The 119,546-nt window shown below is 42.3% G+C and overlaps 1 protein-coding gene and 1 long non-coding RNA gene across 2 annotated transcripts; one reads left to right on the top strand and one right to left on the bottom strand.

Annotated features, from left to right (window-relative positions):
* Positions 1–1,408: 1,408 nt before the first annotated feature.
* LOC117523633 (metal transporter CNNM4) lies at positions 1,409–85,584 on the top strand. The gene is made up of 10 exons (XM_034185208.1): positions 1,409–2,909; positions 43,960–44,103; positions 52,593–52,730; positions 55,112–55,281; positions 57,329–57,428; positions 58,888–59,036; positions 66,957–67,200; positions 74,359–74,463; positions 80,556–80,657; positions 85,146–85,584. The coding sequence occupies exons 1-10, from the start codon at positions 1,499–1,501 to the stop codon at positions 85,328–85,330; spliced, it is 2,748 nt and encodes a 915-aa protein (XP_034041099.1). The 5' UTR covers positions 1,409–1,498; the 3' UTR covers positions 85,331–85,584.
* Positions 85,585–104,071: 18,487 nt separating this feature from the next.
* Positions 104,072–109,259, bottom strand: LOC117523551. The gene is made up of 2 exons (XR_004564537.1): positions 109,208–109,259; positions 104,072–104,441 (listed from the first exon to the last, which is right to left on the bottom strand). It is a non-coding gene; the product is annotated as an uncharacterized LOC117523551 (long non-coding RNA).
* Positions 109,260–119,546: the final 10,287 nt, after the last annotated feature.

Genomic DNA, 119,546 nt, shown 5'->3' with positions numbered 1-119,546 from the left:
TGTGGTCTTCCTCTTTTGCTGAATTTATAAATCATCTTTTATTCTACATGGCATTTAAGACAAACGTCTCACTATGTCTGCAAAAAAAATAAATAAAATAAAATAAAAAATTAAAATAACAATAGAACAAAAAATTACATGCAAATAAATACATGCAAAAATAATGTTTTCGTTCATATACGCAAAAACCAAAATGTGAACTTTGCAAATGTTAAATAAAGGTATAATGACTTTTTAATTACAGTGTTTAATTAATATGTGCTATAACTGTGTTCTTGAATGTGCAATATTAAGTGTGCTTAATGGTGCCTGAAGCGTGGAATGCAACTTTAAAAAAAAAAAATTATTATTATTATTTTTGAGAACTTGCTGTTCTCACTTTTTATTCCGCTGTCCCTTTTGCTGCTGAAACAATACAAATTTATCCACTATTATTACTACTATCTTATCTTATTGCTTATATAAAAAAACGTTTTAAAGAAAATTTCATCACTTTAAAAAAATGAAGGAGATTGTCAGTTTTTAAAAATTATTTTTCTGTAGGTTTATAGCCCGATGTATGATTCCACAAAGACAGAAAACAGAGGACAGTAATCAATTCATAATGAGTTGATGATGCTCCTATTAAATAATGGGGCATTTCATCCAAAAGAATTCGGGATTAGTAACAAGATATTTATTTTGTAATTTAGTTTTTAACACTTGCCAGTGCTATTTTATTTAGCAACTTTTTAAACAATTACTGCAGCATCATTGGTTCTTTAAAAAGTTGCTATTATCATACCCATTATTTATTTATGTACAGCACTTGTAAAAATGTGGTCTAAAAGCCAGTTTAATAGGTAATTTGCTCATTTGTCTAAAATGTGTTGGGACTTTTATTTTGAAAACATTTTTTTAAATCTTGGCAAGGAAAATCTGAAAAGGCTGCATTGAAACGGGGCCTATACTGCCATCTAGTGGACACTTTAAAAACGCAAAAAAAAAAAAAAAAAAAAAAAAAAAAAAAAAGCAACGCGGTGGTGTCATGTTTTGCACACAAGCGCACTCAACACTGCACTGATGTTAACCCCTGAAGACTTACCTTAACCTTTAGCACTCACTTACCATAATTTATACTTAATCCTCACGCGGAGAAAACTCAAATCTTAAAAATGTCCCCACCACGTGATGAACAGATTTGGCTCCATAACACACTAAATCTCTTCACAAATGATCCAATGCACGACGCTTTTTTTTTTTTTTTTTTGATATTTCCATCTAATACGATCCATTCGTCTCCCATCGCATGAATTTTTCACGATCGGGCACTTCTGACTTCTATTTTTAGTAACTGGCAGAAAGCAAATAAGACAGGCCCACGTCACTGCGTGTCAAGTGTATTTAAGAGCGGCGGTTCCCCCTCCCCTCCTCGTGGATATGGCCACCCAGCTGCTGCTCCATCCATCCAACACCACGTGACCCGCATCTCCCGCGTCCGTGAGTCTCACTCGGCACCATGGCTGTGGATGCTGCGGATGCTCTCCGCTGCATCCTGCATCCTCGCCGCCTCCTTTTGCTCCTCCTGACCGCCGCGCTCCTCCTCGCTCCCCCCACTGCCGCGCTGCTCGGCGTCCGGCCGGAGGACACGCAAAGCGGGGAGCTGTCCGTGCACGGCGGGATGCTGAGGGCGACTGAGGGGACCCGGTTCCTGCTCAGGGTTTACTACTCCGCACCTCCCGCCGCAGAGCTGAACGTCAGCGGCGGCACCGACGCCGCTCCGTGGATCGCGTTCATCGAGGAGCCGGGAGGAGACGGCGGGCATGCGGAGAGGATGGGGGACAACCCGTGCGTGGAGGAGGACACCCGCAGCACTGACATAGAGCTGCTGGGGTCGTTCAGATCCCCCTCAAGCCACAACTCAGTTCTAGTCGAGTTGCTTGCCAAAGACCTGCGCAAAGGAGAGGCGGTCAAATACTACTCCATGTGCGCGTTCGATGGCGCGAAGTGGGAGCACTTCACCACCAGAGACTTCTGGTTGGCGGTGGTGGAGAGACCTCCACAGGGGGACGTTTGGCTCCAAGCGGGAGTCTCCGTGCTCCTGCTGGGGCTTTCTGCGCTCTGCAGCGGGCTGAACATCAGCATGCTCGCTCTGGACCCCATGGAGCTGCGCGTCCTGCAAAACAGCGGCACGGAGAAGGAGCAGAAATACGCACGGAAAATCGAGTCTGTGCGTAAACACGGAAACTACATCCTTTGCACCGTGGTGCTGGGCAACGTGCTCACCAACACGTGCTTTGTGGTGTGGATGTGCCAGATTTTGGGTATGACCCTTCTCTCCACCACCTCGTGCACGTTGGGGATTTTCTTTATCGGTGAGATCTTGCCTCACTCCGTGGCGTCCCGCCACAGCCTCGCCATCGCGTCCAAAACTCTGTGCGCCACCCGGCTGTTGATGCTGCTCTTCTTCCCCATCGCCTACCCGGTGTCCAAAATCCTGGACGTCATGTTGCACCAGGAGATCAGCAGCTTTTACACCAGGGAGAAGCTGGTGGCCATGCTGCGGATCACAGATCCGTATCACGGCCTGGTCAAAGAGGAACTCAACATCATCCAGGGCGCGCTGGAGCTGAGGACTAAGACCGTGGAGGACGTCCTGACCCCTCTGACGGACTGCTACATGCTCTCCTCGGACGCCACGCTGGACTTCTGCACCATGTCCGACGTGATGCAGAGCGGTTTCACGCGGATCCCGGTGTACGAGAACGACCGGTCCAACATTGTGGACATCCTGTTCGTTAAAGACTTGGCTTTCGTGGATCCCGACGATTGCACGCCGCTCAAGACCATCACGCAGTTTTACAAACACCCCATGCACTGTGTGTTCAACGACACCAAGCTGGATGTGATGCTGGAGGAGTTTAAGAGAGGTAAGATCACATCACCGGTCAGGTCTTAGAAGTTCTGCAGGAAAAGCCTCCTGCCACCTACAGGGGTTGGATGACCTTTTGAAGTCACGTGTGGTTAAAATCCAGGTTGTGAGGGGGGAAAGTTGATGCATATCCATCAGTACATTGGCTCCCAGTGAGCCTGTGAGTGAGCCCCTTTGATCCCAGAGCAGTGAGAGCCACATGTGAAATCTGATAGTGTCACACAGTGAGCGTGGGGCAATCACGGGTCAAAGGCTATGGGGATCAGAATGAGGTTACCTGAAGAATTTATTCATTAAAATACCTTTTTCCTCACATGAAAGTAAATGTGGAAGGAGTGGGGCCAAATCCAGTTTTAATGTCGCTCCAATTCACAAATATTTAAAGGGGTCATGTTTTACTAAGATATTTTCCTTAGAATAGGCTGAACATGGTATAACAATTTACAAAATAATGGTGCAGAAAAATTCATACATATTTTTGTGTGAGTATTTCAGACATATGTCATTTTCCACTGAGAGACAGTGAAGACATCACTGATACCAAGATCCAGCTGTCTAGCATGTAACAAAAAAAGGCAAATTGACTTTTCCTTATTATTATGGTCATTTTAACCCTAACCAACAGCCATACGCACATTTCCAGTATTTTAAAGTGAAACAGGCATGTGCACAGAAATTCATAGAAATATTTACAAAATGTAGATTGTACTTAAAAAAAAAAAACCCAACTCAAACACTGAGATGATACATGAAAGAAAAAAAAATTCACATCTAAAAAAAAAAAAAAAAAAAATAGACCTGTTTTTGCACCTGCAGCTCCACAGGCTGGTGCACATTCATTCCCCAGCCTGACTGTAGGCTTTAAATATGGAGCTCGTTATTTGATATGGATACATATTCCTGAACTGCCCAGCAGGTGCCAGTGTTCACCAGGTGGCAGAAGAGCGCGTGATGGGTTTGTTTTTATGCCAACTCTTGAATAATGTTCAAAAATAATGGTGTTTCAACGGATTTAAAATGAAATCTGAACATAGAGTGATGTGGAGGGAAACAACAGCAGCTGAGAATTTAGTATGGACTATATCCTTGGGGGAGTGAAGGGGACAAGGAATGGAAAAGAACAATATCATAGCATGCTTTTCTTCCTGAAAGAGAAACTTTGATATTTTTTTACTATTTTGAGGTGTTTATCTTTGCACAATTTTAATTGATGCACTGCTGATTTAGAATGGAAACATGATCACAGGAAACCCGGCTGAATAATGTAATTGTATAGGACAGGCTAAAAACACAATAAACCACTGTTTGTCACCACTGAACAGGTGAAAATATCTTTAGAAGTGTCTGGTTGCATGGAGAAGATTTCATCATGTTTACCTTACTTAATATAACAACACTTTTTTAAATGGCCGATTATACAGTTGCTTACTTGCTTACCTTAACCTCATGGTTATCCAGCAGAGTTGTTATCAACACAAACTAGCTGGGATGGACTAACTCATTCACTCAACACTTTTGCTGTCCAAGCTCGACACAGGTAAAAGGGGTCATATTTTCATGGTGTTTTATGTCAAACTTTCTCAAATTCCCCCAATGTTTATCCACCTGAGAGCTATTTTTACCACCTCCGCATTGTGCGCCTGGCATATGCAGGACAGGAAGTCAAGTGTGTTGGCTAGATTCTTCCTGAATGAGATTTTTTTGTGTCTTGTGTCATTTAGAAGCTATGTTTGTTTGCTGTTAAAAGTAAATTTTAGTTCTCCATGGTACAGAATGAATATCAGTGTTACAGAGAGTGGAATAGGGATCATTTGCATGGTTGCCCTCTCTGTTGCTAGGCAACACAAACATCCCTCATGAAGACCATACGTGTGAAAAGGATACAATCAAGAATTTTTTCCAATGACAAACCTTTTTTTAATTCTTATTATTTCTATTTTAAGCGTTAGTGCATGATGTTTTAACCAACACAAGTTTCACAGTTGGTCAGGCGTCTGCAGGGGCGTGCTGGGAACATTTTTCAGCCCGGGAGTTTCATATCCAACCGGCCCACAAACTGCCAGCGCACAGGGATAATAAGAGTTCTGCTGTGGCATTTAAATCCAGCATTTATGTGCTGACTGACTGTGAAAATTGGGTGGCTTATAATAGAAAGTAAAAGTTAGTTAGTTAAAACAAGAACGGTATTGTTAACTCACCAGTACACCACCTAAGGAGGGCTTACACTGCGATTTTTGGCCCTTTTTCAGACGATTTTTCACTCGTGCAAGAATTTTTTGGATCGCGCCGAGTTTCAGCTTAATCGTGCGTCCTGCATTGTTCAGACTACATGGAATAACAAGCTGCATTTAACGTCTCACGACCACCTCCCGATGGGGAATCATATGGTCGGATAAAAATCAAACCTGTTTGATATTTTGGTCGGCCGTCGTGACTCGTGAGGGTTCCGCGCTGTTGAAGCAGCGCTACAAGCATCTACGCGCTGATTACCTCGCGCACTGTGCGTGTACAAACACTGGAGAGAGCAAACAGTGATCTCATGTAAAGTCTTGTGTTTTTTTATTGCGTTCCCTCGCAATAACCTAATATCATATTAAAGTTCATGCCTATCAGCGCGCACAGTGAGTGGAATCAGGTGGGGGAGACTGAACATATATGCGCGCGCGCACACAGCAGACAACAACAGGATTTACGACAGATGAGCGCAGCTGTATGACTCCGTATTAAATATAGTTTATTTATACAACAGTGTAAGTAGCAACACCTGTTATGAATGTTTATGTTTTCTTTTTTTACCGTCCTCTCGTGAATCACGTTGCTGTCTGCTGTGTGTGCACGCGCGCATATGCACTCAGTCTCCACCCACCTGATTTCACTCACTGTGCGCGCTGATAGAGGCATGAAATAAATGTAAAAAAAAAAAAAAAAAAAAAAAAAAAGCTTCTGTTACGTTTTGCTTTTGGAAACACCAGCCCAACGTGTGGTTTTTGAAGGTACAATATGAGCAGTCAGATCACATCAGAGCATCGGGCCGTACAGAGTGAGACCATGAATCGTGCGCTCTGAACTTTTAAACCCAGCGGTTTTGTTGCACAGTTTGAGCTGGAGCCAAGTACAGCGATTGAAAATATCATGCAGTGTCTGCCCAGCTTAAGTCAGTGAAGTCTGTAAGTAGCTGGAAGAGGTGGTACTGTACTACAAATGTTGATACGGCTGACATCCTGGCATCAACAGGCACGTAGCCTGTTCTGCCCGGCCCTATTCACCATTTCCCTCTTCACTCTGGCTTCTTGAAAAAATATCTGTCAGCTTTGCACACTTGGCAGCATCTTCCTCTTTTTCTTAATCAAGCTTTTTCAGCTCCACCTGGCTTTTTTCTGTCCATCTTTTCACTTAGGGGTCACTCCTCCTATACTTGCTAGTAGCGCAAGTCCCATCTGAGCACACAGGGCTTGATTGGACTGAACTAACTGTAATGAATGCATAGGGGTGTTAAACGTGTAATGGTATGTCCCTGCCTTAGGCTTTGGAAAAGATAACAGTGTTGCAAAAGTAGCAGTCTTAAGTTATTTTCTTGTGAATTTTCGTGATTGTAAAACATTTATAACGCTTAATATCTTCTCTTTAAGATACAGCAGCCCAAGTGTCTTGCTGTGTAGCCTAAGAATTAGTGGTGGTCATATATGTATGCATATGAGGTCTGTGAGAAAAGTATCCGACCTTTTTATTTTATGCAAAAAATATATGGATTTGATTCATATGTTTTTACGTCAGCCAAGCTTGAACCTTCGTGCGCATGCGTGAGTTTTTTCACGCCTGTCGGTTGCGTCATTCGCCTGTGGGCAGGCTTTGATTGAGCACTCTCGTCGCTTTTTCATTGCGAGGAAATGGCGGAATGATTTGGGCTTTGTTCCATCAGAATTTTTTCAGAAACTGTTAGAGACAGGCAGCTGGAAACCATTCGGAAAATTCACATGGCTTTCAGTGAAAATTTTATGGGCTTCACAGAGATTAAGGAGTGTTACTACCGCTTTAAGGACAGCCCACAATGGCGCACGGTGCGCCGTGCTCTGAGCTGCGATCGACAGGCAGAAACCACCATTTCATTTCTAAATGGATGGCTGTGTCGATCCGGGACCATCGTGTGCAATTTCTCTGGTTATCACAAGAGCTGGACATCAGCCATTTTCCATCAGATTTCACTTTTAACAAGAGATTTTGTCACGACAGATTCGCTGATGGAGCGAGACAAAGAACACCTCCATTTTGGAGTGTCAGAGGACAAGTTGGGACATGCCTATCTCGGCTTTCAGTGGCTTACCAGTCGAGAGAGTATAAGAGAAATTGTGGAGAGCTGGGCATGTCCCAACTTGTCCTCTGACACTCCAAAACGGAGGTGTTCTTTGTCTTGCTCCATCAGCGAATCTGTCATGACGCGCGAAGCCTCTGCGCGGCTTTCCATGATAAAATCTCTTGTTAAAAGTGAAATCTGCCGGAAAATGGCTGATGTCCAGCTCTTGTGATAACCAGAGAAATTGCACACGACAGTCCCGGATCGACACAGCCATCCGTTTAGAAATGATCTGGTGGTTTCTGCCTTTCGATCGCGGCTCGGAGCACGGTGCGCCGTGCGCCATTGTGGACCGTCCTTAAAGCGGTAGTAACACTCCTTAATCTCTGTGAAGCCCATAAAATTTTCACCGAAAGCCATGTGAATTTTCCGAATGGTTTCCAGCTGCCTGTCTCTAACAGTTTCTGAAAAAATTCTGATGGAACAAAGTCCATATCATTCCACCATTTCCTCGCAATGAAAAAACGACGAGAGGGGTGGACCAGTGCTCACTCAAAGCCTGCCCACAGGTGAATGACGCAACCGACAGGCGTGAAAAAACTCACGCATGCGCACGAAGGTTCAAGCTTGGCTGATGTAAAAACATATGAATCAAATCCATATATTTTTTGCATAAAATAAAAAGGTCGGATACTTTTCTCACAGACCTCGTATATTAACACCCCCTCACAACGGCCCCAGGTTGGACCAGCCCACTGGGAAAACTCCCGACTCTCCCGATTACCCAGCACGCGGCAGGGCGTTTGTATCCTGTAGTTGTGAATTCCACTAATATCTTCAGGTGACAGAAAAACAGAATGGATTTGCCACTTTTGGGTTCAAAGGTTGTCAAACAAGTCATTTAGCTACACTGCACTTGACCAGATTGATTGACTTTTCACATTAGGATTGTTGACATAATAATGAGACCAGTGGTGGGCACAGTTCTGCTAAACTGCTAATTATCAAAGAAAATGTTTTCATTATCGGATTAGCTTTTCAGATAACTTTAAAAATCAGACCAAAACTTATCAGAAAATAATTGGTCAGATTATGGTTTTCAGTCGGCTAACATTTTTGCAAACGTAGCTTTTTGTAGTAGATGCGTAGTTCTATCCTCTACAAACAGAGAAGAGCTAGTTCTAGAACAAGCCGCTCTATCCTCTGCAGGAAAAGGAGAACTGGTCATAGAAAAGAAAAAACTAATTTCTTTTGACCCCATAGCGATACACTGGCAATATCACTTAAGTCATCCAGAGGCATACAGTTTTAACTTATGGCTAAAATTTTAACCAAACTAATTTCGGACAAGTTATTTAAATTAACGTCATGTCTGAAGTTTTATACAGTGAAAATATCAGATATATGTTTTAGTTTTAAAGTATTGGACTATTTTTAATGGTTTTAGGGTGGACATGGTGTGTGCACAGTGCATTCTGGGTAAAAGTTCATGATAGGAGAAATGCATTTGAGATGCTCTGATCAGACTCCACATGGACAACAGCATTAAACTCTTTCTATATTGTGCCTAAAGCTCTCGTGAATATATTCTCTGGGTTTATAGACGTTATTGTTTGTTTTATGTAAAAATGCCAGAAGAAGCCCAGGTTGCTTCTCCAAAAGCCGAAAAGTCTGTTAAATTGTGATTCAGGCCGTGTGATATAACTGGTGTCAAAATTCATAGAACACTTCCATCTACCAGTTATATCACAGTGTTGTTGACCTTCGTATCGCTCTACGAAGAGGTAAATTCTCAGCTGACTGTATTTTGGAATAACTGTTGCTTGTGTGACTTGAACAGCATTTACTCTGTTCCTTTTTTCGACGAGAGGTGGAGGTGATTTCCCACCATACGTGTTGCTGGGTGCACACGCACCCACTTCTAACTGTGTTTGCTCCTCGCCAGCAGTACCAGGTCCGACACGCGTAGGCAGTGGCCACCTGGGAGTTTGGGACTTGGCGGCTCCAGTATTCCCGGGATTCGGTGGCGGTGGAAATCGTGTGGTTCCGGTTTGACTTGGACTGACATCTCCTATCTTCGAGCCTGCCCACATAACACTGTGTATATTGGAGTTCATATTGTAATCTGTTGTTGTTGTTGTGCAATTTCACAACAGTAAAGTGTTGTATTTGGCTTTATCCTTTGTCCGTTCATTTGCGCCCCCTGTTGTGGGTCCGTGCTCTTACACTTTCACAACAGGATATCTCGGCCAGCGTCATGGATCCCGAGGGGCGTCAACCGGCTGTTGAACGGCCAATGGAAGAACAGGGCGCACAGGCGTCCGCAGGATGGGTGATCGGTGAGTTGCAGCGGATCCTCACCGCTTTCACGACTCGGTTGGATTTGATGACCGAGCAGAACGTCCTCCTGAACCGCAGGGTGGAGGCTCTTGCCGCGCAGGTGGAAGCGCACCCTCCGGGCGCCGCTGCGGCTCTCCCTCCCGTCGACCCTGTGCGTAACAGTGATGTTCCACTGGTCGTTCAACGACACCTCCCACCTTCCCCGGAAGCATACATAAGCCCCCCAGAGCCGTACGGAGGCTGTGTGGAGACGTGCGCGGATTTCCTTATGCAGTGTTCGCTCGTCTTCGCACAGCGTCCCGTCATGTACGCGACTGATGCTAGCAAAGTAGCTTATGTGATAAATCTGCTTCGTGGTGAGGCACGCACTTGGGCTACAGTGCTCTGGGAGCACAATTCACGGCTCCTTCAGACATATGATGGGTTTGTGAGGGAGTTCAGAACAGTGTTCGATCACCCAAATAGAGGAGAGACCGCTTCGGCCGTGCTACTGTCAATGAGACAGGGGCGCCGGAGCGCAGCTGCGTATGCAGTCGACTTCCGCATCGCGGCTGCGAGGTCAGGCTGGAATAGCACTGCCCTCCGCGCCGCCTTTGTAAACGGACTGTCATTGGTTCTAAAGGAGCACCTGGTGGCTAAGGATGAACCGCGGGATTTAGATGGGCTTATCGATCTCGTCATACGATTAGACAATCGGTTGGAAGAACGCCGTCGGGAACGAGACGAAGGGCGTGGCCGGGCACGCGCCGTCCCTCTCCCTTCCGGTTCCGATCGCGTTCCGCCCTCCCCACGCTCCACGGCCCCTGCACCTCGTGTGGTTACAGCTCCCCCTGCTGACGAAGCTATGGACACGAGCAGGGCCACATTTAGAGCACCAAGTAGACAGAGGAGGCTGGACCGCGGGGCGTGTTTTATTTGTGGCTCGATAGAGCATCAATTGAGAGACTGCCCCGAGCGGTTAAACACCAACGCCCGCCCCTAGAGACTGGGCTAGGGGTGGGCCGAGACATTCACGTGGGACACACCCACATTGCGACACGACTCCCAGTTACAATCCTGTATGAGGATTTAACCCTGAAGGCCCCAGCACTGGTGGACACGGGCTCTGAAGGGAATCTGTTAGACAGCAGATGGGCCAGGGAGATAGGGCTCCCTCTGGTGGCTCTTACCTCGCCTGTGCAGGTACGAGCACTAGATGGCTCCCTCCTCCCTCCAATCACACATAGGACACCACCTGTAACTCTGGTGGTGTCAGGAAATCACCGGGAGGAGATCGAGTTTTTTGTGACTCCAACTACCTCCCGTGTGATCTTGGGGTTCCCCTGGATGTTGAAACACAATCCCCGGATCGACTGGCCGTCCGGGGTAGTGGTTCAGTGGAGCGAGACCTGCCATCGGGTATGTTTAGGTTCCTCGGTACCTCCCGGTTCCCAGGCTAAGGAGGGGGTCAGAGTCCCACCCAATCTAGGGACGGTGCCGGTGGAGTACCACGACCTTGTGGATGTGTTCAGCAAGGATCTGGCGCTCACCCTTCCCCCCCACCATCCGTACGATTGTGCCATTGATTTGGTTCCAGGCGGTGAGTTCCCGTCCAGCAGGCTGTACAACCTCTCACGACCTGAGCGTGAATCAATGGAGACCTACATCCGGGACTCTTTAGCCGCCGGGTTGATCCGGAATTCCACCTCCCCGATGGGTGCAGGTTTCTTTTTTGTGGGTAAAAAAGATGGCGGACTTCGTCCATGCATTGATTACAGGGGACTGAACGAAATCACGGTTCGTAATTGATACCCGTTGCCCCTGTTGGATTCGGTGTTCACGCCCCTGCATGGAGCCCGAATATTCACCAAGCTAGATCTTAGAAATGCGTATCACCTGGTTCGGATCCGGAAGGGAGACGAGTGGAAGACGGCATTTAACACCCCTTTAGGCCACTTTGAGTACCTGGTCATGCCGTTCGGTCTTACAAACGCCCCTGCGACGTTCCAAGCCTTGGTTAATGATGTCTTGCGGGATTTCCTGCACCGATTCGTCTTTGTATATATAGACGATATACTCATCTTTTCTCGGGATCCTGAGACCCATGTCCGACATGTACGTCAGGTCCTGCAGCGGTTGTTGGAGAACCGGCTGTTTGTGAAGGGCGAGAAGTGTGAGTTCCACCGCACATCTTTGTCCTTCCTGGGGTTTATCATCTCCTCCAACTCCGTCGCTCCTGATCCGGCCAAGGTTGCGGCGGTGAGAGACTGGCCCCAACCCACAAGCCGTAGGAAGCTGCAACAGTTCCTCGGCTTTGCTAATTTTTACAGGAGGTTCATTAAGGGCTACAGTCAGGTAGTTAGCCCCCTGACAGCCCTGACCTCACCAAAAGTCCCCTTCACCTGGTCAGATCGTTGCGATGCTGCGTTCAAGGAGTTGAAACGGCGCTTCTCGTCTGCACCAGTTCTGGTGCAGCCCGATCCTAGCCGCCAGTTAGTGGTTGAAGTGGACGCCTCGGACTCAGGGATAGGAGCTGTGCTGTCCCAGAGCGGGAAGACCGATAAGGTCCTTCACCCGTGTGCCTATTTTTCCCGCAGGTTGACCCCGGCCGAACGGAACTATGACGTCGGCAATCGAGAACTCCTTGCGGTGAAAGAGGCTCTTGAAGAGTGGAGACATCTGTTGGAGGGAACGTCCGTGCCATTTACGGTTTTCACTGACCACCGGAACCTGGAGTATATCAGGACCGCCAAGCGGCTGAATCCCAGGCAAGCCCGCTGGTCACTGTTCTTCGGCCGTTTTGACTTCCGGATCACCTACCGTCCCGGGACCAAAAACCAGAGATCGGATGCTTTGTCCCGGGTACATAGTTACGGAGTTGTCGGATCCACCGGAACCCATCATCCCGGAGTCCACTATCGTGGCCACCCTCACCTGGGATGTAGAGAGAACCGTCCGGGAGGCCCTGGCACGAAGCCCGGACCCCGGAACTGGGCCGAAGAACAGACTCTACGTCCCACCAGAAGCTAGGGCTGCAGTCCTGGACTTCTGTCACGGCTCTAAGCTCTCCTGTCATCCAGGGGTGCGAAGAACCGTGGCAGTTGTCCGGCAGCGCTTCTGGTGGGCGTCCCTAGAGGCCGACGTCCGGGATTATATCCAGGCCTGTACCATCTGCGCCAGGGGCAAGGCCGACCATCGCAAGGCCTCGGGATTGCTACCGCCGCTGCCCGTGCCTCATCGCCCCTGGTCCCACATCGGCCTGGATTTTGTCACGGGCCTCCCGCCGTCCCAGGGCAACACCACCATTCTCACGATAGTGGACCGATTCTCCAAGGTGGCCCACTTCGTGGCCCTCCCGAAGCTCCTAACAGCCCAGGAGACAGCGGACCTCCTGGTCCACCACGTCGTCCGGCTGCATGGGATTCCAACAGACATTGTCTCCGATCGTGGTCCCCAGTTCTCCTCGCACGTCTGGAGGAGCTTCTGCCGGGAACTGGGGGCCACGGTCAGTCTCTCATCCGGGTATCATCCCCAAACCAACGGGCAAGCAGAACGGGCCAATCAAGAGATGGAGCAGACCCTGCGTTGCGTGACAGCCGCGCACCCAGCAGCCTGGAGTACCCATCTGGCCTGGATCGAGTATGCCCACAACAGCCAAGTGTCGTCCGCCACCGGCCTCTCCCCTTTTGAGGTGTGTCTGGGGTATCAGCCCCCGTTGTTCCCGGTGGTTGAGGGAGAGGTCAGTGTGCCCTCGGTCCAGGCCCACCTGCGGAAGTGCCGTCGGGTGTGGCGTGCCGCCCATTCTGCTTTGCTGAGGGCCCGGATGAGGACAAAGGCCCATGCAGACCGGCGGCGGACCCCGGCTCCTACGTATCGTCCTGGGCAGGAAGTGTGGTTGTCAACCAAGGACATTCCACTACAAGTGGCCTCCCCAAAATTACAGGAACGGTACATAGGTCCATTCAAGATCCTCAAGGTCATCAGTCCCGCCGCAGTGAGGCTTCAGCTTCCGGCCTCACTGCGGATCCATCCCGTGTTCCACGTGTCAAGGATTAAACTGCATCACACCTCACCCCTCTGCACTCCGGGTCCAACACCACCTCCTGCCCGGATCATCAATGGCGAGCCGGGTTGGACAGTGCGCCGGCTTTTGGATGTCCGACGGATGGGCCGGGGCTTCCAGTATTTGGTGGACTGGGAGGGGTACGGCCCCGAAGAACGCTCCTGGGTGAAGAAGAGCTTCATCCTGGACCCGGCCCTCCTGGCCGACTTCTACCGCCGCCACCCGGACAAGCCCGGTCGGGCGCCAGGAGGCGCCCGTTGAGGGGGGGGTCCTGTTGTGTGGGCCGCTGAAGAGGAGGTACTGCTGGCCCACCACCACCAGAGGGCGCCCTGCCTGGAGTGCGGGCTCAAGGCACCAGAGGGCGCTGCCGCCTCACAGGAGTAGCCGGGGTGACAGCTGTCACTTATCACCGACGACAGCTGTCATCAATCATCTGATCTTCAGTGGTATATCAGCAAGACGGCATCTCCACCTCATTGCCGAGATATCGCTCTATGAAGAGGTAAATTCTCAGCTGACTGTATTTTGGAATAACTGTTGCTTGTGTGACTTGAACAGCATTTACTCTGTTCCTTTTTTCGACGAGAGGTGGAGGTGATTTCCCACCATACGTGTTGCTGGGTGCACACGCACCCACTTCTAACTGTGTTTGCTCCTCGCCAGCAGTACCAGGTCCGACACGCGTAGGCAGTGGCCACCTGGGAGTTCGGGACTTGGCGGCTCCAGTATTCCCGGGGTTCGGTGGCAGTGGAAATTGTGTGGTTCCGGGTCGACTTGGACTGACGTCTCCTATCTTCGAGCCTGCCCACATAACACTGTGTATATTGGAGTTCATATTGTAATCTGTTGTTGTTGTTGTGCAATTTCACAACAGTAAAGTGTTGTATTTGGCTTTATCCATTGTCCGTTCATTTGTGCCCCCTGTTGTGGGTCCGTGCTCTTACACTTTCACAACATATACAAATGAAAAAAATTACATATTTTACAAAAGCACATTTATTTGTAAACACCAATACGTTACTTTTATTTATGTACTTGTGTTGGTTTTTACATAGAATGAATGAATCAACCAATCAGTATGAGTGGAGGGTTAGTTTACCCATAATCCCCTCTGGGCATCTGTGTGTTAATGTTCAAGTCTTCAGAATTAGTGCATTATTTTAAAATGAACAGATATGTGTTATATATCACTTTGTACAGTTTATATTAATGTAGTTATTCTTTAACTTATTTATTTGAACTTATTTATTTGGCATACAACTCATCAATAACAAAAACTGATAAACAAGACAATTCCACGGTGACATGTGTGACCAAAAAGGGGGTGAGCAGAAGCAAAGCTTATAAATGCCCACCCCATATATACATACATACATATATACACATTACCTACCCCCAGAGCAAGCACACAGGCAACAGTGGTAAGGAAAAACTCCCTCTGATGTATAGAGGAAGAAACCTCAAGCAGACCAGACTCTAAGGGGTGACCCTCTGCTTGGGGCATGATACAAACACATTTAACAACACAAACTCAAATCCCATTATCATAAACATATCAAGTGAACACTGTGTCTTCGTCTACATACATAGTTACATACATATAGAGTATACATGTATACACACACCAACATACACCTACACATACATACATAATTACACACACACACATACAATCAATCAATCAATTTTTTTATATAGCGCCAAATCACAACAAACAGTTGCCCCAAGGCGCTTTATATTGCAAGGCAAGGCCATACAATAATTATGTAAAACCCCAACGGTCAAAACGACCCCCTGTGAGCAAGCACTTGGCTACAGTGGGAAGGAAAAGCTCCCTTTTAACAGGAAGAAACCTCCAGCAGAACCAGGCTCAGGGAGGGGCAGTCTTCTGCTGGGACTGGTTGGGGCTGAGGGAGAGAACCAGGAAAAAGACATGCTGTGGAGGGGAGCAGAGATCGATCACTAATGATTAAATGCAGAGTGGTGCATACAGAGCAAAAAGAGAAACAGTGCATCATGGGAACCCCCCAGCAGTCTACGTCTATAGCAGCATAACTAAGGGATGGTTCAGGGTCACCTGATCCAGCCCTAACTATAAGCTTTAGCAAAAAGGAAAGTTTTAAGCCTAATCTTAAAAGTAGAGAGGGTGTCTGTCTCCCTGATCTGAATTGGGAGCTGGTTCCACAGGAGAGGCTCTGCCTCCCATTCTACTCTTACAAACCCTAGGAACTACAAGTAAGCCTGCAGTCTGAGAGCGAAGCGCTCTATTGGGGTGATATGGTACTACGAGGTCCCTAAGATAAGATGGGACCTGATTATTCAAAACCTTATAAGTAAGAAGAAGAATTTTAAATTCTATTCTAGAATTAACAGGAAGCCAATGAAGAGAGGCCAATATGGGTGAGATATGCTCTCTCCTTCTAGTCCCCGTCAGTACTCTAGCTGCAGCATTTTGAATTAACTGAAGGCTTTTTAGGGAACTTTTAGGACAACCTGATAATAATGAATTACAATAGTCCAGCCTAGAGGAAATAAATGCATGAATTAGTTTTTCAGCATCACTCTGAGACAAGACCTTTCTGATTTTAGAGATATTGCGTAAATGCAAAAAGCAGTCCTACATATTTGTTTAATATGCGCTTTGAATGACATATCCTGATCAAAAATGACTCCAAGATTTCTCACAGTATTACTAGAGGTCAGGGTAATGCCATCCAGAGTAAGGATCTGGTTAGACACCATGTTTCTAAGATTTGTGGGGCCAAGTACAATAACTTCAGTTTTATCTGAGTTTAAAAGCAGGAAATTAGAGGTCATCCATGTCTTTATGTCTGTAAGACAATCCTGCAGTTTAGCTAATTGGTGTGTGTCCTCTGGCTTCATGGATAGATAAAGCTGGGTATCATCTGCGTAACAATGAAAATTTAAGCAATACCATCACCATACCACCATAATTAACTTTAGTCTGTGAAGAAGATTCCCCATTTACATGAACAAACTGTAATCTATTAGACAAATATGATTCAAACCACCGCAGCGCAGTGCCTTTAATACCTATGGCATGCTGTAATCTCTGTAATAAAATTTTATGGTCAACTGTATCAAAAGCAGCACTGAGGTCTAACAGAACAAGCACAGAGATGAGTCCACTGTCCGAGGCCATAAGAAGATCATTTGTAACCTTCACTAATGCTGTTTCTGTACTATGATGAATTCTAAAACCTGACTGAAACTCTTCAAATAGACCATTCCTCTGCAGATGATCAGTTAGCTGTTTTACAACTACCCTTTCAAGAATTTTTGAGAGAAAAGGAAGGTTGGAGATTGGCCTATAATTAGCTAAGATAGCTGGGTCAAGTGATGGCTTTTTAAGTAATGGTTTAATTACTGCCACCTTAAAAGCCTGTGGTACATAGCCAACTAACAAAGATAGATTGATCATATTTAAGATCGAAGCATTAAATAATGGTAGGGCTTCCTTGAGCAGCCTGGTAGGAATGGGGTCTAATAAACATGTTGATGGTTTGGATGAAGTAACTAATGAAAATAACTCAGACAGAACAATCGGAGAGAAAGAGTCTAACCAAATACCGGCATCACTGAAAGCAGCCAAAGATAACGATACGTCTTTGGGATGGTTATGAGTAATTTTTTCTCTAATAGTTAAAATTTTGTTAGCAAAGAAAGTCATGAAGTCATTACTAGTTAAAGTTAATGGAATACTCAGCTCAATAGAGCTCTGACTCTTTGTCAGCCTGGCTACAGTGCTGAAAAGAAACCTGGGGTTGTTCTTATTTTCTTCAATTAGTGATGAGTAGAAAGATGTCCTAGCTTTATGGAGGGCTTTTTTATAGAGCAACAGACTCTTTTTCCAGGCTAAGTGAAGATCTTCTAAATTAGTGAGACGCCATTTCCTCTCCAACTTACGGGTTATCTGCTTTAAGCTACGAGTTTGTGAGTTATACCACGGAGTCAGGCACTTCTGATTTAAAGCTCTCTTTTTTAGAGGAGCTACAGCATCCAAAGTTGTCTTCAATGAGGATGTAAAACTATTGACGAGATACTCTATCTCACTTACAGAGTTTAGGTAGCTACTCTGCACTGTGTTGGTATATGGCATTAGAGAACATAAAGAAGGAATCATATCCTTAAACCTAGTTACAGCGCTTTCTGAAAGACTTCTAGTGTAATGAAACTTATTCCCCACTGCTGGGTAGTCCATCAGAGTAAATGTAAATGTTATTAAGAAATGATCAGACAGAAGGGAGTTTTCAGGGAATACTGTTAAGTCTTCTATTTCCATACCATAAGTCAGAACAAGATCTAAGATATGATTAAAGTGGTGGGTGGACTCATTTACTTTTTGAGCAAAGCCAATAGAGTCTAATAATAGATTAAATGCAGTGTTGAGGCTGTCATTCTCAGCATCTGTGTGGATGTTAAAATCGCCCACTATAATTATCTTATCTGAGCTAAGCACTAAGTCAGACAAAAGGTCTGAAAATTCACAGAGAAACTCACAGTAACGACCAGGTGGACGATAGATAATAACAAATAAAACTGGTTTTTGGGACTTCCAATTTGGATGGACAAGACTAAGACTCAAGCTTTCAAATGAATTAAAGCTCTGTCTGGGTTTTTGATTAATTAATAAGCTGGAATGGAAGATTGCTGCTAATCCTCCGCCCCAGCCCGTGCTACGAGCATTCTGACAGTTAGTGTGACTCGGGGGTGTTGACTCATTTAAACTAACATATTCATCCTGCTGTAACCAGGTTTCTGTAAGGCAGAATAAATCAATATGTTGATCAATTATTATATCATTTACAAACAGGGACTTAGAAGAGAGAGGCCTAATGTTTAATAGACCACATTTAACTGTTTTAGTCTGTGGTGCAGTTGAAGGTGCTATATTATTTTTTCTTTTTGAATTTTTATGCTTAAATTGATTTTTGCTGGTTATTGGTGGTCTGGGAGCAGGCACCGTCTCTACGGGGATGGGGTAATGAGGGGATGGCAGGGGGAGAGAAGCTGCAGAGAGGTGTGTAAGACTACAACTCTGCTTCCTGTTCCCAACCCTGGATAGTCACGGTTTGGAGGATTTAAGAAAATTGGCCAGATTTCTAGAAATGAGAGCTGCTCCATCCAAAGTGGGATGGATGCCGTCTCTCCTAACAAGACCAGGTTTTCCCCAGAAGCTTTGCCAATTATCTATGAAGCCCACCTCATTTTTTGGACACCACTCAGACAGCCAGCAATTCAAGGAGAACATGCGGCTAAACATGTCACTCCCGGTCTGATTGGGGAGGGGCCCAGAGAAAACTACAGAGTCCGACATTGTTTTTGCAAAGTTACACACCGATTTAATGTTAATTTTAGTGACCTCCGATTGGCGTAACCGGGTGTCATTACTGCCGACGTGAATTACAATCTTACCAAATTTACGCTTAGCCTTAGCCAGCAGTTTCAAATTTCCTTCAATGTCGCCTGCTCTGGCCCCCGGAAGACAATTGACTATGGTTGCTGGTGTCGCTAACTTCACATTTCGCAAAACAGAGTCGCCAATAACCAGAGTTTGATCCTCGGCAGGTGTGTCGTCGAGTGGGGAAAAACGGTTAGAGATGTGAACGGGTTGGCGGTGTACACGGGGCTTCTGTTTAGGACTACGCTTCCTCCTCACAGTCACCCAGTCAGCCTGCTTTCCCGGCTGCTCGGGATCTGCCAGGGGGTAACTAACGGCGGCTAAGCTACCTTGGTCCGCACCGACTACAGGGGCCTGGCTAGCTGTAGAATTTTCCACGGTGCGGTGCCGAGTCTCCAATTCGCCCAGCCTGGCCTCCAAAGCTACGAATAAGCTACACTTATTACAAGTACCATTACTGCTAAAGGAGGCCGAGGAATAACTAAACATTTCACACCCAGAGCAGAAAAGTGCGGGAGAGACAGGAGAAGCCGCCATGCTAAATCGGCTAAGAGCTAGTAGCTATGCTAAGCTAGCGGATTCCTAAAAACACGCAAAGTGAATAATGTGTAAATAATTTAGAGGTGATTCAGCAGAAGGAGTGCTTTAGTTAAGGCACGTAAAGATTACACTGGGAAACAAATCGTAATCTAGATAACTAGATCAATCTAACTGCGCAGATTAAACAGCTAACAGATACAGAAAAACACCGCTGTGCTCTGGAACAGGAAGTGATACAATACCGCAGTGAGAGCCAACCACCAGTAGAGGTCAATAGAAAGAAAGAAACATACACAAATGAATGTTACTGAACAAGTTCACAATTACAACTGACAACACAAAACTCATCGTACTTCATTAGATACATATCTTGAAAACATCATTTTTTTATATTGATTTTTAAACTGATTGATATTTGGAAATTGTTTGAGTTCATCCGTCAGGTTATTCCATAATCTAGGGCCACACATGGAGACACAGAAACCTTTCCTGGTTGTCCGAGCGCCAGCTATTTTAAAATGATACAAGCCCCGTAAATTTTATTTTCCCTCTCTCTCAGTAAAATATTCTTGAATTCTAAATGGCACTTGTTTATTTTTCTCTTTTTGCATTAATTGAACAGTCTTGAACGAAATCATATCATTAAGTTTTAATATTTGAGATTTAATGAACAATGGGTTGGTGTGGTCTCGATAACCTGCATCATGAATTGTCCTTAATGCTCTTTTTTGAAGAATGAATAATGGTTGCAATGTAGTTTTGTAATTGTTGCCCCAAACTTCAGCGCAATAAGTCAAATAGGGTGCAACCAAAGAACAATAGAGAGTATGTAGTGTTCTGCAATCAAGAACATGCTTTACTTTATTTAATACTGCAATACTTTTTGATACCTTCATTTGAATATGCTGAATATGAGCGTTCCAATTAATTCTTTCATCAATAATGACACCTAAAAACTTATTCTCTTTGACACGTTCTATGTTTACCCCATGTATATTTAACTGAATTTGTATATCTTTTTTATAATTTCCAAATAACATCAATTTAGTTTTAAACAAATTTAATGATAATTTGTTAATATCAAACCATGTCTTTAACTTTATCATTTCTGTTCCTAAATCAAATAATAATTGTTGCAGATTTTCCCCTGAGTAAAACAGGTTTGTGTCATCTGCAAAGAGCACAGTTTTAACCAGATCTGAGACTTTACATAAATCATTAATGTATAAAATAAATAATTTTGGGCCCAACACAGAACCCTGTGGTAGCCCACAAATGATGTCCAGATATGAAGAACAGTATTCCGAGTTTAACAAACTGCTTTCGGTTTTGTAAATAGCTTTTAATCCAACTCAGAGCAACTCCTCTGATCCCATACAGTTCCAACTTTTGAAATAATATATTGTGGTCAATTGTGTCAAAAGCCTTTCTTAATTCAATAAATAAACCTGTAAGTATTACCCTTTGGTCCACATGTTTATTGATCTCTTCTACGGAATCGAGCAATGCCAGTGTCGTGGACCTTTTTGCTCTAAAACCATATTGACTTTCATCACGCAAGTTGTGTTGATCTATAAATTTATCCAGTCTGCTGATGTAAAGTTTTTCCAGTATCTTTGAAAACTGTGACAGTAGAGACACAGGCCTGTAGTTAGTAAAAAGATGCTTGCTGCCAGATTTGAATAAAGGTATCACTTTTGCCACTTTCATACTGTTAGGAACAATCCCAGTTTGAAATGATTTGTTAAAAATATATGATAATGGTTTTGCGATTTCAGTAATTATTCGCTTTACTAAGGACATATGTATCTCATTATGATCCGTTGACTTTTTACTTTTACATGTACTAACTATGTTAATAATTTCCCTTTCATCTACTGGGCTGAGAAACATTGTGTGCGGATTTCTGGCGATTAATTGCTGATTTTCCCATGTACTGTGTGGGATTTCAGCTGCCAGATCTGGCCCAACATTAGCAAAAAATTTATTGAAACTATTCACTACTTGGCTCATGTTATATTCATCTTTGTTGTCATAAGTAAAGTATGTTGGATAGTTATTTGATTTGGGTTTATTTGCTATAATACTAGTCAATATTTTCCATGTTTCCTTTATATTGTTTTTATTATCATTTAGTATTTTTCTAAAGTATGATTTTTTTACAGTTCCGCATAATAGTTGTTAGTTTATTTTTATAGTCCTTGTATTTAACCTTTGCCTCTTTTGATTTACTTTTAATGAATTCTCTGTATAGCCTATTTTTCTTTTTACATGCCTTTTGAAAAAATTTTGTTATCTATGGGTTAGCTTTATAGTTATTTTTATTATACTGTATAATTGGACAATTTTTGTTATATATATTGAGAAATATGTTTTCAAATTCGGAATATGCTAAATTTGCATCTTGCCTATTGTAAATGGGAGTCCAGTCCTGTAAAAGTAAATCATTTTTTAAGGCAGTGATAGCTTCTTCAGATTGCAGGCGCTTGCAATATTGTTTTTTCTCAGTACATTTTTTATTAAACTTCAAATCAGTTACTATAAAAATTGGTAAATGGTCACTAATATCATTAATTAATAAGCCACTTAGTGTTTTGGTATCGATATCATTTATAAATATATTATCAATGAGAGTAGCTGACTGTGAAGTGATTCTTGAAGGCCCAGTAATTTTTGGATATAGATTTAGACTGTACATAGTGTTAATGAAACCCTCAGTTACTATATGCTGATGCGGGTTTAAGAGATCAATGCTTATATCTCCACAAATAAATATTCGCTTATTACCCATCTGTGAAAACAATTTCTTTGTCCATCCATCCATCCATCCATCCATCTATTTTCTTCTGCTTTATCCAGAGTCGGGTCGCGGGGGCAGCAGCTCAAGCAAAGTCGCCCAGACCTCCTGATCCACACACACCTCCCCCAGCTCCTCTGGGGGAACCCCAAGGCGTTCCCAAGCCAGCCGAGAAATGTAATCCCGCCAGCGTGTCCTGGGTCTTCCCCGGGGCCTCCTCCCAGTGGGACGTGCCCGGAACACCTCTCCAGCGAGGCGTCCAGGGGGCATCCGGAAAAGATGCCCGAGCCACCTCAACTGACTCCTTTTGACGTGGAGGAGCAGCGGCTCGACTCCGAGCTCCTCCTGAGTGACTGAGCTCCTCATCCTATCTCTAAGGGAGCGCCCAGCCACCCTGCGGAGGAAACTCATCTCGGCCGTACTCGCCTTCTCGTTCTTTCGGTCATGAGCCAAATCTCATGACCATAGGTGAGGATCGGAACATAGATCGATCGGTAAATCGAGAGCTTTGCCCCCCTACTCAGCTCTCTCTTCACCACGATGGTCCGATACAGTGACTGCATCACTGCAGACGCTGCACCGATCCGTCTATCGATCTCACGCTCCAAGACCCCAAGATACTTAAACTCCTCCACTTGAGGCAAGGACACTCCACCGACCTGAAGAGGGCAAAGCACCTTTTTCCGGTCGAGAACCATGGCCTAGGATTTGGAGGTGCTGATTTTCATCCCGGATGCTTCACACTCGGCTGCAAACCGCCCCAGTGCACGCTGAAGGTCCTGATTTGACGAAGCCAACAGAATCACATCATCCGCAAAAAGCAGAGACGAGATTCTGTGGTTCCCAAACCAGACCCCCTCTACACCCTGGCTGCGCCTAGAAATTCTGTCCATAAAAATAATGAACAGAACTGGTGACAAAGGGCAGCCCTGGCGGAGGCTAACATGGACTGGAAACAGGTTTGACTTACTACCGGCAATGCGAACCAAGCTCCTGCTGCGGTCGTACAGGGACCAGATAGCCCTTAGCAAAGGACCCCGGACCCCAGCACTCCCCACAGGGTACCCCGAGGGACATGGTCGAACGCCTTCTCCAGATTCACAAAACACATGTGGGCTGGTTGGGCAAACTCCCATGAACCCTCGAGCACCCGATGGAGCGTGTAGAGCTGGTCCAGTGTGCTGCAACCAGGATGAAAACCACACTGCTCCTCCTGAATCCAAGGTTCGACCATCGGTCGAATTCTCCTCTCCAGTACTCTGGAATAGACCTTACCGGGGAGGCTGAGGAGTGTGATCCCACTATAGTTGGAACACACCCTCCGGTCCCCCTTCTTAAACAGAGGGACCACCACCCCGGTCTGCCAATCCAGAGGCACTGTCCCCGATCGCCACGCGATGTTGCAGAGGGGTGTCAGCCGAGACAGCCCCACAACATCCAGAGACTTAAGGTACTCAGGACGGATTTCATCCACCCCAGGAGCCTTGCCACCGAGGAGCTTTCTAACCACCTCAGTGACTTCGGCCTGGGTAATGGATGAGTCCGCCTCCGAGTCCCCAGTCTCTGCTTCCTCTTCGGAAGACGTGACGATGGGATTGAGGAGATCCTCGAAGTACTCCTTCCAAGGAGGGAGGAAGAAGAAAGGAAGGAGAAGGAGAATTTCTCTGTCCAATTTTGAAATTCTTCCATTTTAGAGCCAGGAGCTCTATATATGCAGCTAATAATTATATTTTTGCCTTTTTCCATACCTATTTCAATTGTGATGGATTCCAAAAGATTTTCCACAGCCACAGTCATTTCATCTTTAATTTTGTAGTTAATCTTTTTGTCAACATACAAAGCCACTCCTCCTCCTCTATTTCATCTATTCAGATGATTAAATTCATAACCCTCCAGCTCATAGTTTGTGTCATCACCCTCTGTAAGCCATGTTTCCGTTATGGCAATTATACTGAATGGTTGACAAAATTGTTTTAAATAGTCTTTGATACTCCCATAATTTTTGTACAGACTCCTGCTATTAAAGTGGATTATTGACAATTTCCCATCACTTGAAATGCAGTTATTGTATTGGTCCTCTGTATAATACTGACAGTTACTATCTATGAAGGAATAGAAATGATTGTCTGGATCTATCTCATATTCCAGATCTTGTATATGATGCTTAGTATACTTAAAAGGTTGTAATTCGACATTCTCATAACCATGTATGATCTCAGTTATACTATTACTGTTCAGAAGCACCGATGAATGGTCTGTATGTTTGTCAGTCATTATGAAAGTTGGTTGCAACTTTCATAATGATTATTTTATCTGGAATAATTTTATTTATAAAGCAAACCATAATTCAAACCTGCTTTCCATTTCAAGACCTCTGCGTCATCGCTGGACCAATGTGTCCTGTCAAGATAAATGATGCTTTCCTACAGCAGGGGGCAGAGCGCACAGAGACAGAAGCGCTGGCTCATTGGTTGTTTGTGTTTGTGATCGCCATTGGTTTTATTAGAAGCTCTGGCAGTGTTTAAACTCAAAATCAGCTTCTTAGTAGCTGAGAGTGTATTTGAGGCAAAATTGGAAGTTATTGGTTATCTGTAGCTTCCGATAAGTTTTTAGGCAGTTTATTGGTTTAGCGTTAAACTTTTCAGTTAGCTGATTGCTAGTTATCGAAGCTAACTTTTTGGTTAGCTGTGCCCACCACTGAATGAGACACATTACATCATACTAACAAGTCCACATTCTGTGATTGTGCAGGTGGAAATTATTGTGCTGTACACAAAATAGTGCGATGTAATGACTGGAACTGAAAAAAAAACACCCAGTTCCAATTTGATTATTTCCATAATCCTCAATTTGAATTCATTTTGCTTTTGAATAGGGAACCATAGTCTTGATTGAGGGTGGGTGATAAAGGGTTATTTGAAAGAGCATATGACTTGATAATAAACGAATTGCACAACGCATCTGCGCATGCGTGGGTCAAACGAGGGCAAAAATTCCAACTACCACACTCACACTGCTCCCATTGAATTTCATATACAGTAGCATTAGCGGACTGTAAAATGTGAGGCTTACAGGGATTGTTTCAAAGGCTTTAAGCCTTAAGCGACGCATACAATAATGACAGGGGCGCATTGTGCTGTTTTCAAATGCTCGAACAGAATTTATAGGCGTGAAAGGTGGCTGAAAACACATGATTGCAAGGCTCCGCTGAGTCCACCCAAAGACGGAAAGAAGAAGAAATGTGGTTGCAAACCTCCGTTCATTCTACACAATTTCCCCACAGAAAAGAAATATGCAGACGGACGTAAAAGACGGACTAAAATTGTAAGTTTCTTGCACACATTTTTTTTTGTCAATATCCTGAAACTGTGCCAAATTATAATGTGGCTGATGATGCCGTTTTTGTGCATCGGCTTATGACTGTAATGTTGCGCCATGATGCACATATGCACATATCACTGTATGTCTGTCAACTTATCAAAACAAACAGGGCACCAAAGAGGTTATATGTGAGACCCACCTTCCTTGTAGTCATTACGAAGCCGGTGGAGTAGCCATTTCTTATCCCTGCTTAGCAAATATTCTGCAATATCCACAGTTTCAGACCCTGGACTTCTTCTAACCATCTGTCAGTTGCCTTCAAGGGGTCAGAAATTTGTTTGTCTCCAACTATCAACAAGGACTGGTAGTCATTTTTGACAGCAGCTCTCTCTTCCTCCTTTGTCAGCACCAACGGTAGTTTCTGTACCGATGCAGCACACGCAAAGGCAGCCAGCACTTCTTTCTGTTTCTGTCTACTGCCGTACGCAGTCCTGGTTGTAACAGGCAATCCGCGGAGCTTACAAAAACGCTTTAAATCGTCAACTTTCCAGAGGTTGAAATGATCGAAATCATAGCACTCCTCGCTGCTTTCCGCCGTCATTGCATGTGGGTTGGTAGCCGAAACATTTAGCCTACCCATAATGCACCATGCAGCCCGAGATGTGCACTTTGCTTTTTGTACTCATGGGGACAGCCCCATTATCATGATTCACATTGAATCTCACTAAAACTTACCGACACAACCTCTTCCGTTTGCCTCATCTTCCCGTCTACACTGGGAACCGGAAAGAAATTGCACTTTTTGCGACTGATTCGGTGATTGCAGATGAAAACAAAACAGCACACCATTTTTCAGTGAGAAGTGATGCTGTGTTTGTGCAGGCTGTCCGTTGAAGTGGTCAAATCCTGCGGTTCAAACGAGACTGTGGTGCCCAATGGCCTCCAACTCGTCCATGGATATGGAATTACAATCAGAGCAAATTTTTAATAGTGAGTTAAAATATGACCATGTTTAGCAGTTGTAGCGGCTCGTCCTCATACAGTATTTCTGTTGCGACTCCTCCTATTCAGGACACCGCCTCATGAGCTCCGACATGGGAGGCTGACACTCTGTCCAGTCGACTAAAACCCGGGCTCTGGCCCCAGTGGCCAGAGTATCCTTATATCTTTTGGCTGTCAGGGGGAGTGAGGCCCATTGACTACCACTGCACAGCGACTCAAGCTGGCCTTCAACACACTGTCATTGTAATTCTGTTACTAATTTCTCTGCTGTGACATTTCTTGTTCTACGACTCATACCTTCACAGGCGGTATGGTGGAACAGTGATTACAGCAAGAAGGTCCTGGGTTCAGTTCCAGTTCCTCCCTGTGTTCCTGCCACCACCTGTACTGGTTTCCTTCCATCATCTAAACATGCACACTAGATTCACGTTCCTTTCACTGCCCTTGACCAATGTGGTGCCTGCAGTCCTGGATTTTGGTGCTGGACTGTGGCTGCACCTCACCACCTAGTGGTTGGATTGTGTTTAACTATAATAAGGATGGGTTAAATATGGGGGTATGTGTGCACAGTGACTAATAAAGGCTCTTGTGTTTGCTGTCTGATAAAATCCGGTGTTTGAGCACTCTCTCAAGCATCTGTTCACTGCCTCACAAAAACTGTGTCAGTCCTCTCTGGGGAGCCCATTCATTCTCCTTGATAATGCTAAATCTCTTTCTGAATCAGCATGCTGGTGAGAATAGCTCGATCTGCTTCCCTGATGCAAAAACTGAGAACTACAGCAACAGCTATTATGCAAGGACTTTACTGGTTCATGGAGATTAAGATGGGAATCTGTGTCATTGACAAAGAGGAGTGCAGTAAGATGGTGAGCAGAGGCTTCACTTTGCTTGAATCAGGACAACATGGAAATACTGTGATTTTTTAAAAAGTCGGTTACAGGTCATTGTGATTTTAGCTCAAACAATCTGACCTTGTGTTTTGTACAAAAACATTTTTTCTTACAGTGCTTGATTAATTAGGTGGCAAACCTTTCAAGTAACTTGAGGTCTCTGAGTAAAGTAATGTAATACCAAAATCGGCTCTCTAGCCCCAGTGGTTGGTGTTACAAGGGGCCCTATCTTGACAGCCTATGGTGCACAGCCTACTGCATATTGGGCAAATCTATTTAGGGCATGTTCGATTCAGTCCAAGTACAAAGTTAGGTGCTGGGTGCAAAAGGGTTGGATTTATCCTCTTAATTAGTTATGGACATTTTTTGGGCATGATATGAAATAAACTAGTAAGAGCTTGCCAGGCATACAGGGCTGTGGCATGGGTAAAGCCGATTAAAGTGCAAGATTTTCTGTGGAGTTAACAGATCTGTGCCAACTGGTCAGAGCACACCAGCAGACAGAAGCCACCAAAACCCCCTGAGGTGAAACAGTGAAGCAGTAAGACAAAATTTTGCATTATTGCCAGGACTGTTGTTTACTTTAACTTCAGTTAATAATTGTTTTAAATTCAGTTTTATTACATGTGCAAGCAGGGTGTGCATACGTTGTGAACCTATGGGCACACAGATGAGCATGATCATACTTGTGATTTACAAGATGTGAGTGCTGGTCAGTAATTCCACAACTGGGTCAGATGGGAACCATATACAGACGTGACGGAGGCCAGCAGGAGTCGATGTTCAATAGTAGTCAATAGGCCTCACTCCCTCGATAGCTAAAGGATACTCTGACCACTCAGGCTAGAGTCTGGGTTTTTTGACGACTGGTCAGAGTGTCTGCCAGAGATTGCGCATTCACATCCTGAGAGGGATGAAGGGGAGGAGTCACAACAGAAACGCAACACAGACAAAAGAGAGTACAGCAGCTACACTGGTGCCCTGACCCGGATTGGAGTGAGGTTCAAGTGGGGGGTTAGTGTGATGGAGGCCAGCAGGTGTCATTGTGCAATATTATACAAATAATGAATGTTTATGAGTTCAATGGTAGGAATATTTCATGAGGTTAAAGCTGGAACATACCATTCAACTCTGTTTCACCTCGTTGAATGGTATGTTCCAGCTTTCACTGAATTAAATATTCGTACCATTGAAAGAGTGCAAAACATTATTTGTTTTATATAATGGCTAAAATAGATCCTTGTCATTTGATATTTTATTAATTTATAAACAACAGAAAAGGGACTTACATTTTGGTGTTCCACTGCTGCTAAAGTCCAACATGAACTTTAAATAGGAGTCCCAATTGTAAGTCCAGTGATGCTGTGCACTGCCTTCTTACTTACATAAAAAAAATACTTTGTGTAGTTCCTCAGGCCAGCCAAAAATCACATCAGCTTTTCATCTTAACAGCTCTTCATACATCCAGACGGCTTACAGCGGAGTGAATTTTTGTGTGTGTGTATGTTACAAGAACTAGCACCATCAGTTAGCTCCATCAAATTGTAGTCCCACTTGTGTCGTTGTCCCGCATGCGCGCGCTCACACAACCAGGACAGCGCTTGTAGACTGTACTTCCTCAGTGCAGCAAAAAAAAAAGAAAAAAAAAAAAAGTCAGAAATTAGTCCAACTTTTCATTCTAACGTCCTGCTAACAGCCTCCAGACGGCTTACAGTGCAGTGGATTTGTCTTGTGTGTGTGCTCATATGTAGGTGTGTGTGTGCAGAGTGCAATGGTACCAAATGTATGGAACCAAATTTGCACTCTAAATTGAACCAAATTGCACTATAAATGCAATGCAACACAGATGGAATGAATAATCCATGTCATGTGACATACAAAGCACCAATCATAGGACAAGGATCCACTCAGCCGTTATATAATAGTCAATAAGCCTCACTCCCACAAAAGCTAAAAGATACTTTGGCCTTCAGGCTAAAGCCTAGGGTTTTAGCCGACTCACTGTAAAAGAAGAATAGTTGAGAATACTTCAAATTTGCAGCCAACAGTCTGCACTAAGACTTTTATGTTGTGCAGATGATGAACTATAAAAAGTCTATATAAACTATTTAAAGTCTTAGTGCAGACTATTGCCTGCAAATTTGAAGTATTCTCAACTATTCTTTTTTACAGTGCTGGTCAGAGCGTCCGCCTCCCATGTCGGAGACTGCAAATTTGTGTCCTGAGGGTAGGACTCAGGCGTGCACATAACTGGTGCGCAGGTACCCGTGCATGCTAAAAAAAAAATAAATGATGCGCTTCCCTCCTTGTTTTCCGATGCACATCGATTGAAGCTTGCATTATGATGTGTGCTGCTTTGTGCCAGGTAGAAGATAGGAACAGAGCTGTTTTATCACAGTCAAACATCAAAACAGGCATTTCAGATCATTTTCACGGGGGAAAAAATTGCAAATGGAGCAAATAGAAACTTGATGTCTCTGAGTAATTTAAACCTATAATCTCTAGCTTCAGTGGTTCATGAGACAAGTATGGGTGATTACATCTGTGTCACAGATGTTTTCAGTTATTTTAAGAAAAAATATTTCAAGCAAATATAAAATTAAGGAACTAAATACAACCTCTTTGCACTCTGTTTTGTGATGAGATTACACACCATGTAAATAGCACAGTAGAGTTAGACATGCCTCAAATGTACTCAGATGCTGTAGCCCATCATGGTAGTACCCTGAGTAATTTGCACCTCCAACATAATCTACTCTTCAGTCTCAGTGCTTTCTGAAATACAACAAGGGGTGGCTTCATTGGGGTCAAAGGTCAGTAATGTGCAATTTTTTTTCTGGACAAACTTGGTTGAGATCTCTGAGTAATTTAATCTTTTCCATTTCACTTTTCTGAAGCAAAGTTTTTTACAACTCAGATCTCACTTTTGTTTTTGGCATCCGTAACACTGGAGTTTCTGATAAAGCTGATAAAAAATGTGTGTTTTGCAAATAAGCTGACACTAAAATTTGGACTGCACAACCAGCAGTTCCTGAGATTTGATATAATGAGATTATTATCTCATTATATCAAATCTCAGGAACTGCCTGTGGGTCTGAAGACACTAAGGACTACGGCAACCTGACATTTGAACACAGTGACCTTGACCTTCACCCAAATAATTGACCTCTGGCTCACTTTGACAAGACAGCTCTGGAATCTACCTAGGTGTGTCATGTTTGGGCCAAACTAGGTTGAAAATCAAATTCCTTGATTTCAAACTTTGCAGGATTCCATGATTGGCTGAATTTGGCAAAAGGACCTACGTGGCGTAGGCCAGCAAACAGACAGGAAGGCATGACCTTGTTCCCAGCGATTTGACTTTGCTGGACAATTCTGGAATTCACCTCCATATGTGTGCCAGATTGGGAGTGGAAAACCTAAACTTTAAACTTTGACCCCATTGACCTTGACACCATTGACTCACCTTTGTTCAATTTGATCTTACCTGGGTGTGCCACGTTTGGTGGACATCAGAGTGAAAAAAAATAAATAAAAATTTTGACCATTGACACCAATGCCATTTGTCTTTATGTAAAACAAACATTTGAAGGACAATTCATGGGTCAACCTTCATCCACATGCCAAGTTTGGTGTAAATCAGCCAAAGGATGTGAAGGGAGTAGAGGAACACACACACAAAATTTTCTCAAATTATTGTAAGATATTTTAATAGAGTGCAGTTTGCATAATTTTATTTTCAATCTTCAAAGTCGTCCCTCAGTCTCTGAATTAGATGGGAGGGCCGTGCAACAAAAAGTACCGCCGGGCTTTGCCTTTGAGTGCACCTATATTTGTCAGTCTGTGGCAGCTTTGAAGCTTCTTCCGCTCTGCAGGTCATCACCATCAAAACCTGCAGAGCTGCAATAAAAAATTAAACTTTAACCTTTTCTCTTTCCGTCTTACCTCCTTCCATCTTTGCTCTTAAAGCCTCCTGCTGATCAGGATGCTATAATGGGTGTCTCACTGAGAGGGGTGATGAGCAGGGTGAGGTGTGTGCATGCATATGACTGGAAATATCATTGAAGGCTGGACACAGTGCACACAGCAGCTGAGTAATGTCTGAGTAAACCTTGCATGGTCTTTATGCAAAATCTCACCATTAGATTTATAAGTTACAGATGTTACAGAAGAAATGAAAATTACTGCTGCATGCACATGCTGTTTTGCATATACATTATGCAAAATTCAAACAAATGATGCACAGTGTTGAATCCTAAATACTTCAGAGAGCTGGCAAGCATGGAGAACTGGCAGAGCAGAAACATTTGCAAAGGAGGCATGCACGCTGGACCCAGTTTTGCCTCAGGCATGTGTGCGTGGTCTTTCTGCAAAAGTATTATGTAACACACTGATGATGTAATGCACCACCCAGGCCCCACAGCAGCTGTGGGCAGACACACAAATAACTCACCTGAACCCTTCAGACAGGCTGCTGAGGGCAGTATCGCTGTCTCGGTAAAGCTCCGTCACATGTCATCGTTTGGTGACACCCACCTGTCAGTCAATCAGCTGTTTTGTTGTTTCTGCAGATTAAAGCTCTTCATCTGCTTTATCCCCCCAGCAGTGATCTCCCAAATCAGCCCGGCTCATACGAGCTGCTGGCTTTGGCAAAAAGTGAAGTTGGACATTGCTTGTGTCTGTGTTGCAGTGGCATCACAAATTTTGTTGCATAACTTATGGTGACGTTAGCAAGACCGGGGCAGCCATGGTTGGTTTTCACTCCACTGAAGAAGCAAAATAGGTTTTGCAAAAGTATCAAGTCAGCAATCTAAAAGTCGAGTTATTTGAGTACCAGTAGCCACAGAGATAAACAAATATTTCCAAATGTCCCGAGCCGATCCAAAATATCAATGTTGTCATTGTTCATTTGGCTGCTCCTGTTTTTTTTTTTTTTTTCGGGGTCGTCACAGCGGATACTGTTGTGAAAGTGTAGGTACACGGACCCACAACAGGGGGCGCAATGAACGGACAATGGAGAAAAGTAAAGAACAAGTTTTACTGTTGTGAAAAGAGCACAACTAATACAACAATTAATAATTTGGAGGTGTAAGCCGAAATCTGCTGGTGTCGTGTGGGCAGGCTCGAAGGTAGGAGACGTCCGTCCTAGTCGAACCGGAACCACCCAGATCTCCTCTGCCACCGAAACCCAGAAGTACTGGAACCGCCAAGTCCCGAATTCCCAGGTGGCCACTGCCTTCGCTCGTCGGATCCGGTACTGCTGGCGGGAAAGAGCACAAACACACAGGTAGGGATGCGACCGCACCCAGTAGATGGAGAGGGGTGAAGCCGCCTCCACCTCTTGTTACACAGAAGCAGGAAAGGTGAGTACTTATCCGAGCAAGTTGCTTTCTGTAATCAGCTGTCCTGAAAAGGTTTAGCAAGGTTTATCAGAATCTTTAGTATACGTTTGCGGAGAAGGATTACCTTAAACTCAAGGCGATATCTCGGCACTGAGGTGGAGACGCCGTCCTATTGATATACCTCCGTGCTGAGTGGAACAGCTGTGTCCAGTGATGGGTGACAGCTGTCACCCAGGCTGCTCCCATAAGGTGGCAGCGCCCTCTGGTGCCTGGAGCCCGCACTCCAGGCAGGGCGCCCTCTGGTGGTGGTGGGCCAGCAGTACCTCCTCTTCAGCGGCCCACACAACAGGACCCCCCCCTCAATGGGCGCATCCTGGCGCACGACCGGGCTTGTCCGGATGGCGACGATAGAAGTCGGCCAGGAGGGCCGGGTCCAGGATGAAGCCCTTCTTCACCCAGGAGCGCTCCTCGGGACCGTACCCCTCCCAGTCCACCAGATACTGAAAACCCCGGCCCATCCGACGGACGTCGAGGAGCCGGCGCACAGTCCAAGCCGGTTCCCCGTCGATGATCCGGGCAGGAGGTGGTGCCGGACCCGGGGTGCAGAGGGGTGAGGTGTGATGGGGTTTTATCCGGGAAACATGAAAAACTGGATGGATCCGCAGTGAGGCCGGAAGCTGGAGCCTCACTGTGGCGGGGTTGATGACCTTGAGGATCTTGAAAGGTCCGATGTACCGTTCCTGAAGTTTTGGAGAGTCCACCTGCAGAGGAATGTCCTTGGTGGACAACCAGACCTCCTGCCCAGGACGATACTTGGGGGCCGGGGCCCGCCGCCGGTCTGCATGTTTCTTCGCCCTCGTCTGGGCCTTCAACAAAGCAGAGCGGGCGGCACGCCACACCCGACGGCACTTCCGTAGGTGGGCCTGGACCGAGGGCACACCGACCTCTCCCTCAACCACCGGAAACAAGGGGGGCTGATACCCCAAGCACACCTCAAACGGGGAGAGGCCGGTGGCTGATGACACTTGACTGTTGTGGGCGTACTCGATCCAGGCCAGGTGGGTACTCCAGGCCGTCGGGTGCGCGGCTGTCACACAGCGAAGTGTCTGCTCCAGTTCCTGATTTGCCCGCTCTGCCTGCCCGTTGGTCTGGGGGTGGTACCCAGACGAGAGGCTGACCGTGGCCCCCAGCTCCCGGCAGAAGCTCCTCCAGACGTGCGAGGTGAACTGGGGACCGCGATCGGAGACGATGTCTGATGGTATCCCATGCAGACGGACGACATGGTGGACCAGGAGGTCCGCGGTCTCCTGGGCCGTTGGCAGCTTCGGGAGGGCCACGAAGTGGGCCGCCTTGGAGAAACGGTCCACTACCGGATCCGACGAGCGAGGCCTCTAGGGACGCCCACCAGAAGCGCTGCCGGACGACTGCCACGGTCCTTTGCACCCCAGGGTGACAGGAGAGCTTAGAACCGTGACAGAAGTCCAGTACTGCAGCCCTAGCTTCTGGTGGGACGTATAGTCTGTTCTTTGGTCCGATTCCGGGGTCCGGGTCACGGGTCAGGGCCTCCCGGACGGTCTTCTCCACGTCCCAGGTGAGGGCGGCCACGATAGCGGACTCCGGGATGATGGGATCCGGGGGATCCGATGGTTCCGTTTTGACTTCGTCTTCGTGTACCCGGGACAATGCATCCGATCTTTGATTCTTGGTCCCAGGACGGTAGGTAATCCGGAAGTCAAAACGGCCAAAGAACAGTGACCAGCGGGCTTGCCTGGGGTTCAGCCGCTTGGCGGTCCTGATGTACTCCAGGTTCCGATGGTCAGTGAAAACCGTGAATGGCACGGCTGTTCCCTCCAACAGATGTCTCCACTCTTCGAGGGCCTCTTTCACAGCAAGGAGTTCCCGATTGCCGACGTCATAGTTCCGTTCAGCGGGGGTCAACCTGCGGGAAAAATAGGCACACGGGTGAAGGACCTTATCGGTCTTCCCGCTCTGGGAGAGCACCGCTCCTATCCCCGAGTCCGAGGCATCCACTTCAACCACTAACTGGCGGCTAGGATCGGGCTGCACCAGAACTGGTGCAGACGAAAAGCGCCGTTTCAACTCCTTAAACGCGGCTTCGCACCGATCCGACCAGGTGAAGGGGATTTTTGGTGAGGTCAGGGCTGTCAGGGGGCTAACTACCTGACTGTAGCCCTTAATGAACCTCCTGTAGAAATTAGCAAAGCCGAGGAACTGTTGCAGCTTCCTACGGCTTGTGGGTTGGGGCCAATCTCTCACCGCCGCAACCTTGGCCGGATCAGGGGCGACGGAGTTAGAGGAGATGATAAACCCCAAGAAGGACAAAGAAGTGCGGTGGAACTCACACTTCTCGCCCTTCACAAACAGGCGGTTCTCCAACAACCGTTGTAGGACCTGACGGACATGCCGGACATGAGTCTCAAGATCCGGGGAAAAGATGAGTATATCGTCTAGATAAACGAAGACGAACCGGTGCAGGAAGTCCCGCAAGACATCGTTTACCAATGCTTGGAAAGTCGCGGGAGCATTAGTGAGACCGAACGGCATGACCAGGTACTCGAAATGACCTAACGGGGTGTTAAATGCCGTCTTCCATTCGTCTCCCTTCCGGATCCGAACCAAATGATACGCATTCCTAAGATCAAGTTTGGTGAAGATTTTGGCTCCATGCAAGGGGGTGAACACTGAATCCAACAAGGGCAATGGGTATCGGTTGCGAACCGTGATGTCGTTCAACCCCCTGTAATCAATGCATGGACGAAGCCCGCCATCTTTTTTACCCACAAAAAAGAAACCAGCACCCATCAGGGAGGTGGAATTCCGGATCAACCCGGCAGCTAATGAGTCCCGGATGTAGGTCTCCATTGATTCGCGTTCCGGCCGTGAGAGGTTGTACAGCCTACTGGACGGGAACTCGCTGCCTGGAACCAAATCAATGGCACAATCATACGGGCGGTGGGGAGGAAGCGTGAGAGCCAGATCCTTGCTGAACACGTCAGCGAGGTCATGGTACTCCGCCGGCACCGCCTTCAGATTGGGCGGGACTCGGACCTCCTCCTTAGCGTGGGAGCCGGAGGAACCGAGGAACCTAGACACTCCCGATGGCAGGTCTCGCTCCACTGTACCACTACCCCGGACAGCCAATCGATCCGGGGATTGTGCTTTAGCATCCAGGGAAAACCCAGAACCACACGGGAGGTGGCCTGAGTCACAAAGAACTCGATCACCTCCCGGTGGTTACCTGACACCACCAGAGTTACTGGAGGTGTCTTATGTGTGATCGGTGGGAGTAGGGAGCCATCTAGTGCCCGAACCTGTACAGGCGAGGTAAGAGCCACCAGAGGGAGCCCTATCTCCCTGGCCCATCTGCTGTCTAGCAGATTCCCTTCAGAGCCCGTGTCCACCAGTGCTGGGGCCTTCAGGGTTGAATCCTCATACAGGATCGTGACTGGGAGTCGTGTGGCAATGTGGGTGTGTCCCACGTGAATGTTTTGGCCCACCCCTGGCCCAGTCTCTAGGGGCGGGCGTTGGAGTTTAACCGCTCGGGGCAGTCGTTTGCAAGATGCTCACTCGAGCCGCAAACAAAACAAGCTCCATAGGCCCGCCTCCTTTGTGCTCCAGGTGCCCTAAATGTTGCCCTGCTCGTGTCCATAGCTTCGTCAGCAGGGGGAGCCGTAGGCGCACGGAGCGCAGGAACAGAGGAGCGTGGGGAGGGCGGAGCTCGGTCGGAACCGGAAGGGAGAGGGACGACACGTGCCTGGCCACGCCCTTCGCCTCGTTCCCGACGGCGTTCTTCTAGCCGGTTGTCGAGTCGTATGACCAGATCAATGAGCCCATCTAAGTCCCGCGGTTCGTCCTTCGCCACCAGGTGCTCTTTTAGGACCAGTGACAGTCCGTTTACAAAGGCGGCGCGGAGGGCAGTGCTATTCCAGCCGGATCTCGCCGCCGCGATGCGGAAGGCGACTGCATAGGCAGCTGCGCTCCGACGCCCCTGTCTCATTGACAGTAGCGCGGTTGAAGCGGTCTCTCCTCTGTTGGGATGGTCGAACACCGTTCTGAGCTCCCGTACAAACCCATCGTATGTATGAAGAAGCCGTGAGTTCTGCTCCCAGAGCGCTGTAGCCCAAGCGCGTGCCTCCCCGCGAAGCAGATTTATTACATAAGCTACTTTGCTAGCGTCAGTCGCGTACATCACGGGACGCTGTGCGAAGACGAGCGAACACTGCATCAGAAAATCCGCGCACGTCTCCACACAGCCTCCGTACGGTTCTGGAGGGCTTATGTATGCTTCTGGGGACGGAGGAAGGGACCGTTGAACGACCAGTGGAATGTCACTTTCACGCGCCCGGAGGGCGCGCCTCCACTTGTGCAGCGAGAGCCTCCACCCTGCGGTTTAGGAGTACGTGCTGCTCGGTCATTAAATCGATCCGAGAGGTGAAAGCGGTGAGGATCCGCTGCAACTCACCGATTACCCCTCCCGAAGCCGCCGACGCGCCTTGTTCTTCCATTGGCCGTTCAACAGCCGGTTGACGCCCCTCGGGGTCCATGACGCTGGCCGAGATATCCTGTTGTGAAAGTGTAGGTACACGGACCCACAACAGGGGGCGCAATGAACGGACAATGGAGAAAAGAACAAGCTTTACTGTTGTGAAAAGAGCACAACTAATACAACAATTAATAATTTGGAGGTGTAAGCCGAAATCTGCTGGTGTCGTGTGGGCAGGCTCGAAGGTAGGAGACGTCCGTCCTAGTCGAACCGGAACCACCCAGATCTCCTCTGCCACCGAAACCCAGAAGTACTGGAACCGCCAAGTCCCGAATTCCCAGGTGGCCACTGCCTTCGCTCGTCGGATCCGGTACTGCTGGCGGGAAAGAGCACAAACACACAGGTAGGGATGCGACCGCACCCAGTAGATGGAGAGGGGCGAAGCCGCCTCCACCTCTTGTTACACAGAAGCAGGAAAGGTGAGTACTTATCCGAGCAAGTTGCTTTCTGTAATCAGCTGTCCTGAAAAGGTTTAGCAAGGTTTATCAGAATCTTTAGTATACGTTTGCGGAGAAGGATTACCTTAAACTCAAGGTGATATCTCGGCACTGAGGTGGAGACGCCGTCCTACTGATATACCTCCGTGCTGAGTGGAACAGCTGTGTCCAGTGATGGGTGACAGCTGTCACCCAGGCTGCTCCCATAAGGTGGCAGCGCCCTCTGGTGCCTGGAACCCGCACTCCAGGCAGGGCGCCCTCTGGTGGTGGTGGGCCAGCAGTACCTCCTCTTCAGCGGCCCACACAACAGGATACAGCTAGATCCGCATTGGTAACTGGCACAAGTTTTACGCCACATGCCCTTCCTGACGCAACTCCAGTTTTACCCGGAGAAACACACACAGCGGCTCGTGTTCCAACGAGGTCTCCCATCCAAGTACTAACCAGATCCTGCTCTGCTTAGCTTCTGAGATCTGACAGGATCAGGCTTACACAGAGCAGACCGGCTGCCCGATCCAAAATATCAATATCAGGGGCAAATGCAATATGGGCAAATTAAACAAAATTATATATATATGTGTGTGTGTCTGAAGTTCAAATGTACAAACATCAAAGTCACAAACAAGCTCTTTACCACATGTTCTCGTTGCAATTATTCAACCTTCAATGATGTTTACCCGAGGCCAAAATATAGCCATTGGGTATTGCAAAGACTTTGCGTCCATTCGTCCGTCCGTCTGCACTCAGCACAAGTCCAATCCTATTACTGCCAGGGTCTTCAAATTCTTAAACTTTGGAAAAGTTCAAAGATGGATAACCTTGATCTATTCTAAGGAGTCAAAAGTTCACATTCGTTCTACACACGCTTTCACTGCATGCTCATAAGGCCGAGGGCATTTTAGCATTGCGTTATATTTAAAAGTTCTGTTGGAATTTTCTGAAATGCTTATGTCTGCAACATTTTTAAAAGGAAATAATTCATATATTATTTTAATATATAGTATTGTCAGGGGAGTGCTTAGTGGTTACTACTGTTGCCTCACAGCAAGAAGGTCATGGGATCGATTCCTACCTGAGGCTTTTCTGTTTAATCAGAAAAAAATGATCAGATTTCATTTGTTGGTGTGATAACTTTTTGGAGTTAAATGTGTCCAAAACTAAAGAAATGATCATTGACAGGGATGTGGCCAAGGAGTGTATTATACACAATGAAAAAGTGGAACTTGTCACATCATATAAGTATTTGGGGACTATTTTTGATGACAAGCTGAAATTTGATGTGAACACGGACACCATTATGAAGCGAGGACAGCAGAGACTTTATCTTCTCTGTAAACTGAATTTCTTTTTCGTCAGTCCTGCCGTCCTTTGTCGTTTTATCAGTCTTTTATTGAGAGTCTTATGTGTTTTTCATTTATCTGCTGGTTTCACAACCTCTCAGTGAAAGACAGAAACAACCTGAACAACATTGTTAAAATCTGTTCAAAGATTATCGGAGTGAAACAAAGAGACTTACACTCTTTTTGTAATCAACAGATCCTCCGGAAAGGCTGAAACCATCTTGTCCTTGTCAGGTCATGTTCTTTTAGGAGAGTTTTCTCTGCTTCCTTCAGGATGCTGTTATGCTTCCCCGGTGTGTAGAACCAATTGGTTTTTAAAGTCGTTTATTCCTTCGGTGATTAGACTTTTAAATGCTCCATAGGTCTGCCATGTTTTTATTTATTCATTTATTCTTGCTATTCATTTTAACTCAACTCTGTTTTTATTTGTTTTATTGTTGTTATATATTGTTATGTTATTGTGTTTTTTTTTAACGGACTGCTCAAATGAAATTGCCCCTTGTGGGATTAATAAAGTTGTTGATTGATTGATCTGTGTGTAGTTTGCATGTTCTCCCCATGTCTGTGTGGGTTCCCTCCAGGTACTCCAGTATAGATAAATTTGTCTCATTAATACCTGCAAATACACAGAGGGAGATCTACGCATAGTCCTTGATTTGCACACGTTTTGCAATCCACAAACACAAATTTCCAATTTGTAACTTGTATGTTGGTTGTTAAAAATAAATATGAATTTGTAAATATGTCATTTTTTCATTTGTAAAAAAAAGGCATTCACAAAACTGAAAATTTTGTTTGTGAAGTGTGATTCAGCATTTGTGGATCACTGATCACACACATTCATAGTTTTCCTCAGTTATGCATTCTGAGTGTAAAACTGCTCAGCGGGTCGGTATTCATGTGATGAGACGAGACTCAGAAAATATCACTTACCATAATGCCTTTTGGCGCATGTGCCTGTTAACACACAAATCTTCAGAATTAGCACCTTACTTTAAAACATATGTGCAATATTTTGACTTTGTTAAAATTCCAGAGTTGCCGTTAATGTCGATAAACTGTGCAAAATTAGTTTTGTTTGAGCCAATGAAGCCATGCATTTTTTTCTGGAGTTTCACTCATGGTTTAATTTATGCAAATCAAGGATGATTTGTAGATCACCCTCTTTAGGTATTAGTGAGACTTTTAACTCCACACTCCAGCTTCCTCCCACATCCAAAGACATGCAGGTTAGGTGGATTGGAAACTTTAATTTATCCATGTTGAGCGTGCGGGTGTGAATGTGTTTGTCTATATGTGGCCCTGCAACAGACTGGCATCTTGTCCAACGTGTACTCTGCCTCACACCCTGTGACTGCTAGTATAGGCTCCAGCCCCCATGACCATTAATTGGAATAAGTGGTTGAAGATGAGTGAGCGAGTATTGTCAGATCCTTAATATTAATGGACTTGCTGTAGCAGTGGGTGACTCTTAAAAATAATAAAAAAAAACATACTTCCCCATCCACAACCATTCACTCCTGAAAATATCTTTTGACATTAATGCTTTGATAAAGTGCAACAGTATGTGACAAGGAAAATGATGAATTACTACAATGTCTAAAATATGAGCTCACACATTTTGTAATTTTATGTAACACACCCAATGTTGACTGGTATTTAATGAGACATCAACATGGCATTCAGCAGTCCATAAACTATCATCTGGCCCTAGGGATGCCAGTTTGCCAAGCTTATTAAAAACATGCAGTTTGACAGATCATTATTGACTGAAAATAACTTATATATATTCCCATCCACAACTCTTGTTTGAAAATATGTAATTTTGCATCACCACAGGTTTGAAAATGTGCCTGAGGCTGTCTATGGCTGATCATAATGTGTTGCATACATATAAACTAACACCTTTTCTAGTTTTACTTGCCAAAGGAAAATTATTATGTGGGTGGTATTTAACTAAACATGACAGGGCATGCAACAAACATCTTAAAAATCAGTTTGACAATCAATTTATATGCATAGAAGGAGGAAGTGTTTGGGTGCTTAATTAATGATAAATGACAAAAGACAAATCTTTAGATTTTTTTAAATCACAAATTATAATATAGGTGTCAGTAGTGATTTAATATTAACATATACATACAAGAGCAATAAATAAATAATCAAAGAAAAGACAAATTAATGGATGATATTCTTGAAAATTACCATTACATTTGCCCGATTCACAACTGTTCTTTCTAAAATGTATCAAGATTTAAGTATAACGCAATGCTAAAATACCCTCAGCCGTATGAGCTTTGTGTTCTTCATAATTTGCAGGTGTTTAATTCATTATTAAGATCCTATTGTCTTACGTACAATTTGTACATGTTCAATAAAGACCCTCTATCAATTAATCAGTCAATAACAAACAGTATTTACATTTTAACAGCATCTACAGGAGGCCGTGCTTGTGCGCATGTATGAACTTTTGAGTAGAGCATTTAGCAAGTTTTGCAAATCAAGAAATATTTGAAGATCACCTTCTGTGCATTTGCAGGTATTAATGAGACAATTTAAACTTCATAGGTGGTTAGCGGAAGTTAGCGTGCATGGTAGTGTCTGCAACTTGTCATGTAAATCAGTTCAGAGGCGTTATTAGGTTCCAAAAACAGTATTTTCCATTTTATAAGTGTTTATTTCTCACTAGCTTTTACATAATATACGAGAAAGGTGTCATTTCCAGCCAGAAAGGAAGTGAAGTTAGCAGCTTGTGAAACCAGGAAGTGACGTCACCACGCTAATGTTTGCTAAATGTTTTGTAAATCCTTCCAGAGGTGTGATCAGGTTACAAAAACAGAGTTTTCAGTTTTAGAAGTGTTTACTTCTCGCTACCTTTTACATAATATATGAGAAAGGTGTTATTTTTAGCAAAAAACAAAGTGAAGTTAGCACCTAGCGACACCAGGAAGTAACGTCGGTGAGGTTATACCATAAAATTAGGTACAGAATGTGACTTTTTAAGCCATCTTTGAACTTGTCCAAAGTCTGTGTCCCAAGAATGTTCCCTATCAATTTGAAGACCCTAGCATGGAAATAGAGACGTGGAATGGACGTCATGTGACTAGCGGCGTGCCGCACAGCGGCCATTACTAAGGGTGGAGAGCGCGCCTTGAGCCAGTTAAGGCACCTGTTAAACAGAAGCGAAATGAGGGGAAAAAAGGCAGCCAGTGCTTCACCATCAACTGCACCAACTACAAAAATAAATTCTCGAATACTAAAATGAACTGTACAAGAGCCTGTCTATTTTAAAGTCATTATGTCGCAATTTAATATCGATATACTGAGACTATAACACAACGCCATAAGTTCTTTTCATTAAGCTGCGTTCACATGCATACAAATACGGAAACAAAAATGTTTAAAAAAAAATATATATATATATATATATATATATATATAGTATATACGAGGTCTGTCAATAAAGTATAGGTCCTTTTTATTTTTTTCAAAAACTATATGGATTTCACTCATATGTTTTTACGTCAGACATGCTTGAACCCTTGTGCGCATGCGTGAGTTTTTCCACGCCTGTCGGTGACGTCATTCGCCTGTGAGCACGTCTTGTGGGAGGTGTGGTCCAGCCCCCTTGTCGGAATTCCTTTGTCTGAGAAGTTGCTGAGAGACTGGCGCTTTGTTTGATCAAAATGTTTTCAAAACCTGTGAGGCACATCGAAGTGGACACGGTTCGAAAAATTCAGCTGGTTTTCGGTGAAAATTTTAATGGCTGATGAGAGATTTTGAGGTGATACTGTCGCTTTAAGGACTTCCCACGGAGCGGGACATCGCGCAGCACTCCCAGGCGCCGTCGTCAGCCTGTTTCAAGCTGAAAACCTCCACATTTCAAGCTCTATTGATCCAGGACGTCGTGAGAGAACAGAGAAGTTTCAGAAGAAGTCGGTTTCAGCATTTTATCCGGATATTCCACTGTTAAAGGAGATTTTTTTAATGAAAGACGTGCGGACGGATTGCAGCGTTGGCTCGCAGCCGCCGCGACAAGCCGCCACTGGAAAAACACCTCTGTTGGAAGCCTTAAGGACAAGTTGGAACATGCCCTGCTGTTAAACAATTTCTCAGATACTAACTCCACTGAAAGCCATCAAAAGCCGCCTGGATTTTACAAATGGTTATCAACACGGAGTTGATAACCATTTGGCCAATTCCTCAGTTTGGCCAATTCCTCTTAACATTTGAACAGTTTACGCATTCCTGAATTGCTACTGCTGGCAAGTTGAGTCATTGTATCTGGCAGCTTAATGATGCTCAGCCAAACGTTTACTGGGTTCAGGTTACTCATGGATGTGTAGCATGCGGATGTGTGTGTGTGCATGCACTTGAATTTGCACAGCAGTGGCAGCAGCATGGGCAGTTTTGTCAGCAGATGTAGTCTTTCCAAGACTGGTTGCATAATGTCTGCATTTACGTAATGGCCATTTCTTCCAAACTGTCACACTGTCTCCACATGGAGCCTCTTATTTTCTTCTTGTCTTCATATGCTATTAAAAATAAAATAAATATGAAATCACAGCCATAGTGACGTCTGTTATATTTATAGACTCTGTGAGAGTTTAATGCTCTTGAATGCACAGAGCGAGTCAGAGGCTGCCGACTTGTGTTTGGTCATTATAGTCCACTGCTTGCTATGAAGACAAATTAACCTCAATTTTTAACTTTTCTGCAGGAAAATCCCACCTGGCAGTTGTGCAGAGGGTCAACAGTGAGGGTGGTGGAGATCCATTCTATGAGGTGATGGGCATTGTCACCCTGGAGGATGTGATAGAAGAGATCATCAAGTCTGAAATAGTCGATGAGACCGACCTCTATAGTATGTATGATGCATAAACATCTATACCATGGATCACCAACTCTGCTGTCCTTCATATGTTTCACGCCTCCTGTTTAATCAGGTCTAATTGCAGTGTCCATACCACATGGCAGGCTCACTACATGAAATCCACAGTTCAACAGTGGTACAATAAAACTCCACTTAAGCTCAGGGTTAGAGTAAGTAGTCGAGTTGGGATGAAGGTTTAAAAAAGTTTTGATTTATTATCATATGCATTTAAAAGTACAGTTAGGATGAAATTTAGGCAGATAGGATTTGTGGTTAAGGTTAGGGTTTGGGTTAGAATTAGGGTCATGCTTTATGTTATCTATGATTTGGACTTGTACTGCTGTACGTCTGCTAACCATGCATTCTGTGCATGCCATATAACATCTTCTAACAAATCAAGGATGTCTGTGGAAAATTAGGTGATTGATGACATTGACAATGACAATGCTAAATATTACTTCTTCAACGTAGCTGTTTGGTATGTTTCCTATATATATATATATATATATATATATATATATATATTTTTTTTTTCTTCCTAACTGCTAAATGGTGAATATAGTGTAAAGTATAAGAATTTCATTGACGATCTGTCGATATTATAGTTTCTCGTGGCCTGTTGCTAGGCAACAACTCATTGTAATTTTAATATTTTAGAGAGAGAAAACTGCTCATCGTTGGGAATATTGTGTGAGATTTGTCGCAAGTTTGACATCGTATGCATCAAACAAATAAACAAAAGATAGAACAACTGGAGTTGTGTCATGAAGGGAAAAGGGTGTAGATCTTGTACCAAATATTAATTTGGCTCTCTACTAAGCTGAAAGCAAAATAAATAAATAACTGTATGAACAAAGGGGCAGCACATTGGCTTAATGGTTAGCACTGTAGCCTCACAGCAAGAAGGTCCCAGGTTCGAGCCCAACCTGGTCCTTGTGTGGACTGTGCATGTTTTTCTCATGTTTATGTGGGTTCCCTGTGGGTGCTCCAGTTGTTTTTTATTTATTTATTTATTTATTTTATTTAGTCAATATTTTACCAGGTAAGTCAATTGAGAACACTTTCTCATTTACAGTTGCCTCCCACTTCCGAAAGACATGTGGGTTAGGTGAAGTGGAAACTTTAAATTAACCATAGGTTTGAGTTTCTCTGTCCGTATATGTGATAGACTAGAGGCCTCACACCTTGACGATTTAGCCTGCGTATGCCGGCTGTATCAAAAACGCTGGTGCATGTTCGCGTACGTCGAATAAATTAATGCAGCTGTCACACCTTGATGATTACCCAGTGTATGCCGACAGCCTTGTTTCCACCCAGTGGTTTGGGTTGGTATTGCACTGTTGGTGCGGGTCAGAAACCGAGCAATTTAACATTATTTCAGTTTTTTTTTTCTTCATATTTTATCTTGGTGGACCATTTTCATTGTGTATAGAATGCTGATGAGTGGATTGGCTGTGGTAAACGCTGCCGTGAATGAATGGGGTGCTGTGATTCTTTAAACATTTAAAGCGCCACGCAGTTGCTTTCAGATCTGCTGATCAGGTCATCACAGACCTCAATAATGAAACGCTGTGATGATTTATGCTTTTAAAGCACCAGTCGACCGAGATCAGGTGTGATCAGACCTGAATGAAATGCTGTGTGATCTGTTGGTGTGGTGATCACCGACAGCGATGGTGCTTTAAATGTTTAAACAGCGCATTAATCAGGCGTGACCACACCTGATTGAGCAGGTCATCTGATGAACACACCGACAGCGACTCTGATCGATCGATCAGATTGTCTGATGATCACACCACAGCGACGGTGCTTTAAAAGTTTAAATCATCACAACAATTCTGTGTGATCAGTGCGCAACACCGGCATGAGAAACGCACCTGGAGCAGAAAAACCACAGAGGGACTTGCTTTAAAAAGCTGCATTTCGAGCCACGAATTAAAGTATTTTCAGATGTCATTTTCAAAAATCAGGAGCTTTATGTGGATTCATGTCCGTCTATGATGGTGAACTGGACTGAAGTGAACAGGTCAGATTTACTCCGTGTGTGAATGAACAGTCGATCTGCATGTGGACTGCAGTTTTCAGCCAATCAGTGGCCAGCATTAATGGATGTATATAGACTTATGAGTAAATTACAAAAAACGTGTGCCAACAATCACATAACTTATCTACAACTTATGTCCCGCATGTGTGGGACGTATGAGTCACACACTGGCATGCGTTGAAAAATTTCAGCATCCCCAAAATTTTTTGAGGATCTTAGCTTATTAGGACATGCATCAGCTAGCTAGCTTCAGCATGTTTCAGAGTACTCTTAACTTATTAAAAAACAAACAAACAAACAAACAAACAAAAAAACTTACCCTTAACTTAATGGACTTATGCCAGCGTTTTTAATATGAATGGCATACACTGGCTAAATCATCAAGGTGTGACAGGGCCTTTCAACTTCAATTTTACATCTTACCCAATATTACAAACTAAGGCCTTATCCACACAGAAATGAATACAATCTTTTTTTGTTGTTTTTGAAAAGTAAGTAAGTAAGTAAATTTCATTTATATATAAAAGTGTTCTGTGAACATGGCACTGTTTCAATAAATATCTGCGTAGACATGAATCCACTGAAAACAGTGTTGTATACAACCCCTGGCAAAAATTATGGAATCACCGGCCTCGGAGGATGTTCATTCAGTTGTTTAATTTTGTAGAAAAAAGCAGATCACAGACATGACACAAAACTAAAGTCATTTCAAATGACAACTTTCTGGCTTTAAGAAACACTATAAGAAATCAGGAAAAAAAAATTGTGGCAGTAAGTAACGGTTACTTTTTTAGACCAAGCAGAGGGGAAAAAAAAAAATATGGAATCACTCAATTCTGAGGAAAAAATTATGGAATCATGAAAAACAAAAGAACGCTCCAACACATCACTAGTATTTTGTTGCACCACCTCTGGCTTTTATAACAGCTTGCAGTCTCTGAGGCATGGACTTAATGAGTGACAAACAATACTCTTCATCAGTCTGGCTCCAACTTTCTCTGATTGCTGTTGCCAGATCAGCTTTGCAGGTTGGAGCCTTGTCATGGACCATTTTCTTCAACTTCCACCAAAGATTTTCAATTGGATTAAGATCCGGACTATTTGCAGGCCATGACATTGACCCTATGTGTCTTTTGCAAGGAATGTTTTCACAGTTTTTGCTCTATGGCAAGATGCATTATCATCTTGAAAAATGATTTCATCATCCCCAAACATCCTTTCAATTGATGGGATGAGAAAAGTGTCCAAAATATCAACGTAAACGTGTGCATTTATTGATGATGTAATGACAGCCATCTCCCCAGTGCCTTTACCTGACATGCAGCCCCATATCATCAATGACTGTGGAAATTTACATGTTCTCTTCAGGCAGTCATCTTTATAAATCTCATTGGAACGGCACAAACAAAAGTTCCAGCATCATCACCTTGCCCAATGCAGATTCGAGATTCATCACTGAATATGACTTTCATCGTCATCCACAGTCCACGATTGCTTTTCCTTAGCCCATTGTAACCTTGTTTTTTTCTGTTTAGGTGTTAATGATGGCTTTCGTTTAGCTTTTCTGTATGTAAATCCCATTTTCTTTAGGCGGTTTCTTACAGTTCGGTCACAGACGTTGACTCCAGTTTCCTCCCATTCGTTCCTCATTTGTTTTGTTGTGCATTTTCGATTTTTGAGACATATTGCTTTAAGTTTTCTCTCTTGACGCTTTGATGTCTTCCTTGGTCTACCAGTATGTTTGCCATTAACAACATTCCCATGTTGTGTGTATTTGGTCCAGAGTTTAGACACAGCTGACTGTGAACAACCAACATCTTTTGCAACATTGCGTGATGATTTACCCTTTTTTAAGAGTTTGATAATCCTCTCCTTTGTTTCAATTGACATCTCTCGTGTTGGAGCCATGATTCATGTCAGTCCACTTGGTGCAACAGCTCTCCAAGGTGTGATCACTCCTTTTTAGATGCAGACTAACAAGCAGATCTGATTTGATGCAGGTGCTAGTTTTGGGGATGAAAATTTACAGGGTGATTCCATAATTTATTCCTCAGAATTGAGTGATTCCATATTTTTTTCCTCTGCTTGGTCTAAAAAAGTAACCGTTACTGACTGCCACAATTTTTTTTCCCTAAATTCTTATAGTGTTTCTTAAAGCCAGAAAGTTGCCATTTGAAATGACTTTAGTTTTGTGTCATGTCTGTGATCTGCTTTTTTTCTACAAAATTAAACAACTGAATGAACATCCGCCGAGGCCGTTGATTCCATAATTATTGCCAGGGGTTGTATATGCCAGGCCTGTATGTGGGGCTGTAACACTCTCACAAAAGGTGGAGAAGATGTGGAGCATGTGCATAACTGGTGTATAGAGCTAATCAGTGTATCAGCAGAAGCGAGAAGTTCACAAAGCAGCACACAGAGTAAATATGAAGTCTTTTAAAATCTGAGCTGTTGCGTCCTTTCAGCCAGATTTATCATCGCAACTGGAAACTGTTATCCACATAAGACTTCTTTTTAGAAGAATAAACGCAGGGTGGAGGTGTTTTTAAAGAAGTCCCTCAGTGTTTGTCTACTCAGGTTGCACTTCTCAGCTTGAGCCGGAGGATGCTGCTGCTTCTCCAACAACAAGAAAAAAAAAAACATTTAAAAAGCTGAAAGTCTTTTTTGCAGTTTTTTATTATCGTCAAAATGGCCCTTTTATTCACGCCAGTGTTTTCCACAGCCATTCTTCATTTCTTCAGCATTCTGTTATCATCCATTATGAGGGGTAGACACTGATACACTCAGTGAAAAAAATCAAATTATTTAAAAAAAAAAAAAAAAATTCTTGTTGCTATATGATGTCTTGTGGCTGGGTCTGAGATTAATGAGATGGGCAGGAGATGGGTCTATGACACATTGAAACATCACGAGATGATGCGGCTTCATGAAATTTCACAGGAAAACAATGCTGCAGAGGAAAATTATGGTAAATTTAAGCAAAATTACCCAGGAAAACAGAGAGGGAACACTAAATTTGAAAACTGGCACGATGGTACTGACATCGTAGCATGATGAAGCAGTGTCTTTATTCCATTGCTTAGGGAGAGCCCAGAAGACCATTCAGTGATGTAGTGGGTACATGCTAAATATATAGTTCTAGTATGTTTACATTCGTGTTCATACTGACATCAACAACCAGTTTGTGGCAATTCTATAAAGAAATGCTATAAACATTTAGACTTCTGGTTTATGAGGCTAACACTGTAATGCATGTCATTTTGAAAGGTTTATAGGAGATGTCCAAAGCTGTACATGCAGAAAGTTGTGACAATGTATAACAAGAGTCATCAGGAGATGACATATCCCCTCGTGCCTCACAAATCCCTAATTGAGTGGTTTCGGGAGATCATTCAAGCACACCCTTAAGCTAAATATGAATTAAATTTGTCAACTGGTTCTTTAGATATCGCGCTAGCAAAGGTGGCAATGACAATATCTTGAATATTGCGTTGTGACCTTGAAATTGACCCTAAGGTCACCGTAATCGAGTGGTGTTAAGGGATCTCGTGCTAATAAGGGTAGCAATGACAACATCTTGAATATCTAACTGGGACCTTGACTTTGACCACAAGGTCACCGTAATAGACTGGTGTCAGGGATCACCCAAGTACACCCTAAATATGAATGAAATTGGTCAATTGGTGCTTGAGATATCCTACTACCAAGCAAAAACAGACAGACGGACGGACATGCTGATCGCAATATCCCCCTGTATTTCATACCGGGGAGATAAACAGTACAAATCCACTCTAAGAATTATACTCAAAGTGCAAAGTACCACAATTCTATTCAATTTACTTAATTTACACTGTGCCAAATAACAAGATAAGTCATCCAAAAGTCCTAGACATGAGTAAAGTTTAAATCTTAACCATAACCCTGAAAAGCACCTTGACAGTGGTAAGAAAAAAACTCCTTCAGGTGTTTTTGATTGTAGGAAGAAACTTGAAGCAGACCAAACTCAGTGGGGTGACCGTCAGCTTTGGCTATACTCATTCATCTTCAACTGCTTACTCCAATTAAAGGGTCACGGGTGAACAGGATGCTAGTCTGTCACACGGCCACGTATAGCCAGACAAACACATTCATGCCTGAACTCACACCTGCGCACAATTTAAAGTTTCCAATCCACCTAACCTGCATGTCTTTGTATGTGGGAGGAAGCCGGAGCACCTGGAGGGGATCCACGCAAACTCCACACACAAAGGTCACAGGTGGGAATCGATCCCATGACCTTCTTGCTGTGAGGCAACAGTGCTAACCACTAATTGGCTGTACAAACAAAACAAAAATAAATAAAGCAATAGTATTGTGTAACGGCCACAGTGTTTCTCAGTTTTCTGCAGCAGTTTTAGTTCTGTTCACTTTAACAGCATGGAAGCAGTAATTATTTTTGGTATATTCGCAGTAGACCTTTATGAATAGTACATTGCCGTATACTGTCTGTCTCCTTTGTTGTTGTCTCATTAAACTATTGATCCCGCCTTCTCTCCCAGAATGCCACATGTTGTTCCCACCTCTTGAATGATACATAATTAAATAATATGACCCAGTCTCACACATAATCACCATAATCCTCTTATCTGTAATTGTGTGGAAAGCCTCTTTGCAGACAGACAGTCTAAATCCAATCGCTGTCCTCGCACACACATTTGAAAGCCACCGTTGATTAAAAATAACTCGTACAAGTTCCTTTTTGCTTAATTGGTCCTGATCAAAGCAGACTGGAGCATCATTAAAATTTGAAGCTTGCAAAAAATTTAATTACGGATACCACATTCAGAGCTGTCTGTGTGTGTGTGTGTGTGTATGTATACAGCTGATCTCTGCAGACAACTGTCGGTGTTTGTATCATCAGCTTCTCCTGCTGGAGTTGTAATGTATTTAATACTCAGTTGCATCTGCAGCGGTCTTTTATCATTCAGTGTGCACGCAACACTGCACATTGAAAAATGATCAGAAATAGGTGCATTTTATTATCATGCAATATATTTAGGTTGAAACATATTTGCATAAGCACTTGGAATTTGTTGCTTTTAACTGGAGATCAAAGAGTTGCAAGTGACAGAGAAGCACGACATTAAGAGCTTGAAAGACAAGCCACATTTTATATATATAGACAAACTCTGTGACATCACCCATAGGTTTCCTGATGAGTGGTTTTGGAGCTTGTCCAAATGTCACTATCATGGAAGTGCGTGACACCACCAAACTCCCACACAACCTATAAATGAGTGTGGGCAAGAAAAGTGTGACAAGATGGATGAAGCCTGAGCATGCCCCCATACCACAGTTGTCAAAACCCAAAACAAGCAAAGCTCGACTGACAAGCTAACTTTGGTTCAAAGTTTGATTAATGCCCATTTTCACTGACCACATTCTACTGTCTACAGTTCCGCTAATTAGCGAAGCTAACTTTTTTATTAGTGGATTAGCTTTTCAGCTAACTTCAAAAACCATCAGAGGACTGATTAGCTTCCGCTAAATTTAGTTCTGCTAACTTTTTTTTTTTTTTGCTGGCATAGTTAGTAAAGCCGAATGGTCAAAAACATTTGGGACGTGGCTACCAGGCTGCTATGAAAAAAAGCAAATTACATTCAACATACAGTGTCCCAGACATGTGGCAGAAGTCATGAACAGCAAAAGCAGGTTTGCCTTATGGTAATGATTTCTAAACCAAATCAATCTGGTTAGTTTATCTACATTAATGTCAACTCCATCATTTTTAAGGATGGAACATTAAAACACACTGATGCCAAAAGGCATTATGGGAAAATGAGCCTCCGCTCATCACTGGTTGGTTGGTTTATTTATTTGTGAATGTCATTTTTTTTCATTTCAAAAAAAAAAAAAAAGCATTTGCAAAACTGAAAATTCTGTTTGTTGTGATTTTAGCACAACAAATAGTGGCCGTGTGATATTTGGGTGGGAAGCAGGCCAGAACAAGAACACTCCCCAGGAGTCTGTGTCAGCATCAAGAATAAATAATTGACTTCAGCCTGTTTTAAAGTCAACAATAAACCACAAGATTAAGAAGGATTTGGAGTCAAGTATTAAAAAAAAGAGAGAATTTAATGATCATGTTAATTTTATCATGCCACTTTTGGTGCCTTTAAAAAGGCGGACAATTGCTTTGGATGCAAAGACACTAAAACTCACAAACTGACAGTGTGGATTTGACATATTCATGATTTGGTTTTAGCTTCAATATGCTGCAGTAGAAATATTTATGCATCCAACTTTAAAAAGCTGCATCAAACAATGAAGACAGTGCTCATGGTGCATCTACTGAGACTAAGAGAAATTCAATAAAGACCAACAAATTCTCCATGTGCATCAAGTATGAGACATTATTTGCAACATGTGCTTCCTGTCTCTCTGTGCACGCTGCTAGCCGATAACCGCACTAAAAGACGAGTGTCCAACCAGGACAGGAAGCAGGATTTCTCCATCTTCAAATTGGCAGAAAATGAACTAAATGTGAAGATTTCCCCTCAGCTGCTGCTGGCAACACATCGCTTCTTAGCCACAGGTAGACTGTCTGTGTGTGTGTGCACATGTCCGCACTGTGTTACCTGTGAATTATACACTCAAAAAACTGATGCATTGGATATGCACAATTCAAATTATAAGCAGGATTTCCATCTAATAAATGTATGTAGCCCCAATTCAAATAAAGTGCATCCATGCAAGATAATTTAATTTAGTCGGGACTACATATATTTATTAGATGGAAATCCTGCACATAATTGAGTTCATCCAATGAGTCATTTGTTTGAGTGATACACTCAAAAAACTGACTCATTTGATTGGATTACACCTAATAAATATATGTAGTCCCTACTACATTATATTACATTGTCTTGCATAGATGTGTTTTATTTGAGTTGGAGCTACATATATTTATTAGATGGAAATCCTGCACATAATTGAGTTCATCCAATGAGTCATTTGTTTGAGTCATACACTCACAAAACTGACTCATTTGATTGGATTACACCTAATAAATATATGTAGTCCCAACTACATTATATTACATTGTCTTGCATAGATGTGTTTTGAGTTGGAGCTACATATATTTATTAGATGGAAATCCTGCACATAATTGAGTTCATCCAATGAGTCATTTGTTTGAGTCATACACTCAAAAAACTGACTCATTTGATTGGATTACACCTAATAAATATATGTAGTCCCATCTAAATTATATTACATCATCTTGCATAGATGTGTTTTATTTGAGTTGGAGCTACATATATTAGATGGAAATCCTGCACATAATTGAATTGAGTTCATCCAGTGAGCCATTTTTTGAGTGTATAATGAAGATGATTTTACTTTGTGTCTAAGTGAGGATGGAGTAGCCAGGAATTCATGCTTGGGTGGGTATCACAGTGCCCCCCCACCCCCTTCAAAAACTATGGGAGGGGGGGAAGACAAAAAATAATTGTTTCGTTTCATTTGTTGTTCTGAACATTTGGAAAGAATAAATTTTTTTCAGGTAATATTAAAAACAGTAAATCATTTTAAAGCTATTATTTTGAACATTTCAAGTGAATTATTGTTATTTCTCTCTTTCTTTTTTACACAATTGTTTTATTTGACTCAAAGTATACTCAACAAAAATATAAACGCAACACTTTTGGTTTTGCTCCCATTTTGTATGAGATGAACTCAAAGATCTAAAACTTTTCCACATACACAATATCACCATTTCCCTCAAATATTGTTCACAAACCAGTCTAAATCTATGATAGTGAGCACTTCTCCTTTGCTGAGATAATCCATCCCACCTCACAGGTGTGCCATATCAAGATGCTGATTAGACACCATGATTAGTGCACAGGTGTGCCTTAGACTGTCCACAATAAAAGGCCACTCTGAAAGGTGCAGTTTTGTTTTATTGGGGGGGATACCAGTCAGTATCTGGTGTGACCACCATTTGCCTCATGCAGTGCAACACATCTCCTTCGCATCATCCGTGAAGAGAACACCTCTCCAACGTTCCAAACACCAGCGAATGTGAGCATTTGCCCACTCAAGTCGGTTACAACAACGAACTGGACTCAGGTCGAGACCCCGATGAGGACGACGAGCATGCAGATGAGCTTCCCTGAGACAGTTTCTGACAGTTTGTGCAGAAATTCTTTGGTTATGCAAACAGATTGTTTCAGCAGCTGTCCGAGTGGCTGGTCTCAGACGATCTTGGAGGTGAACATGCTGGATGTGGAGGTCCTGGGCTGGTGTGGTTACACGTGGTCTGCGGTTGTGAGGCTGGTTGGATGTACTGCCAAATTCTCTGAAACGCCTTTGGAGACGGCTTATGGTAGAGAAATAAACATTCAATACACGAGCAACAGCTCTGGTTGACATTCCTGCTGTCAGCATGCCAACTGCACGCTCCCTCAAATCTTGCGACATCTGTGGCATTGTGCTGTGTGATAAAACTGCACCTTTCAGAGTGGCCTTTTATTGTGAGCAGTCTAAGGCACACCTGTGCACTAATCATGGTGTCTAATCAGCATCTTGGTATGGCACACCTGTGAGGTGGGATGGATTATCTCAGCAAAGGAGAAGTGCTCACTATCACAGATTTAGACTGGTTTGTGAACAATATTTGAGAGAAATGGTGATATTGTGTATGTGGAAAAAGTTTTAGATCTTTGAGTTCATCTCATACAAAATGTGAGCAAAACCAAAAGTGTTGCGTTTATATTTTTGTTGAGTATATGTTTGTCTAAAGTCTGCCATCACACTGTGAGGAATATTTCATAAGGGGTTTAATCCCAAAATCCACAGCATATAAAGTTAGACGAGGCTTTGGTAAAAGGATGGACTAAATGCTGAGGAAAATTGATGCATGTTAATTCCCCATGTAGTGACAATGCTGTTACCTGTGTTTTGATCTTGTAGAGGTTGAGCCATTCAGGTCATGCCACCTGTCAGAAAAAATCTTGCTGTGTCTCATCAAACATCCCAGTGTCGTGCAGGAACTCAAGTTCAACCCCCGCAACAAACACGCCGCTCATCACTATCTCTACCAGAGAAACAAACCTGTCGACTACTTTGTTCTCATCCTGCAGGTAAATTAGTCTGTGCTGAAACTTTACAATTAAAATGCAACCAGTTGGTTCCTGTGAAGTTTATTTTGCTTATAGCAGTTCCTGAGATTTGAAATAAGTAAGTAATAGTACCCATGGACATGTAGACATTAAGGGCTACGGCACTCTGACAGTTGACCTCAAGGATGATGATCTTCAGCCAAATGATTGATCTCCGGCTGACCTTGCCAGGGCAGTTCTGGAATCCATCTAAGTATTGCCACATTTGGTCAAAAATCAAATTCCTTGATCTTGACCTTTGCCAAATTTATAGGGGCAATTTCAAAATTAACCTTCACTGACATACTAAGTTTGGATGGAATCAGCAAAACAGCCAAATGAGGAGGCTGAAAAACACACAGGCAGACATGACTTTGGACCCAGTGATTGACCTTTGACAAATTTTGCCTTGGCTGGCAATTCTGGAACCTACCTCTGTATACATGCTAAGTACAAAGTGTAGTGGAAAAACCTGACCGTTGATCCAATTACCTAAACCCCAGTGACTGACCTTTGTCAAATTTGTCCTTACCGGGCAATTCCTAGTTCCAAAACCCACATTGAAATGTGTTCCATTTTTGTTGTAAATTGGAGTGGAAAAATTTGAATTTGAACCTTTTACCCCAATGGCCCTGACCCCACTGACTGACCTTTGATAACTTTGATCTTAGGCAAATCCAGACTCCACTTCCATATGGATGGGGAGGTTGTGAAAAACTTTTTTTTTTTTTACCATGTGCATCAGCAAAGCAGCAAAAGTGTAAAGTGTACATGTACCCTGGGTGTTACGTCAAATACAGCTGTATTTTCTAAACTGCAGCAGCTATAAATTTTCCAAGGTACACAATATGTTCAGAATGACCAACAAGTTTGGGAGAGTCATAGAAGAGTGTAAAATTTCTATTTTGATATTTTAAGAGAAAATGGCTAAAATAAGTGGGTGAGCTTATTACTGTACATCGAAAGAAAATGAACATTTGCCAAATATACACACACTCACTCATCTTCAACCGCTTTGTCCAGTTGAGGGTCACGGGGGGCTGGAGCCTATCCCAGCAGTCATAGAGCGTGAGGTGGGGTACACCCTGGACAGGATGCCAGTCTGTCATAGAGTCACATATAGACAAAAAAACACACCCACACGCACACCGACAAACAATTACGTTTCCAATCAACCTAACCTGCATGCCGTTGGATGTGGGAGGAAGCCGGAGCACCCACAGAGAACCCATGCAAACACAGGGAGAACACGCACACTCCACACAGAAAGGCCACAGGTGGGAATCGAACCCATGACCTTCTCTCTGTGAGGCAACAGTGCTAACCACTAAGCCACTGTGTGCTGCCCTTGCCAAATATAATGAAATTTTATTTTCAGTCACTGTTATCAATGGAGTATTGATTTAAACGTGAAAAATACAAAACAAAACTAGTTTCTTTAGGAGACAGCAGTATCTAGAGATCTTGAATGTTTTAAAAATTATCATGGAAATTTCCCAACATTTATGCACATAATTTCAGCCCAGAAAGTTTAACTTAACTAAATATGTGGGGTGATTCCGGACTCTATGTAGGTCATTTGACCTAATGTTTTCTAACAGTTTTCTCTTAACATAGCAGAATTAGAAATTTTACCCTCTTCTATGACCATTCTAAACATGTACTGGTCATTCTGAACATTTTGAATACCTTCAAAAATCTGTAGCTGCTGCAGTTCAGGTGTATTTGAAGTAACACTTGGGACAAAAAAGGCTGTGGTCATTTTGCGGGTTGTTCATGCTGGATAGAGATTTTGATGCATATCCCAAGTTGTTCATTGGGAACATATTAGTCTAGAACAGTTGAGTTATCCTCTCTTAAATGATGTACATACATGTCTAAGCCAGGTCATAGAGTAAGGGGCACAGACAATTACACAAACATTTTTCAAATTATAATATACATGGGCATATAAGGGCACCTGCACAGATTATCAAAAGAGTAATACTGTGCTCACACTATGTGCTTAAATGATGTGTTTTCACTGCAGGGACAGGTGGAGGTTGAGATTGGAAAAGAAGCTCTTCGTTTTGAAAATGGAGCATTTTCTCACTATGGGATGCTAGCACTCATCCCTCCGCTGCCTGTTGGCGAGTATACACACACACACACACACACAAAGTGGTGAGGATGAGGATGATGGGGAAGAGCTCAGCAGCCCTTAAAAAAGTGAAAAAAAAAAAAAACCCTGTGATTTGGAAGACTGTGAAAAGAAGCAGCAGCCGTGGGAAATGAGATGTATTTAACAGAACAGATATGAGATAATTTCTCAGTGGAAGAACTTGACCCAACCAGGATTACATAAAATCCTGCTCAGAACAATAAGCAAGCAAAAACATGCCACACTGTCTGAATCCAGGTGAGAATATTACAGGATCACAAACAGCTGTGGGAATATATCATTTGGGAAGTGTCAATAGCAAAACAGTTTCTCAGCTTTGCTTATGGGTGTTACAAGTAGACAATGGGCTGAGACCCCAACGCAGAGAAAAGAGGGGTTGGCGTCAAAAAGAGTTTTATTTGTCAGCACCAGAGCAGAGTTCAGTACACAGGAAAGCAATCAGTAATGAGAAACATTGTCCAATAAGTGGAAAGCAGGCTCAGAAATACACAAGGAAAAAATAGGTTCAGTAACAAGTCAAATGCAAGGAAACACTAGGAATATCAGTAAGAAGAAAGTACAAACATTCAAACAACCAATTGAGAGACACACAGGGGTTTAAATACACTGGGAGTAGATTGCAAACAGGAGGCAGGTGAGGGCAATCAGATAAATGACATGCAAGTGGTTGAACAGACAGGAAGAAAGCTACAAACATACAATAGAAACAAGGGTGTCAAAATAAAACAGGAAGTGGGCCAAAGAAACAGGGAGTAATGAAATACATAAAGGCAAAGCAAACAAGTAATTCAGTGGGCATAGGAGAAATGATTTAGAAATTACACACACAAGGGAACAAAACTGTAATATATAATAATATACGTATAATAAAACCAAACACAGGACAGACACAAGAGGGAAGCAGAGGACAAATACAGACACAAAAATCCACAGGGGACTCCAAATAATGACACCAGGAACAGTCACAAGGGGGTAGCAAAGGATAAACACAGACAGACAGAGATCATGACAATGGGGCTATTCCACAGAGCATAGTTCCTTCCTGTTTAATCCGGAATGGCAAAACCCTCTCAACCTTTTTTGCAACGCCTTGTTACATTTACCGCTGACTCTGAGCAGGTTGCCAGTTCTGCACTTTATAAACAAGTTTGTTTCCTCTTAGTCCAGCTGATATGCCTCTGAAAATGACACAACTGAATGAGAGCAGAAATGAAAGCATTTAAATAAATTTCAATAAAAAAAAAACAATTTTTGTAAAACACATGTAACATGAGACTTTATGAAAATAAATTTTCGTTATCTGACCTCTGGTCTAAAAACATTGTGTTGTTGTGTATTTATAGCACATGTCACATTTGTAATGTGACATGTGCTATAAATACTGGTGGTATATGAAAACATGTTTTTTTTTCTTCATTTGTGTTTAGGTCAGAGGTGCAGTTCTCGGAGCAGTGGACTGAACCAGTCTGATTCATTACTGAGTGGAGGCAGCATGGGTCAGCTTCCCACAGGAGGAGGAGGGGTCTACTTACCAGACTACTCAGTCAGACAGATCACAGACCTGCAGATCCTCAAGGTTACACAAGCAGACACACACACACACACACACACACACTACAAACTGGAAAACCTAACTGGCACCGACACCAAGTACCCACACTTCTTAACATCTCTTCATTTAATATTGAAAATGTCAAGTCTTCCTCTGCTGCAGCATTCGCCTTTGATATGGTCTAATCCATAATTCTGAGCAAACACAGACATCCTGTCCTCCTCCTTCCTTTAATCACTGGGAATAATTGAACTCCATTTCCACCATGAATATTTTAGCCACAAATGATGGATGTGCTTTTGGACTTCACCTCTCCTCCCCTTTCATGTTTCCTCACTGTGAAGGAAACACAGACAGAACCTGAAAGGGCACATGAGCAAATATTCTCTTTGGTGATATATGTTTACACCTGGGTCCATATATATTTGGACATTCACAGCAAAATTGTGCTTCTTACCTACTTCTTAAGGGACCAAATGTTATTGGACAGGAGGCTGCTGAACTCTTTCACAGCCAAGTGTGTGTTAGTCTCTTATTACTTGGTTCTTTTAACAGTTTCATATTGCTTGGTATTGAGTCGGTTATGAAGGAATGAAAGTAGGATGGAAGCGGAGGCAGACCAGTGACATTGTGATAGGTAGAACAACTGGCAATAGTTGCGGCAGACACAGTCTCTCCAATCACAGCCACTGAAGGTGGTCACTTCTTCAAAGTTATTATGGGGTTTTGGTTTTAGTAAAAGCATAATTCAACCTTAATCACAGAAGAAAACACACAAAAATCAGTCCTTATTGCAAAATCAATGTGTATCAATTCAGCATCAGCATCCTATGAAGGCTGCCAGAGTGGCTATAAGCCCAACCGTTGGTCAGAGAGAACATAGAGAGGGCGGACGTCCTATATGCTGCATTGTAATTGGCTGAGCGCCGGCCACCATTTTGAATGTGTGTAACTGGGTGTTGCTATAGACGCACAATGGCAGTCTTTGTATCACTCTAGAGCAGTGGCAGTCCTAGAGTGATTTACTCCCCGGGCGAAACCCCCTGCGTGCCCCCCCCGCGCACACTAACGTGACCACCACCTCCTCCCCACCACCCATGAAAACACTAACTTCGTCCAGAACACCCACAATCCCACAAATTAACTCACACCAGATTTCCAGTTTTAATGACTACTGCAATAACAAACACAAAGAAATTGGCACAGTGTAATGTGTCATCATCCATGGACTTATCTGCAATGATCATCTCAAAAGTTAGCAGGAGGCATCATAATTGTTTGCCCCAGTGCTCACTATACGTGATGTGAAATTCCATCGAGTAGGAGCATTTCTGGGCAACCTTGAGCAGCCTGCATACTCAAGAAAAGACATCCTCTTTGTGAATTTTGAGAAAAATGTGGCAAACCCAGAGAGTGATGCAAAAAAATATTCTGCACTCAGATAAGCATTTAGCCCCCTGAGACAGAACCAGATTCAGTCTGTGTGCATAGCAATGCACAAACATTGCACTGGGGGCTATTGCTTTAACTTTGGCCTGCAAACCATTGAGAGCTGAAGCCATAACAGCAGCCACGGCTTCTTCGTAAGGAAGACTATCAAATGGCTTCGCCAAAATCCGGTCCACAACATTCAAATTGTCTGCCATTATGTGCAGCTTGCTACCTAGCTAGCTCGCTAGCTGGGACTGGCGTGAGGCTCGTGTGAAATTTGTCCGCCTGTGAGTGCTTTGTGACGGTGGAGGAGCTCAGCAGCACCCGCTGCTCGGTAGGGACAGAAACTGTGATAGAAGTCAGAAAGAGTGATAGAAGTCAGTCTCCAAACACAAGCAGCTACAAAAAAAAAACAAAAAAACACCAGAAATAGAAGCTCGATTTGTCGCTAGTCTCCGGTTCAACTCAGAACAGAATAAAACAGTGTTGCCAGATATGAAATATGAAACTATCGTACCAAAACCTCAAAATTATCATATTTTGGGAGAAATTATCGTACACAAACAAAACGCATACAACGTAGCTATTTTAACTTTTTTTTTTTAATTTACAAAGAATTTTATGTCACATTTTTAAACAGTAATTATAGTAATGGGGAAACTATGGCACAAAAAGAACGCAAATGCACAAGCAAATGCACTACCAGACTAGAAAGATTTTTTTTTTTCTGTGAAGGGACACAAACATGTGTTAATTACCAGACCAGAAAGAGTCGAATTCAACCTCGAGGTCGCTGTCGTCATCCGATGCCATGGCCACTTGTGCAGATTTTGTTGAACACAGAAAAAATGTTGACACCTCCATAAGGAACTTGAACTTTTTTTATTTTTCTTGTATATCTCTTTGCTCTTGTGTTTTGTTCGTTTGTTATTGCATTTGTTGAAATAAAGTTTCGGAAAAAAAAAAATGTTGTTGGTTGGGGAATCTTCCTGTCACGGCAGACTGGATGGGAACTCATTACTTTGTAAAGAGAGGGGGCGGGCTTTCAAATGACTTTGTCCCGGGCGGCCAAAGCCAGCAGCAGCCCTGTGTGTGGTGTGTCTTTGATGCCGCCTGAGTGCAACACCTGCAAAATGATTCTTGGGTGTCAGAGAGAGATGCGTGTTTGGGCAACCAACTGAAATTATCGTACATATTGGATTTTTTTCCCATTATTGATCGTACATCGTACAGAGGGCAAAACTATCATACAAATCCGATAATTATCGTACATCTGGTAACACTGGAATGAAAATTTAAAAATGCTCCCACGGATGTTTACACCAAAAGATCGCTGATTCGCTCATTTCGCTGTCAATCAAAAAGGGATTCAGCCTCAGACAGATTATCCAATCATCATGCAGAAGCTGAGCGTCCGGGCCAGCCGAGGCCAGCCCACTGCCCCATAGACCCCCAGAGACACTGAGCGTCCGATGGGCGGGACAAAGCCCAGCATTTATCTAATGACTCGTCTCGTTTCGCTGCATGCTTTGTGTCGCTATTAAACTCTGGACGCTGAGCGTCCACACTGTTTAAAGCACTGTGAAGCTGCGGGAATGAGTGAGGGGAAAGCCGCATCGTTACCAGTGATAAGAAGCTGATTCTGAACAAAAGTTGAACGCGTTGTAACCATGAACCCCCCGTCAGGACAACACCCCCCGGTTTTTTTTTTTTTTTTGTACAGGTTTTTTTTTTTTTTCGCACGGTCATGCCCCCCCCCGCGATGCCGCCCCAGGCGGCTGCCCGGTCAACCCACCTCCAGGACCGCCCCTGCTCTAGAGTCCTATTAGAGACAAAAGTTTCTGTTTATGTGCATTTTTCATGACCATGGATCATAACTATTATACCAGCAACATCAGAAAAACATCAAGATCTAAAGGAACTGAGTGTTCGGCTATCAAGTGCACCAAGTACACTAAAACAAACAAGGAAGTGGCATTCTCTTTTCCAAAGGGTATCGTTAAGAAATCATTCGATCCACTGACATCAGTAACCTTTTTGCTTAACGATTCCCTTATTGGTCCTTCAGAGTGGCCGTTGTTTTGTTGGGTGTTGGTCAGGAAAATGATCATTTCTCTACATTGATTACAGACCCTGCAGCGGGTCTGTAATCAACTTTTCTGCAGCGTGGCTTTGCTTTGAACCTTCAAAGCAGTGATTCACAGATCGAAGCAGTGCTTCGATCTAATGCTTCGTTGATTCATTGTTTTACGAGGTCTATTAGAAAAGTATCCGACCTTATTATTTTTTTCAAAAACCATATGGATTTCAATCACATGTGACTGCGTCAGACAAGCTTGAACCATCGTGTGCATGCGTGAGTTTTTCTATGCCTGTCGGTTGCGTCATTAGCCTGTGAGCAGGCTTTGAGTGAGGAGTGGTCCAGCCCCTCGTCGGATTTTCATTGTCAGGAAATGGCGGAATGATTTGGGCTTTTTTCCATCAGAATTTTTTCAGAAACTGTTAGAGACTGGCAGCTGGAAACCATTAGAAAAATTTATCTGGCTTTCGGTGAAAATGTTACGGGCTTGATAGAGAATAAGGAGTGTTACTGTCGCTTTAAGGATGGCCCCCAGCGGCTGTGGGGCGCGCCGCGCTCCGAAGCCGCCATCGACAGGCTGAACGACCATTTCATTTCTAAACGGATGGCTGTCTGGATCCGTGACCATCATGTGCCATTTCTCTGGTTATCACAAGAGCTGGACATCAACCATTTTCCGGCAGATTTCACTTTTAACAAGAGATTTTGTCATGGAAAGCGGAGCGGAGGCTTCGCGCGTCACGATGGACTCGCTACTGGAGCGAGACAAAACCACCTCCGTTTTGGTTTCACAGGACGGCTTTGAGATGGCGTTCAGACAGCTGTCGGTGGTTTTTCCATCGAATGATTATCTGAGAAATTGTGGATGTGCCTGGACATGCCAGAACATGTCCCGTGAGGCTTCATCACGGCGTTGCTGTTCGCCATGCGGCACCAACGCGATGCGCGGAATTCCTCCACACGTCTGTCTCAATGTGCCGAAAAAGTGCTGATGTTCACGTCTTTTCACAATTCCTGTGCTAGTCAGACGACGTCCCGGATAAAACACAGCAGCCAGTTTGGAAATGAACGGCACATTCCACTGTTACAGGAGTTTTTGTCATGGAAAGAGGAGCGGAGGCTCAGCTTTCCATGACAAAATCTCTTGTTAAAAGTTCAATCTGCCAGAAATGGTTGATGTCCAGCTCTTGTGATAACCAGAGAAATGGCACATGATGGTCACGGATCCAGTCAGATACTTTTCAAATAGACCTCGTATTTCGCTTTAGCTTAATTTCCCCCCACTAAAACCCAAAAGAGCATATGTCTGTGAGTAATACTTACCTTTTCATGCTAAACCAACCTGTTATGGTCTTCTGAAACAGTTGATAGATGTATAAAAAAAAAAAAAAAAAAAACGGGACCAATGCTAACGCGTTAGGATGTCTATGGCATTTTCAATGTTAAAGTTAGCAATAAGCTGTTGCAGCTGTCAGCACGTTTGTGTGCATTTGTTTTCTGTACAGTAATGGCTCAGCGTTTGTTATTTATTTGTTTAATATGGACATAACATTCACATTGGACAAACCAGATGCAATGTTTTAAGTGTTATAGCAAAATATGCTAATTTTCAACACCTGTCCATAGAGGGCTTTTAGAATTAACACAATACAAAATTTACATGATTGCACCTACTATATACACAATACTTTTCATTTTATACATCACCATGTGCACAGTTCTGTCCTGATTTTAGCCACAGTTTCACACACCTACTAAAGGTGGTCATATCAGTCTCCAGTTTTAAATGTGTGAGGAGTGAGTTCCACAGTCGGGCTCCAGCAGAGAAGCTGGACTGTCCAAAAGATGTTCTGTGCTTTGGAACCACACAGTCCCCACTCACAGAGGCTCTGGTGTTTGGTCTGAGAGAGCCTTGATGTCTGACATCATAAAAGAGCCAAATGTATTACAAATTGTAATATTTTTTTAATTTATTTTGTTTATATATTATTAATGATAGTAGCAACAACAGGGTGAGATGGAAACGATTGATCTGCTGTGGCGACCCCTAACGGGAACAGCTGAAAGACAAAGAAGAAGAGGAGCAACAACAACAATAATAGAACCTGATTAAAAACACAAAAGAAAATATAAAACTAAATATAAAATATAAAACTAAAACTATAAAAGATCAGGCTGCCTAGGTTATAATATACTTACAGCGCTCTATACACTCCACAATCATAACAGCTGTTTAAATAAATGTTTGTAATAGTAGTTCCTTGTGTTCTAAAGTCAAATAGTGCATTACAGTAGCTTGTAGTACACTCAAGATAGGTTTTGTTTACAAAACTGATATTTTCTCACCGGCTGTGGGAGGGTTCGCAGCCCGCGGAGAGGCTGTGATCTAAAGCGGTTCTGTTTGGCTCATCACACGCAGGGAACTGTGTCAAACAAACACCATCTTACAGGCAACAAGCAGCATTTTGTTCATAAAAACTGTTTCGTCGTCGTTAACAGGCTTCCGTACAAAATGCTTATGAAGTTTGTCTGCTTTCATCCATTGCAGTGTTTTTTTTTTTTTCGCAGTAATTAAAGATGGCGCAGTTAAATGTGTCAAACATACACTGGTTTTCAGAGCCTTAAAAAAAGTGTAAAAAACTTAGTTTAGATGCACAAAACATGTCAAATACATGATCACGGTTCGGCGAATAAGGTAAGACATTATATTTATCTGCCCAGTGGTTGGGTGAATAGCCTTTGCCAAAGGCTGCACTCATCGATCGCATGCGCCATAGTGGAGTGACAAGGCCATCTCATTTTAAAGGCTCCTTGCAACACGGCTGACAAGTGCAGCCTTCTACACTGAAAAAAGTGAAACACAGTGCACTTCATTCAAAGTACTTATTTACATTGGTCTAATGGAAAATTGTGGTTTCCAGTTTAAATCTGCTGGAATCACTTTACAAAATTATAAATATACATTGTGAGAAACTAAAAAAATGAGCTGTAACAAATTACATCAATTTTTTTTAAGTTGATCCAAAGTAGCATTTTTTTTCAGTGTATCCCCTGAAAATGAAGGATACACCAAATGTATACTTCACAGACCAAGAGTCACTGTCCAATTTTTTTTTTTTTTTTTTTTTCCAAAACAAAATTGTTAGTAAATTACAAAAAACAAACAAACAAAAGCCAAGAGGACAATGGTGGGCTCCATATGAACAATTGCAAGTAAGTTATGTTGATAAGAAAAGTGTACTATGTAAGTATTTAATAATTATTACTCAGCTGTAGATTACACCCACTACACTAGTTTGTCACATGTAGTTGTCAAGGGTGCTAGGTGACAATGTGGGGTAAGCTAATGACGCAGTTGTAAAATGCTCAGTGGGCAAGACCGTCTCATTGCACAGCACTGTTGGTTCTGCCTCCATGGTCTCAGTTGGCCAGATCTTCATAGAACAGTCTTAGAAGAATGCTGCCCCTGAATTGAGACACAGGCAGTCTTTGTGTGTGTGTGGTGGGCAGAGCAGAAAATCTGACCTCACATGTGGATGGGAAGGACGTCTTCCACACCATTGTAGCAAGTTCTGGGTATTCTCCTTTAACTTAAATGCAGAACACCAATCCCTCAAAATATTGAGAAAACAAAATATACTAGAACATAATTAAATAAGAAATAAGTATAATATGGAATGAATGACTTTGTATCAAATGACTAAGATGAGGAGCATCACATTGTGAGGGAGTGTCAGCTTTGACATTTTGGCCATGTGGCCCATTTCTCTGTGCATGATCTGCATGATCCAGCATGCAGGTACTCGAGTTTTGAGGACCACGGTAGCTGGAGAAGGTCAAGGTGATCCTCACAATGTCACCTAGATGTGGCAGATAAACAGTTACTTTCATGTGGTGGAGATGGACCAGTTTTTCTGCTTGGGTGGCTGACATCAAGGACCATGTGGAGGATGCAATGACATGCAGCACCAACAGCAGACTTGGCCTGAACTGAACATGAACACAAAGTCATGTTTTGACCGCTATCCAGTGATAAAATGACCCTTCAGTGTATTTCAGGAGCAGGTCAGCAATTCAGTCTATTTATTTCCACATGTAGAACAGATAAATTTAACAGGATGTGAACAAAGACAGTTGTGTCTTTCTACCAAAAAAGCAAATTGACACCCCTATCAAGAGGACACAACCTGTCCAAAAGCCTGATTGGGGAGGTTTGTGATGTAATGTGTTATATACCATGAGAAAGTAACTGTCTGCTTTAACATTATGTGTCTTGATGTATCTGAATTCCAAGAAATTCATCAGTTTGTTAATTAAACGACGACAGGCTGTCACACACCCTAAACAGAGAGAAAGCCTGTTGATGTCAAAATACACTGTAGGCCGAACTGCATCTGCACATACTGACGCTATACTGACAATGCACCCACCAGATCACCAGGAACCACTACCAGAATGCTCTAAGGGCCACCAAGATGGACAGCTCTCCACAGACCCCAGACCCCATCGACAGGGACCTTACAGGAAGACCTGCGGTTCCAGAAGCCCGTTCCCACAGCATCGCCCTTCCCCTGACGACCACACACACACGGCTGGGCCTGGCACACCTTGCACGACTCCACCCCTACAGCAGCCTTCGCAGCACCTCCCAGCTCAACGAAAGAAACCGTATAGTCCGTAAGTGCCGTCTGTTAAATGTCCAAATGCTTTTTAGACATTTTCCTTTGTGCAGTGGAAGTTAGTCAGTTTGCAAGGATTTTATATGAAAATACCCCATTAAAATCTGAAATGATGGAATTTATGAAATAAGACTTGAAAAATATACTTTGTTATGCTCAATGCTAATATGCAGAAACATGTTCCAAGGTCGCTTATCTTTCAACTTAAATGTGCTGTTATGACTCCAAAAAACTTTCAATGCATAAATATTTATGAAGCAGACTAAATGTGTGTCAGGCGTCACAACCACGTGTATAATGCAAGTCATATTGATTTGAACAGGTCAAAAGCAAAGTTTCATATCAGATTAAAAAAAATGAGATCTTGAACAGGAACTAAAGAAAAAAATGTATGATAAAGCACCAAGCAAAGAGCTGAAGGGTCTCATCCATGGTCTCAGATCACCAAGGTGACTGGCCCTGGTGGTTTATAAGGTGCCCAGTTTCTGCTGGAGGTGGGATTAAGTGTATTATTTGAATGCTCCAGCCTCTACACTTTTGTTGGCTGCCTGCAGAGGTCAGAAAGTGCACAACAAGCTGTTTTGTCTTTCAGAACCCATCCTCCTTTTCAATCCTGAGCTGATATTTGATGGAGGTATGCCCTCTTGTGGTGCCTCTACTGGTGGTTGGCTCTCACTGCGGTATTGTATCACTTCCTGTTCCGGAGCACAGTGGTGTTTTGCTGTATCTGTTAGCTGTTTAATCTGCGCAGTTAGATTGATCTTGTTAATTAGATAACGATTTCTTTCACAGTGTAATCTTCACGTGCCTTAACTAAAGCACTCCCTCTGCTGAATCACCTCTAAATTATTTACACATTATTCACTTTGTGTGTTTTTAGGAATCCGCTAGCTTAGCGCAGCTACTAGCTCTTAGCCGGTTTAGCATGGCGGCTTCTCCTGTCTATTTCGCACTTTTCTGCTCTGGGTGTGAAATGTTTAGTTATTCCTCGGCCTCCTTTAGCAGTAATGGTACTTGTAATAAGTGTAGCTTATTCGTAGCTTTGGAGGCCAGGCTGGGCGAATTGGAGACTCGGCTCCGCACCTTGGAAAATCCGACAGCTAGCCAGGCCCCTGTAGTCGGTGCGGACCAAGGTAGCTTAGCAGCCGTTAGTTTCCCTCCAGCAGATCCCGAGCACCCGGGAAAGCAGGCCGACTGGGTGACTGTGAGGAGGAAGCGTAGTCCTAAACAGAAGCCCCGTGTACACCGCCAACCCATTCACATCTCTAACCGTTTTTCCCCACTCGGCGACACACCCGCCAAGGAACAAACTCTGGTTATTGGCGACTCTGTTTTGAGAAATGTGAAGTTAGCGACACCAGCAACCATAGTCAGTTGTCTTCCGGGGGCCAGAGCAGGCGACACTGAAGGAAATTTGAAACGGCTGGCTATGGCTAAGTGTAAATTTGGTAAGATTGTAATTCACGTCGGCAGTAATGACACCCGGTTACGAATCGGTGTGTAACTTTGCAAAAACAATGTCGGACTCTGTAGTTTTCTCTGGGCCCCTCCCCAATCGGACCGGGAGTGACATGTTTAGCCGCATGTTCTCCTTGAATTGCTGGCTGTCTGAGTGGTGTCTAAAAAATGAGGTGGGCTTCATAGATAATTGGCAAAGCTTCTGGGAAAAACCTGGTCTTGTTAGGAGAGACGGCGTCCATCCCACTTTGGATGGAGCAGCTCTCATTTCTAGAAATCTGGCCAATTTTCTTAAATCCTCCAAACCGTGACTATCCAGGGTTGGGACCAGGAAGCAGAGTTGTAGTCTTACACACCTCTCTGCAGCTTCTCTCCCCCTGCCATCCCCTCATTACCCCATCCCCGTAGAGACGGTGCCTGCTCCCAGACCAGCAATAACCAGCAAAAATATATTTAAGCATAAAAATTCAAAAAGAAAAAATAATATAGCACCTTCAAGTGCACCAGACTAAAACAGTTAAATATGGTCTATTAAACATTAGATCTCTCTCTTCTAAGTCCCTGTTAGTAAATGATATAATAATTGATCAACATATTGATTTATTCTGCCTTACAGAAACCTGGTTACAGCAGGATGAATATGTTAGTTTAAATGAGTCAACACCCACGAGTCACACTAACTGCCAAAACACTCGTAACATGGGCCGAGGCGGAGGATTAGCAGCAATCTTCCACTCCAGCTTATTAATTAATCAAAAACCCAGACAGAGCTTTAATTCATTTGAAAGCTTGACTCTTAGTCTTGTCCATCCAAATTGGAAGTCCCCAAAACCAGTTTTATTTGTTGTTATCTATCGTCCACCTGGTCGTTACTGTGAGTTTCTCTGTGAATTTTCAGACCTTTTGTCTTAGTGCTTAGCTCAGATAATGTTATGTGTCGGACGCAGCTCGGAGAACCGACCAGCGTTTGAAGGACCCAGTATGAAATAAGCAGAGCACGGTACAAAGGCTAACTGAATTTAATACATAACAGTGATCATAATAATAATAAAAGGTGCGGTCTGGCGTGGTGCGCTCCCAGCAGCGCTAATGGTCCGGAGCCAGAAGCTGTTTCGGACCCAAGGACCCCGCCGACACCCCCCAGGTGGCCGCAACAACCGAGTCTGTGAAAGAAGGAACCATTATGTGAGTCCACACTCTACACACAGAACACTTAAAGGTGTACAAACAGCAAACACTTCCTGGCTTGATTACTGATCAGCTTCCAACCTGCAGGCATGGAACATCCCGTTCACAAATCACCACCGCAGTGGAAGCTGATACATGAGTAACATACAGCTCAATACAATAAGGTGTGAGGGACACCACATTTACTGACTGTATAACTGTTAGTCACAAAATCCAACGTACCTCAGGAAGTGTGCTGACGAGCGTGAGACCTCACCCTCTCCTCTTTCACAGACCGTGCATCAAACCTGGACATTCTCAGCGTCCGCTGCTGATGAGATGGCTCCCAAGACGACGATCTCACCCGTCTGGTCACAAGGTCGAGTCTCTGGCAAATGCACACTGTGCACTTCAGTCTTAAATGCCAACATACTCCAATCCCTCCAGATGCACCTCAGCTGTGAGTCCTGACGAGTCGCAGGTGATCAGGGTGAAGTCCTAACAGCCTCAGCAACACAGCCACTCAGTCCCAAATGCACGCCACCTGGGAGGAAACACAAAAGGCAAACAAACCGGCAGCCAGGCCCCCCCAGCCATACAACAGATAACATAATTATAGTGGGCGATTTTAACATCCACACAGATGCTGAGAATGACAGTCTCAACACTGCATTTAATCTATTGTTAGACTCGATTGGCTTTGCTCAAAATGTAAATGAGTCCACCCACCACTTTAATCATACCTTAGATCTTGGTCTGACTTATGGTATGGAAATTGAAGACTTAACAGTATTCCCTGAAAACCCCCTTCTGTCTGATCATTTCTTAATAACATTTAAATTTACTCTGATGGACTACCCAGCAGTGGGGAATAAGTTTCATTACAGTAGAAGTCTTTCAGAAAGCGCTGTAACTAGGTTTAAGGATATGATTCCTTCTTTATGTTCTCCAATGCCATATACCAACACAGGGCAGAGTAGCTACCTAAACTCTGTGAGTGAGATAGATTATCTCGTCAGTAGTTTTATATCCTCATTGAGGACAACTTGGATGCTGTAGCTCCTCTGAAAAAGAGAGCCTTAAATCAGAAGTGCCTGACTCCGTGGTATAACTCAAACTCGCAGCTTAAAGCAGATAACCCGTAAGTTGGAGAGAAAATGGCGTCTCACTAATTTAGAAGATCTTCACTTAGCCTGGAGTCTGTTGCTCTATAAAAAAAAAGCCCTCCGTAAAGCTAGGACATCTTACTACTCATCACTAATTGAAGAAAATAAGAAAAACACCAGGTTTCTTTTCAGCACTGTAGCCAGGCTGACAAAGAGTCAGAGCTCTATTGAGCCGAGTATTCCTTTAACTTTAACTAGTAATGACTTCATGACTTTCTTTGCAAATAACATTTTAACTATTAGAGAAAAAATTCTTCATAACCATCCCAAAGACATATCTTTATGTTCGACTGCTTTCAGTAATGCTGGTATTTGGTTAGACTCTCTCTCTGATTGTTCTGTCTGAGTTACTTTCATTAGTCACTTCCTCCAAACCATCAACATGTCTATTAGACCCCATTCCTACGAGGCTGCTCAAGGAAGCCCTACCGTTAATTAATGCTTCAATCTTAAATATGATCAGTCTATATTTATTAGTTGGCTATGTACCACAGGCTTTTAAGGTGGCAGTAATTAAACCATTACTTAAAAAGCCATCACTTGACCCAGCTATCTTAGCTAATTATAGGCCAATCTCCAACCTTACTTTTCTCTCAAAAATTCTTGAAAGGGTAGTTGTAAAACAGCTAACTGATCATCTGGAGAGGAATGGTCTATTTGAAGAGTTTCAGTCAGGGTTTAGAATTCATCATAGTACAGAAACAGCATTAGTGAAGGTTACAAATGATCTTCTTATGGCCTCAGACAGTGGACTCATCTCTGTGCTTGTTCTGTTAGACCTCAGTGCTGCTTTTGATACTGTTGACCATAAAATTTTATTACAGAGATTAGAGCATGGCATAGGTATTAAAGGCACTGCGCTGCAGTGGTTTGAATCATATTTATCTAATAGATTACAATTTGTTCATGTAAATGGGGAATCTGCTTCACAGACTAAGGTTAATTATGGAGTTCCACAAGGTTCTGTGCTAGGACCAATTTTATTCACTTTATACATGCTTCCCTTAGGCAGTATTATTAGACAGCATTGCTTAAATTTTCATTGTTACGCAGATGATACCCAGCTTTATCTATCCATGAAGCCAGAGGACACACACCAATTAGCTAAACTGCAGGATTGTCTTACAAACATAAAGACATGGATGACCTCTAATTCCCTGCTTTTAAACTCAGATAAAACTGAAGTTATTGTACTTGGCCCCACAAATCTTAGAAACATGGTGTCTAACCAGATCCTTACTCTGGATGGTATTACCCTGACCTCTAGTAATACTGTGAGAAATTTTGGAGTCATTTTTGATCAGGATATGTCATTCAATGCGCATATTAAACAAATATGTAGGACTGCTTTTTTGCATTTGCGCAATATCTCTAAAATTAGAAAGGTCTTGTCTCAGAGTGATGCTGAAAAACTAATTCATGCATTTATTTCCTCTAGGCTGGACTATTGTAATTCATTATTATCAGGTTGTCCTAAAAGTTCCCTGAAAAGCCTTCAGTTAATTCAAAATGCTGCAGCTAGAGTACTGACGGGGACTAGAACGAGAGAGTATATTTCACCCATATTGGCCTCTCTTCATTGGCTTCCTGTTAATTCTAGAATAGAATTTAAAATTCTTCTTCTTACTTATAAGGTTTTGAATAATCAGGTCCCATCTTATCTTAGGGACCTCATTGTACCATATCACCCCAATAGAGCGCTTCGCTCTCAGACTGCAGGCTTACTTGTAGTTCCTAGGGTTTTTAAGAGTAGAATGGGAGGCAGAGCCTTCAGCTTTCAGGCTCCACTCCTGTGGAACCAGCTCCCAATTCGGATCAGGGAGACAGACACCCTCTCTACTTTTAAGATTAGGCTTAAAACTGTCCCTTTTGCTAAAGCTTATAGTTAGGGCTGGATCAGGTGACCCTGAACCATCCCTTAGTTATGCTGCTATAGACTTAGACAGCTGGGGGGTTCCCATGATGCACTGAGTGTTTCTTTCTCTTTTTACTCTGTATGCACCACTCTGCATTTAATCATTAGTGATTGATCTCTGCTCCCCTCCACAGCATGTCTTTTTCCTGGTTCTCTCCCTCAGCCCCAACCAGTCCCAGCAGAAGACTGCCCCTCCCTGAGCCTGGTTCTGCTGGAGCTTCTTCCTGTTAAAAGGGAGTTTTTCCTTCCCACTGTCGCCAAGTGCTTGCTCACAGGGGGTCGTTTTGACTGTTGGGGTTTTTCCGTAATTATTGTATGGCTTTGCCTTACAATGTAGAGCGCCTTGGGGCAACTGTTTGTTGTGATTTGGTGCTATATAAATAAAATTGATTTGATTTGATATTTCTGTGGGACTCCGACTGATTGACAGGTTGAGGGTTGATGGTTTTTGGGGGTGGCTGGGTCAGAAGGATGAGTCTGCACAGTGACGATTCGCTGCAGACTGGGCAGCATTAACAGAGGGGCACTGGCCACGCTTTTCCAGATGAGGTAATTCAGTCACAGCTTTCCCACTGGTTATCTGAGTGGTTGGTCTTCTTGGCTGTTTGCACTTTGAGTCCTTGCACAGTTCCATGATGTTGTTGTAGCAGTACCTCTTAGCACCAGTGCTTGCTTGGAGCTCTGTTTTGGTCTTTCCATCATTACAAGTCAGACTTGGACATGTGGATGATTTGATGCAAGATTGTCCATCAGAGTGATGCTGTTCATTGTCCTCTGGATGGTACTTGCTGATGAATGGATGCTCCAGGACCTGATGAGGTCTTATCCTTTCGCTGCCATCAAACTGGAGCATACCTTTCACCAAGTGGAAAAACATCTTCCAACCATTTCTAACATCATATCTGCCTTTTTGCTGTAATATCAAAGTCTGAAGCTGAAGCTCATTTAGAGATTTGAACATCCACTGGCAGAATTCTTTTTGTTTAATCCCATTTGAGTATTCTTGAGGTGTTTTTAGTCTCCATGAACACTTTATATTTGCAGAAGAAACATTAATTAAATTAAAATGTGCTCTTGGTTATGTTTCTATTCTCTGTGTTTGCACGTTTGATTTTGTAAGATGTTTTTCTGATGCAGCTATCTGTTGTTGAATTAATTTAGTTTTTTTTGTGTGTGTTTTGTATTTGTTTTCTACATTTTCTCGTGTTGTCTTAATTGGATGTGTCGTGGCCCCTATCAGTTAACATATACAACGAATGATATACCACAGTTGCAAGTGGGGGTTAATGGTTTCAAACAGCTGATTTCAACCTCTTCAATACTTCTAACTCATCCTCAGCCCAGAACTGTACTTTGAACAATCAATAGTGAGCTCTCTATCTCCCCTTACAGGCAGAGACATGCACCTGCTGCTGTTTTGTTGTTGATTATTGTCATTCTGCTTCGACAGGCAGCAAGTCTGACGGTCAGAGGAGTCCTAATGACACCGTGTTCCTTCGCATGGATGAAATTCCGTACATCCAAGAGGACCGGCCGGAAAATTGTGCAGAGACTGGTGAGAGCCTGTGGTTAAACTGGCTTTTGTAAAACCCTGTCACACCTTGATGATTTAGCCAGAATATGCTGAGCATATTAAAAAGGCCGGCATACGCTGGCGTATGTCTAATAAGTTATTGGTAAGTTTTGTATAAGTTAAGAGCGCGTTGATATATGTCGTAATATGGTGAGGTCGTCAAATTTTTTTTTGCCATGCACAATATTTTCGACATATGCCAGCGTATGGCTCATATGTCCTGCACACTTCTTCTTTGTCTTTCGGCTGTTCCTGTTAGGGGTCGCCACAGCAGATCAATCGTTTCCATCTCACCCTGTCCTCTGTATCTTCCGCTGTCACACCAACCACCTGCATGTCCTCTCTCAGCACATCCATGAATCTCCTCTTTGGTCTCCCTCTTCTCCTCCTGCCTGGTGGCTCCATCCTCAGCATCCTTCTCCCTATATACCCTGGGTCCCTCCTCTGCACATGTCCAAACCATCTCAATCTCGCCTCTCTGACTTTGTCTCCAAACTGTCCCACCTGAGCTGTCCCTCTGATATGTTCATTCCTAATCTTGTCCATTCTTGTCACTCTCAAAGAGAATCTCAACATCTTCAGCTCTGCCACCTCCAGCTCTGCCTCCTGTCTTTTTGTTAGTGCCACTGTCTCTAAACCATACAACATAGCTGGTCTCACTACTGTTTTGTAAACTTTCCCCTTCACTCTTGCTGATATTCTTCGGTCACAAATCACTCCTGCCACCTTTCTCCACCCACTCCACCCTGCCTGCACTCTCTTCTTCACCTCTCTACCACACTCTCCATTACTTTGAACAGTTGACCCCAAGTATTTAAACTCATCTACTTTCACCACTTCTACTCCTTGTAACTGCACTATTCCACTGGGCTCCCTCTCGTTCACACACATGTACTCAGTCTTGCTTCTACTGACTTTCATTCCCCTTCTCTCCAAAGCATATCTCCACTTCTCCAGACTAGACTCAACTTGCTCTCTACTCTCACTACAGATCACAATGTCATCTGCAAACATCATAGTCCATGGGGACTCCTGTCTGATCTCATCTGTCAACCTGTCCATCACAACTGCAAACAAGAAAGGACTCAGAGCTGATCCTTGGTGTAATCCCACCTCCACCTTGAATGAGTCTGTCATTCCGACTGCGCATCTCACCTCTGTCACACTATTCTTGTACATGTCCTGCGCTACCCTAACATACTTCTCTGCCACTCCAGACTTCCTCATACAATGCCACAACTCTTCTCTTGGCACCCTATCATAAGCTTTTTCTAAGTCCACAAACACACAATGTAACTTTCTGTCGTTCTCTGTACTTTTCCAACAGTATTCTCAGAGCAAACATTGCATCTGTAGTGCTCTTTCTCGGCATGAAACCATATTGCTGCTCACAGATCTTCACCTGTTTTCTAAGCCTAGCTTCTACTACTCTTTCCCATAACTTCATGCTGTGGCTGATCAGCTTTATGCCTCTGTAGTTACTGCAGCTCTGCACATCACCCTTGTTCTTGAAAATAGGAACCAGCACACTTCGTCTCCACTCCTCAGGCATCCTCTCACTTTCCAAGATTTTATTAAACAATCTGGTTAGAAACTCTACTGCCATCTCTCCTAGACATTTCCATGCCTCCATTGAAATGTCATCTGGACCAACTGCCTTTCCACTCTTCATAGCAGCCCTCACTTCTTCCTTGCTAATCTCTTTTACTTCCTGATTTACTCTCACATCATCCAGCCTTTTCTCTCGCTCATTTTCTTTATTCATCAACTCTTCAAAATATTCCCTCCACCTTCTCAGCACACACTCCTCACTTGTCAGCACATTACCATGTGCATCTTTTACCACCCTAACCTGCTGCACATCCTTTCCAGCTCTGTCCCTTTGTCTGGCCAATCGGTACAAGTCCTTTTCTCCTTCCTCACTATTCAACTTCTTGTACAGCTCGCAATATGCCTTTTCCTTTGCTTTTGCCACTTCTCTTCTCGCCTTACGCCGCATCTCCTTGTATTCCTGTCTACTTTCTTCATCTCTCCGACTATCCCAAACCTTTTTCGCCAACCTCTTTTTCCTTATGCTTTCCTGGACCTCTTCATTCCACCACCAAGTCTCCTTGTCTTCCTTCCACTGTCCAGGTGTCATACCCAGTACTGCCCTAGCTGTCTCCCTCACCACATCTGCTGTACTTTTTCAGTTGTCCAAAACTGCTTCCCCTCCAACTAGTGCTTCTCTCACCTGCTCGCTAAATTTCACACAACAGTCTTCCTCCTTCAGCTTCCACCATCTGATCCTTTGTTGAGCTCTCACTCTCTTCTTCTTCTTTACCTCTAAAGTCATCCTACAAACAACCATCCTATGCTGTCTAGTGACACTCTCTCCTGCTACCACCTTACAGTCTGTGATTTCTTTTAGCTTGCATCTCCTATAAAGAATGTAGTCCACCTGTGTGCACCTTCCTCCACTCTTATATGTATCCCTGTGCTCCTCCCTTTTCTTAAAGTAGGTATTCACCACAGCCATTTCCATCCTTTTTGCAAAATCAACTACCATCTGTCCTTCCCCATTCCTATCCTTGATACCATATCTACCCATTACTTCCTCATCACCTCTGTTCCCTTCACCAACATGCCCATTGAAGTCTGCTCCTATCACCACTCTTTCATGCTTGGGCACACTCTCCACCACCTCATCTAATACACTCCAGAAATCATCTTTCTCCTTCATCTCACAACCTACCTGTGGGGCATATGCACTGATGATATTCATCATCACCCCTTCAATTTCCAACTTCACACTCGTCACCCTGTCAGACACTCGCTTAACCTCCAACACACTTTTAACATACTCTTCCTTTAAAATGACCCCAACACCATTTCTCTTCCTGTCCTCACCATGATACAACAACTTGTACCCACCGCCAATGCTCCTGCTCTTACTTCCCTTCCACTTGATCTTTTGCACACACAATATGTCTACCTTTCTCCTCTCCATCATATCAGCCAGCTCTCTCCCTTTACCAGTCATACTACCAACATTCAAAGTCCCCACTCTCATTTCCACCCTTCTAGTTTTCTTCTTCTCCCGCTGTTCGTGGCAACGTTTTCCTCCTCTTCTTCGTCATCTTTGCCCAGCAGTAGCCCAATTTCCACCGGCACCCTGTTGGGCAATAGCACCAGTGGCGGACGTTGTTAACCCGGGCCGCGACCGATCCGGTATGGGAATTAGATTCTGAGTCTGCATAGTTGGGTTGGCTTGTTTTACGCCAGATGCCCTTCCTGACGCAACCCTCCTCATTTATCCGGGCTTGGGACCGGCACTCAATGTACTGGCTGCACACCCCATGTGGCTGAGTTCTCATATGTCCTGCACACATGGGACATAAATTGTAGGTACGTTATGTACACGTCCACACATTACTTGTGACTCATAAGTCGAAATAGGCGAGATAATGTTTAGCGTACCCAAAACTTATTTATAACCTATGAGTAATGTGCTGTGAAACTATGTGTAACTTGTTTGCCGAGTTCTCGATGACCACAGAACTTACTGAACGTATCAGCTACAGTATAATAAGAGCGACTTTATTGTCACTGTAATAAGCAATGAAATTTGGCGTATTGACAGTGATTGATGTAAAAAATAGGGTTTGGCAGGAGGAACCTGTCAGTACTCTTCAGACTCCATGGTGAACAGACATGCAGGATCCAGCAAGGCAACAAGAATACCTACTAGCTGTCCTCCAACATCAGCCTGATCTCATGGATTTGACACTGCACCAGCTGCGTGCCAACAGAGCCAGGAGAAGGAGAGATGAACAAAGGAGAAGGACCTGGGTATGCCCACATCCTTGGCCAAGAGAGTTCTTGCCAGCAGAAGTTCGTTTCGGCATGATGGCGATGTTGATCCAGGCACTGTGACACTTGCACAATTTGATCCCCGCACTGCTGTGCAATTTGTCGTGACAATGTGTCCCGCTGCATGCCATGCTTTGTCCTGCTTGTCGACACACTATATAAAATAATCATTTCGTAGCCGATGACGCATTGGCTGATGAAACCATTTTCTCATTGCTCCCAGAATCACAGGGAAATTATCTACAGCTGCAGGTTGTGTGGTGGAGAACGCATTTGGAATTTAGTCTCAAACGTCATTATTTATAATATATATTATAATGGATTGATAAAACAGTTGCATTTTCATTCCTTCTTATGAGTTAGATAATCTATCTGTAAAATTATGTTTATCATAGATAGTAACAGAGATAACAGAGTAGTAACAGAGATAGTAACATCTCATCAAAATCATTCAGATGCCCTGTGCGCAATGACACGCAGTGACTTGCAGTGTTTTTGAATAGGATGCGCAATGTTCATGACTAGTTCATAAAATGAATGCGTGCCAGTTTTGAAAATTTCAAAAAAAAAATTTGCGCACTGGCACGCAGCCGCGCACAGTTCACGCACAGCTTACAAGAGTTTATGACAGGTATACTCAGTGGCACGCCAGATTGCATGCCAGGGTGGGGATAAAGTTTGTGCAATTGCCACGTGGTTGTTGTTGATATGCTGCCGCACACCTAAGTGGAACTATAGTTGGACATTATTTGCGTACGCTGGCTACACAATACACAGTCATTGGTGTAAATTCATTGACACATTAAAAGTTAAGAATATGACATGTATATGTTCAACTTGTTATGAATGCGCTATGTATGGGTCCAACAGTGGAAAAAAAAATTCAGCATATGCCAGCATTTTTTAAATGGTCGGCGCTGGCTAAAGTTGTGACAGGGCCCAAAGGAGGGGGAGTAGCTTGTTTCAAGTCACTGAGAATGAAGTAAATCTTTGGTGTTTCCTACATTAATAACCTATGTTTATAGATTATATAGAACTTAATTAATCCCTTGTGAAGACTCCCTCAGGGAAACTGAGTTTCCAGCAGCATTGGACAGTAGCGCACAGGGTAAGAAGCAGACAGAGTATCAAAAGTAGAATTAAGAAACAATTTGCAAAAATGAAATACAAATATAAATACCAGAACTACTGGCTACAACTGCTCCTCACTTTCCTGTCCTTTGTCTTCCTGTTACCCCCCTGAGTGAGGAGTTGTACAGTCTGATGGCCTGAGGGACAAAGGAGTTTTTCAGTCTGTTGGTCCTGTACTTGGGAAGGAGCAGTCTGTGGCTGAAGAGGCTCCTCTGGTTGCTGATGACGGTGTGCAGAGGGTGACTGGCATTGTCCATATGTCCAGCAGTTTGTCTAGTGTTCTCTTCTCTGCCACCATCACCAGAGAGTCCAGCTTCATGCCAACCACAGAGCCAGTCCACCTGATCAGTTTGTCTAGTCTGGATGTGTCCTTTTTGGATGTGCTGCCGCCCCCAAACACACAACGGTATAAAAGAGGATGCTGGCTACCACAGACTGACAGAACATCCACAGAAGTTTTTTGAAGATATTAAATGACCGCAGCCTCCTCAGAAAATAATCTATACAAAAATGTGTGCTGAACATGTGAGACAAAAAAGAATATTCTCCAAGGATTGATGTATCCGTTTTGGGTCATAAAGTCTGAAAAGATTTGGACATAGCAGAGGGGGTTTTATGCTGGAGGCAGATGTATCAAGTGGCATGAGAGCAAACAACTCGGTCCACACTTCCCTATCCTCGGCAAAGTCGTGTAAAGCTTCCCAGGGGATCTCAAGGCATTCCCAAGCCATCTGGGAAATATATTCTCTCCAGTGTGTCCTAGGTCTTCCTCCCGGTTGGACGTGCCTGGAACATCTCCCTAGGGACACAACCTAGGGACACAACATCAATTATTGTTATTTTATTCAATTAGTAGTACTGATTATAGGAAATCATTGTTGAAGAGCCTGTAGTTGCTCGGTGGAGGTGTGCAGCACACTACAGTACTTAATAGAATTTAACAAAGTTTCTTCTAAACACCAAAAGCTCATCAGCATCATCAGAGCAGATATCCATCACAGAATTTAACCTGCATAACACTGCACAGTAATCTTAGGGATATTTGTCATTCAGTGGTTTTATCATCTCATCCCTGTTTTTTTTTTCCTCAGACATGCCTGCTGAGTCTCAGCCATCCACCTCTCCCTTCATCAGCTCCCTCTCTCTGTCCAGCTATGAGGACACCATTGGGAAGAGGCTGCTGCATAAACTGAGTGAGTGAACTCTCTTTCATGAAGCCACCGTGCACCCACACACTTTCAAATGTGCCCAAACTTTACCCTCAGGCTTAGCAACAGCACTGGATGTATCTTAGCAACAGGTGACGTGCCGTGTCACTTGCAGCATCCTACTCTTTCCTACAGAGCATATTCTCTAGATGATTCCGTCCCTGTGCCCTCACACCGAATGACTTTTTTTTTTTTTTTTAAATCAATGCATTTTAATTTAAGCAGAAGAGGGATCAGTTTGTAGACATGTGCCTCTGCTGATCAGCGCTGAGCTTCTTTTGAGAAACACTTGCAACACCATATTTTTATTAATCATGTACAGTAGTGTTCAGAATAATAGTAGTGCTATGTGACTAAAAAGATGAATCCAGGTTTTGAGTATATTTCTTATTGTTACATGGGAAACAAGGTACCAATAGATTCAGTAGATTCTCACAAATCCAACAAGATCAAGCATTCATTATATGCACACTCTTAAGGCTATGAAATTGGGCTATTAGTAAAAAAAAGTAGAAAAGGGGGTGTTCACAATAATAGTAGTGTGACATTCAGTCAGTGAGTTCGTCAATTTTGAAGGAACAAACAGGTGTGAATCAGGTGTCCCCTATTTAAGGATGAAGCCAGCACCTGTTGAACATGCTTTTCTCTTTGAAAGCCTGAGGAAAATGGGACGTTCAAGACATTGTTCAGAAGAACAGCGTAGTTTGATTAAAAAGTTGATTGGAGAGGGGAAAACTTATACGCAGGTGCAAAAAAATATAGGCTGTTCATCTACAATGATCTCCAATGCTTTAAAATGGACAAAAAAAAAAAAAAAAAAAACAGAGACGTGGAAGAAAACGGAAAACAACCATCAAAATGGATAGAAGAATAACCAGAATGGCAAAGGCTCACCCATTGATCAGCTCCAGGATGATCAAAGACAGTCTGGAGTTACCTGTAAGTGCTGCGACAGTTAGAAGACGCCTGTGTGAAGCTAATTTATTTGCAAGAATCCCCCGCAAAGTCCATCTGTTAAATAAAAGACATGTGCAGAAGAGGTTACAATTTGCCAAAGAACACATCAACTGGCCTAAAGAGAAATGGAGGAATATTTTGTGAAACTGATGAGAGTAAAATTGTTCTTTTTGGGTCCAAGGGCCGCAGACAATTTGTGAGACCCCCAAACTCTGAATTCAAACCACAGTTCACAGTGAAGACAGTGAAGCATGGTGGTGCAAGCATCATGATATGGGCATGTTTCTCCTACTATGGTGTTGGGCCTATATATCGCATACCAGGTATCATGGATCAGTTTGGATATGTCAGAATACTTGAAGAGGTCATGTTGCCTTATGCTGAAGAGGACATGCCCTTGAAATGGGTGTTTCAACAAGACAATGACCCCAAGCACTAGTAAACGAGCAAAATCTAGGTTCCAAACCAACAAAATTAATGCCTCGCAGATGTGAAGAAATCATGAAAAACTGTGGTTATACAACTAAATACTTGTTTAGTGATTCACAGGATTGCTAAAAAAGCAGTTTGAACATAATGGTTTTGAGTTTGTAGCGTCAACAGCAGATGCTATTATTGTGAACACCCCCTTTTCTATTTTATTTCACTAATAGTCCAATTTCATAGCCTTAAGAGTGTGCATATCATGAATGCTTGGTCTTGTTGGATTTGTGAGAATCTACTGGTACCTTGTTTCCCATGTAACAATAAGAAATATACTCAAAACCTGGATTAATCTTTTCAGTCACATAGCACTACTATTACTCTGAACACTACTGTAATCAGGACCATTTCAGTATTGTGATGCAAAAACATCTCTCTCGGTCTGTGGTAAAAATCCAGTTTCAAAAAGGTTGACATTCTGTAACTGGGCTTGGATTATGGTGTTCCTGGAAGGTGACGGGACCATGATGATACCACCTGTAAAATTTTAAAAACATTTCCTTTCTGAATTACATAATCATAAGTTGAAAAATCAACTATTTTGTTTTGTTTATTCATTCATAGATTGTTTTTTTTTTTTTTTACAATCTGGTAAATTTACATCTTGTACATGCAAGAATAAACGGGTGATGCTTAGACTACGGGCACTTATGTCCTTTGATCATATTGTATGAAAAACAGAAAAAAGAGGAAATTTCACACTTTTATAGTTATCTTTACAATGAAAGTGTGTTAAGAAATTTGTTCTAGTAGTCTATGATGACTTTTTCACCTTTTTTCAGCATCATTATATGCAAATATTGCCGTTTTGTGCTTGTCCCACACTCAGACTTTTGATCTTCAATGATAAAAATGAATGGTAAAGAAACGTTTTTTCTAATGTTTTAAAATATCTCTGAATAAAATATCAGTAAAATAATCAAAACATAATTGGGGTAGTCAATGTCATACAACTGTTGTGATTTTTTTAAACAAAATGTAGTTGTCCTGTTATGTGTCGGACGCAGCTCGGAGAACCGACCAGCGTTTGAAGGACCCAGTATGAAATAAGCAGAGCACGGTACAAAGGCTAACTGAATTTAATACATAACAGTGATAATATAATAATAAAAGGTGCGGCCTGGCGTGGTGCGCTCCCAGCAGCGCTAACGGTCCGGAGCCAGAAGCTGTTTCGGACCCAAGGACCCCGCCGACACCCCCCAGGTGGCCGCAACAACCGAGTCTGTGAAAGAAGGAACCATTATGTGAGTCCACACTCTACACACAGAACACTTAAAGGTGTACAAACAGCAAACACTTCCTGGCTTGATTACTGATCAGCTTCCCAACCTGCAGGCATGGAACATCCAGTTCACAAAACTCCACTGCGGTGAAAGCTGATACATGACTAACAAACAGCTCAATACAATAAGGTGTGAGGGACACCACATTTACTGACTGTATAAATGTTAGTCACAAAATCTAACGTACCTCAGGAAGTGTGCTGACGAGCGTGAGACCTCACCCCCTCCTCTTTCACAGACTGTGCATCAAACCTGGACGTTCTCAGCATCCGCTGTTGATGAGATGGCTCCCGAGACGACGATCTCACCCGTCTGGTCACAAGGTCGAGTCTCTGGCAAATACACACTGTGCACTCCAGTCTTAAATGCCAACATGTTCCAATCCATCCAGATGCACCACAGCTGTGAGTCCTGACGAGTCGCAGGTGATCAGGGTGAGGTCCTGACAGCCTCAGCAACACAGCCACTCAGTCCCAAACGCACGCCACCTGGGAGGAAAACCAAAAAACAGAAACAAACCGGCAGCCAGGCCCCCCCAGCCATATAACATGTCCCACACTATTGCCGTAATTTCCACCACAACACTGTAATGTCCCTAAACAGTTTGTATGAAAGATTGTTTGGGTAGTTTCTATGGAGATAAACAGTGACATCAGAGCACATGTATATAGCACCAAATCACAACAAACAGTTGCCCCAAGGCGCTTTATATTGTAAGGCAATGGTGTGGTGGAAATTACATTTACAAGGCCAATAGTGCCCGTAGTTAAAGAATCACCCAAACATTTCTGAATTTCTGAACGGTTACTGAAATACAGCAAAGGGCCTTTCAATCAAGGTTAAAGGTAAACAAAAATAAAATAAGGAATTTCTCATCATTTCAGCTTAGGGTAACTTGTTCCATTAGACTAGAGTTTATAGAACAGAGCTGCTCATTTTGCTTTCTGCAAGTCAAGTCTGAGCGCAAGCAATAGATTAATGTATATTTCGTGCAGCTGAATCACGACTTGCCGTGCAACCAGGTTGTGTGTAGTGTGTATATATATATATATATAAAGTCATTTCAGTGGTACCCAAGGATCCTTCAAAGACACTTGGTACCAAAGGCACCCAGTTTTTGCTTTAGGTTACTGGTTAGTATCCAAGTCTCACAACCATACAGCAAGACAGGCAGCATCAGGACCCTAAAGACCTGGACCTTATTGCCTACAAAGATAGACATCAAACACCTTTGTCGAGTGACCTCATGACTCCATAAGCTCTTCCCAGACACCTCTCCATCTTGCTTTCTAAATTAATAAATTACTGATAAGTAGATTAGTGTTGTAGTTATTTTTAGATGTTAATTATAAAAAGTTAATTTTCTATAAAATACAATATATTTACAGTGCATCCAGAAAGTATTCACAGCGCTTCACTTTTTCCATTTTGTTATGTAACAGCCTTATTCCAAAATGGATGAAACTCTTTTTTCCCTCAGAATTCTACACACAATACCCCATAATGACAATGTGATATTTTTTGTAGATATTTGCATTTATTAAAAATAAAAAGTAAGAACAGAGAACAATAATCTCTATAATAGCAATAATCAATATAACAATAATCTCTTCCCACCGTCAGACATGAGTAGAATTTGCTGACTAAAGCAGGAAAATAATCTTAGTATACTAAATGTTTGCAGTTATTTCCTTATGTATTAACCTGTAAATTCTTCTGGAATTTCAACATCATTCTCTTTTGTTTATAGGCAACAAGAGGAGGAAAAAGCCTCGTGATGGCGATAAGAGTTTAGAGGAGGCTTCAGAGCAGCCCGCAGTGACTAGGACAGTCACACTGAGGACTGATTGTGTGTCCTCGGTAAAGAAGCATCTCTCAGTAAACTCCCTCAATCCACCAGTACGACTCTCACAGGAGCCATCCTACCTGCTGTAGCCGCCAGTCAAACTCAGGCTCTCAGTGACGACACATCGTGTTCCACCACTGCCTGATTTCACACAAACCTCAGTCATAAACTTAATGGAACAAATTACAACAATACATTGAAATATGTTCACTGGAGTGAAATTTACTGAAAACTACAAGTGCTATACGAGCACATACTCCGCCACAACACTTAAGTACATATTACTGTGTAATTACAGGTTCCTCAACAAGAAAGCCGATGGAGAAGAAAAACAAAGGAATCTCTTCTTGCTGTAACGACAACATTTTACTGGGCGAGTGTAAGTTCACAACTTAGCCCTGAAACCTGCAACACTTTAATTATTCATAATTAATACCATAAAAACATAATCATAAAACTCTCTTCTACTTCTAATACCTCACCACTAGATGACACTAAATCCTACACTCTACAGCTTTAAGTAAATTTCACTGCACATTTTTTCAGTTCACAAATAGATTCATCTAGTCTTTTATACTTGACTGAGAAATCTTGGCAAACATGTCAGGTCAATGTTATATTTTTTTGTTAGCTGTATTTATGATGTCAGTCTTTAAAGCACAATGTGGAACTGGAAATGGCAACGTGTTCTGTAATTTAATAATACTTAGCCTGTATAATTGTGGTTATCACATCAGTTCGACTCCATGACATCAATCAAGGACCTTAGCAAAGGTAGACATTAACACAGACCAAATCTAGACTCGAGTGGGTGCCTGCATTCTGAAATCAACTCCTCTCACATGTTTAGGAGGAATGTTGTTGGTAAGTTTATAGGATTATCTTACACATACTATCATACCATTCAACTTAAGGTGCATCATAGAAAATTCCTTTTCATTTATATTTTTCAGTGCAGTCTGAATCAACAGGTTCACTTTGAAAAGTAATATACTTATTCTATCCTGAGATTCATTAGCAAGAAATATTTCTCTTAATTTATGAAATAAATTCGCTTAAAGATAAAGATCAACTTTATTTATCCCGAAGGAAATTATTTTGCCAGAGTACCGAAACAGTAAACAACAGTTAGTTAAATACACAATTACAGAAAGTGTTAGTAGTTACATAGAAAAAAGCCAACTAGAATATAAGTACCAAAAGCAAGTGTAGGACAGTGCCTAAAATGATAAAACAAAATAGAATAAGTACAAGAAATTTATGTGAAATGACAGAAGATATAATGCACAAGATATTTGAGAATATTGCACATAAGTTGAATAACTCTTATGTATTCATCCTGCAGAAGGGGGAAGAATTATACAGTCTGACTGCCTCAGGTAGGAAAGACCTCCTGTGGCGTTCTGTGGTGCACCTCGGTGGTCTCAGTCTACGACTAAAGGTGCTCTGACAGGACATTAGTGTGTCATGCAGGGGGTGAGAGGTGTCGTCTTGGATGGTGATCAGTTTTCTCAGCATCCTCCTCTCTGACACCTCCACCACAGACTCCAGCTCCACCCCAGGACAGAGTCAGCTCTCCTGATGAGCTTGTTGAGTCTGTTCATGTCAGCTGCCTTCAGCCTGCTGCCCAGCACACTACAGCGTAGAAGATGATGCAGGAGACCACCAATTGATAAAACATCTGCAGCATGTTTCTGCAGACATTGAAAGATCTGAGCCTCCTAAGGAAGTACAGTCGGCTCTGACCTTTCTTATACACAGCATCTGTGTGTACAGTCCAGTCCAGTTTTTGTCCATGTGGACATCCAGGTATGTGCAGTTCACAATGTCCGCCTCTGATTCCACTGATGGTAACTGGGTTCAGACGGGTCTTCCGTCTTCTTACCACCAGATCCTTCGTCGTAGATACGCTGAGCTGCAGGTGGTTGAGTCCGCACCACTCCACAAACCTGTCTACAAACCTGATTTGTGGACAGGCTCATTTTAGTTTTTGCTAGAAATGAAATTAGCATTATCAGAATGTACAAAGCACTTGTACCAAACCAGCATTTGCAAACAGGGGATATTGTGCTCCTAGAGCAGTGATTCTCAACCGGGGTGCCGCGGCACCCTAGGGTGCCGTGATCGATCGTCAGGGGTGCCGTGGGTATTTTTCATATTCGCAATTACCGTGAATTATTTATTTTATCCATAAAGCATAAAACGACTCAGAATCTGATGTCAAACTTGCTGCAGCCTCGCTCTCGTCTTAAGGCGGGACAATAACAAGGAGGCTGACGGCCGATTAAAACAGTGCCGTCTCCTTCAAAAGCCGTCTAAAATGCGGAGCTGTCGGTGTGTGTGTCAGTGCCTGTGTGCGCGTGTGGAGTTAACAGGCTGCAGACTGCGAGGGAGGGGGTGGGTGAGGGAGATTCCTGAATGCAGGCGCGACACGTTCAGTGCGCAGCGAGCGCGGAGCAGAGAGAGGATTTTAACCCGAGTGAACGTTAACAAAACGGAAACATGAAGCTGCCTTTACTTCTCTAAAGGTGTGATTCTGCCGTTACCGTCCTGTTCACACCATGTGCGCGTCGTATGCTGAATTTATGAGATCATGAGATGAAATAAACGGTCAAATATCTTTAAAAACATATTTTAAAAATGAGAATATATGAATGAACTGAGCCACAAAAAAAAAAACAATGTTCAGACGCAGAGATCACAAAAAGCAGGTAAGAACTCTGAACTTTAACAGCTGTTATTTTCCAAAGGTATTTATTTGTTCAGTCTTGAGCTTAATGCAGTGTTTAAGCACAAAACATGACTGATGAGGAAACAATTTCAGAAATGCAACAGAAACAACCACAAATGAGAAAAAGTTGGGACTGTATGTAAAATGAAGATAAAAATAAAAATGTTGCACCATTCCCAGTTTCTCCACTCACAGAAGCCAAACGTTCTTCCAGAGTTGTGTAATTATACTACAATAGTAGAATATAAAGAAGGGGGAAAAAAGAAAAAAAAATAGACAATATATTCGTCAATCGCAATTATTTGTCTGACAATTAATCGTCTCCAAAAATTCCTAATCGTGACAGCCCTACTTGAGATCAGAGCGCAAAATGCTTGAGGATTTTCAAAATGCTGTGTTTTCTGTATCGATTTTCTATTGCGATAATTGGGTTTTGCGCAAAACCAGAGGTAATAGCATTATAATATTATTTTGGTTGGTGGTGTGCCGCAGGATTTTGTAAATATAAAAAGGGTGCCGTGGCTCAAAAAAAAGTTGAAAATCACTGTCCTAGAGCACTCGTCTTAAGTTTGGCCCACCAACTTCATATTTGATTTTTCTGCTGGGCCTGCTGAGAAATACTGTGGTTATTAGGGCAAGTACCACTGACTGTATATATACTGGACAAAGCCTGTGCAATGTCAGCCATAGGCTTTCTATACAGACCTGAAACAGGTGATACAAAGCACACATCTGCGCAGTTCTGCACCGTTTCACAAAGCGGTCTAATCTTGTTCAGTGGACTAAACTCACTAAGTCAACTCATCTTTTGATGTTAGTCGTTGCACAAAACAGTCGGTTAAGCTTCGCATTACCCGACTAAAGTTTTTAGACTGCTGCAGAAGAAGCTAATCTTATTTTAGTCGACAAACCTTCAGTGTCTTACCTCAAAAAAGGTGGCTATCACGTACCACCACTTGATGTAGGAGGAAGAAAGGAGAGACTTGCGGCAGCAGCGGGAGGTCCGGGGCTGGAATAATCTATTGGAGATGTTTACGGATGCAGAGGTCCGGAGTGCTTCTCCTTTGCTATGGCGGACTTGGCTATGTTTGTAGCAGATGGACCAACCCAGAAGTAAACTAATAATAGTTTGTTTTGATGTGGGCATTAAAAGTTATGAGACGCTTATTTTATCAGTAATCATGGGACTTAGCAGATGAGGCTAAGCTGTTGAAAATGTGAACACCATTAGCTTGCAATATTAAACGATTCCCTTCAGCTCCTCCCTTGTTTCACAACGGGGTTGTCACAGCAGATCTGAGGTGGTTCTGCATATTCATTTGGCACAGGTTTTTACACCAGATGCCCTTCTTGGCACAACTCCAAATTACATGTAGAATGTGTCGGTGCGGCTTTGAATCAGGAACCTTCTGCTTTGAAAACAAGCACACTTAATTCCTTAAAAAACCCACAGACACAACAGCAGCAAACATCTTAATGATGGAAAACTAAGAATTAACAAAACCAGTCAGTCGGAATGCAATTTTTCTTTAAGTAACAATAAAAAAAAAAAGAAAAACGTATAAGCTCTGAAATTTGGAAATTCTGTTAGACACAATTGAGGACCAGTAAATGACCTATTTTAAGCCATGTTGGCATCCTTTAACATGGAACATGGTCATGTTAATAAATACATACAGTAGTGTTCAGAATAACAGTAGTGCTATGTGACTAAAAAGATTAATCCAGGTTTTGAGTATATTTATTGTTACATGGGAAACAAGGTACCAGTAGATTCAGTAGATTCTCACAAATCCAACAAGACCAAGCATGCATGATATGCACACTCTTAAGGCTATGAAATTGGGCAATTAGTAAAAAAAAAGTAGAAAAGAGGGTGTTCACAATAATAGTAGCATCTGCTGTTGATGCTATAAACTCAAAACTATTATGTTCAAACTGCTTTTTTTTTAGCAATCCTGTGAATCACTAAACTAGTATTTAGTTGTATAACCACAGTTTTTCATGATTTCTTCACATCTGCGAGGTATTAATTTGTTGGTTTGGAACCAAGATTTTGCTGGTTTACTAGTGTGCTTGGGGTCATTGTCTTGTTGAAACACCCATTTCAAGGGCATGTCCTCTTCAGCATAAGGCAACATGACCTCTTCAAGTATTTTGACATATCCAAACTGATCCATGATACCTGGTATGCGATATATAGGCCCAACACCATAGTAGGAGAAACATGCCCATATCATGATGCTTGCACCACCATGCTTCACTGTCTTCACTGTGAACTGTGGCTTGAATTCAGAGTTTGGGGGTCGTCTCACAAACTGTCTGCGACCCTTGGACCCAAAAAGAACAGTTTTACTCTCATCAGTCCACAAAATATTCATCCATTTCTCTTTAGGCCAGTTGATGTGTTCTTTGGCAAATTGTAACCTCTTCTGCACGTCTTTCATTTAACAGAGGGACTTTGCGGGGGATTCTTGCAAATAAATTAGCTTCACATAGGTGTCTTCTAACTGTCACAGCACTTACAGGTAACTCCAGACTGTCTTTGATCATCCTGGAGCTGATCAATGGGTGAGCCTTTGCCATTCTGGTTATTCTTCTATCCATTTTGATGGTTTTCCATTTTTGTCCACACACCTCTGGTTTTTTTGTCCATTTTAAAGCATTGGAGATCATTGTAGATGAACAGCCTATAGTTTTTTCCACCTACGTATAGGTTTTCCCCTCTCCAATCAACTTTTTAATCAAACTACGCTGTTCTTCTGAACAATGTCGAACGTCCCATTTTCCTCAGGCTTTCAAAGAGAAAAGCATGTTCAACAGGTGCTGGCTTCATCCTTAAATAGGGGACACCTGATTCACACCTGTTTGTTCCACAAAATTGACGAACTCACTGACTGAATGCCACACTACTATTATTGTGAAGACCCCCTTTTCTACTTTTTTTTTTTTTTTTACTAATAGCCAAATTTCATAGCCTTAAGAGTGTGCATATCATGAATGCTTGGTCTTGTTGGATTTGTGACAATCTACTGAATCTACTGGTACCTTGTTTCCCATGTAACAATAAGAAATATACTCAAAACCTGCATTAATCTTTTTAGTCACATAGCACTATTATTATTCTGAACACTACTGTAAATAGAGACAGGCCTCCACTGACTCTGCATGGTGATTAAACACTGACAACTAGTGGATTTGCATGAATATACATTCACACTACATTCAATAGGAAGTGGGACATTTGAAAAATTAACAGTGAAGTTGAGTGGGCTGGGGGTGGGGCGGGGGGCTCTTGATGTCTACCCTTGCCTTTTCCAGCATCTGAGCCAACTCTGATGCCTTGTTTGTTTCAAAAGTATTTATTATATGGTGGTTTCCACATACTTAAAATATTTACACAGGAAACTGGCTAATGATGCCATAAGGGTGCCACCCACTGCCAATGGAGAACACACTGGTGGTCAAGTAAAAAGAGAGAGAAAAAGATAATAAATAATAATAATAAAAAAAGCCAGTAAACACAGCACAATTTTTGCACCATACTAAATAGTACAGGGAAACAATTTTAAAAAGCCAAAAATTATTCTCAGCATGAGTAACTATTGTACTTACTGTAGACAATGACCTCTCAACCAGTCCAGAAGGGAACACACAATGCTGAAAATGTACGCATTTGATAACTAGATTTGTTACCTGATATATCAACATTTAGTTCAACACCAACATTCAGAGATAGCAATATCAGTAAGTCATCACCGATAAATGGCTTGAATTTTTCATCTTAAAACCATCACATCACAAACCATATGTAAGATTTTTTTCTGACTAATGTGTAGTATTTTCTCTGCTGTTAAATTTGTCATCTTGTGCAAAATATCTACCTTTTATAGAAAGCTATGTTTGGGTTTCATTTCAAATCATCCTTAAAGTGCTGCAGTTCTATGGCTTCATATAGAAATTCTCCTAGTAGAAAAATTTAGGCATTTTATTTTTAGGAGGCACGATCCCAGTGACTGAAACATTTTTGACAATGTTTTTTTTTTGTTGTTTGTTTTTTTATGACTCTTGGTGAGCCTATATTAGTTTTCTGAAAAGCTGCATGATATGACCCCGTCAAACATTCCCTATTATCTGCTTGCGTATGTAGCTGTACAGAAACATACAGTCTTTCTATTAAATAGACACTGTTATTAATAACCAGTCTTTACACAATGAGGCTGTAAATGCATCAGTAATGTGATGGTTTATTCCACAAACCTTTAAAGAACCACTTCTTTGCATCAGTATATCTCAACACTACAGCTACATTTGAAGGTCTAAAGCCCCTTTCACACCGGGGCCATTGTAGATTTGCGTATTGTGGCATACCATCTATGCTGAGTTATGCAGCTCTACGCCATGTTTCATCTACGATGAGTTTTTGCTCCTTACGCAGCAGTATGCTGACGGCTACGCGAGGACGACGCAAGAAATTAAACGTTAAATTTTTTCAATGTAGAGCACTGGACGCAGAAAGTATGCAGTTTTTAAGCAAGTCTACGGATCACACTGCAACTGTAAATCTACGCAACACTGCACTACTGCACACCAAGCCTCTGCAATTCTACACGCCAGTGCGACGAATCCTTTTATCAGTACATACCAGCATTGATAGATTTTATTCATCCCACTGGACTTTGCTGGCAGTGAAGCTTCAAATCCACGCAAGAAGAGGCGAGCCAAGCTTCCACGTTCAGAGGACATGTCCATGTCCACTCCTCATGGACAGATTGCGCGCGACATTACCGCTGCAGCTTGCAGCTTTCTTTCACCTCGTCCAGTTCTCTCATAATTGCAGCATGTTAAGTCCATTAACTCCTGCTCACAGACAAATCTCCAACGGAAGGACATGTCCACCGTATACCGTCCACTTCTCACGGCAGATCGTGACCACGACTTGCGCGCCGCTTTGCTTTTTTACCTCTTTCAATTCTCTCATGAGTGCAGCAAGTTTGTAAAGTCCTGCTCATGGGCCGATCGCCAGCAGGAGGACATTTCCACGTACAGGTTAACTCCTAATCAAACTTGCACGCATGATCCACACAGCCCACATCATCATCTGTGCCTGCTTACAACAGGTGATCAACTGGTGGATGTGTGCATGTTCAGAATAGGACCTGTGTGCAAGTGTGCAGTGCAATGATCTGCGCCATTAGCACCTGTGTGTGCTGGGCGCACGAGTGTGTGGTGAAACTCAGCCCGTAGCACCTGTGCGTGCTTAAAACAGCTGATCGAACTGGTTGAACGAGCCATTATATATGAATGAGCCGATCTACGGCAGGGATGCATTTATACACTTCAGTAATCTGACAATCAGAACACATGGTTACATTCATTCAATTCACAAACTGGATTTCTTTCGAAATCCAGAGAAAAGAAAGCAGCAGGTCCTGAAAAAAAGAAAAGAGAGCACTGTCTGTGTTATTTTTTTCAGAACTGGAGACAGCGCACTGTTTTTTTTTTTGTTTTTTTTTTAAATCAGGACCAGAGACAGCGCTCTGTCTGTCTGTCTCTCGCATACTCAAACAAGAAGCGTGATGTTTAAGTATACTCAACAAAAATATAAACGCAACACTTTTGGTTTTGCTCCCATTTTGTATGAGATGAACTCAAAGATCTAAAACTTTTTCCACATACACAATATCACCATTTCCCTCAAATATTGTACACAAACCAGTCTAAATCTGTGATAGTGAGCAATTCTCCTTTGCTGAGATAATCCATCCCACCTCACAGGTGTGCCATACCAAGATGCTGATTAGACACCATGATTCGTGCACAGGTGTGCCTTAGACTGTCCACAATAAAAGGCCACTCTGAAAGGTGCAGTTTTATCACACAGCACAATGCCACAGATGTCGCAAGATTTGAGGGAGCGTGCAATTGGCATGCTGACAGCAGGAATGTCAACCAGAGCTGTTGCTCGTGTATTGAATGTTCATTTCTCTACCATAAGCCGTCTCCAAAGGTGTTTCAGAGAATTTGGCAGTACATCCAACCAGCCTCACAACCACAGACCACGTGTAACCACACCAGCCCAGGACCTCCACATCCAGCATGTTCACCTCCAAAATCGTCTTAGACCAACCACTCGGACAGCTGCTGAAACAATCGGTTTGCATAACCAAAGAATTTCTACACAAACTGTCAGAAACCGTCTCAGGGAAGCTCATCTGCATGCTCGTCGTCCTCATCGGGGTCTCGACCTGACTCCAGTTCGTCGTCGTAGCCGACTTGAGTGGGCAAATGCTCACATTCGCTGGCGTTTGGCACGTTGGAGAGGTGTTCTCTTCACGGATGAATCCCGGTTCACACTGTCCAGGGCAGATGGCAGACAGCGTGTGTGGCGTCGTGTGGGTGAGCGGTTTTCTGATGTTAATGTTGTGGATCGAGTGGCCCATGGTGGCGGTGGGGTTATGGTATGGGCAGGCGTCTGTTATGGATGAAGATCACAGGTGCATTTTATTGATGGCATTTTGAATGCACAGAGATACCGTGACGAGATCCTGAGGCCCATTGTTGTGCCATACATCCAAGAACATCACCTCATGTTGCAGCAGGATAATGCACGGCCCCATGTTGCAAGGATCTGTACACAATTCTTGGAAGCTGAAAATGTCCCAGTTCTTGCATGGCCGGCATACTCACTGGACATGTCACCCATTGAGCATGTTTGGGATGTTCTGGACCGGCGTATACGACAGCGTGTACCAGTTCCTGCCAATATCCAGCAACTTCGCACAGCCATTGAAGAGGAGTGGACCAACATTCCACAGGCCACAATTGACAACCTGATCAACTCTATGCGAAGGAGATGTGTTGCACTGCATGAGGCAAATGGTGGTCACACCAGATACTGACTGGTATCCCCCCCAATAAAACAAAACTGCACCTTTCAGAGTGGCCTTTTATTGTGGACAGTCTAAGGCACACCTGTGCACTAATCATGGTGTCTAATCAGCATCTTGATATGGCACACCTGTGAGGTGGGATGGATTATCTCAGCAAAGGAGAAGTGCTCACTATCACAGATTTAGACTGGTTTGTGAACAATATTTGAGGGAAATGGTGATATTGTGTATGTGGAAAAAGTTTTAGATCTTTGAGTTCATCTCATACAAAATGGGAGCAAAACCAAAAGTGTTGCGTTTATATTTTTGTTGAGTATATGTGAGTTTAAATGGCAATATTTTTTTCCTTTATTTTTGGGACACACAGCGGTCTCTGAACTTTGTGATCTGATGTTACAAGCCCTGACGAGACAGTGGTGTGTCCTGCTGTATGTCAGAAAATGTGAGTGCCGTTTGCTTTTCATGAACGGTTTTGAGAATGGAGCGCACTTCCACAGAGGCAGAAAATAGCAGCGATGGATATATACGTGGCAGTAATGCAACTTTAAGCAAGACTAGGAATGCAAACACATGCAATCAACACACCAGCCTACACAGGGACTACACCAAATGTGCACACTTTTCCAGTGTACTCCACACTCATCACAATGCAACTGTATGCAGGTGTGAAAGGGGCTTAAGGATCCAAATGGACATTCTTAGCAACCAGTTGCTTGTTGCATTTTTATTTATGCTGTTTTTGTTTTATAATTACCTAATTAGTGATTCCTGTTTTGCTAAAGATCTGCATGCTTGGCCAAAGGGCTGCACTAATAATGATTAAGCCCCACACTACCACAGAGGTGCAATGTGACTTTCAAATTTAAATTTCATGCTTCCTCTGAACCTTACAAGAGAGAGAAGCAAATAGATTCAGCTTTAAGTTTGGAGAAAAGCCAAAATATGAGAAACAAGTGTCTCATGCAGTGTGATTTTTATAAATGTTTTCATATTGACAGAAAAGCACAAAGGTAGACGACTATTGAGCGGGATGTGACTCAGTGAAATAATATAAATAAGCCATTTAAAAATATATATCTCATGCAATATGAAATAATGATTTGTTCTGTCTTTTGAAATTGTGATTTGATGCTTGAAAATGTGAACACTACATCCACTATAAGCTCAGGAGAGTATCAGAGTGGGACTGAGGGTCTGTGGAGGTCTACAGTGACTGCAGGGAGAACGTTTGAGTGAATGACTGATGAGGAAATGCAAAGTTGAATACATAAGTTTAATATGAGAAGAAAACTCAAGTTCTGTAAGCCCACTGTGAATTACAGTATGCTATCAGAAAGACAACAAATTGTTATAGACATTTTTTAGAGGGAGAGAGGAAAAAAAAAAAAAAACACCAAATCCTCTGTTTACATAGAAGGCTTCAAGTGAACATTAAAAAAATGTGCATTTGTCAATAAAACTGATTACAAATGGCTGTTTTCTACTTTATTTTCCAACACAATGTTAAAAAAAATGGTTAAGAGCTTACATAGGGAGTCGTGAGGAATCACTACTTGGTTAAATGAAGCTGATCCACATTGTGAAACAGTGAAAGGTCACTTTGCTCCACAGAAGAGAGAAGCTGAAAAGAAGAAAGCGGTTTGACGCACGCTGACGTCAAGCCACCACCTCTGTCCAAACCTGCAAGCACAGCTAAAGGCCCGGTCACACAGCGATCGCTGAACAAAGGAAAAAAGTCCTAAAGTCATAAATTATCGAGAAAAATTGGACGAATGAGCCTGCACTTCACTCTCATCACCGAAAAGCCTGGGTGTCCAGAGCACATAAAAGAATGAAACAAAACAAACTAACAAAGGAAAATGGAAGCAAACGGCGACCTTGATGCTTTAAACAAAATCAAAACAAAACATTCATGATGACTTAACTTGACAGCGGGTATCAGACCGAGTGCTAGCCTGTGATCATTTCTGCAGCCAATGTGGACTTTCCACAACACCTGCAGGTGCAAGAGCTGTCTTGACAACAGGTCTGTCTTCAAAAAAACATGTGCGCATAGCCGTCTGTGATGCAAAGCCGTTTGTGTGTCTGCACACAGCCTCTCCAGCCAGAGACGCCATGTGAACGTGCGTAAATAGTTAAAGTAGTTGGTAAAACGTTCTTGCTGCTATTCTGTATGACAACGTTGCATTTCGTCCCACACATTAGTTATTGATCTATTCAGATATCGTCAATGTTCATGCAACACTTCGGACTTGGGAGGTTGGACGAAGATGTAAGACAGTCAAACGGAACGCTGATGGTATGGGAACTACACAAACGATGAGGAACAGTAAAAACAGTAAAAACAGAAAAAACGGAATATGGATGAACTGAAGTTGTCGTCGGGATTCATTGACATTTTTCAAGTTTGAGTATTCTGACGAAGCGCCAGCTACAGAAACGAAGCTGGACGACGGTTAAACAATGTCTCCAAAAGTCAACGTAAGTCCAGATTTCTTGTTTCGTTTTGGCTTTGGTGTCCTTCGTTCGTGCCGTGTGACCGGGGCTTAATGCTTAGAGCAGCTGTGATATAATTCATGCAGTCTGCTCACAGCACTGCTGAGCTGTTTCCTCTGACCCCCGCTGCGTACACAGAGCACGCAACAGGATGCATATATAAAGAAGACAGGGTGTCTTCTTTATATATGCAGCAGTGCTTGCAAGCTGATGTACCACATGCTCATTGTGTTAACGCCAGTTACAGGCCAACATTACATTTGTAGTTGCACAATTATTTCTATGTGCTGATAAAACTGTTGTTTATTTTTCCGTAAAGTTACTGGAAAATTATTTACACAATATTCATTTTTAAATGGTCACAAGAAAAACATCATTTCAATTGCCTGTCTTTCGGTTAAAGGTGGAGTCCCTTTCATTTTTTTGACCAGTTTATTCATAAAAAAGGATTTTCTTCTGCAATACTGAATTTTATTCCTTAGCATTCAAGCAAAAGATTCATAATATTGTATTGTGAATATTATCAAAATTCACCTTTTCTGAAACACTTTAGCATTTTGATACACATGGGTGAAAATATGCCAACGAGACACCATAAGAGTTTAACGTCACGCAGATGCCAGTTGACAGTGTTAAGGTTAGTTGCAGTTACAATATTTATCTTTGTTGGCCAAAATAACTCATTTTATCATAGCTTTATTACACTCTGTATATGTGTTTTTCCAAAAGGTTGAAGGGGACTACACCTTTAATTAAGATGTTACAATAAGTATCCCAGCATGACTGACAACTGTATATTTTCATTAATTCATTTTCTGATACTATCTGGATCTGGGTCTGGGATGTGGCGGCAGTAAGCCAAGCACTTCATGCCACATTTCCCTATCCTCAGCCACGTCTCTAAATTTTCCTGGCAGACCCCAAGTCGTTCCCAAGCTTTCTGGGAAATATAATCTCTTCAGCATGTCTGAGTCTTCCCCAGGGCCTCCTCCCAGTAATACAGTATATTTATATAAATTTATTAATGCATTCATGTTGGACTATCTGTTGAGGATGTTTTGTGTCTGCTGCACAATATGGGCATGCAGTGCTCCGGTGGATCATCTTGGTCATGGTTTTAAGGTGCACCGTGATTTTGAACTGGACAGCCATATTATGGCTGTGGTTAAGTCCAGTTTTTATAATTTAAGCGATTGGCAAGAGTGAAATCTTTTCTTTCTAGGCAACACTTTGAAAGAGTGATCCATGCTTTAATGAATCTCATCTGGACTACCGCAACTCTATGTGGGAGTCAGTCAGTCGCTACTCTCGCATTTGCAGCTGGTTCAAAATGCCGGTGAGTGACGTCTGACAGGAACTCAAAAGAGAGAGCACATAACCTCTGTCTTGACCTCACTTCATTGGCTGCCTGTATATTTTAGGGTTCATTTTAAAATATCAATTTTTTTCAATTTCAATTTATTTTCATTTAGATAGCACCAAATCACAAGAAAGTTGCCTCAAGGTGCTTCACACAAGTAAGGTCTAACCTTACTAACCACCAGAGCAGCAGTGGCAAGGAAAAACTCCCACTAAGGAAGAAACCTCAAGCAGACCAGACTCAAAGGGGTGACCCTCTGCTTGGGCCATGTTACAGACATAAATTACATAACAATTCACAAAACGAATATACAGGAAATGCTGTTGTTGCCCAGGAGGGTCTCCAGCACAAACACCACACCCATCTCTGGCTGGAGCTGCACCTTAAACACAGAGAAAAAACAGTCAGGCATCAGAAAGACAAGAAATACAGTATAATTTGTCGGCATTAAACAACAAGAAAAACAGGAAATAGTAAGCTGATCGCCAGCCACTAGCCCTAAGCTTCACTAAAAGACTCAGAATTTAGGCAAAGTTGAGGCCACGGCATGCTCAGTTTCCTAATAAAATGAATTAAAAGAGTAAAAAGCATAGAACTATATTATGCCAGCATGCTAGCCATACAAAAGGGAAAATAAGTGCGTCTTAAGTCTGGACTTGAAAATCTCCACATAATCTGAGTGTTTTATTGACGCAGGGAGATCATTCCACAGAACAGGGGCACGTAAGAGAAAGCTCTGCGACCCGCAGACTTCTTATTCACCCGAGGGACACAAAGTAGTTCTGCACCCTGATAACACAAAGTCCAGGCCGGTACGTAAGGTTTAATTAGGTCAGCTAGGTAGGGAGGTGCCAGTTCATGAACAATTTTATAGACTAGCAGCAGAACCTTAAAATCTGATCTTACTGGGACAGGAAGCCAGTGAAGGCCAGTGAGTTAGTTTTTAAATCTTTCTTAATCTTGCCCTGCCTTACCTCTCTGAGCTTCTTCATCCCTACATACCGTGTCGGTCTCTCAGGCCAGCAGACCAGCTGTTCCTGGAAGTACCAAGCTCTAGAAGGAAGCTTAGGCGGACAGAGCTTTCTCTATCCTTTGCTCCTAAATTGTGGAATAGCTTGCCCATGTAAGTTAGAGAGGCCTCTTCACTGTCCACTTTCAACATTTGTCTTAAAACCTACACTCAACAAAAATATAAACGCAACACTTTTGGTTTTGCTCCCATTTTGTATGAGATGAACTCAAAGATCTAAACTTTTCCACATACACAATATCACCATTTCCCTCAAATATTGTTCACAAACCAGTCTAAATCTGTGATAGTGAGCACCTTCTCCTTTGCTGAGATAATCCATCTCACCTCACAGGTGTGCCATATCAAGATGCTGATTAGACACCATGATTAGTGCACAGGTGTGCCTTAGACTGCCCACAATAAAAGGCCACTCTGAAAGGTGCAGTTTTATCACCCAGCACAATGCCACAGATGTCACAAGATTTGAGGGAGCGTGCAATTGGCATGCTGACCAGCAGGAATGTCAACCAGAACTGTTGCTCGTGTATTGAATGTTCATGTCTCTACCATAAGCCGTCTCCAAAGGCGTTTCAGAGAATTTGGCAGTACATCCAACCAGCCTCACAACCGCAGACCACGTGTAACCACACCAGCCCAGGACCTCCACATCCAGCATGTTCACCTCCAAGATCGTCTGAGACCAGCCACTCGGACAGCTGCTGGAACAATCGGTTTGCATAACCAAAGAATTTCTGCACAAACTGTCAGAAACTGTCTCAGGAAAGCTCATCTGCATGCTCGTCGTCCTCATCGGGTCTCGACCTGACTCCAGTTCGTCGTCGTAACCGATTTGAGTGGGCAAATGCTCACATTCACTGCTGTTTGGCACTTTGGAGAGGTGTTCTCTTCACGGATGATGCGAAGGAGATGTGTTGCACTGCATGAGGCAAATGGTGGTCAAACCAGATACTGACTGGTATCCCCCCCCCAATAAAACAAAACTGCACCTTTCAGAGGGCCTTTTATTGTGGGCAGTCTAAGGCACACCTGTGCACTAATCATGGTGTCTAATCAGCATCTTGATATGGCACACCTGTGAGGTGGGATGGATTATCTCAGCAAAGGAGAAGTGCTCACTATCACAGATTTAGACTGGTTTGTGCACAGTATTTGAGGGAAATGGTGATATTGTGTATGTGGAAAAAGTTTTAGATCGTTGAGTTAATCTCATACAAAATGGGAGCAAAACCAAAAGTGTTGCGTTTATATTTTTGTTGAGTGTATTTCTTTTCCTTGGCTTTCAGCCCCAGCGAGACTGAGTGTTTATTTGAATATACATTTTAGTGTATATTTTAATGTACAGTACTTTGTGTCAGCTGTGGTTGTTCTAAAGTGCTTTATAAATAAAGATGGTATGGTATACAAATAATGAATGTTTTTGAGTTTGTGTGTTCAATGGTTGGGTGAAAGCTTGAACAAACCATTCAACTCTGCTTCGCCTCGTTGAATGGTATGTTCCAGCCTTCACCGAATTAAATATTCCTACCATTGAAAGAATGTAAAAACATTTATTATTTGTTTTATATAACGGCTACAATAGATCCTTGTCATTTGATATTTTATTAATTTATGAACAATAGAAAAGTGACTTACATCTTGATGTTCCACTGCTGCTAAAGTCGAAATTGTGACATGTAGTCCGGTGATGGCTGTGCCTGACTTCGGACTTCCTAAAAAAAAAAAAAAAAAAAAAAAAAAAAGGAAGCAAAAAAAGAAAAAAAAAACTGTGTAGTTCCTCAGTTCAGCCAAAATCACATCAGGTTTTCATCTCAACAGTTCTTCATGCATCCAGACGGCGTACAGCAGAGTGGATTTGTGCGTGTGTGTTACAAGAATTAGCAGCGTCAGTTAGCTCAATCAAATCATCGTCAGAGTCGTTGTCCCCCGTGTGTGCGCGCATACACACGCAACTGGGTCGGCGCTTGTACTACCAAAAAAAGACTGTGTACATCCTCAGTGCAGCGAGAAAAAAAACAAAAAAATCACAATCAGAAATGGAGTCCAGCTTTTCATTCTTTCTTCCTGCTAACAGCCTCCAGACAGTGCAGTGGATCTGTTGTGTGTACGCATGTGTGGGCACGCATGCATGTGTGTGTATGTGCACGTGTGGGCGCGCGTGCACGTGTACAAAGTGGAATGGTACAAAGGTATGGAACCAAATTTGCACTCTAAATGGAACAAATAATCCATGTCATGTGACATACAAAGCACCAATCAAATGACAAGGATCCACTCAACCGTTTATATAATATGGCATCATTAGTATTTTTTTGCATGCATCATTGTTACATAACTCTTGATGTTCCACAACAGTGAGCTGGTACCATAAACACACAATCACTGTCAGCTCACCATTTACTTGGCAGGCCATGAATAGAACTGCGATCAATTAAAAAAATAAAAATTGAAAAAAACCTCAGCAAGCAGCAGAAAACTGCTGTGACTCCACATGAACTCATGAAAAATTAAGTCATTGGTAAAACTCATGCAAACAAAATGCACTCCAATTTAAAAGCTTTCAAAGAATGAAGGCTTGGTCTCTTAATGTAATACGGCTACTTACTGTGCAGCCGGAAAGTATTCACAACACTTCACTTTTCCACATTTTGTTATGTTACAGCCTTATTCAAATGGATGAAATTATTTTTCCCCTCAAAATTCAACATGGAATACCTGATAATGACAATGTGAAAAGTTTTTTATTTTTGGAAATTTATTAAAAATACAAAAAAACAAACAAACAAACAAAAAAAAAACAATCACCTGTACATAAGTATTCACAGCCTTTGCCATGGAGCTCAAAATTGAGCTCAGGTGCATCTGGGAGATCATCCTTGAGATGTTTCTACAGCTTAATTGGAAACCATGTGGGGTAAATTCAGTTGATTGGGCATGATTTGGAAAAATACACACCTGTCCACATACAAGCTCTCGCAGTTGACAGATCATCCTTGAGATGTTTCTACAGCTTAACTGGAGACCATGTGGGGTAAATTCAGTTGATTGGACATGATCTGGAAAAACACACACCTGTCCACATATAAGGTCACACAGTTGACAGTGCATGTCAGAGCACAAACCAAGCATGAAGTCAAAGGAATTGTCTGTAGACCTCCAAGACAGGATTGTCTCGAGGCACAACTATGGCGAAGGGTACAGAAACATTTCTGCTGCTTGAAGGTCCCAATGAGCACAATGGCCTCTATCATCCATAAATGGAATAAATTTGGATTTACCAGGACTCCTCCTAGAGCTGGATGCCCATCGAAACTGAGCGATCAGGGGAGAAGGGCCTTCATCAGGAAGATGACCAAGAACCCGATGATCACTCTGTCAGAGCTCCAGTATTCCTCTGTAGGGAGAGGAGGACCTTCCAGAAGGACAACCATCTCTGCAGCAATCCACCAATCAGGCCTGTATGGTTGAGTGGCCAGACAGAAGCCAGTCACTTAGTAAAGGGCACATGGCAGCCCACCTGAAGTTTGCCAAAAGGCACACGAAGGACTGTCAGACCATGAGAAACAAAATTCTCTGGTCTGAAGAGACAAAGATTGAACTCTTTGGTGTAAACACCATCCCTAAAGTGAAGCATGGTGGTGGCAGCATCATGTTGTGGGGATGTTTTTCAGTGGCAGGAACTGGGAGACTAGTCAGGATTGAGGGAAAGACAACTGCAGCAATGTACAGAGACATCCTGGATGAAAACCTGCTCTTGACCTCAGACTGGGGTGACGGTTCATCTTTCAGTAGGACAATGACCCAAGCTCACGACCAAGATATCAGAGGAGTGGCTTCAGGACAACTTTGTGAATGTCCTTGAGTGGCCCAGCCAGAGCCCAGACCTGAATCTGATTGAACATCTCTGTAGAGATCTGAAAATTGCTGTGCACCGATGCTCCCTATCCAACCTGATGGAGCTTGAGAGGTGCTATCTGCTGCCAAAGGTTCATCAACAAAGTATTGAGCAAAGGGTGTGAATACTTATGTACATGTGATTTCTTAAATATATTTGGGGGAAAAAAAAACAAACTTTCATGCTGTCATTATGGGGTGAATGTATTTACTCCATTTTGGAATAAGGCTGTAATATAACAAAATGTGGAAAAAGTGAAGCGCGGTGAATACTCTGCGGATGCACTGTTCATGGTAAAGTCCCTGTTCATACGTTCTGTTCCGTACAGTCAGGCTGGGCCACGTTAAATGTCATTTCTCAGCTGAGTAACAGCTCTAAAATTGAAGACGTGGGCTGCCCAAACAATTCAAATTTGTGCTCACAAATTCAGCATTCATGAGGTTTTTATTCACAAACAAAGGTTTTTGTAATGATACAAAGGAGGGTTTAAGGTACACAAACAACCCTTGACCCAGATGATAATCAGGGTAAAACCAAAGCAAGAATTCTGACAATGTCCTGCCTGAAAACAAACAGAAATCTGACTCCTGGGTGTGTCTGTATGTATGTGTGAATATATGAACCAAGTAATGTGCTGGATCAGTTGGGCAGCCTGTTATTGAACCATTGTGACAGCTTCATGGATGGACTCAGCCACGTAGTCAATGTTCTTGGTGGTCAGACCATACATGCTGATGCGACCGTTGACCATTAGGTAGATGTGTTTCTGCTTCACCAAATATTCCACTTGATTAGCTGCATAAAACAAATAGACTGATTTACTCATTCTAGGTTCAGATATCATCAGGAAACAGAGGGTTCTGATCAATCCAGAAATTCTTTTTGGAGGAATTCTGCATCTTCCTCACAAACACTTAAGCACAGCAAGAAAGAAAGAAAGGCAGATATTTTTTATGGATGATCCCAAAATCTGTAAGAACCACATACTATAATACTGACAAGAACATTCTAAATAGCATTCAATGTCATGATCAGGTTTTGTACCTCCACAAAGGACAGTTTTCACTAATATTTGTTTGGTCATTTGTTTTTTCCCCAACAGTATTACCCTTCAGCAGCAATTGTGTTGCACCCACACTGATTGAAAACAAATGGCAGCTGGTCGCTTTGCCTCTGTCTCTTGTGTCTAGTATGACCAAGTGGTGATGATGATTCCATTTATTTTTGACAGCATTTGAACAATGCCATCAGAGCGACCTCTGCTGGACAAACTGCATAACAGCACCAATCCCAACAGTCAAAGTGTTTTTCTGCATTATTTTACTCCGTAAAATGAAAGCTTTCATACCAGTAAAAGTAACTGATACGATATGTTTGTGAAAGGCTTATATCTGCCAATATTATCACCCAACAGATGTATCGGGCAGGTTGTAATGATAAGGATCTAGAATGAATCACGGTCCAAGAAAGAAAAGTTTGACTGTGATAATCCAGATTCAGAGGGAAGAGGAACTATATTTTGGCCAGGAAGAACTCAACTTTTTGGTGAATTTTAGTTTCCTGGAGCTAGAAAATTTGTTTCTTTTTTGTAAACCCTGTGAGAGAGGGTACTGTTCTGCATTTTCATTAAGAAACAAGATAAGTACATTCATTTAAACAAGATTACAGATATTGTTGAATGGTTGGCCAATTGATTGAAGTCACGAAAGCTGTTCTAGTTTCTTAAGCTCTTATTTGGGGTTGGGACCAGGAGGCAGAGTTGTAGTCTTACACACCTCTCTGCAGCTTCTCTCCCCCTGCCATCCCCCCAATACCCCCTCCCCGTAGAGACGGTGCCTGCTCCCAGACCACCAATAACCAGCAAAAATCTATTTAAGCATAAAAAATTCAAAAAAAAAAAAAATATAGCACCTTCAACTGCACCACAGACTAAAACAGTTAAATGTGGTTTATTAAATATTAGGTCTCTCTCTTCTAAGTCCGTTAGTAAATGATATAATAATTGCTCAACTATTGATTTATTCTGCCTTACAGAAACCAGGTTACAGCAGGATGAATATGTTAGTTTAAATGAGTCAACACCCCCGAGTCACACTAACTGCCAGAATGCTCGTAGCACGGGCCGAGGCGGAGGATTAGCAGCAATCTTCCACTCCAGCTTATTAATTAATCAAAAACCCAGACAGAGCTTTAATTCATTGAAGCTTGACTCTTAGTCTTGTCATCCAAACTGGAAGTCTCAAAAAACAGTTTTATTTTGTTATTATCTATCGTCCACCTGGTCGTTACTGTGAGTTTCTTTTTGATTTTTCAGACCTTTTGTCTGACTTAGTGCTTAGCAGATAAGATAATTATAGTGGTGATTTTAACATCCACATAGATGCTGAGAATGACAGCCTCAACACGGCATTTTAATCTATTATTAGACTATCTATCTATTCTATTATTAGACTTCGCGCAAAATGTAAATGAGCCCACCACCACTTTAGTCACATTTTAGATCTTGTTTTGACATATGGCATAGAAATTGAAGACTTAACAGTATTCCCCGAAAACCCCTTTTTGTCTGATCATTTCTTAACATTTACTTTAATGGACTAACCCAGCAGTGGGGAATACGTTTCATTTCAGTAGAAGTCTTTCTGAAAGCGCTGTAACTAGGTTTAAGGATATGATTCCTTCTTTATGCTCTTCAATGCCATATACCACACAGTGCAGAGTAGCTACCCTAAACTCTGTGAGTGAGATAGATTATCTCGTCAATAGCTTTACATCCTCATTGAGCACAACTTTGGATGCTGTAGCTCTCTGAAAAAAGAGCCTTAAATCAGAAGTGCCTGACTCCGTGGTATAACCCACAAACCGCAGCTTAAAGCAGATAACCCGTAAGCTGGAGAGGAAATGGCGTCTCACTAATTTAGAAGATCTTCATTTAGCCTGGAAAAAGAATCTGTTGCTCTATAAAAAAAAGCCCTCCGTAAAGCTAGGACATCTTACTATTCATCACTAATTAAAGAAAATAAGAACAACCCCAGGTTTCTTTCAGCACTGTAGCCAGGCTGACAAGAGTCAGCGCTCTATTGAGCCGAGTATTCCTTTACTTTAACTAGTAATGACTTCATGACTTCTTTGCAAATTAAATTTTAACTATTAGAGAAAAAAATTCTTCATAACCATCCCAAAGACATATCTTTATGTTCGACTGCTTTTAGTAATGCTGATATTGGTTAGACTCTCTCTCCGATTGTTCTGTCTGAGTTACTTTCATTAGTCACTTCCTCCATCCATCAACATGTCTATTAGATCCCATTCCTACAAGGCTGCTCAAGGAAGCCTACCGTAATTAATGCATTCGATCTTAAATATGATCAATCTATATTTATTAGTTGGCTATGTACCACAGGCTTTAAGGTGGCAGTAATTAAACCATTACTTAAAAAGCCATCACTTGACCCAGCTATCTTAGCTAATTATAGGCCAATCTCCAACCTTCCTTTTCTCTCAAAAATTCTTGAAAGGGTAGTTGTAAAACAGCTACTGATCATCTGCAAAGGAATGGTCTATTTGAAGAGTTTCAGTCAGGTTTCAGAATTCATCATAGTACAGAAACAGCATTAGTGAAGGTTACAAATGATCTTATGGCCTCAGACCAGTGGATTCATCTCTGTGCTCACCCTGTAGACCTCAGTGCAGCTTTTGATACTGTTGACCATAAAATTTATTACAGAGATTAGAGCATGCCATAGGTATTAAAGGCACTGCGCTGCAGTGGTTTGAATCATATTTATCTAATAGATTACAATTTGTTCATGTAAATGGGGAGTCTTCTTCACGGACTAAGGTTAATTATGGAGTTCCACAAGTTTCTGTGCTAGGACCAATTTTATTCACTTTATACATGCTTCCCTTAGCAGTATATTAGAAAGCATTGCTTAAATTTTCATTGTTATGCAGATGATACCCAGCTTTATCTATCCATGAAGCCAGAGGACACACACCAATTAGTTAAAGTGCAGGAATGTCTTTCAGACATAAAGACATGGATGACCTCTAATTTCCTGCTTTTAAATTCAGATAAAACTGAAGTTATTGTACTTGGCCCCACAAATCTTAGAAACATGGTGTCTAACCAGCCTTACTCTGGATGGCATTACTCCTGACCTCCAGTAATACTGTGAGAAATCTTGGAGTCATTTTTGATCAGGATATGTCCTTCAATGTGCATATTAAGCAAATATGTAGGACTGCTTCTTTTGTATTTGCGGAATATTTCTAAAATTAGAAAGGTCTTGTCTCAGACTGATGCTGAAAAGCTAATTCATGCATTTATTCTTCTAGGCTTGACTATTGTAATGATGTATATGTAAAATGTATTATCAGGTTGTCCTAAAAGTTCCCTGAAAAGCCTTCAGTTAATTCAAAATGCTGCAGCTAGAGTACTGACAGGGAGTAGAAGGAAAGAGCATATTTTACCCATATTGGCTTCTCTTCATTGGCTCCCTGTTAATTCCAGAATAGAATTTAAAATTCTTCTTCTTACTTATAAGGTTTTGAATTATCAGGTCCCATCTTATCTTAGGGACTCATAGTAACATATGACCCCAACAGAGCGCTTCGCTCTCAGACTGCAGCTTACTTGTAGTTCCTAGGGTTTGTAAGAGTAGAATGGGAGCAGAGCCTTCAGCTTCCAGGCTCCACTCCTGTGGAACCAGCTCCCAATTCGGATTAGGGAGACAGACACCCTCTCTACTTTTAAGCTTAAGCTTAAAACTTTCCTTGTTGAAAAGCTTATAGTTAGGGCTGGATCAGGTGACCCTGAACCATCCCTTAGTATGCTGCTATAGACTTAGACTGCTGGGGGTTTCCCATGATGCACCCAGTGTTTCTTTTTATTCACCTGTTTTTGCTCTGTATGCACCACTCTGCTTTTAATCAATGGTGATTGATCTCTGCTCTCTTCCACAGCATGTCTTTTTCCTGATTCTGTCCCCTCAGCCCCAAACAGTCCCAGCATAAGACTGCCCCTCCCTGAGCCTGGTCCTGCTGGAGGTTTCTTCCTGTTAAAAGGGAGTTTTCCTTCCCACTGTGGCTAAGTGCTTGCTCATAGGGGGTCGTTTTGACCGTTGGGGTTTTTCTGTAATTATTGTATGGCTTTGCCTTACAATATAAAGCACCTTGGGTGACAGTTTGTTGTGATTTGGCGCTATATAAATAAATTGATTTGATTTTGATTTATTTTAGCACGGAGCTTTGCCAAAACACATGCTGTAAATCACTGACGTGTTCAGTCGTACCATAAAAGTAAAAGGTGCCATTACATTTGGGAACATCCAGGAACAAACAGAAAATTAATAAATGTTGCAAATAAAAATAAAGCGCACAACACACATTTCTACCATTTTATCTTGATAAATTATTTAAGCTTAAAAATAATAATAATAAATTTTGCTCATAAGAAGATGTTTAAGAGTGACTGATCTTTTTGGTGGAAACTGTCATCTCCAATATTTGCCAGGCAGATATTTGTGGTGTACAACAGAAAATTGTGTTGTGGTACTCACGGGTGAGGCTTGTGAAGCTGAACATGCCGGTCTGCTCTGTGATGAAGTCCCACACCCTGGTGTCCCCAGAGCCTGGAGCTTAGCCTTCAGCTGGACCTCATCACAAATTCCTGTCAGCCATTATTTTCATGTCTCCTTCCTGGACACAAAAACAAGGGAAAAAGTGGCCAAACGATAAAATGTGTTGTTGCTTCACACATTACATGGTTTTATTATTATTATTTTGCTGAGACCATTCAGTAAAGAGCTCAGGTGTCTTCAGTGTCATGGCAACAATTCGAGCTCCATGTGACGGTGGGTTGGACCAGGTGGTTCTCACAATCTTCTCCATCTGGGACAGAACCCGCTTCAGATTGTCTGCCACCCGAGCAACAATAATCCGGTTCCCCCACATACACGCTCATCTGAACAAACAGAGATAGAGCATTTAAAACTGTATTTGGATTAAGAATTAAAAGTGCAGCACTTGTTTTGTTCACATGGTAACACCAACATACTGTGTTTAGTTCTAAGAGATCACTACCAGTATCACTTGGTCCCATTCCACTTCAGAGTCAAATCCAAATCCATTTAAGAGTCCTTTAACACTGAGACGTGACTAACAGAAAGTCCATTACATCCCTTTAAAGTAAATTTCTACCTCCACCAACAAAGTTGGGCAGATGTTGTTTTCGCCCCCGTTTGTTTGTGAACAGCCTGGATCCCACAATTTTTCATATATCATTATGACATTTTTACTGCAGATTCACATCCTGATAGGCAGGAACTGATTCAATTTTCAAGGTCATAGTTCAAAGGTCAAAGTCAGGAAAAATCTCTATATTTGACATTGAAGGAATTCTCAAAAATTCATAACTGTCAAAAAAGATCAAATTTATTTCATTTTTTCCCCCTTTATTTCATTCATTTAAAAAAAAAAAAAAACAGAAAAGCAGAAATGAAATTTACAAGACTGAATGAAAAGGAGCAGAGAGAAAAAAGTTTTATATTTTCTGCCCCTTTTAAACAATACAATCTTTCAATTTTAAGTATCATTATTCAACATTATTAAACAGATTACATTTTTGACTTGTCACATACCACTGACTTATTTCATAATTTTAACCATTATTTAAAAGATTACATCCCTAACAGGTTACATTTTAACCTTAAAACATTCTAGACATCACTAACAGATCACACCCTAGGCTTTGTCATAACCCACTGACTTATTTCATAGTTTCATACATACTTAATACATCTAATTTAATATGTTTTTAAATAATTTGAGCGACCTTGCTTCTTTGATTTCTTTGTTGAGGTTGTTCCATAATTTTACACCATTCACTGCAATACTCCGTCCCTTTACTTTGGTTCTGAATCTTGGTTTTTTAAAAACTTCTATTCCTTTCAAATTATAACTACTTACTCTTTTTTCAAACATATTTTGAATGTTTATTGGTAAGGTATTTTTGTTAGCTTGATACATTGTAATATTTTCAAATCAACTAAATCATGAAATTTAAGTACCCTATACTTAATGAATAATGGATTAGATGGATCTCTAAAACGACTATTACTAATCATTTTTAAAGCTCTTTTCTGCAGAATAAATAATTTGTGTATAAGTTGTACATGTTGATCCCCAGATTTCTACACAATAAGTTAAATATGGGACAATCAATGAATTGTACAATGTTAATAAACCATAACTATTTAATGAAAATTTTACTTTATGCAAAACAGCAATGGCTTTCGCTATTTTTCCTTTTATGTAATTTATGTGCGACTTCCATGTAAGATCTTCATCAATCATGACTCCTACAAATTTCGTTTCTTTTACCCTTTGTATGTCCATTCCATCTATTTTTAATGACATCATTATTTCCCACTCTGTCATTAAATAATATGAAATTTGTCTTATTAAGATTTAGTGACAATCTGTTTATATCAAACCAATGTTTAACTTTTTCCAACTCTGTTTATCACTTGTACTACTTCCTGTATATCTGATCCAGAGTAAAATAGTGTTGTATCATCAGCAAATAATATGCTGCCAAGTACTTTAGATACATTCACAAAATCATTGATATACAAAATAAACAGTTTGGGTCCAAGTACCAACCCTTGTGATACACCATAAATAATGTTACACAATTCTGATTTAGTATTATTTATCTGAACAAACTGTTTTCTATTTTCTAAGTAGCTTTTTACCCACTGATGTGCAATACCTCTAATTCCATATTGTTGTAACTTGTGAAGCAATCTTGAGTGGTCAATAACATCAAAAGCTTTTTTCAGGTCGATAAAGATACTTACAAAATCATCCTTATTATCTATTGTTGATACTTTCTCTGTTAATTCCATAATTGCCATAGCTGTCGAATGTTTTGTTCTGAATCCATACTGAGCATTATTTAAAATATGATGTTTCTCAATGAATTTGTCCAACCTTGTCACAAAAACGTTTTCCATAATTTTAGAAAACTGTGGAAGCAATGACACTGGCCTGTAATTCCTGAAAATTCCAGTTGACAGAGACAAATTACAAATGTAAGTGAATGGTTCAATAACAGTTTCTATTATACTTTTTACAGTCATCATATCTAAATCTTCATAGTCAGTTGATCTTTTGCTTACAGTTTTTTACAATATTTCTTATTTCATCTTTTTCCACATTGTCAAGAGAAAATACTATTGACCGTATTTACAAGTGTATTTATCTTCTACTATTAGTTTATTTTCCATCAGACTTGATCCCACATTTGAAAAATAATCATTACACTCATTTACAACTTCCTTTGTGTTATATATCTCTTTATTTTCCTTGACAAAGTAATTTGGAAAATTTGATTTCGCTCCATCACTTTCAATCACACTATTTATAATTCCCCATGTTGCCCTCTATTATCTTTACTCTTATTCAATTGTTCACTATAATAATCTTTTTTTTGTTTCCTAATTATTGTCAATAGTTTATTTTTATATTGTTTGTATCTGTGTTCTGTTTCCTTTGTTTGCTTTTTAAAAAGCACCTATATAAATAGTTTTTCTTTACACAAGCATTTTTATTCCCTTAGTCAACCATGGTTTTTTGCTCTTTTCTTACTAGTTTTTATTAATTTACAGTTTTATTATATGATTTCATAAGTATTTTCATAAATGAATTATATGCTACATTAACATCACCGACATAAACGTCTTCCCAATTTTGATTTTTAAGGTCATAATTTAATGCCTCTAAGGCTTTTACTGACTTATCTCTTTTAAAGTTGTGGTTATCACATCAGTTCGACTCCATGACATCAATCAAGGACCTTAGCAAAGGTAGACATTAACACAGACCAAATCTAGACTCGAGTGGGTGCCTGCATTCTGAAATCAACTCCTCTCACATGTTTAGGAGGAATGTTGTTGGTAAGTTTATAGGATTATCTTACACATACTATCATACCATTCAACTTAAGGTGCATCATAGAAAATTCCTTTTCATTTTATTTTTCAGTGCAGTCTGAATCAACAGGTTCACTTTGAAAAGTAATATACTTATTCTATCCTGAGATTCATTAGCAAGAAATATTTCTCTTAATTTATGAAATAAATTCGCTTAAAGATAAAGATCAACTTTATTTATCCCGAAGGAAATTATTTTGCCAGAGTACCGAAACAGTAAACAACAGTTAGTTAAATACACAATTACAGAAAGTGTTAGTAGTTACATAGAAAAAAGCCAACTAGAATATAAGTACCAAAAGCAAGTGTAGGACAGTGCCTAAAATGATAAAACAAAATAGAATAAGTACAAGAAATTTATGTGAAATGACAGAAGATATAATGCACAAGATATTTGAGAATATTGCACATAAGTTGAATAACTCTTATGTATTCATCCTGCAGAAGGGGGAAGATTATACAGTCTGACTGCCTCAGGTAGGAAAGACCTCCTGTGGCGTTCTGTGGTGCACCTCGGTGGTCTCAGTCTACGACTAAAGGTGCTCTGACAGGACATTAGTGTGTCATGCAGGGGGTGAGAGGTGTCGTCTTGGATGGTGATCAGTTTTCTCAGCATCCTCCTCTCTGACACCTCCACCACAGACTCCAGCTCCACCCCAGGACAGAGTCAGCTCTCCTGATGAGCTTGTTGAGTCTGTTCATGTCAGCTGCCTTCAGCCTGCTGCCCAGCACACTACAGCGTAGAAGATGATGCAGGAGACCACCAATTGATAAAACATCTGCAGCATGTTTCTGCAGACATTGAAAGATCTGAGCCTCCTAAGGAAGTACAGTCGGCTCTGACCTTTCTTATACACAGCATCTGTGTGTACAGTCCAGTCCAGTTTTTGTCCATGTGGACATCCAGGTATGTGCAGTTCACAATGTCCGCCTCTGATTCCACTGATGGTAACTGGGTTCAGACGGGTCTTCCGTCTTCTTACCACCAGATCCTTCGTCGTAGATACGCTGAGCTGCAGGTGGTTGAGTCCGCACCACTCCACAAACCTGTCTACAAACCTGATTTGTGGACAGGCTCATTTTAGTTTTTGCTAGAAATGAAATTAGCATTATCAGAATGTACAAAGCACTTGTACCAAACCAGCATTTGCAAACAGGGGATATTGTGCTCCTAGAGCAGTGATTCTCAACCGGGGTGCCGCGGCACCTAGGGTGCCGTGATCGATCGTCAGGGGTGCCGTGGGTATTTTTCATATTCGCAATTACCGTGAATTATTTTTTTATCCATAAAGCATAAAACGACTCAGAATCTGATGTCAAACTTGCTGCAGCCTCGCTCTCGTCTTAAGGCGGGACAATAACAAGGAGGCTGACGGCCGATTAAAACAGTGCCGTCTCCTTCAAAAGCCGTCTAAAATGCGGAGCTGTCGGTGGTGTGTCAGTGCCTGTGTGCGCGTGTGGAGTTAACAGGCTGCAGACTGCGAGGGAGGGGGTGGGTGAGGGAGATTCCTGAATGCAGGCGCGACACGTTCAGTGCGCAGCGAGCGCGGAGCAGAGAGAGGATTTTAACCCGAGTGAACGTTAACAAAACGGAAACATGAAGCTGCCTTTACTTCTCTAAAGGTGTGATTCTGCCGTTACCGTCCTGTTCACACCATGTGCGCGTCGTATGCTGAATTTATGAGATCATGAGATGAAATAAACGGTCAAATATCTTTAAAAACATATTTTAAAAATGAGAATATATGAATGAACTGAGCCACAAAAAAAAAAACAATGTTCAGACGCAGAGATCACAAAAAGCAGGTAAGAACTCTGAACTTTAACAGCTGTTATTTTCCAAAGGTATTTATTTGTTCAGTCTTGAGCTTAATGCAGTGTTTAAGCACAAACATGACTGATGAGGAAACAATTTCAGAAATGCAACAGAAACAACCACAAATGAGAAAAAGTTGGGACTGTATGTAAAATGAAGATAAAAATAAAAATGTTGCACCATTCCCAGTTTCTCCACTCACAGAAGCCAAACGTTCTTCCAGAGTTGTGTAATTATACTACAATAGTAGAATATAAAGAAGGGGGAAAAAAGAAAAAAAAATAGACAATATTCGTCAATCGCAATTATTTGTCTGACAATTAATCGTCTCCAAAAATTCCTAATCGTGACAGCCCTACTTGAGATCAGAGCGCAAAATGCTTGAGGATTTTCAAAATGCTGTGTTTTCTGTATCGATTTTCTATTGCGATAATTGGGTTTTGCGCAAAACCAGAGGTAATAGCATTATATATTATTTTGGTTGGTGGTGTGCCGCAGGATTTTGTAAATATAAAAAGGGTGCCGTGGCTCAAAAAAAAGTTGAAAATCACTGTCCTAGAGCACTCGTCTTAAGTTTGGCCCACCAACTTCATATTTGATTTTTCTGCTGGGCCTGCTGAGAAATACTGTGGTTATTAGGGCAAGTACCACTGACTGTATATATACTGGACAAAGCCTGTGCAATGTCAGCCATAGGCTTTCTATACAGACCTGAAACAGGTGATACAAAGCACACATCTGCGCAGTTCTGCACCGTTTCACAAAGCGGTCTAATCTTGTTCAGTGGACTAAACTCACTAAGTCAACTCATCTTTTGATGTTAGTCGTTGCACAAAACAGTCGGTTAAGCTTCGCATTACCCGACTAAAGTTTTAGACTGCTGCAGAAGAAGCTAATCTTATTTTAGTCGACAAACCTTCAGTGTCTTACCTCAAAAAAGGTGGCTATCACGTACCACCACTTGATGTAGGAGGAAGAAAGGAGAGACTTGCGGCAGCAGCGGGAGGTCCGGGGCTGGAATAATCTATTGGAGATGTTTACGGATGCAGAGGTCCGGAGTGCTTCTCCTTTGCTATGGCGGACTTGGCTATGTTTGTAGCAGATGGACCAACCCAGAAGTAAACTAATAATAGTTTGTTTTGATGTGGGCATTAAAAGTTATGAGACGCTTATTTTATCAGTAATCATGGGACTTAGCAGATGAGGCTAAGCTGTTGAAAATGTGAACACCATTAGCTTGCAATATTAAACGATTCCCTTCAGCTCCTCCCTTGTTTCACAACGGGGTTGTCACAGCAGATCTGAGGTGGTTCTGCATATTCATTTGGCACAGGTTTTTACACCAGATGCCCTTCTTGGCACAACTCCAAATTACATGTAGAATGTGTCGGTGCGGCTTTGAATCAGGAACCTTCTGCTTTGAAAACAAGCACACTTAATTCCTTAAAAAACCCACAGACACAACAGCAGCAAACATCTTAATGATGGAAAACTAAGAATTAACAAAACCAGTCAGTCGGAATGCAATTTTTCTTTAAGTAACAATAAAAAAAAAAGAAAAACGTATAAGCTCTGAAATTTGGAAATTCTGTTAGACACAATTGAGGACCAGTAAATGACCTATTTTAAGCCATGTTGGCATCCTTTAACATGGAACATGGTCATGTTAATAAATACATACAGTAGTGTTCAGAATAACAGTAGTGCTATGTGACTAAAAAGATTAATCCAGGTTTTGAGTATATTTATTGTTACATGGGAAACAAGGTACCAGTAGATTCAGTAGATTCTCACAAATCCAACAAGACCAAGCATGCATGATATGCACACTCTTAAGGCTATGAAATTGGGCAATTAGTAAAAAAAAGTAGAAAAGAGGGTGTTCACAATAATAGTAGCATCTGCTGTTGATGCTATAAACTCAAAACTATTATGTTCAAACTGCTTTTTTTTTAGCAATCCTGTGAATCACTAAACTAGTATTTAGTTGTATAACCACAGTTTTTCATGATTTCTTCACATCTGCGAGGTATTAATTTTGTTGGTTTGGAACCAAGATTTTGCTGGTTTACTAGTGTGCTTGGGGTCATTGTCTTGTTGAAACACCCATTTCAAGGGCATGTCCTCTTCAGCATAAGGCAACATGACCTCTTCAAGTATTTTGACATATCCAAACTGATCCATGATACCTGGTATGCGATATATAGGCCCAACACCATAGTAGGAGAAACATGCCCATATCATGATGCTTGCACCACCATGCTTCACTGTCTTCACTGTGAACTGTGGCTTGAATTCAGAGTTTGGGGGTCGTCTCACAAACTGTCTGCGACCCTTGGACCCAAAAAGAACAGTTTTACTCTCATCAGTCCACAAAATATTCATCCATTTCTCTTTAGGCCAGTTGATGTGTTCTTTGGCAAATTGTAACCTTCTGCACGTCTTTCATTTAACAGAGGGACTTTGCGGGGGATTCTTGCAAATAAATTAGCTTCACATAGGTGTCTTCTAACTGTCACAGCACTTACAGGTAACTCCAGACTGTCTTTGATCATCCTGGAGCTGATCAATGGGTGAGCCTTTGCCATTCTGGTTATTCTTCTATCCATTTTGATGGTTTTCCATTTTTGTCCACACACCTCTGGTTTTTTTGTCCATTTTAAAGCATTGGAGATCATTGTAGATGAACAGCCTATAGTTTTTTCCACCTACGTATAGGTTTTCCCCTCTCCAATCAACTTTTTAATCAAACTACGCTGTTCTTCTGAACAATGTCGAACGTCCCATTTTCCTCAGGCTTTCAAAGAGAAAAGCATGTTCAACAGGTGCTGGCTTCATCCTTAAATAGGGGACACCTGATTCACACCTGTTTGTTCCACAAAATTGACGAACTCACTGACTGAATGCCACACTACTATTATTGTGAAGACCCCCTTTTCTACTTTTTTTTTTTTTTTTTACTAATAGCCAAATTTCATAGCCTTAAGAGTGTGCATATCATGAATGCTTGGTCTTGTTGGATTTGTGACAATCTACTGAATCTACTGGTACCTTGTTTCCCATGTAACAATAAGAAATATACTCAAAACCTGCATTAATCTTTTTAGTCACATAGCACTATTATTATTCTGAACACTACTGTAAATAGAGACAGGCCTCCACTGACTCTGCATGGTGATTAAACACTGACAACTAGTGGATTTGCATGAATATACATTCACACTACATTCAATAGGAAGTGGGACATTTGAAAAATTAACAGTGAAGTTGAGTGGGCTGGGGGTGGGGCGGGGGGCTCTTGATGTCTACCCTTGCCTTTTCCAGCATCTGAGCCAACTCTGATGCCTTGTTTGTTTCAAAAGTATTTATTATATGGTGGTTTCCACATACTTAAAATATTTACACAGGAAACTGGCTAATGATGCCATAAGGGTGCCACCCACTGCCAATGGAGAACACACTGGTGGTCAAGTAAAAAGAGAGAGAAAAAGATAATAATAATAATAATAAAAAAGCCAGTAAACACAGCACAATTTTGCACCATACTAAATAGTACAGGGAAACAATTTTAAAAAGCCAAAAATTATTCTCAGCATGAGTAACTATTGTACTTACTGTAGACAATGACCTCTCAACCAGTCCAGAAGGGAACACACAATGCTGAAAATGTACGCATTTGATAACTAGATTTGTTACCTGATATATCAACATTTAGTTCAACACCAACATTCAGAGATAGCAATATCAGTAAGTCATCACCGATAAATGGCTTGAATTTTTCATCTTAAAACCATCACATCACAAACCATATGTAAGATTTTTTTCTGACTAATGTGTAGTATTTTCTCTGCTGTTAAATTTGTCATCTTGTGCAAAATATCTACCTTTTATAGAAAGCTATGTTTGGGTTTCATTTCAAATCATCCTTAAAGTGCTGCAGTTCTATGGCTTCATATAGAAATTCTCCTAGTAGAAAAATTTAGGCATTTTATTTTTAGGAGGCACGATCCCAGTGACTGAAACATTTTTGACAATGTTTTTTTTTGTTGTTTGTTTTTTTATGACTCTTGGTGAGCCTATATTAGTTTTCTGAAAAGCTGCATGATATGACCCCGTCAAACATTCCCTATTATCTGCTTGCGTATGTAGCTGTACAGAAACATACAGTCTTTCTATTAAATAGACACTGTTATTAATAACCAGTCTTTACACAATGAGGCTGTAAATGCATCAGTAATGTGATGGTTTATTCCACAAACCTTTAAAGAACCACTTCTTTGCATCAGTATATCTCAACACTACAGCTACATTTGAAGGTCTAAAGCCCCTTTCACACCGGGGCCATTGTAGATTTGCGTATTGTGGCATACCATCTATGCTGAGTTATGCAGCTCTACGCCATGTTTCATCTACGATGAGTTTTTGCTCCTTACGCAGCAGTATGCTGACGGCTACGCGAGGACGACGCAAGAAATTAAACGTTAAATTTTTCAATGTAGAGCACTGGACGCAGAAAGTATGCAGTTTTTAAGCAAGTCTACGGATCACACTGCAACTGTAAATCTACGCAACACTGCACTACTGCACACCAAGCCTCTGCAATTCTACACGCCAGTGCGACGAATCCTTTTATCAGTACATACCAGCATTGATAGATTTTATTCATCCCACTGGACTTTGCTGGCAGTGAAGCTTCAAATCCACGCAAAAGAGGCGAGCCAAGCTTCCACGTTCAGAGGACATGTCCATGTCCACTCCTCATGGACAGATTGCGCGCGACATTACCGCTGCAGCTTGCAGCTTTCTTTCACCTCGTCCAGTTCTCTCATAATTGCAGCATGTTAAGTCCATTAACTCCTGCTCACAGACAAATCTCCAACGGAAGGACATGTCCACCGTATACCGTCCACTTCTCACGGCAGATCGTGACCACGACTTGCGCGCCGCTTTTGCTTTTTTACCTCTTTCAATTCTCTCATGAGTGCAGCAAGTTTGTAAAGTCCTGCTCATGGGCCGATCGCCCAGCAGGAGGACATTTCCACGTACAGGTTAACTCCTAATCAAACTTGCACGCATGATCCACACAGC

Source organism: Thalassophryne amazonica, chromosome 13, assembly GCF_902500255.1.
Source record: "Thalassophryne amazonica chromosome 13, fThaAma1.1, whole genome shotgun sequence".
Taxonomy (NCBI): Eukaryota; Metazoa; Chordata; class Actinopteri; order Batrachoidiformes; family Batrachoididae; genus Thalassophryne; species Thalassophryne amazonica.
This window is presented reverse-complemented; position numbering and strand designations above follow the sequence as displayed.

Coding starts and splice junctions, on each gene's coding strand:
- LOC117523633 (XM_034185208.1), top strand. CDS start 1,499: ATGGCTGTGGATGCTGCGGATGCTCTCCGCTGCATCCTGCATCCTCGC. Junction 44,104..52,592: donor CGATGAGACCGACCTCTATA/GTATGTATGATG, acceptor GCACGCTGCTAG/CCGATAACCGCACTAAAAGA. Junction 74,464..80,555: donor GGAAAATTGTGCAGAGACTG/GTGAGAGCCTGT, acceptor TTTTTTCCTCAG/ACATGCCTGCTGAGTCTCAG.